The 118,379-nt window shown below is 38.9% G+C and overlaps 7 protein-coding genes and 1 pseudogene across 8 annotated transcripts in view; 3 read left to right on the forward strand and 5 right to left on the reverse strand.

Annotated features, from left to right (window-relative positions):
* Positions 1 to 2,500: 2,500 nt before the first annotated feature.
* Art4 (arginine methyltransferase 4) lies at positions 2,501 to 11,075 on the reverse strand. The gene is made up of 2 exons (XM_028316711.1): positions 6,338 to 11,075; positions 2,501 to 3,521 (listed from the first exon to the last, which is right to left on the reverse strand). Exon 1 carries the CDS (start codon positions 10,926 to 10,928, stop codon positions 9,333 to 9,335), a length of 1,596 nt encoding a protein of 531 aa, XP_028172512.1. The 5' UTR covers positions 10,929 to 11,075; the 3' UTR covers positions 2,501 to 3,521; positions 6,338 to 9,332.
* A 1,241-nt stretch (positions 11,076 to 12,316) lies between these two features.
* On the forward strand, positions 12,317 to 23,166 carry LOC114361657 (ATP-dependent RNA helicase DDX24). The gene is made up of 12 exons (XM_028316780.1): positions 12,317 to 12,529; positions 12,681 to 13,167; positions 13,973 to 15,067; positions 15,557 to 15,710; positions 16,779 to 16,956; positions 17,755 to 17,884; positions 18,710 to 18,932; positions 19,493 to 19,604; positions 20,153 to 20,270; positions 21,779 to 21,956; positions 22,713 to 22,878; positions 23,058 to 23,166. Exons 1-12 carry the CDS (start codon positions 12,383 to 12,385, stop codon positions 23,148 to 23,150), a joined length of 3,081 nt encoding a protein of 1,026 aa, XP_028172581.1. The 5' UTR covers positions 12,317 to 12,382; the 3' UTR covers positions 23,151 to 23,166.
* Positions 23,167 to 23,362: 196 nt separating this feature from the next.
* Positions 23,363 to 31,229, reverse strand: LOC114361663 (myrosinase 1-like). 2 transcript variants are annotated; one of them, XM_028316785.1, is made up of 12 exons: positions 31,084 to 31,229; positions 30,095 to 30,201; positions 29,664 to 29,823; positions 28,969 to 29,135; positions 28,257 to 28,514; positions 27,719 to 27,807; positions 27,329 to 27,476; positions 26,483 to 26,646; positions 25,858 to 26,010; positions 25,392 to 25,483; positions 24,921 to 25,072; positions 23,363 to 24,323 (listed from the first exon to the last, which is right to left on the reverse strand). In XM_028316785.1, the coding sequence occupies exons 1-12, from the start codon at positions 31,131 to 31,133 to the stop codon at positions 24,187 to 24,189; spliced, it is 1,677 nt and encodes a 558-aa protein (XP_028172586.1). In that variant the 5' UTR covers positions 31,134 to 31,229; the 3' UTR covers positions 23,363 to 24,186. The 2 variants fall into 2 exon arrangements, with proteins under 2 accessions (XP_028172586.1, XP_028172587.1); XM_028316786.1 differs by having other exon boundaries at positions 29,664 to 29,811; positions 31,084 to 31,228.
* Positions 31,230 to 32,512: 1,283 nt separating this feature from the next.
* LOC114361669 (myrosinase 1-like) lies at positions 32,513 to 40,380 on the reverse strand (annotated as a pseudogene).
* A 1,818-nt stretch (positions 40,381 to 42,198) lies between these two features.
* Positions 42,199 to 64,985, reverse strand: LOC114361645 (myrosinase 1-like). Its single transcript, XM_028316761.1, has 11 exons — positions 64,883 to 64,985; positions 64,334 to 64,440; positions 60,339 to 60,486; positions 58,786 to 58,952; positions 57,534 to 57,794; positions 56,992 to 57,080; positions 45,249 to 45,396; positions 44,434 to 44,591; positions 43,370 to 43,519; positions 42,625 to 42,716; positions 42,199 to 42,340 (listed from the first exon to the last, which is right to left on the reverse strand). Exons 1-11 carry the CDS (start codon positions 64,909 to 64,911, stop codon positions 42,199 to 42,201), a joined length of 1,491 nt encoding a protein of 496 aa, XP_028172562.1. The 5' UTR covers positions 64,912 to 64,985.
* A 3,879-nt stretch (positions 64,986 to 68,864) lies between these two features.
* Positions 68,865 to 83,451, forward strand: LOC114361644 (myrosinase 1-like). The gene is made up of 11 exons (XM_028316760.1): positions 68,865 to 68,958; positions 69,311 to 69,420; positions 70,124 to 70,268; positions 70,994 to 71,160; positions 72,093 to 72,353; positions 78,231 to 78,319; positions 79,717 to 79,867; positions 80,406 to 80,566; positions 82,589 to 82,741; positions 82,940 to 83,031; positions 83,299 to 83,451. Exons 1-11 carry the CDS (start codon positions 68,915 to 68,917, stop codon positions 83,438 to 83,440), a joined length of 1,515 nt encoding a protein of 504 aa, XP_028172561.1. The 5' UTR covers positions 68,865 to 68,914; the 3' UTR covers positions 83,441 to 83,451.
* A 502-nt stretch (positions 83,452 to 83,953) lies between these two features.
* Positions 83,954 to 90,569, forward strand: Sys1 (Sys1 golgi trafficking protein). Its single transcript, XM_028316746.1, has 4 exons — positions 83,954 to 84,355; positions 84,613 to 84,734; positions 85,027 to 85,357; positions 90,432 to 90,569. Exons 1-3 carry the CDS (start codon positions 84,176 to 84,178, stop codon positions 85,214 to 85,216), a joined length of 492 nt encoding a protein of 163 aa, XP_028172547.1. The 5' UTR covers positions 83,954 to 84,175; the 3' UTR covers positions 85,217 to 85,357; positions 90,432 to 90,569.
* A 10,838-nt stretch (positions 90,570 to 101,407) lies between these two features.
* Positions 101,408 to 118,379, reverse strand: part of LOC114361637 (snake venom 5'-nucleotidase) — a 33,340-nt gene continuing 16,368 nt past the window's right edge. Inside the window, exons 7-15 of the mRNA XM_028316751.1 lie at positions 117,140 to 117,262; positions 114,810 to 114,975; positions 106,415 to 106,593; positions 105,662 to 105,817; positions 104,877 to 105,056; positions 104,165 to 104,289; positions 103,020 to 103,130; positions 102,242 to 102,338; positions 101,408 to 101,579 (exon numbers count right to left, since the gene is read on the reverse strand). Of these exons, the coding sequence (XP_028172552.1) occupies positions 101,496 to 101,579; positions 102,242 to 102,338; positions 103,020 to 103,130; positions 104,165 to 104,289; positions 104,877 to 105,056; positions 105,662 to 105,817; positions 106,415 to 106,593; positions 114,810 to 114,975; positions 117,140 to 117,262 (1,221 nt within the window). The 3' untranslated portion in view covers positions 101,408 to 101,495. The remainder of the gene's footprint in view (positions 101,580 to 102,241; positions 102,339 to 103,019; positions 103,131 to 104,164; positions 104,290 to 104,876; positions 105,057 to 105,661; positions 105,818 to 106,414; positions 106,594 to 114,809; positions 114,976 to 117,139; positions 117,263 to 118,379) is intronic.

Consider the following 118,379-nt stretch of genomic DNA (forward strand, 5'->3'; position numbering starts at 1 on the left):
CTGCAAGTACCAAGAATACTCTTTTTATTCATATATAACAATCGCCGCTTCAAAATGATAGAAGTTTGGGTCATCGTGGCTTTGGCAGCTATGACCCAAACTTCATGATTCACCAAAATTCTAACATATTGGGAGCATACGCTGACAAATTTTCAGCTTTTATAAAATGATGACGTAGGTCTGGCGTTCACTAGCTCTTAGTCTATAATAATATGAAGTATCGCTGACGTTTGACGTCACAAAAACACCCTCCCAAACCTTCATGCACCAACTCAGTTAAGCGCTAGACCAATATACACTGGTCATCATAAAAATCGACCCTCCCGCGACAAGCACTTTCAAACGTATGCATCCCATCACTTCCCACCAATATTACTATACTAGGTATATTACCATTTAAAAGCCTAGTTCTAAACTTCATTTCATTAAAGGAAAGGTTTTTACCCCAAAAATGTGTCTGTAGAAGAATCCAGAGTCACTTCTTCAAAAAATAGGTAGTTACGCTTGAGCCAACTTTTATGGCTATAAAACTGTTAAGTTGGGATTAATCGCTATTCATCTGTTAAAGAGGACACGTGAGATCATTATTTGGTTTTATAACCATAAAAATTGGTCTAATTGATCCCAGAGGTGAGCCCAAAGTGAGGTCTTTTTTCAAGTTTTTCAAGTCACATTTATTGTATATGTTAATCGTTTATTAGGAAATTAAATGTGTTTTTCTTTAACCTCGTAAGACCGAAGAGCAAATTTTGTCGACTTCTAAGTATCGCCGAATGTGCTTTCAGAAGAACGAACAATTTGAAGTCGTAAACGCCGAGCACTTCGAGTAAAAAATTTTCTATGTTAGAGATTTTCTTTTGCACCCATATTTTCAGGGACCCTATATAATAGTGCATAGAGCTTATTTTAGGTAAAAAATAATAAAAAAATGTTTTCTCTTAAAAGAACATTCGGTATTACAGACTTTAAAAAGAAAAAGTAAATAAATTGTATTTTATACTTTAAAGTAAAACATAAGTATACCATGTTTTAAGCAAATAAATAAATTATCTTATCTTATCTTATCTTATCATAAATGTAACCTCCTTAATAAATTAATACTACATAAAGTTACAATAATGATATAAATAAATGTAACTGAAAAGGCACAAGTATTTTAATTTTATTTAATGTTTCATTATTAGTACTTTTAAAAGTACTATCGGTTTTATAACATACAATAATGATAGGTTAGTATGTGTAAGAAGTAAAGTGAATATTCATGTTAATTATAATATTTNTATAACATACAATAATGATAGGTTAGAATGTACAAGAAGTAAAGTGAATATTCATGTTAATTATAATATTTCTTAAACTAAAAATCAGAACGTTCTCATGGTAAATTTTCTCAATCATATCATAATTTTAAAAGTCCAATATTCAATCCATCTTAATAGAAAAAATATACAAAAATAAAACTTTCACCATCAAGACCGAATGTTCCTTGCAAAGAACTATTATTTTCAAACGAAAAAAAATCTTACAAAACTTCTTCGAATTGGTAAAAAATTTTTTTTGCTTGTTTAGCAGTATTTTAACTTAAATTATACTGGTTAGTTTTTCAATTAAACTACGTTTACGAGAAGAAAAAAAATTAATCGTACATCACGTCCTCTCGAAAGAACCACCTTGTCAGAGAAAAATGATAATTTGACAGTGACATTTTGTTTTTTTTACATCAATAAGTTCGGATACCTGATTTTGAATACTTTAAGCCATAGACTATCACTCTTTTTATTCAATAGGCGCGAATTTTTGAACTTAAAATTATCGCTAAAGTTTTAGTTCCTCTGAGGGCACATCCGGCGATACTTACAATTCACCTCCGAAAATGTCTCGGCGTTACTGACTACAAAGTTTCAGTTCCTTCTGAGGCACATCCGGGCTTACGAGGTTAAGGATATTTATTGGGCTTTCAAATAACACCAATATTGTTGGGGCACCATGATTGTGTCAGTAGAAACGAGTTTTCCTGTAAAACGTAGGTGGGCAGATTTTTGTGATGACCAGTGTAGTTATGGTTAGTTGATAAAAGTAAAAATAGATTATGTAATTTGTGATGTAAAAATCCTTACTTGAATGGGCTACAATGGAATGAAATTTATAATAATTTGTAGAGATGACTAGAAAAAAAATTATTAGCTGCTGATTCCCTAGTTTTGTTTATTAGAAGTCTAGAAATGTTAAAAGATACATAAATAAATTGTGATTACCGACATTCTGTAATTAATTATTGTTAAGATATTGTTTTTAGGTGAATAAAATTTAATTATTTATACTTTTATGCTGTTTTATGTAAAGTACCTAGAATAGAATCATACATTTACCTTAAACTACCCTTATCGCGGTGGAATATGGGCTATTTTTACAGTGACTACCAAACTACCCCCATTTTTCCTATGAGATTCATAACTAGGGCAGGGACAAGGTTATTCAAATAAATTAAACCACAATGACGTATGATTAGAATTACTTGATATAATTACCGAAAATTGCCGTCCAAACTCTTTTCATATAATCGTCGTAATAAAGATAGATGCGTACAATAGTTCATTCAATTGATGCTGTACAAAACAAACAATAATGGACGTGCACGTTTTGAAATAACATTAACTGTGTAATACTGCACTAGTTAATAGTCCGCATGCAAGATTTGCATACACTACAGGGCTATCGTAAAGATATCGGATCTCTCTTTCCTACGTTATTGAATGAAAAGGGACATAACTAAGGCTAAGGCCCGGTTTCCATGGCGGAGCGGAGGTGTTGTGAATAACCAATCAATTTTCTGAATAATGAAATTGTTTATACAAATCACTCATCGCTCCGCTCAGTCTTGGTGGAAAACGGACCTAAAGGCTGTATAACCTACCCCCAAATATGAATTGAAACGCAACCAATATTTCGGAATACGATCTAGTTCACGTTTGATCTCAATTTTACGTTTTCTTAGCAAATTGGTCATTCAAATGAAATATGTGACTGAATTATTTGATGTTATAACGGTGAATAATATTTCGGTCTACGATTTGGCCTCGCCAAATTCCGCCAAGTCACATTTATTACATGGCAATATGGAACATCAACGAGTTATTTGAGGGGTATTTTGTCCCGTTTCATTTACTAACGTAAGAAAGAGATATTGAAATGATTTTATGGATAAATGAAACCGAACTGTTTCACAGTTGAAATATCGAAATTTCAAAACAATTCTCTATTGAAAACATCGTGATAGCCCTCCAATACAAACTCCAGTACTGATCACATTTCAAAAATAATTTCCTAAACGGCTGACAAACAAAATAAATTGTTCTACCTTCATGTTCGTCACTTACAGAACTATGTTACAAAAATGCAGTAACATTTCAAACTACAGTGTTCGCGGGGATATTTTGCGAAACCATTCCGCGACAATATTTACAGGGTTACAAATATACGACTGTCCTAATTAATTATATATTCAGTCATATTTTACAAATGAGGAAGATGTAAATCAAAATTTATTCCCCTTTTTCAGCCCTAACAAAAACTTTAAGCTAAAATAAGACTAACTGTGAAAAAATTTTGTTGATATCACGAAAAATGAATATTTTATAAGCAAATCAATATGGGAACGCGCGAAAACTGATAGCACCCCTGGAATACGGGCGATGACGTCACACCGCTCGTTGGGCAACGACGGACGGGCGGCGCGGGTGCTAGCTGCGCTCTGTAAACTTATTTTCGTTCATTTCGATACATTTTTTATTTATATTAACCGTATCTGATGCCAACCAAATAATCTTCCGAAAATAGATTTACTTATGGTTGCAGATACTTTCAGAAAACATGCAAAGTACCTATATTATTGCAGAAATCCAAGTGCTTAAACTTGCAAGGTAAGTGAACCTATTATTATGGATGCAATAAATAATTGAGTATTTAGTATTTACGCTTTTTGTAGTATTTGAGGTAGATTATAAAAGTTCTATCTAGTTTAAAAGTAAAAGTACTAGTGCTGTCAGTCAGATTGCTGTGGGTTATCGATAAAAAATAATACCCATCAATAATTTAGCAACGTTATGTCTTAATATTTTATTTTTACAGAGTTGGACGATCACGTCCAGTCGTGTTATAGACTAACTATCCAACTATCGAATTATGGACATAATGTAATACTCGTAGGGTAAGTTCATTTGAAAAGACTATATCCGCAGTGTACAGTAAAAACAAGAGTTACTACACCTGAACACAAAGTTAGAGCTACGGCATATCATTGTACATTTGTTTGTGCTGAAGATAACGAATAAATTGGAAAATCTGGAATGCGGAGTTTGTGCAGCAAGCAATGAAGAATGCAAACATACAATGGCATTAATTGGTTTTAAGGTTATATGTATAGACGTAGTGAAGATCCCGCTTGTACCGAAGTAGCGTGCTATTGGAGGAAACCAAAACTGTTGTGCAAGTTGGATCTCAGCTAAAATTTATTAAAGTCAAAGATGTGAACTATACAAGGCAGTATCAAAAATATATGTGTCAGTAGTACTACCACCATAACCATCTGACACAAAGATCAGTCCATCGGGCTTGATGATTTTTTTTGTTCACTTTAAAAAGTTATTAGTATACACTTTGTAACTTTCTATGGAATCAGTGTACGATCATGAATCGGAAGTAAGGTACAGTCTGTTTTGTCACAGTTAAAACTGGTTTCTAACTCTATCGAGGGTCGTCAACGTTTTTCCTGATTTTTATAGTTTGAGTCTGTTACGTCTTTCTTTTTCTGTTCTACTTGAATCTTCGTATCTCTCGTCTTTATTTCTATTGCAGATAACTCTATTCGGCGTACTACGCTACGTGCCCTAGCTGCCCATTGCCATTTCAGCTTGCTAATCCGTCGGGCTATTAATCGTTTGTCTAAGGTAGACAATACTTGTCAACAATCTCGAGAATCAAGCTCCGAAACGAAACTGAGTAGGGCGCAGTTCGACATAAGCTTCATTTTGTTCGTATTCATCCGAATGCCTACCTGTTCCGATATATTCGATTAAGGACTTTGAGCATTGTGCCGAGGTCTTCCAGCAACTCTGCCATGAGTGCCATGACCACAATATCGTCAGCAACGGTAGCGATAATTAATATGGCACCGCTGGAGAGACTGCAGCACTGCCCAAGTTTCGATCGAATCGAAGGCCTTCTTCTCATATTCCACGAACGTCAAGCATAGTGGCAAGTTATACTCCTTCCTTAGTTTTCTGTATAACCTGCCGCAGCTCTGCCCCAGGCAGAAAGGTTCTGGAGTGGAGGCCACGTACCGGAAAACACAGCGTAGGACGTCCACCCACAAGGTGGACCGACGACCTGATAAAGATAGCAGGGAGGCGCTGGATGCAGGCCTCTACCAACTGTGCGATATTATGTGGAAGTTATTGAAGGAGGCTATGTTCAGCAGTGGACGTCCTGTGGCTGAGATGACGATGTTGATGACGATAACTCTATTCTAGAGTATTATTATCTCTTTGACTTCTACAGGCGGATTGTCACAAGAATGAAAAGTATGTGTTAATACATTTTGTTCGTATAGATTTTTATCGATAACTCAAAGAAGCGACAACATTATTTTACCACCATAAAACATAGTCAATAACAAGGGCTAAAGTAGGTAGAGAGTTTTTAGTATTGTCTTATTGTCTTTAAAGTTTCAAAGGATTTAATTTACTTTTTAAGTAACCCATCTGCGTGCGTGCCTCGTGTTTTGTTTCTCTATTTTTTGTCTACTGTTTCAAATAAAATGTCACTAAAATACTTTATAATAAATTTGTAATGAAAAATATACAATGTTAGGTGTTTTGTTTTTAGGTAGGTACTCGCATTAAAATGATCTTTGCAATAATATCGACTGGTTTTTGTAGATAACGCTTTCTCCCTTTTCGTTAACTTACACCATTTATGTATTTATCAGCTTTTCTTAGCTTTAAAAGTAATTTTCTGGGGCACTAACCATTGTATTAGTATAAAACGGTTACTATACAATATCTGCATGGTATTTTTTACTCCATAATTCTATAAAACTCGAAATGACTGTACGAGTCTATGAGCGCGCGAAGGAGCAATGCCATCCCGGCGGAGGTAACGGGCGGTGTGACGTCACGCGCTAAACGGTCAAGTGCGAGTTGATTTTTAAAACATCTAACTTTGAATGCCCATAGTAAATTCAGTTTTTGAGATATCGAAAAAATTCTTTCACTAATATTTTTTATATTTTATGTTTCATCTTTTTACATTATAAAATAATTACACTCATCTTCCTCATTGACAGCATTAGTCGTGCTCGGAACATAAAAGAAAGAGACGACAATGTTTCAAATTTGCCGAAGATGGCGACACAATCGCTTGAGACATAGATTGTCATCTGTTTCACACACTAACAAACTGTAGTTCAATAAGTTGGTCAGACAAATTTATTTGGATATACTATGTCCCAGTCACAAACATACAAGTCACAGTAAGCATTCACATTATTATGAAATTGTTATTAACTTATTTTACAAAAATATAAAGTATAATCTATCTCTTTCTCGCCTTATTAAATGGAAAGAGACAGAAAATAGTTTGCGTGTGCAGGCAGAATGATTTGGCAAAATCTTCCCCCAAATAAAGCTCGTGCATGCAATATTATTACGTCAATATTAAAAATAGTACTGCATGATTTCAAAAAGCTGTACACTTTTTAACCGCTTTCATAAAGATACGTTCAATTTTCGCACCAAAAATTATAAGTACACATTGATCTAAGCTTGTTTTGAATTTTCAATTAGGTTTATTACACCTCATATTGTGAATATTTTTCAATCACACTTATTTATTTCACTCTGAAACTTTGGATCTAGACTATTTTCTGCATAATGTGGTTGAAAATATTAAAGTTCCAGAATTCCAGGTAGATACTGAATAATTAAGGGAAGTTATACTGAACTTTTGTACACTGAAAAATACAGAGATCATCCTGATATTTTCGTAAATCAGTTATTATACAGAGCTGCCAAATCTATTTATACACCTCTGTTCTGTGTTACACCCACAGAAAGATAAATTAAAGTGTATCTACATTGCCTCGTCGTCGACGTACGAGTCAGGCCCGCGTGTCATGTGAATACACCTTAAAGTCTAATTTTTAGCCATGAAATCAGTCAAAAAGTATGCAGTCAGCACAGTAAACACCATGATTCAATCAATTCTCCTAAATACACAACCATAATGCTCTTTGATACTTGAACAAAAAAAAAACCAACTGTTTTACAAATATTGTTCTTATTTACACAATCAGTTTCACGATTGAATGGATTCGATCAGATTTAATTGTCAATTTCTTCAGCTTCTTGTTTACATCAAATAGAAAATAAACAAATATACATACATAACTATTACAATCAACTGACAAAATTATTTGCTCAATTAAAAAAAATACATAATTAGTACAAAACATACGCTGGCAACACCGGCTCTGGCTTTTCACAGCACATTTTTGTAACAAGCAACATCCATAGTGTTGCAACACTTGCGCCTTACATTCTACCTTTTCTACATTACAATCTAAATATTGCTTTCTATTTGATGAAACGTTGAGGAATAAATACCCAAAATGTATTACAGTCTTTGGAAATGGACCGAGTGAAGACTGAAATTTATTATTTGCCTTCTTGACCATTCCTTACTAAAGTCACCACATTACAAGTGTTAATATCTTAATTAGACCATAATGGCAAGTGATATTGGCTTTAAACTACAAGGAATACTCAATAGGGTTGCCAAATACCATCTAAAGGTTCTAAAAATTAAAATTACCTCTACAACTATCCCCCTATGTAACTTAACTTTCTAAAATTGTCATAAGTGCAATCATATTCCTTTTCAAATCCTTATTGATATGACAATGACACTGGAAGTAGATGTTGCTGTGTTATTTTAAAATTGGCAACCCTAATAAAGGATAGTCAATATAAAGTTTTAAGAGCTATGTCGTACGTAAAGTCCAAATTTGTCTGCCAAATCATGAGGTAGTATGTTATGCAAAAACTATTTTTGTGCAAAAAGATAGAGCACCAAATATATTCATACTTTATAATGTAATATAGGACTGCTGAAACTGGGGTTTACATCGAGACGTTAAGACTCAAAAAAATATTTCAACAAAGTGTTTAAGTAGCAGTATAATTAAGTAATTTCAAAGATACACCACCACTATTTTTCAGTTTAGGAAAAATATCAATTACTTCAAGATCTCAAAAGTGGTGCTATATCCTCTTTTATATTCTACAACTAAGACATCTGCTAGACCATTCTAGACAACAGAACACAAAACCAATACTGATCAACTGTAAGAAACAAGGGATATTAATCCTATATTTACAGAATGTAACATACATAACACATATGGCTAGTCATATTGTATAAAAATATTTAACTATCAAATTTATTCCGGATGTAATCCACAATCTCTTGAAAGACTGGCAGACAAAGGAATCAATCGTCAAAAATCACATTTAGATCCGTAAAACCACTGGCAATTTATAACTGGTTGGTGTCAATGATTCCTCTACCTAACTATGATTGAGCCTGGTCTAATATGATAAATGAGTATTGACAATGGTAAGCATTATCATTAAAATCAGCACTTATTGCTTATCCTAAGTGTACTTCACTTGCTAAATTACTTATTCTAGCCCAGAGCTGCCACAGCTCGAGTCCAAGTCATGGCTGTGATGAAAACTTGTTAATTATTACCAAAACTAGTTCGGTAGTAGACATTTCTGCAACAGAATACAACCAATGAAGACCACACTCTTTCTGGCCAGGTTTGATGCTGATTCTGTTCACCACAATATTTACATTGAATTTCTATAATTAAAGCAGTGTATTACGGCTTGTTTTGATGACCACAGGACGTGCAATTGAGTTGTGATGATCTTTATTGGGTTGCCGCAGAGCTGTGTGTGGTTAACTTTAACCCTAGCTCGTCCAAACAAGTTACACAATCCAAATTACACTAATAAGCATCATTCGAACTTCGAAAACCAAACATCCACCAAAACTTACAGTTTTATTATTTCATGCCTTTTCACTTTGCTTTAATTTACAAGGCCAGATGCGAAGTTCCTATTAAATACGCATAGTCCTCTCCACTGTGATGTTTGTTTTGAAATAAATAAGTCTGCTTACACACTAGCAAAGTCTGAACGGAAGAGTGCTCACAACCGATTACGACGGTTTCTTATAGCCCTAAGGCGCGCTCGGCGCGACCTTGACGATTAAATGTCGCCATTTTGGCTGATCCCGATCCGCTTGATGAACTCCTCCTGGAGCATCACAGTTTTGATCATGTTGGGGGCTCCATACGCGATCGTCTGGTCGGGCGTCGAGCAGTACTGCTGCGTGCCGTCCGCGAGAATCACTCCCTGCCCGTTGCTGAGAGTGGCGGTGGACTCGATGGAGTTCCAGTAAGATTCACTCGGCGATGTATTGTTCACGCCTGGAGGCGGCGCAGCGGGCGCGCCGGTATATCTAAAGTACGGGTTCTTCAGATCCAACGTGTTGGACGACGAAATATTCGTCCCCTCCAAGTTAATCTCCATCGTCACATCATAGCTCTGTCTCTTGTTCGCCAGTAACAGCACACGGCCTGTTAACACCTGTCCTTGTTTAGCAAAAATTGGCGTTTCTAACAAACAACGCACTTGGTACCAATGAGTGAGGGGCTCCGTCGGCGCCGTCGACAGCCATATGTGCTGCGTGGTGCCCGCAAACAACACGTCGAACCAGAACGCCAAGCCGTGGCAAGTGCCCGACTGTGTCAGCTCAAATCTAAACGGCACTTCGATGCGATGTAAATCGGTTTCATGGGCATTGAGAAAGTCTACCACGTGTCTCACGGACCGTGCCATGCAAATACGTACATCAAATGTGTCTACTATTGGCTGTCTAAAGTATTCTTTCATTGCAGCGGTACGGAGTGCACTTAGATCAACACCATGGAAGCAGGTTTGATACCAGAAATTGGCTTTGTTGTACTGTTCCATGAATAATGCATCGTCTGTGAAGGGTGCTATGTGGAGGTCACCTCGGGTGGGATACATATTACCGTTAGGTTTTAGCCATTTCTTTGCATGCAGGTACGTTTCTAACATACGCTCGTTGTACAACATGTAGCCCATGGGTTCGGATATGATAATGTCAACGCTTTCAGGGAGCTCGATTTCTTCGATTTTCCCCGCTACTACTGTGATGCGGTCGTGGAGACCGTTGGCGCGAACTAAGGCCTGAGCGTGGTGGGCCATATTACTCGCCTCTACTGCGTAAACCTTCCGCGCACCCGCTTGGGCGGCAAAAAATGACAAAATACCTGACCCCGCGCCCACATCTAGCACCACTTTGTTCTTAAAGTCATTGATATTGGATAAGATAGCGCGCTGATACGTACTAGTCCTCACATAGTCCTGCATCATGTTTTGCTGCTGACTCAGGTACCCATAGAACTGAAAGTACTGCATCGCTGACGAGTCCTCGGTGCGCACTGTGAACACCGACGACGACCTGCCCGCCTTGATTTTGCTGACGAGCAGGTGGAAGTTTTGACAATCGGCATCCGACGCAAACTTGAAGAATAAAGTCTCATTGTCAATCGTGAAGATATACGACTGGCCGGCTACGCGGGAACACTCGCTCTGGCTGTGGACGGGGAACTCGAGCACCTCTTGTGCTAGCACAGGGTCAGCACGGATCACTTTTACACTCAACCCTTGTGGATCGTAATCCACGTTTACGTTTGTAGGAAAATTGAAGCGGGGCGTCAAAGCGCCTTCGTTGTTGACGGCCGACACCGTCACACCGCGAAACGTGTTCGCCATTTCGACCACTGGACACGGGCTCGTGGATGTTGTATAAATATTGTCCACACGCGTAAGGGCAAACAAAGAAAAATGCCGTTGAAAAGTTTAGGAGGCCGGTGTAAAATCGATCACTCACAAACTTCCTCCCTCTTTTGTCTATGGTTGGCAGCGTGCTATTCAGTTTTTTCTTGTCGTTTGACAGCAATGACAGCCATTTTATTCAGCTTAATTTTCATTTGCCATAATTTAAAAAAATATTTGTTAAAATTCCTGACTTCAGCAATTTTTTACTTCCAGAAATCCAACTGAATACCATTTTACAAAAAAATTATTCACACCTTAATGATTCACCCCTATAATAATGATATGGGGGAAAAGTGTGTAATGATAAAAAACTGAACAGACTTCGTAAACGAATGTTTACAAGGAAACGTCAATGTCAAAACCACGTTGATTGAGGCATAGAGAAAAGTAATACATAGGAAATAGAGAACCCTCTCTGTCAAATTTTTGAGCCTACTAATTGACAGCCTGGTGTTAAATTCGCTGTACTTAACCTACGTACGTAACGCTCACATACACACATAGTACACGCACACATACATACATAAAGTCCACGCACACATACACACAGTTCACGCACACATAGGCCCTCATAACCTTCAAAGAATTATTGTTTTTATGATGTACAATGTAGAATTTTTTCAAATCCATTATTTTGAAAATATTTATCTTTATGGTGTACGTATTGTATTATTTTCAAAACAATGGATTTGGAAAAATTCTACATTGCACATGGAAATGCAAATAAGTAAACAAAAACTTTTGAATTTAATAATTTTACTTTATTTATGAACACACATAATATTATACACCAAAAGCGTCTTTTCGCAAAGTTTTCAACAACACTAAAAANTTTTTTTTTATCCACAACGAGGAAGCTCTTGGCCTGTATCTCACCTGATGGTAAGTGATTGAATTTGACTCGACGACTCTTCAATACTTTAATAGGGCCACAGAAAACTTAAATGATGGATAAGAAAACAAGAATGCATTTAACATAACAAAAACAACACCGGCCATTTTGGAGGAAAAACAAAGTTGCCATATGTTAAATAGTAATTTCTACTACTCTATTACGTAAATTATAACAAAAATGTCAATGTTCAGTTTTTAATTAAAACAAATTAATTCCATTTAAAAAAAGTTTTCACATTGTAATTAACAATATTCTCAAATATATTTTAATTAAGAAAAAAATGAAAATATGATGAAAACACGAGCAGCGACATCTAGACCGTTTTAGAGTAGTTAAAAAGTATTTGAATTTATTCACCGATGTCGCTGTTTGGAAGCAAGTTTCACTTCGATGACCGTTGTATGGAAGTTTCCATACCCTGGATTGAGGTTATCTATCTCTTGCGAGTGGTGGTATTAATTTATTTTGTATTAATTCTGTGTGAAATATTAAAATGAGTAAGAAGTTAAACAATCTAAAATGGCAGTCTGTAGCTTTAGAAGGGTTTCCGGTATCCATGTCCGACAAATTCCAAGGATTTGTGGGCTTAGAAGAGTGCACCAGCTATGGTTTGGATAAAGAACTAAAATCGCGTAAAAAGGTAATAAAATAGATATTTATTCACAAAGTTAATAGGCTTAAATATTAAGGAAACCTTTATGTATAACACAAATACATTACATTAACGAAAACATAGATAAATTCATATAAATGCCACATGTACTTTACCATCTTCATAACCATTCTTTCAGAAAAAACAGACAAAAAAGAGGAGAAATGAGGATACAGTTATATCAGATGTAGCTCCTAAAAGGGTGAAAAAAGATACAAAGAAAGAGACAGCACCGAAAGCACCTGTAAAACTTAGCAATGGATTCATCGTAGAATCATGCAATGTGACTAAACCTTCTACAACTAACGAGGTACAGCCAGAAAAAAATAAAACAAAGAAGAAGAGAAAGAAAAATAAGAAAAACAAAAAGAAAACACCAGAAAACCCAGAAGAAAAATCAAAAGAAGTGAAAAATAAATCTCCTAAGAAAAATATTAGTAACAATAAAAAATCAAAGCCCAAATTAGGAGAGAATATGTCAGAAACTGTGTCAGACCTGACACCAGAAGACATGCTGACTTGGGCAGAGTTCAAATTGCCAGAACCAATAATGAAGGCCTTAACAGAACTAGGCTTTAAAAAACCAACAAAGATTCAGGAGTTATCATTGCCTGCTGCTATACATGGTAAGTGCTTACATAGTTCTAAGAGGAGATAGTTATAATAATTACTAATAATTAACTTTTAAAAAAAATAAAACCGACTTCAAATGCGTGAACACAAAAAAAACTAAAAATTAAAAATATTGCGTATAAAAAAGTTCATCCCCAATTTTCCACCCTTGGGGGTGAAATATTTTCTTCAAATTCGCATGAAACCACCCTTTTGATAATACCTATTCAACAAAAAAATAATCAGTCAAATTGATTTATAATCGGCGGAGATATTGCGTATAAAACAGTTCATCCCCAATTTTCCACCCTTGGGGGTTGTTTTTTCTATTATTAAATTTAAATGGGACCACCCTTGAGGTATTACCTATACGCCGAAAAAAGATTTGTTCAAATCGGTTCATAATTGGCGGAGTTATCGCGTAACAAACATAGAAAAAAAAAAAAAAAAAACATACGGGTCGAATTGAGAACCTCCTCCTTTTTTGAAGTCGGTTGAAAATACTATGTGAGTTGTCACTCATTTATTTTTAATGAGTGTACGTACTGGACAGAAGGGTCCAGTAATTTTAATTTATATTAAAAAAGATGGTTTACTACAGGTATTGTCAGCTATTTAAAAAAAGGTTCAATAAAAATTAGATTTTTTTATTATTATTATTCATAAAGCATACCAACAGCCATACACATTACAGAGACATGACATAAATTGCAATTATTTCAGTGATTTATACCATTTTTAATGTTACTGATTTTTTTAATGTTACTGTTTTTTTTTTAATATTATGAATATCTAAACAGAATTTATTTTCTCTAACAGGGCGCAGGGATATTCTAGGAGCAGCTGAAACAGGCAGCGGAAAAACTCTAGCTTTCGGCCTTCCTATACTAACTGGAATCATAAGACTGAAGGAAAAGGCAGAACTGAAGGGCCTAGATGTCTATGACATCCCCTACAAAAAGACCTCAATGAAAAGGAAAAATATAAAACCTGAACCTGTAAAGAAAAAGGGAAAAGTTAATAAGAAGAAGCAAGAGAAAAGAACAGAACAGAAAGCTAAAGAGTCTTCTGAAGATGGCTATGGTTCTGATGAAGAGAATTCTGATTCAGATCAAGAAGAAAACAACAAAACATCTGAAATAGATAAAAAGTCTGCACCTGTAAGTAAATCCAATAATGAAGCTTCTAGAAAAGTTAAGCCAACTAAAAATGTTAAGAAATCTAATGACAATGCTAAAGATGATGATGATTATGTAGAAGAAATTGTAGTACCAATAAAACGTAAAGAAACATCTACAGATGAAGGAAATGACAGTGATGACAGCTCCAACTATATCCATCTGTCAGAAATGTTTGATTCAGACGATTTGGCCGCCTCCAGTGATGACGAAAACGATAAAACTGTGTCAAAAACAGAAAACAAAGAAACAGATAATAGTGACACTGAAAGTGCTGATGAGTCTAATGCTGAAAACAGCAATGATGAGACTCAGAATGAAATTGATGAAGATAGTGATGATGAAAGTCAGAGTGAAGATAATGATGATGAAGAAGAATCTGTGGATGAGAGTGAAGACGATGATGATGACGAAAATGATGAAGACACAACAGTAAACGAGAGCGAAGACGATGATGATGAAATCGATGAAGATACAACAATAAATGATGATGAAAATCCTGATGCCAATGATGAAAAGTCCATTGAAAGTGGCAGTGATGAAGATGATGAAGAAATGGACGAAGGTGATGAGAATGAACAAGGCATTGGCTGTGTAAAAGTCATAGACAATATAGAGATACCTGGACATGTGGTGGTGAAGACTGGGAAGCCTCTGTACGCTTTGATCCTGACTCCCACTAGAGAACTGGCCATACAGATCAGCAGACATTTGATAGCTGTTGCTAAATACACAGGTAATTCAAACATTACAAATTTTAAAACTTAAAAGTATCCATTTTTCTTTTCAGCGATATTCACTTCATAACTTGCCAGTGTTGAGTAGTATTTTTTTAATCTGTACTCCAGTATTTGCAAATCTAAACTGAAATTGTAGGCAACTACTCGCTCGCACACTCACTGCGGGCGCCCGTCGCACAGTCGCGACTGCAATATAATTACGCGCGAGCGATAAGGATGGGTAGCTTGGGGTCATTGGACAAAATTCTACGTGCTCACAGACCGGGCTTTAGTGGTTAATTGAATAAAATAATATAAAAGGAAATAACATAAATCAGTAACTAGTGGTTACAGAGAGAGGTTTTAAACTTTAGTCTATTAAAATGCTTATTTTACTGAACAAGACACAACAACAACAAGTGTTACAACATGAATAGAAATTTTAAACTTCTAACCATTTAGCAAAATCAATAGATAAAAATTGTAACTTTCTGGTGGGTTCTCAGGCATAAGAATAGCGACTATCGTAGGCGGCATGGCGGCCGTCAAACAAGAGAGGGTGCTCCGCTCAGGGCCCGAGGTGGTGGTGGCGACTCCCGGCAGGCTGTGGGAGCTGATATCGCAGGGTCAGCCGCATTTGCAACAGTTGGACTGTGTTAAGTGAGTATAGTTTTGGGTATCTCACAGATCTTGAGGGCTCGGCCAGAGTTAAGATCGTTTTGAAAGAAAGACAAAATGTTAATTTGGTTGTCGACCCAAAAGAAACGATAGATATTTATGCCTGAAGATGTAAAAAACGTCATAAGAGCCAATAACAAATTATTGGGTATTTTAACAGATTTTTATAAATGTTACAATAATTTGGTACAATCGAGCTGATGATATTTAAACATTCAAAAGAAATATTGCTATTAAAAAGTGATGGGAAATTTACAATTCTATATTGGCGCATATTTTCAATTTGATTTTCCTCAAATATATCACGGAATTTAAAGCTGATTTTTTTATACAAGTAGATTAAATATCAGACTATATCTTGCAATTAAAAATGTTTGCATATATTAAGGTATAATTGAGAAAAAAAATAAAAACAAAAATCACTAAAATCATTTCTCCTAATTAACAGAATGCGTTTACGAAGCACTTAATACGCTTATTACGTGTAGTTTTAAGAGCTCTATGAAGTATTATAACAATTCTGAATTAAATGTTATTAGTTAACGAGTGAGAATATTTTTGCATAATTTTGAAGTAAAAAAATAGGTAACTTAGAATTTTTATACCGCGAAAACTACGTAGAATTTTCAAACGGGAGTTTTACTATCATGTTTGTATAACTGAGCTCTATACGTTTCATCAAATCAATGAGAATGTCCGTTTATACAGTCCCATAACACACTGTGCGGCGCCATGTTGCGCGGAAAAAAAAAGAATCGAGTAAATGTTTGATGGTTTAAGAAAGATACATTTAAGTCTAATAATTCAAGCTTGTATTATAGCCCAAAAATCCAATCTTTATTGTCAACTAGCTGACCCGGCGAACTTTGTTCCGCCTTAATGGCAATAAATAACGGGATAAAAAGTATCCTATGTCCTTCTCCTGGCTCTAAACTACCTCGCTGACAATTTTCAGCTAAATCAGTTCAGCCGTTCTTGAGTTATAAGTGGAGTAACTAACACGACTTTCTTTTATATAATAGATAAAGATCATAACCCCACCCCTACTAGGTTCCTAGCCATAGACGAGACAGACCGCATGGTGGAGCGTAACCATTTTGAAGAACTCGAGCCTCTGCTAGAACGACTCAACGCGGACGAAGAGCGAAGCAGAACGAGGCAGAACTTCGTGTTCTCTGCCACTCTCACTATGGTGCATGACCTGCCGGCGCATATGAGAGGAAAGAAGGTAATGGGCTAGTTTCCTAAAAAAAATTTTTTAGTCCGTCATGTTTAATATCAAAAAATATTGGACACATATATTTTTATTTGTCAATCTAACAAATAATTACATAGTTATGGTGCGTTGAAGTTCCGCACGACGTCACAACGTGCGGCATTTTTATGCAAGCGTTGACGTCACGGGCCTCTTATGAACTTTGGCGCGCTTTATCTCTTTAAATTTTCATTAGTTTGAAAAAGTGAAAAATACGTGTAGAGTATTTTTTGATAAGTTAACTGACGGACTAATTAAAACTCTTGCTTTTTGACCCAGGAAACATCCCTATTTGGGACCAAATTTTATTTTATCGCACTTAAAATAAGACACAAAAGGCGAACTTAATAGCACATGATTTCTTATAGAAATCCAGCTAGTTCTTAGAATTGATCATTTCATGATATCGCTGACCGTTTTTATGAAATGAATAATTTAGGTAGACACTTAAACTTTTCGGAGTGTGAAACACTGTATTGCGATTATGACAACGAATAATAAAAATGAAATAAAATTACTATACGTAATAATTTCTATTTGTTCTCCTTTAACACAGAGACTATGACTTACTTACCTTTATTTGTAACAAAACATGCAATATAATGAAAATTAAAATACACAACATTTTCTACGAGTTCTCCCTTTAACACAGAATCTACAGCTTACCTAACTTTATCTATAACCCAGGTAACGAAAAGAGTCAAGACAATAAACAATTAAATCCTCAACTTTAACATAGAATCCTTAGCTTACCTAACTTTGTAACCACAGGTAACAAAAAGAGGCAAGATAATAAACAGAAAGGTCGAGAAGATGACGCCGCAGCAGAAGATCAAGCGGCTGGTGGCCAAGATCGGCATGACCGACCCCAAGGTCGTGGACATCACCACTCAGAACTTAGGTAAGTGTTCTCTATAGTCTGGTCTGTGAGCACGTAGAATTTTGTCCAATGACCGACAGCAATATAATTACGCGCGAGCGATAAAGGTGGGTAGCTTGGGGTCATTGGACTAAATTCTACGTGCTCACAGACCGGGCTTTACAATCTATCGTGAAATCTAGATGAACAGTATTTTTATGAGATATTTATTACGCCCGTATTCACAAACATTACTATGAAGTCTCATAGTGCGCGTGGACGCACAGGGTGACACACGAACCAATCAGAGAGCTCTATTCAACGCGTTCGATTTGCTGCTTCACTTAAGCAAGCATCGTTTGTGAATACGGGCGTAAATGCCCGACTATCCCGAATTAAACCCGACTGCGTAAAGTAAAAAGTTTTAAACTTAATTTTTAAACTTACTTAAATAATGTTTTGAAATGTAATTTTGATATGCCCTGTGTCACTTACACTTGAGACGAATACGCTACGCTACTTTTATGCTCAAATCCATGAAGCCGTACTTTAGGCTACCCTCTACCCTCTTTCTAAAAAACTCATTTTATTTTTGCACGGCTTTTAAAAAGCACTTTTACACGTCCCAGTATTAATTGCTTCGGGACAATAAATGGGCCAGTGCTGAGAAGAAGCAGCGCAAGAGTCAATATATCTGGTATAGTCTGGTCTGTGAGCACGTAGAATTTTGTCCAATGACCCCAAGCTACCCATCCTTATCGCTTGCGCGTAATTATGTTGCTGTCGCGCTCGCACACTCACTGCGGGCGCCCGTCGCACAGTCGCGTGCTTACAGAACAAACACTTCACCTTGTCTTTTTCAAACAGGTACAGCAGAAACCTTAACGGAGAGCCGCATAGCGTGCGCCATAGAGCACAAAGACGCGTACCTCTACTACATACTAAAGAGGCACCCGGGCCGGACCATAGTGTTCTGCAACTCTATAGGCAGCGTCAAACGACTGGCGCAATTATTCTCTATGCTCAAGTGTCATCCGCTACCGTTACATGCTAGCATGCCTCAAAGGCAGCGCTTGAAGAACTTGGAAAAGTAAGATTATATTTTTTCTTATCAACATTATACTTTTTGCAATTCACGAAGGCGAGTGAGCTTTACATGTGTGGTGGCTCGCTATAGTTCGTTTTTCAAAAGTTTTGACACTATCGTTATGTGCATGTACAGTATTGTACAGTGTACACGCCCAAATGCGCATTGTACAGTGTACACGCCCAAATGCGCAGTGTTTCCATGCATGGTCTGTAGGATCCTATGGAAACAAAGTAACCGCGACATCTCCTGCAGAATTGTCAAACTTAAGTGGTAGCTGATAGCTCGAAGAACTGATGGCCGTTGGGACAGAAAAGTTCTCGAGTGGAGACCAAAAACTGAAAGACGTAGTGTAGGCAGGCCTCCCGTGGAAAGCAAGAGTACAGATCAAAAGTCTATGATGATTGTATAATAAAAGTGACAAAGGCCTACACTAACTTTCTTCAATAACTTTGGTCCTTCAAGCCGGATATGAACCAAAGTAATCTACTAAAACATTAGAATTAACATATCAGCTTAACATGGTCCTCCGAGCCGGATATTAACCATTATAATTGCCACAGATTCCGCGACGACCCGCACGGCGTGTTGATAGCTACAGACGTAGCCGCTAGGGGACTGGACATACCTGATGTGGACCACGTCATACATTATCAGGTGCCAAGGACTGCCGAGGTAAGATTTTATTGTGTATTTATTTGTATAGGCTAAATAGAGTTTTAGTCAGTTCTGACACTGTAATTAAAATTTCTTTGCGATTAGAGAACTGCCTAAGGACTTCCAAGTTGTTTATTTAAAATTTAGTTCTGACACTGGTTGGTTTGGTTTTTCTAAGAAGATACGTTTCATGCAAGTTAATTTAGTTAATACGTAGTCCGGGTATTTGTAGCTGGTCCATCTGATAAAAGTATTTTTTTTAGTTCAGTCAAGATTTGTTCCCGACGCCGATAAGCCACTACAAATAAAAAAAATCATTTAACCTAAAATGTATTTCGCGAAAACGTTATTCGCGTATAATAAATAACATGTCTTTCGTGCTCGTGACTTTCGCGCTAATGTCTTATCGCGCGAATGACTGTGTGCGCAAATGGCTTTCCGTGCATGTGGATTCGCGCAAGTGTCCTGATACGATGTATTATGGATGTAAACAAATATCACGTTAAAAAAAGTAAGTAAGTGTGTATTATTTTAAAACATATTCATTTTATTATCTTTCTTTTTAGAACTACGTCCACCGCAGCGGGCGTACCGCACGAGCCTCGAAGGAGGGGCTGACGATCCTGATGATGGAGCCGTCGGAAGCCTTCCTGTACTCCAAGCTTTGCCGCACGCTCAATAAGAGTGAGTAATTAGTTTTAGGAGTGAGAGGAGTTACAAGTCAAACGGATAAGTTTGTCGGCCGTTTGGTGTAGTGGTTCAGAACGGACTATTATGCCGAGAGGTCCCGGGTTCGATTCCCGGCCGGGCAGAAATTGAAATGATGAATTTTAATTTCTGTGACGGGTCTGGGTGTGACTATGTATAATATTTATGTATTTAAAAAAAAAGTATATAAGTAGTATATCCGTTAAGCTAGCACCCATAACACAAGCAATAAGTTGCTTACTTTGGGGCTAGCTGGCGCTGTGTGAAATTGTCCAAAGATTTATTTATTATTTATTTATTTATTTATTTTATTTTATAAGTGAGTCAGTGCCTTAGAAGAGCGGAACAGGAGAGGTGACAATATGACGTGACAGAGCATACTAGTCTGAATTCTGAAGTACACAACCTGAAGTCTCGCTGTGACGTCAAACGTCCCAACACACACTCCTGGGTCGTTATCATACCTCAGGCACTAACTCAGTGGCGCTAGACCTGTATAGTTTGGTGTGATTTAGGGCCGGGCCACGATTGACTACAGAACCTTATTCAAAAAACACTAAAGAAAAAGAGACCAAAATGACCTGATGATATTTTCACCCCACACAGTAACTGGCCCCACTAAAATACCTAGTGTCAGTAGCGCGGGACCTAGACGCACTGACGTTGCAGCGGCGACGTTTATAAATATTATAGCACGGGACCTAGACGCTACCCGACGTTTATAAACATTATTCTGTATTGTCACAGCATCTGAAGTCCCTACCTTCCCGGTGCCGTCACAACAACTGGCCCCACTGAAGGACCTAGTGTCAGTAGCGCGGGACCTAGACTCGCAAACTTTACAACCACGACGTTTATAAACATTATAACACGGGACCTAGACGCCATACGATGTTTATAAATTTTATTTACCACAGCGTCTGAAGTCCCCACGTTCCCGGTACCACCACACCAACTGGCCCCACTAAAGGACCTAGTATCAGTAGCGCGGGACCTAGACTCGCTGACGTTGCAGCGGCGACGTTTATGAACATTATACCACGGGACCTAGGCGCTACCCGACGTTTATTAACTTATGTAATTCTGTATCCCCACAGCGTCTGAAGTCCCCACCTTCCCTGTGCCACCACAACAACTGGCCCCACTGAAGGACCTAATGTCAGTAGCGCGGGACCTAGACTCACTGACGTTGCAATGGGCTTGCTTATGTGCCACAGCAATAGGCACCACTAAAGCGAGACCAAATAACCTGAAATTATGTTGATATATTTATTCTGTGTGTATCCCCAGCGTCTGAAGTCCCTACCTTCCCGGTGCCGCCACAACAACTGGCCCCACTGAAGGACCTAGTGTCAGTAGCGCGGGACCTAGACGCGCTGACGTTGCAACGGGCTCGCTTATGTGCCACAGCAACAGGCCCCACTAAAGCGAGACATAAACTGATCATTATGATGTTGATATATTTATTCTGTGTGTATCCCCAGCGTCTGAAGTCCCCACCTTCCCGGTGCCGCCACAACAACTGGCCCCACTGAAGGACCTAGTGTCAGTAGCGCGGGACCTAGACTCGCTGACGTTGCAACGAAGACGCGCGTCGCAGGCGGCCGGATGGCGCGAGCGAGCTGCGAGAGAAATGGACATGATCATCGATGATGACGACTTGTATCCTTTTATATTAAGAGACTAGCGGCCGCCCGCGACTTCGTACGCGTGGATCCCGTTTTACGCCTACGTCATAACATCTACCTGCATGCCAAATTTCAACCCGATCCGTCCAGTGGTTTGGGCTGTGCGTTGATAGATCACTATGTCAGTCAGTCAGTCACCTTTGAGTTATAGGTATGTATTTAGATGACAGTTTTGTTAGGATTTTTTGCACTTTTCTGCCAGCTTTTTTACTGAAAATAGTTGTGTTTTAGGAAAATTCTTAGTTTGGGTACTGTTTTCAAAATAACTAATGCGCCTTTTTACCATCAATCATTAATTTAAGTGACCTTTATGAAAATAAAATTCCTGTTGTGTTACCATAGGGGTCACTTAAAAATTAGGGATTGATGGTGAAAACGGGCATCAGCATATTTATATGTTTATCAAATTATGGCAGTAACAACATTAAGGAGTTACTTAAAACATATTAACTAAAGGACTTGATTAAATAGCGAAAAAAGAACTGAAAGTTCCCAAAGAGCATGAAGATAATATTCAAAATAAAACACGGTCTTGGGCTCTTCGCTGTTAAAAGAAAACATACAAAAATAATTTTATTTCAAGTATCAAATCAACAAAATCAAATTTTCTAGCGTCTATTTAAGTTTTTAGATTTTTTTATTCAAATGACGAAAGATAGATCTTATTAGATACATAGATTTTTTATCGACATGACTTTGTCTACAATAAACCCTTAATTCGACAACACAGACCAGTAAAAGAAGTTGACCCGTCCATAGACAAGGCTCTGCAGGCGAAAAAGAGACAGCTAGAGTCTATGCTCACTCGCCCTCTCTTTCCAAAGGGATTCTCGTTCAAGTACCCTACTTTGAACGATCCTGCAGTCTTTGCTTATCCTGAGGAAAATGCGTTACAGGTTAGTAGGAAAATGTACCTTATACGTTGGGTTTAGAATCTACTTTCATTTAACATTGACTTTATGACGATTTCATATGACTGACATAATAGTTTTAAAGAAATATAGATCTTATGTAACTGAAATTGAGCTCATTTTACTTTGAATATTTACACCAAATATTGATTAATTTGTTTCAGGTAATGAAAAAAGCACTAGAATCAGGCGAACTAAAGAAAGAGAAAAGGAAAAGTAAAAACTCGTCATTGTTGAAATTACAAAAGAGGAAATAAATATATTTTTACACCTGAATAAGTCTTTTAGGTTTCTATCAAATCATCCATAACATAAGTATTATTATGTAGTTATAAAAGTACTTCTATTAAAGCAATGAAATAGCAAAATAAGTAAAAAAACCTTGTAATAAAAAATAAATTATAATCATACAAAAATTCTCTACATAATTTCCTAGTTATCACACATTTTACTTACAAGAAAACGGCTAGGGCTGTTTTAGTAAAATTAAATGATAAGACGCTCCTCTTTTTCATGAACTAATATTACTTCAGATAGCCAGCAGAGGGTGCATTAAAAAACATAACCCTCCTTCTGGCGCGGGCGGGTAGAACCAGGAGATATTTCGGTTTTTATGGCGTTCCTTCGGGAAGACTATACTTCCATCACTGGGTTAAATGATAGACCATTTTTTGTTGGTTGAGACTTAATAAGTTGCAATAATTTATCAGAAATAACTAAGTACGTTTCTGATAGCACTGTTTTTTTTTAAACTTACGAGTATTAGTATGAGTTTTAGAGTTATTTTATTATTGTATACTTATTTTGATCATCTTTTATCACAACTGCATCTTTAGGGCGCTTGTACACGCTAAGAAAGTCGCCGGGCCTACGCAAGAATTCGTGTCGTTTCTTCACACGAACAGTGTACATTGCTCCGGCGCTTACCAAGAAATAATTCTTATCTGCGCTGGATACGACACGCGGCGGATGCGCACTGTGTGACTAATGCCCGTAAACAAAATTCATGTTATGTGTTACAATAGGGGTCACTTAAAAATTAGGGGTTGATGGTAAAAACGGGCATAATTTTCGTAGCTAGGTCCGACGAAACTTGTCTTGTCTGCGGCAGACACGGTGAAATTTCTTAGCGTGTAAAAAAAGCCAGAGCGCTTTCACATTGCGTTAGAAGCACGACAGCAGCGCGGCAGCGGCGTTTTTATAATGTGAAGTCATGCATCCGCTGTCTCATAGTATGAAATTTTCGTCAGCGCGTTTGTCGCGCTGGTAAATCGCCTAAATGTGAAAGCGCTCTTACTGAGTTAAGAAACTCTTCGGGGTGGTGTTGTTATGAAGCGCAACGCTCTCATACTCCGGTTTTCTCTTGTCCCGTATCCTCTTGATGTACTTGTACAGCACCGCAGCTACTGTTACAAAGACCAGCAGCGATCCTATGAATAGAATAGAAAATTATTCATTTCCCAGAAGGTTTACAAGCAAAACTATGGGATTCTGTGCTATGAAATTAAATGAAACAGTTTATTCAGTAGGTACATGGGCCCTTTCCAGGGCACTTATACACGTCCCAAATATAGCTTGCCCTACCACCACTATGTACATATCTTGAGCTTTCTTTCGGGCCTCTTAAGAAAAGGTCAAGGTCACACAAAGGGTGATGGAGCGTGCTATGCTCGCAGTTTCCCTGCGTGATCGAATCGGAAATAAGGAGATCTGCAGGAAAACCAAAGTAACCAACATAGCCAACAGAATCGCTAAACGTTTATGGCAATGGACGGGTGGCACATAGCTCATAGAGCTGATGACCGCTGGGGTAGAAAAGTTCTTGAGTGGCGACCACGAGCTGGAATATGTAGTGTGGGCATTCCTCCCACTAGGTGGACCTACGATCTGGTGAAGGTTGCGGGAATTACCTGGATGCGTGCAGCACAGGACTGGTCTTTGTGGAAATCCTTGGGGAGGCCTTTGTCCAGCAGTGGACGCCATTTGGCTGAAAAGAACGAACACATACAGAGCAAAAAAAAACTTACCTATGACGACCCACGCCACGTATGCTGTTCTGTCTTCATACTCGTCCAGAGCCCGGTTCTTGATGACGTCAGCGTAGAATGTAGCTGAGCGCCTAGGAACGCGTGGGCGCTCAGGATCCGTGAAGTTAACTTCGTATAGCCCGAATTTGTTGCTGTGGAAAAGGTTCTATGATCATTAAATCATTTAAGTCGTGTGACTTACTTACTGCAGATTAGAATAGGACCAGATCAACTCTTCCTAGATGTCATAAGAGGCGACTAAAGGACAGGTCGTGCTCCTGCAAGGAAACTAAATTATCTGATTGTTTAAAATGTTCCATAATGGGCGAATAAGCTGTCAAAACAAAAACACATTTCTTATCATGCTCCTCAATGGATCTGTCTCCTACCTTATACGATTGCAATGTGGCTTGACTACTGTTCTAATATTTTGCTTATCTAAGTATCATCTACTTAACTATAGACACTTGCCTGTAACCGTCCACCCATTCAAAGTTGTCCATGAGAGACCAGGCAGTGTACCCGACGACGTTCACGTTATCTTTCTTCATGGCAAGCAGCATCTGTATAAATTGTTATAGGTTAGTTAAAACAACAATTTGATCTTTGTTTCTGTGAAGTGGGGTCTTTTTGAGTATACTGACAGGGTAGATGAGGCCATTATTTTGAACCAGAGGTCCCTGGTTCGATTTATAGTGGAGGCATTTTCTGCGCGGTTTGGTTGGTGGTAGAATTTATTCTAAGTTTGCCTGGCTACCACCATAAGTTCCTAATTTGTCACAATAAAAACAATGTCAACAGCATTGTTGAGTTCCAGCAGTTGGAAGAAAGATAGCCAGTTCATTTGTTGTTGAGGATCCTTCACTTTGGCCTGATCATCACTTTCCATCAGGCCAAGGGCTCCTTCGTTGAAGATTAAAAAAAGGGATTTCAATACCTGGGTCAGGTAGTCCTTGTAAAACTGCACTCGCTCAGTGTCGTCCAGGTTGCTGCCTGTCGTAGGAAAGCCGTTCTCTGTCACCAGGAACTTCTGGTCTCCGTACTGCTCTTTCAGCCACACCAGGAGATTGCGGAAACCTTTGGGGTTTTGCTGAAAGGAAAGTTGTTCTATTTTATAAATGGTTCATCGTTAGAACTAGTGCCATTCTTCGTCCTAATGGTTTAGGGGTTCAGTGGATCTTAGTGAAATGAGGAAGAGAGAATAACCATCACCTGCTTGATTACTTAGATTATGATACAGGAGTTGATAAAGATAGGTATAACTTCATCTTTGTTTTTGTTGGGAGTCTGATATAGTTACGTTTAGTAGGAAATAAACTCGGTGAGCAATATCTCAGTTCAACGCAGTCTATCTTACAGTCTTCTTCTGAACAGCGTGGGAAATGTAGAACAAATCCTCCATTTACCTCTGTCAATAATATCTCAGTTCAAAGCAGTAATCCAAATAGCCTCCCCAACCCTTCTGGCCATCGTAGAGAGTGTAAAAAAATCCTTCATTTGCCTTCGATTTAGAGACCTGATGATGATACCATTACTTATGTAGGTATAAATCTTAAACAAACCTTTAGCCACGAGCAGCTAGTGGGTTTCCATTGCGGGCGAGCCTCAAGGATGACGCCCAGTTCTGGAGAGCCGTACAAGGGCCAGCCGGTTGGTGTCTCCCCAGGTCTCGGCAGACGGACCACCTTGCTGGTGTAGTGGTTCAGTCCGTAGAAGTCGTATGTTCCTGAAATATGAGACATAAAATTTTTTAAGTTCCAAATAGTGGTTTCCACCGCTGCATACTCCTGTATACCCAAGATCTACAGCTTGACCGCCAATAAAAACCCAACCAGTGAAGCTCAAGTTTGTCCCGGGGGAAAGTTTAACTGTCATTGGACCCGCAACGAAATTAATCAAAAGAACATAGGTGTCGAAAGAATGGTTGCCGAAATTGGCTTGTTCCATTCAGCCTTGTGGCGGCTTATAAGAAATGAGTAGAATCTGCTCTTTCTGTCTTTCTGATAATAAATAAGTAAATATGCATTGTGTTACTTATAACTTAACAGATATACAAATACTTTAACACGAAGCGGCGTTTTATCCTGTAGGTAAACGAGAAAGTGAAGTGAGAGTGAGAGTTGCTACTGTCATTATTTCTCTCGTATTTCGTAGATTGAAGCAGGAATTTTCTCTGAGAAGAAAGGAAACGACTTCTTCATCATCATCATAATTTCCACCACAGGACGTCCATTGCTGAACAAAGGCTTTTTCTGACTAGCCGGTTGGCAGCGGCCTACATCCAGCGCCTTCCTGCAACCTTTTACGGTCATCTATTCATCTTGTAGTGGACCCTACATGTCCTCAATTCCAGAAGCTTGCTACCCCGTCGACCGTCAGATCTCTTTTCAATAAGGTAACTTACTAACCTCGTATAAGTTCTATCTCCTCATTTGTGAAAGCAGGTAGTCTTGATCTTCTAAAACCTTCCTTGATGCTCTTTTCAGCGATGAACTTCTCCAGAGCTGGAGGCCAGCCTCCTTGCTTAGAGAAGATGGGATGAGAGTACCGACCTGCCTGGGAAAAGAATCCGTCATGTTCGTTTTTGTCAATGATCCCGGAGCTTTTGCGACATGAAAGATAACCTTTAAGTTCCTGTGAATGACCGCTTTCTAATCAGTAGGTACGTTCTTTAATGTTACATCTTCTTGATTTAAAACTTTTAGTTTTGGGCAACAAAGAGTCACAATATAATATACATAGATTATCCTCCTAGTTACTCGTACATTACATTTACCGAGTACTCGTACGCAACTTACACAGTGTTCCATAGCCAACGCGGTCATTTCCTTTTCAGCTTTGCTGGCAGGCTCGAACCACACCAAGTGGTTAGACCAAGATATTTGCCCTGAAATTAACAATAAGTATGCAATAAATATTTTACTTATATTCATTGACGAGTTTGCATTTTGAGGCAGGCTGAAACTGTGCTCAATTGACACACACACAGCACTATCAGGAATCGTCACGTAGCGTGAAAGATCATTAATAGTGTCTGTGATTTTTGCTCAAACACAAAATCGATCCTAAATTGTTTTATCATGTCTATCTTTCTTATTCAGATCTACATAATCAGTAATCTGAGAAGCTTCTACATAATATACTAGCTGACCCGGCGAACTTTGTTCCGCCTTAATGGCAATCAATAACGGGATAAAAAGTATCCTATGTCCTTCTCCTGGCTCTAAACTACCTCCCTGACAATTTTCAGCTGAATCGGTTAAGCCGTTCTTGAGTTATAAGTGGAGTAACTAACACGACTTTCTTTTATATAATAGATTATTCTAAAACACTTACCTTTGTACTTAGGCCTGAATTCCACGTCATAGATCCTCCAGGCCTTAGCATGGGCTAGCAGTATGTTCTTATTGCACAAGTACACCCCAACCTCATCATCACGTACAGCTGGGGCTAAAAACCCGCTGTAGGAAGCATCACAGACGATGACGGGCTCGTTGATGGTGATCCAGGTCTTGACTCGGTCGGCGTAGAGGTCAAAGGCCACCCTGGCGTAGGCTGCGAACCAGTCAACGACGAGAGGGTTGGCCCAGCCTCCTATGTGTCGCAAGCCAGTGTAAATTAGATAATTAAGTAGGTATAGGTTCCAAGGCTAAAATTACACAGGCGCATAACTGAGTCAGTTCTTGCGTAAGTAGAGCGATGCGAAAGGGGTGAATTGAGCTGTCCAGTAGCGGTATAGGTACGGAGGATAGCACATCAAACAAGACAATGGCATCTTATGCAGTTATGCAGTGAGTTTGCAACAAAAATACAGTGCAGTCTGATGTGTTGTCGACTGTTAAACATGCCATGTCTCGCACCACTTCTGGTAGAGAAGAAGAAGAGACTCGATGATATACCAGTAAGTCTACGAAAAAATAATTGGCAACAATATTATTGGTATAGTGTGTTAAAGAATTGCTAATGGATTGAATATCCTCGTCACAAGCTCGTCACTAAAAAGTAATGCATGTCATCAGCATTCAGCAAAAATGTTTCGTTTGTTTACCCAAGTCCTGAAATCTTTGCGGCATGTCCCAATGGTACAAAGTAACCACGGGTTCTATGCCCTTCGCAAGGAGAGCGTCGATGAGCTTATTATAGTAAGTCTTCCCGTCCTCGCTGACTGCGTGTCCGAAGCCGGTGGGCAGGAGGCGGGTCCAGGATAGGGAGAACCTGGAATCATGAATGTACCTAATGTCATTTTACTTAGTAGCTTTTGATTTGAGATCAAACTCAGACCAAAATCTGCAGCTGCTTTTCACGTCTCTGATTCTATTGCTTTTGCCAACAAATTAAGTACGTGGTTAAAGTGCCCCACTCGCCCTTTAGAAGACCATGCTTCTACCATTGGCAGAGACTCACGGCCACGTTGCCGTTGCTCTAAGAGAAACCACGGTTTGCTGCTTGAAATATATTAAAGACGTCTCACCCTGCTCTCAATCTACCTGTAGAAATCCAGGCCCACTGGACAGCCTTCTCAACTTACGGAACGCGTCACATTCTCGCGTAATTCCTATGCTATTGTCACGCTACGTCGCCATAAAAGTGCTTTTTAAAAAGCCTATAAAATAAGATACAAAAATACATTGCTCTTGTGCCATAAAGGACACATGGTGTCCATTCCATCCTTATTCCTCGGCGGTGTAGTTACGTAGGTAGGTAGGTGTATAGTTACTCTGGTGCCTCATTCTGTTAAACTACCTGTAGAAGTCCAGTCCAAGTTCAGCCGCCATTTCCACATCCCTCTCCCACTGGTGATACGAATCGCAGGCCACGTCGCCGTTGCTACCGTCCTTCACACGGTCGCGGTGCTTGTGGGTGAACTCATCCCAAATGTTTGCTGTTTTGTCTGCAACAAATACCAGTTATGTGAAAAAGTTGAGGGCACAAAACATGGTCCACAATCGTCGTTTCAAGTGACGTCCACAGCTGGACAAAGACGTTCCCAAGGAATTGAACGACCGGTTCTGCACAGCCCGCATCCAGGTGCTTTCCGCAAGTCTCACAGGATTGTCGGTTTGTCTTTCCTTTACATTTGTGTACTTCCCGTGAACTTTACCAGATTTTCGGTCCACCTAGCGGGAGGTCCAACACTAAATTTTGTGGTCTACAATAAGCAAGTTAATATTTACCACTAGCATTCCAAGCCCCTTCGATCTGGTAGGATGCGGTGGCCGCTCCGAACTTGAATCCTGGAGGGAACTCCAGGAGACGCGCCTCCAGCCCTGCCGCCACCACACTGTGAATTTAAAGCTAGCAAGTGAGTTCCATTTATTGCTCCTTTAAATCTACTTAGTAAGCATCCAAACTTTACTTTTTTAGCGGTCGAGCTTTTAGTATTGAGTTAGAACCTGAATCCTGGATACACATTACACAGGGTAGAAATATTACGGCAGTAGGCAGTATGTGTTGTTATCGTCTATATGTATAGAACATTATTTATCTACTGTGCACATATTATTTGTACGAGTATATTGTTGAATGACTTAGTTATAATGTAGATTTGTATGCCTAATATACAGATACATGTATCATTGTATGTTGTTAGAAAATCATTGGAATAGAATGGGAATCGTAGCGTCTATTTTCGAAAAAATAGGATATTAGGCATACAAATCTACATTAACTAAGTCATTCAAGAATTTGAAACGTCCTTCGAAGTCATAATACGAGTAATACAATGATATTATCTCGTATTTATATTACTTATATCATTTTATCAATCTCGTAGATAAGTTATAACATTGTAACGATCAAAACAATAAAGTAAGTAAGCTTAGTTAATACCTACCTAACACAATGATTAAAACATCCTATGAGCATTTATTATATTAAAAACAATACCTACTCCCAGGTATTAATTTATTGTTTATTCCACACCATCAATGGCGAGTTTATACAAAGAGTTCACCCCAAAAGAAGATGAAGAAAATCACTCATATTTTTAAGTTTTTTCGTTCAACTTATTGAAAATGCCTTGTTGTTAAATACAAATCTGATTTAGCGAACTTTCTAAAAAGACGCGATTTCAGAAATTTTTAATTCTAACTGAACTAATCTGAACTGAAAAGGCCGAAAATGTAGAGTCGTCGTTCAGTAAATAAAATTATGAAAAACTTACCTGAAGACCACCAACTGAACACCGATCATTTCGCTCACTAAACACTTCATCCACACTTATCTTTGTGATAACAAAAACAATATTTTAGATAATCCCACACGTCCCACTACAGGAGACCGATTCAAGTGAGTGATTCGGTCTTGCCAGTAATCTTTGAATTGACATAGTGTGATTAATATTATCTAATTAAATATTACGAGCGCGTTGACTTTGAGTTAGATACAATGAATGTTGACTTATGGCCTACAGCAACGGATCTGCGATTTAATCTAACAGGGGTAAAAATTTTATTTAGCGCCCCTTCTCAATCGAGAATAAAGAAGAAGAATCGAGTAATCATTCGATAGAGTTTGAGATACCTTAAAATAAATTAATAGTTTAAAAAACTAAAAACACGCCAAAAATCATCTAGCTCTAAAGTGCTCGAAAAGACAAATCCAATGAACTCAAACTCGATGCGATTCCACCGTTTCGTTCAGGACTTCCTATGGCCACCTTCCAGTCTCATCATCAGACCAGCCATCTACCTCTTTCCTAGTCTGGTTTTTCAAGGCATTCTACAAACGCTTAGGGTTAAAAGTCGCTTTATGTATTGGGTATTTTACATTGATACGTGTCGTGCGGTGGGTGTACCTATCCTATATGTATTCTTATCTCATTTCAGACTTTGCGCTACTTACTTTGCGCTTTTGCATTAACCCAGTTCATTCCGCCTAGCAAATAAATAGGTGAAGAAAATGTAAAATTTCCTTCAGAATACATCATAAGTACCTGGTCTACATTACTATTTGAAGAAAGGTTAGGTTAGGAACTATTAAAATTTGACGTTGACTATACCATTGGTACCTATACCCTATACCTACTACTGAAATATTTTTTCATATCGGACCAGTAGTTCTTAAGATTAGCGTGTACAAACAAACAACTTTATAATACTAGTATAGATAGTTCAATTAAACTCATTACCTACAAGTCAATGAATGTGACTGAATGGTTCTAGTTATCGGGATCTTTAGATATTTTACAGCTCTGTTTACTTTGTAATTAATCATAGTATTCATTCCCAAGAATTAATTCATTTTATTAAGAACAGTATTTACGATAATGACAATTAAAATAATTAGCATCTGATCAATAGTCTGATTGTTTCAATAACTCTATACATATGTATACATAGGTACTTAAATGAAATAATTGTAAACAATTTACAATATTACGTTGGTACACAATCGCTTTAAAAATAGGTTACTTATTAGGATAAGTTTACTACAGTTATCTCCATAACACAAATCAAGACAACGGCAAAATAAGTCCTTTTTGCTGATACAAGCAGCTGGCTTTAATATCAATTTCTTTTCTTGATAGAAATTAATTAACAGACCTTGTTTAATATTCGAGACAGATTTAATTTCGTGATCCCTCCTTCATTTAGGTAAAAGCAACTTTTATTCAACTAAATATATCCTGAAATCCTTGCCCCAGTCTATACCATCACAATTCTGTATCCTTCTTTCTAATTATTCAATTTTTCTGTTCTGAACTATGTAACGCAACGCTCTCATACTCCTGTTCTTTCCTGTCGCTAAATTTCGTGATATACCGACAAAGCACCACAGCTACTGCTACAAAGACCAGCGTACAACCTATGGCTATCCAAGTGACGTAAGCAGAGCTATCTTCAAGAAAAATAGAGCGCTTTTTGATGACGTCAGAGTAGAACGCAGCTGAAAGTCTGGGAGTGCGCGGGCGCGGCGGATCGGTGAAGTTTACTTCATATAGGCCGAATTTCGTGCTGTTGACAAAGTTTTATGAATTATTGATGATATCAACACTTATATAAAATAACATTTTATCAACCGACCTACAACTTTATCTGAAAGGTCATCAAGCAAGCTGCATCAATTTGCTATCAATGTTATTTTATGACAATGATAGGACCGTTCTATAATAGGTATTGATGTTCATCAAAACTTTGATCAGTGCTAATTGATAGCAATAGTGTTCAATATTTAATTAATCTATATTGAAACAAAAGTACCTGTAACCGTCCATCCATTCGAAGTTGTCCATTAGAGACCAGGCTGAGAAACCAATGACGTTCACTTTGTCTATTTGGATGGCTAACAGCATCTACATAACACAAAACATAATGTTTTAAACTACATTTATACAGACTTCTAATGTTCTAACATCTTAACATTTTTTTTAAAATGTATTCAGCTCAACCACGTGATTTCTAGTGCCATGATTTCTCCAATTTACATACATTTTTATTTTAGATACAATGTTCGTTCCTTCGTTTCAAAGGCCTCCCCCAATAAAGTACGCAATTGGATAGAAATATAATTTAATTTTATCGAACCTACTTAATCGTTTCCGTTTCTATGGCACAACTTATTTGTTGTCAGCTCAACTTTGAGAGTTGGCCGAGTTGGGCAACTTAAAACCCTATCAAAGGACAGGGAATGGGAAAAAATACCTGAGTCAAGTAGTCTTGGAAGTACTGCACTCGCTCAGTGTCGTCCAGGTTGCTTCCTTTCGAAGGGTAGCCAATCTCGGTCACCAGGAACTTCTGGTCTCCGTACTGCTCCTTCAGCCATACCAGAACGTTGCGGAAGCCTTCTGGATGTTGCTGCATTAGATGTGTATATAGTTTTGTTACAGGTGGAGCATTGCTTATAATGTAACGTTACAGATTCGAGCATTACATCACTGAGGGGGCGAACTGAGCATTACATTGGTGAGGAAAGAGAAATGTAGTAGGGTACTTCTCATTTACACTCAAATTTGATGGTCACACAATAATAGTTCATAAACGGTATAAGATAGAACAATAACTTTGAAATCAGATGATTAAATATCTNTAACTTAGTAGGTGACGTAATCGGTAAATTTTTATCTTGTATTTAAGTAGGTACTATTATGTAGCTATTTATATTATGTTATTGCTATTTATCTATGAAAATCATCATCATCATCATCATTTCAGCCATAGAACGTCCACTGCTGAACATAGGCCTCCCCTAATGCTTTCCATGTTGATCGATTGGCAGTGGTCTGCGTCCAGCGCTTCCCTGCTACCTTTACGATGTCGTCGATCCACCTTGTAGGTGGACGTCCCACGCTGCGTTTTCCGGTACGCGGCCTCCATTCCAGAACCTTTCTGCCCCATCGGCCGTCAGTTCTGCGTACTATGTGCCCTGCCCATTGCCACTTCAGCTTGCTAATTCCGTCGGGCTATGTTAGCGACTTTGGNATTCTTGTGCATCTCCTTATCTCGTCGACTCTATTCTTAACAAACCTGTCCCATTGTGAATCCTTTTTTATCCACGTTAGTACAACACTCGAATCGGTCCAATAATATACATCACAATCGATCCTCAGTGCGTCTTGAACTAGCCTACTCAACCTGGTGCCGATGACCGCCGCTAACAATTCCAAGCGCGGTATTGTGACTTGTTGTTTGCTAGGTGCAACTCTTGCTTTTGCTAGTACCAAGCTCACGTTCACGACGTCATCCTTTTCAGTTCGCATAAAAATGCAAGTTGCATATGCGTTCATGCTTGCATCGCAAAATATATGCAAACTTCTTTTGCCATCCATTAGACGCAGACTAGATAAACGTCTCGGGATTTTGACGTTATTTAACTCAGCTACTTCTTTTTGCCAATTCTCAAACTCTGTGGTCAAACTTTCNTGGAACTGTCATTATTACAAATTCAATTTAATCTGATAATGGGTGATGGCTGATAGCAGATAGATTAAAAAGAGGAAAAATCACTTAAATCATTAATTAATTTTTCGATATATGCATATCCGAAAAATCATATTTGTGAGATCTCCTGATCCATTATCTGTACGTTAAAGCGTTTGTACCACATTGAAATCAAATAAATGATGATTAAGATTCTGATGAAATGTGACACGTAGCCCCTTCTGGCCGAAACTAAGTGTTCCTGTTATAGCCTCAATTATTGCAGTATACTGAAAATATCTTGATACAATAAATAATAGAAATGAGTGTTTTCCTTTTTTCAAAGGGTTATTAAGTGTACCTTCAGCGTTTTTTTGACGCTATAATATATTTATATACAAATTTATCATTACATAACAGAAAACAATGCAAGATATTGTTTTCTTGCTATTTTACATATTTTTTCTAATTACCGTTAGATTAAGTATTAGCCTTATCTAATTACCGTGACCACAAAATTTTTGGGTCTCATTTACGCGAAAACCGCTTAGAATAATTTGACGCCTTAACGATTGTTAAATTCGTACTTTTCATGTGTTTCATATTTAAATGCGTTTAAGTCAATTAAGCCAAATTTCAAAAATGATATGGTAATTAGGCTGAGAACGCCTAATCGTGAGAATGACCGCTATATTCCATGGCAAGAGCGGTCACCTCCTCCTCGGCTTTACCAGCGGGTTCGAACCACACCAAATGGTTGATGAATGATATTTGCCCTGAAACATGGCAATAAGAACATGCTGCAAAACATCTGAAGAACCGGCCAGATCCGGCCTAAATTGTCAAAAGTAATATTAGGTAGTTGGATCAATTGGAACATCTTATCTTCTGAGGAAGTAAGTGCCCGAGGTTGGTATGGGAGGGTGTATTTGAAACGTCAAACGCCAGTGGGACTTCCAAAATGTGCTTCAGATTTCTATGCTCTGTCACGGTACGTCATAAATCTCAATGTCGCTCCCATACCTCAGTCACTAGCCGAGTTAAGCGCCAAATCTATACTTAAATATTGGCCATCCCAACCAGTTCAATACGTCCTTTTTCTTACAATGTCCTAGGTTATAAAGTAAAATGTAAATCTTGTAGGAAACTAGCTATTTTGTGATAGAGCCAACTACTTACGAGTAACTACCTTACTCCCGAGCCTTACTCGCTTCCTGTGAACCGACCTCCAACATTGACCTAGTAACTAATCCGTATCCAATACTATCATAACAGTAATTGATCATTGATCATTTCAATTAAGTACCAGTCAAGTTCAATTAAATGTCTTAATAAATACCCACAACAAGTACTCAATTTGAATTGACAAATTAAAATTAATTTGCTATGCAAATAGGTAAGTACTTAGGTGTTTGCACGAGCAAATAGTGTAATAATTATAACTTCCTGTGTTCTTACAATGTTAAGTGGTTAATAGAAAAAGGTTACGAGCCTTTATAATTTACCTACTACTTAAGTAAAATGCACATAACCGCTATAAGTCTCCATGAGATCAAAACGGGAATATTCCCACCTCTCTCGTTCCCACCGCTGCAACTCCTGTGTAGCCAGGATCTACAGCTTGACTACCAATAAAAACCAAACTACATTTCTTGTTCTGGGGAATAATCAAGTTGAGGACGACAATAGGTTTGACCAAGTCAAGTTGTCTCATTCAGATCCAAATAGAACTATTTCCACCTCTCGTTCCCACCGCTGCAACTCCTGTGTAGCCAGGATCTACAGCTTGACTACCAATAAAAACCAAACTGATTTTTTTGTCCTGGGGAACAAACAAGTTAGGGGACAATACAACCCGGTCGAGTTAACTGTGCACCTGGCTCTGGTACGGCCATGCTCTGGTACGGACGGGGCGAACGCGGGAGGTGTGCGGGCCAGTGCGAGGAAGAGTCGCATTTCATCCAGTTCTCAGAGTCACAGAAAAGCTTCTGTGACTCTGAGAACTGGATGAACATCTATGTGCTTCTAAACCACTCACCTTTATACTTAGGCCTGAATTCCTCATCATAGATCCTCCAGGCCTTAGCATGTGCCAGCAGTATGTTCTTGTTGCATAGATACATCCCCACATCCTCATCTTATATGTCTGGAGCCATGTAGCCATTATAGGAGCTATCACAGACGGCAATGGGCTCGTTGACGGTGATCCAGGTCTTAACCCGGTCGGCGTAGAGGCTGAAAGCCACCCTGGCATAAGCAGCAAACCAGTTGGCGACGAGAGGATTGGCCCAGCCTCCTGAGGGTTGAAAAGCAAGTTATTGTTACTTCAAGTTCAATTTTAAATACACAGTTTTGAATTCAAATGAATTGCTTTTTGCAGTGCCTATCAATTTGGTTGGTATGGTAAAAAAGGCATAGGGATTCTATAGTGGATGTCTTGGCTTTCTAGGTTTTGGAATCAGTTGTCAATTTGGCATTAAGTACCTCTATCTCTTTGAGCCTGTCGCTTACGGGACTATTCCCACCTCTCGTTTTCATCGCTACAACTCCTGTGTAGGATCTATAGATTGACTGCCAATACACAAACCCAACCAGTGAAGGTCAAGTTAAATTTTATTGTCATTGGACCCGCAACGAATTAATCAGAAGAATATAGCCCGAATTAAGAGTTCGAAGTTAAGGTTCGACTCCATAAGAAATATGGAATCAGTGAGCCTGTCGCTTGACCTTATGAACAGAATCTTTCGACTTAAAACAGTGAACCAATTACCTATGTCTTACCTAAGTCCTGAAATCTTTGCGGGAGATCGAAATGGTACAATGTGACCACAGGTTCGATGCCCTTCGCCAATAGCGCGTCAATAAGCTTGCTGTAGTACGCCTTCCCATCCTCGCTGACTACGTGCGCGAAGCCTATGGGAAGAAGGCGAGTCCAGGACAGGGAGAACCTGGAAACATGGAGATACTGACTGAACATTCTGCCTTTTTTATGGGACAGGAGGCAAACGAGCAAACGGATTGCCTGATGGTAAATGATGACACCCGCTATCTGTAGACGTCCAGGTTTAGTTCTGTCACCTCTAATCTTGGGGATAAGGCCTCAAATCACTGGGGCAATGAGCGGCAGCAAGCCACGTCTTAACACGTTGGACCACGACAAGGAGAACTGCTGAATACTCAGTTGCTTCCATCCCTTCTTATGAAGCTAGAAACAATGACTTGGACGCACTAAACGCCACTGCTCCAGTGTCGCTGAAAGTACTCATTGTGCCTACCTGTTTGTAGAAGTTCAGGCCGACTCTGCAGTTTTTTTCACCGATGAACACGTCCAACACGTCACATCACCGTTGCTCTTGTGTCCTCTGAACACATGGAAATTCTTCGAGCTTAAGGGGCCTCATCCTGCCTCCAACCTTGGCAGCTAGATTAGAGGCAAAATACTAACCTGTAGGTATCTAAGCCAAGCTCTTCCACCATCTCCACGTCTCTCTTCCATTGGTGGTAGGAGTCACAGGCCACGTCGCCGTCGCCACCATCTACCACGCGGTCACGGTGCTTGTGTGTCAACTCATCCCATATGCTCACTGCTTTGTCTGCAAACAACTAAGAATCTCCTTCAATGCTCACTGGAGGTGTCATTTAGGCGTTACAATGGGTTTATTATTATTATGTTTGTACGCTTTGGAGCTCACGGGTCAAAAGTGGCCCGGTCCTTTATAAGGCTTGCGTGGGGATACAGATCCAACACGGTGAGGCCGTTTTAAGCGCAAAATAATCGACAAAAGTGAAAGTGGTGCATATGCTGGATCTAGTCTCTGACTATATCATGGGATGTAGCCAGAGACCATCCCCAGCCTGTGCACAGGAGCTATTGCAGTTATTGGAGAACGGACTAGGGTTATGGATGAAGGATGGAGGGACTGGTTACTGGGCTATGGATGGAGACTACGGGACACCTGCCTGGTTCATAGTCTCTGACTGAAAAAATGGCAGGCGGTGACTAGCCAGCGACTAAATGGGCCCCCCCTGGCGTCATGGGTCGTATAGACCGGACTGAGGGGCAACATTGGCGTCTGCCAGCTCAGGGGTGTAGAGAGGTGTGCTGCGCTTTCTCCGAGGTTACTCGCGGCGTTATGCCCTTTAACACTTCCACCCCTGGAGCATATAGCTCTAGCGACTCCACTCTGGCCGGCCGGTTAAGGCAAGCCAGAGGTGAAAGTCCTGCAGACCCTCTCGGATTCCACTTCGGCAAGCCGAAGACGAGGGTCTTGACCGACTCTCGGGAGCACTCGGATTAACAACTGGCCCCGTGGTGTCGCTACTCACCAACAGCTCGCCACAAAGCTGCCCTGCGGGGCTTATTATTATATGTGATAAATAAATAAACAATATTACGCAATCATGTGGAAAGGTGTTTACGTACTCTCATTTTAAATGATGTCCTCGTTTCCGACTCTCTGACATCTTGTGGCAACGAGTTCCAAAGGCGAGTAGCCTGCACTGTAAAAGACTTCGAGAAGAAGGCAGAGTGGTGGACAGGTGTCACAAGCCGAAGGTTTCCGGAAGAACGGAGAGTTCGGTCATGCGATTGGTGCAGATATGTAAACTTTTCTTTGAGGTAGGAAGGAGAGGTGGGATTAGAGAGAACGGCGAAAAGAATGCCAAGAAGTCTAGAGTTCCTACGCTGACGAATGGGAAGCCAATTGAGTTGGGATCTATAACTCGAGATATGATCAAATTTCCGGAGGCCGAAAATGAATCTAATGCAACCATTGAGAAGACGATCAAGTTTGTCAGTGAGAGCCTCGGAAAGATCACAATAACATGCATCAGCGTAGTCAATGATGGGTATTATGAGAGTCTGCATAAGAGTGAGCTTGGTCTTGAAAGGAAGAAAGAATTTTAGACGATAGAGATTCCTCAGGCACGTTGTTACCTTACGGCTGACCTCAGCAACGTGGGTTTGTCCAGAAACAAACGCCCGTATTCACAAACATTACTATGAGGTCTCATAGTGCGCGTGTACGCATAGGGTGACATATGAACCAATCACAGCGCTGTGCGTTCGATTTGCTGCTTCACTTAAGCATGCATCGTGTGAATACGGGCGAAAGAGTCTGAAAGGGCTTTCGACCTAGTGGTTCTTTGGTCTATGGAATAAATGACTATGACTACATACGATATTTCTGTTCATGTTACTTCGTTCGTCATTTAGGGTGTGTGTTCACGAGTCGGTTTCTTATTTCGCCGCTTGTAAGCGATCGTCGACCCAGCTACGAACCGGACCGGGTAGAAACTGCCTCACACACGTCCTGAGGCTCATTTATTTTTGCAAATAGGCTTTTAAAAAGCACCTTTACACGTCCCAGTATTAACCCTACCACGCACTGCTTCGGGGCAATAAATGGGTCAGTGCTGAGAAGAAACAGCGCAAAAAATTCAGTCACTATTGTTTTTTTGGGCTATCTAATTAGTGCGTAAAATAGTATGATGGAAAACCTTACCACTAGCCTTCCAAAGCGCCTTCGATCTGGTAGGCCGCTGGCCACTCCGAACTTGAAGCCTGGAGGGTACTCCAGGAGACGCGCCTCCAGCCTTAACATCACCACACTGTTAAAACAGTTAATAAAAGGGATTTGCTACACTAAAGCCTGGTCCGTGAGCACGTAGAATCCCGTCCAATGACCCCAAGCTGCCCATCCTTGTCGCTCGCACGTAATTATGTTGCTGTCGCGCTCGCACACTCACTGCGGGCGCGCGTCGCACAGTCGCGACAGCAATATACCTAATTACGTGCATTATTCCGCTAGTGGTCAGATCAAAGTGAACGCAGCTATCCAGTGTGACAAATGCATAATTATTGAAAGCTTTTCAACCGACTTCAAAAAAGGAGGAGGTTCTCAATTCGACCCGTATGTTTTTTATTTTTTTCTATGTTTGTTACGCGATAACTCCGCCAATTTTGAACCGATTTAAACAAATCTTTTTTCGGCGTATAGGTAATACCTCAAGGGTGGTCCCATTTAAATTTAATAATAGAAAAAGCAACCCCCAAGGGTGGAAAATTGGGGATGAACTTTTTTATACGCAATATCTCCGCCGATTATAAATCAATTTGAACGATTATTTTTTTGTTGAATAGGTATTATCAAAAGGGTGATTTCATGCGAATTTGAAGAAAATATTTCACCCCCAGGGGTGGAAAATTGGGGATGAGCTTTTTTATACGCAATATTTTTAATTTTTAGTTTTTTTTTTGTGTTCACGCATTTGAAGTCGGTTTTATTTTTTTTAAAAGTTAATTATAATAAAATTAATTCACGTCCAACTTCAAAGAACTGATTGATGGAAATGAGTAGGTCTTTAATTACGGTGAATATTAATTAATACAATTCTTTATTAATTAGTACAATCCTGTTAACATTTCCTAGTAGTAGTATATTATAGGCCTAGGCTGTCAGCTGTACCCTGAGCACGATCGAATGTCGTTCTTATGCTATTGTTTTGTTATTTATTGTATTATTTTTTTATTTAACAGCGCCGTTAAATGAATACTATTACTAATCGTCCATCAATGAGAGTCATTCGTGCTCAGAGTACTGATTGCTCTCGCTCTACAATTTGACTACTCACTCTAACTAAAGCCTTGTTCGCACTAGTCGAGAAGAAAAGAGCCCCTCCTTCTTCTTCTTGTCATGTCGATAACAAACCTATAGATACAGCCCAAGAGTAAAAGCTCCTCAAAAAGTCTTCAACTAGGTAGGTACCTATTCAAACATGAAATGTGTATTTCTTTTGGTTACCAAACGATGATTCTTTTTTATTGAGAGTCGAATCAAGGTCTTTCAGATCATGAGAGTCAAACTGCAGCTTTTGTTAACCAACCTGCGAGTCTTTACACAAAGCTTTCTTATACCTACTATTTTATGTAGATGTGAATCAAACCCTGGGCCTTTTGGATCAAGACAGTCAAACTCTACCACCCTCGATGCTGTCAAAAAGTACTTCTTCTTTTGGGTGATGGCGATGAACTTGCGTTTTTTCACTACTACAGACTGACGGCATATTGTTCCGCCAATGTCACCTGCGCGTCAAATAGTAATGTTTCAACCACACCAACGCAACGCGTGCTGTGGGTCTAGACAAAGTGCAAATTATAATCGCAAACCAGTCGAAAAGTGGTCGAAAAGCCCCTTTTTTGTATGGAGTTTTGACGGATTCTATTTTCGATTCGATTAAACAGTGCGTTTTGTCTAGGGGGGCAGATCGCCATCGCCGGCGCGATCATAGGGATATGACAGGTCGCGCGACCCATGACAGTCCGCGCGACCTGTCATTGGCCTTTGATCACGCCGGCGATGGCGATCTGTACGTGTTGGTGTGGTTGTAGCTTTAGGTGTGGATTCAAATAAAACAACTGGCTATAGTTCATCGTTCCTATATTTTTGAGCGACATCCAAGGAGTTGCTCTTGATGACGTCCGCGTAGAACTGAGCGGACCGCCGCGGCGTGCGCGGGCGCAGCGGGTCTTCGAAGTCCACTTCGTACAAGCCGAAACGGGAGCTGTTTAGAAAAAAAGATAAGTCAAGAATTTGTCATCTTCCTTCGTTCATTCGTTTCAGCCAAATGACGTCCACTGCTGGGCAAAGGCCTCCAAAGATTAGACGCAATTAGATTTACGCAACTCACAAGAAACACAACATCTAGATTACTTGTCTTTTCTTGAAAGTGACATTCAGACAACAAAATCCCAGACCTGGCCATAAATAAAATAAGAAGAATGTGCTATTTTGCAAACTACCCTTTATAAATTCCGGTGATACATTATTAATTTGATATGTACCTACTTGTAACCGTCATTCCACTCAAAGTTGTCCATCAGCGACCAGGCTGTGTATGCGAGGACGTTGACTTTGTCTTCGTTGATGGCCAAGAGCATCTGGAAACAGAAATAATAATTAACTATATAATTGTACCCAACTTGCAGAAGCTCTGAATCCATCAGAGAAATCCTCGCTATCAGGCAATTAGAATTACAGACTATGTGTAATTTTCGATTAAACAAGATCTCTTCTTATTGGTGTGGAAAATGGGCAAACATAGATGTCTTGTGTCCTTTACCTTCAGGAGCCACCAAATATTTTTTTGTTTTCATTATAATTAACTTGAAATTAGCCACTCCCTGCACAAACGTAGACAATTTTTGGGTCCAATTGCTTCCACTTGACATTGTATAACGATTCGATTTCCTATGATGGTGTGCCGTGTTGGAAACTAAAAGTGTCTAAGTTTGCGCAACCCTTTAGTAGTTCCAGACATTACTTCTTACTAACAAACTCCAACCTTCACCTCTTTTTAATTATGTATTATCATCATCATTATCATTTCAGCCACAGGACGTCCACTGATGAACATAGGCCTCCCCCAATGACTGCCACATCGCGCGTTGGTAGCGGCCTGCATCCCGCGACTTCCTGCGTTCCTGCTACCTTTATGAGGTCTTCTCGCTCCATCTTATACGCTACATTTTCCGGTATGTGACCTCCACTCCACAATCTTGCTGTCATATTAATAGACTAAAATGACACTTACCTGCTCCATGTATTTCTCGTGGTAATCGACGCGGTTGTAGTCTTCCAGGCTGTGGGACGAAGCGCATCCGTTCTCAGTGATTATGATGGGAATGTCCCCATATGTATCCCTAATATACACCAGGAGCTTGCGAAGGCCTTCAGGGTTTGACTGGAAGAAATTGCACAGTTGTGATTGGAGAGAATCAAAAATAATTTAGTAGATAATATTTTAAACTATTATGTTGCATTTTTTACTATAAAATTATCACTTCACGGGATTTATTGCAACAATATCTATTTTAACGGTAAATAATATTTACCCTCCCGACGTTTCGGCTCGGTTGCACGAGTCATCATCAGTCAGACTCATCGCGCCGGAGCAGACGACGCCGCATCTCTTCAGTCTGCCCGCGACCATGACTCGTGCAACCGAGCCGAAACGTCGGGAGGGTNAGTCTGCCCGCGACCATGACTCGTGCAACCGAGCCGAAACGTCGGGAGGGTAAATATTATTTACCGTTAAAATAGATATTGTTGCAATAAATCCCGTGAAGTGATAATTTAGTAGATAGTTATAAATTTATTGGAAAATACAAACGACAATAGCCCAACGGTGTCAGCATCGTCGATTTGAGTCGTCAGATTCGAGGAACGCTAGTTCAGTTCCTGTTGACCGCTGCATACCTAGGTATATCTGGGGGCATTGAAGTGCCCTGTCAAGATGAGATTTATAAACGACTTGCAAGGGCACATATTCGGCCTACTAAGGTGTAGAGTTAATGTAGTTAGGGCGAGTAGAGTTAGAAGTTTGGCTCCACGGATTATCCTAATTCATGTAGAGATATGATATGATAACTTTTTCGTGGTGCGAACCATACGTCTCGTGTTGGCAACATTTTCGTGAAAATGTTTTTGGTGCCATACCCGCTTTTTCATCCATCTGTCCATCAAACCTTGGTTACTTTACCTTTCATCTGGTAACTTCGAAAATGGTCGGTCCTTAAAAACCTTTTTTACTTTAATCCTAATTTGTATATTCGGCAAAAAGTTATAGGTATTTTTGAGCGTGACCTTTAACTTTACCTTCAACCATTCACTGCTTGTGTTGCCCCATTTCGGAGAATATTCCAGAACGACGCCCATCTCTTCGGATCCTGACATGAAGTGGAGGACGTCATCGGGTCTCTGACGGCGGACCAGTAGGCTGGTGTAGTGGTTCAGACCGTAGTAGTCAAACGTACCTGGACCAAGGTTCGATATTGATATTAACTATAGGGATGAGAGCGGCACGGAGAGGTGACATTAACATTATGACGTGGCAGAGCAAATCTGAAGGAGATCTGAAGTCTCGCTGACGTTTGACCGTCACAAAGTCAAAGTCAAAGTCAAAGTCAAAATGTATTTATTGCATTTCATGAAACACCCTGCCGTGCCATATCCTCAGGCACTGACGCAGTTAATAGCTACTCTGCAGACGTTTATCTATGTAGAGAATAATTTAAATTACCTACTTACAAATTAAACCATTTAAAACAAAGATAAACGAATCATGCGTCGTTTTATATTGCTGCTTCTTCGCCTCTTTCGTTCGTTTTGATAAAAATAAGATAATGCTTGAAAATGTTTTTTAAGAGTGTAAGAAGTAAGGGCACAGTACGCAGAACTGACGGCCGATGGGGCAGCAAGGTTCTGGAGTGGAGGAACGCAGCGTGAGACATCCACCCACAAGGTGGACCGTCGACCTGTTAAAGGTAGCAGAAAGGCGCTGGATGTAGGCCGCTACCAACCGTGCGATGTGGAAGTCATTGGGGGAGGCCTATCATGTTCAGCAGTGGACGTCCTGTGGCTAAAATGATGATGTTATTGAAGAAGTAAATTGTAGTTGAAGGTAGGTATACCTCTCATGAACTCAATTTCTTCGGTCGTTAAGGCTGGAAGCCTGGACGTCCAGTACCCTTCTTTGCGGCTTGCTTCTGCCATCTTCTGTTCTAGTATCGGGGGCCAGCCACCTTCTTTCGAATATATGGGATGGCTGTACCGACCCTCCTGAAAATACGTAGACATTGATTTAATATTGAGAAGATCGAATGAGATCGTGAATTTTATCACATGAAACTGTTAAAATTATTGTAAAGCTTTTCATCGATTCAATTAAAATGTAGAAATTGTATCATCAATACAGCTTTTAATCTATGCTTTAATTTTGATCTTGGTTTCATATTTGTACANAACACGAGTAAAAAGACCGTCACCTGGAGTAGAAATTTTTGTTTTTTTTTTAAATGCCCATTATTTTGAAAATATGCCATATAGATTTTTTTTTTTATTTTTCTGATAACCAGCATAACTTGCCTCAACACCCAGTTCCGGCTTGACGTTACATTACGGGACACCCTGTATAAATACCTTGTGGATAGCGGCTACATTTACAAGGAGGATAAATGATATCCATCGTATGTTGGAAACGAGTGAGCCCGGCGTGGATTCCATATATGCGGCAGTAGATACCTACATTGGAACCACGAGTTCAAGAGCTATTCGACCATGACGTACAGATACATAAATACCTTGTGGATAGCGGCGATGAAAAAGAGATTTGAATCTGAGACAACTTTGAGAAATTTGACAGAAACGTAAGGCTTCTGGGGCCAATTCAAAAGAGTCGACGAAGACCTGCAAAAATATAAGTATGACAAGTTCCAATACCTAATCCAACGCATGGAATATTTGGCACTGTTGATTCATCGCGGTCGGAGGGCTGTGCAGCGGCATATTAAGGTCGAAGAGATAGTGCTAATAGACACTAGCCAGAAAAGGACACTGTGGCTACTAGGCCATGTCATAAAGATCATTACTGGTACTGATGGATGGCCTAGAATTGCGGAAATCCGGACGGCGACAGGAGTGATAACGCGACCGGTGCAGCGACTCTATCGACTGGAATTAGAAACGGAGAATTAGTTTTATTATCTTATTTTATTCTTCGGAGGGTTGTACAAAACCTATTTTGAGTTTGTCGATGGACGAATGATTTTTTATATTGTTTATTTGACAAGTGATTTATGGCTGTCAATAAAATGTCCGCATATTAAACATCTCTTTCTTTACAATCCCATTTTATTTTCTACACTTAGGTCTTTTAACCGTCAAAAGATTTTTTGTTTGGGAGATATTATACTTCACTGTTGTAAATTTCAAAATATACTAGAGGCGCCACCTTGTGTTCTATGGGAGTTGGTAATGTTGTTTGAAACAAAAGACAGTTGCACTTTTGCTTGACAACGAGAACGTTGTTTTATTTTACACTAGCACAAAACTATGCTTCTATGGTATGCTTCTACCGTCTATGGGTACTACTAACTAATGGTAAGTAAAAAAATAGCAATTCTAGAGAGCGGCGATTGAACCCGCGACGATGAGGTCTCGCGTTATAGTTTGCCCAAGTGGAGTCCCAATTTGCTCTTTGCTACGAAATGTAATATTCTAAATTCTAACACTACTTTTCCTCTTTTTCAAAAAAAACGTAAACTTTGTGGGTAGTAACCAAAATAATTATTTACCTGGCCGATAGTTTTAAAAGTCGATTATTGAGAATTATCGTATAAACCGATCACTAGCTATAATAATTTATAATGTATGTACGTGACATTCAGACAAAGTGGACCTAGTAACACAGATAGAGTCCTGCGCAATCAGCTTTCGCGTGCATTTGCATCACGGTTATTTATTACTCGAATTCTAGCTGGTATTGGTTTGTGTATATGTAAAGACAACAGCACATCAGACTACCCATTTTTGTTGCATATTCCCTCCTATTACAGCTGCATAAGAACCCACAGTGTTTACCTTGACGTGCTGTCGTCCGTATTAATTAATGTTCATCTCAGTTCGCTCTCCTCAGTCAAGCAAGAGACGCTTACTCGTAAGACAAAATGTGGGTATTGAAGAATGGACATTATGTCACAAGCGATTGAGATACAATAGCAATATAATATACCTATTATATCTACATATCTCTCATCTTATTTTACGTCATGTTAACAAAAAAAACATTATTTTTGGGTAACATAGCATAGAATAGCTGAAAGTCTCTCAAATACTCCTACGCCGTAATCAAAACTATGTTATGGATGTCACAACACATGTTAACGTTATTATGATCAGAATAAGTGTGGGATTTTATGTGAGTACATCTGTTCCACATTTAACTTGAATTAAATCGTAGTGTTTTCTGTTAAGAGCTCAAACAATAAAACTTTGACGCAAATAGGTAATATAGTAATATATTTATTTGTTAAGATGTCAATTTTTTTACTTGCATGGATTTAAGTATATCTTTGCGTCGTATTATTAAGAAAAAACATAGTTCTTTTGTATGCCGCTAGGGGCGAGAATTATTGGTTGAGTTTGAGTAAAACTGGTTTACTACTATTCTATTATACTTTTTCCCGTATCTTCGCCCGTGATCATATTGGTTTTTCAAAGAAAGACTATACCGATTCCCGCGTGAGTGTCCTTTTTCAAAAATATGTTATATTTTTCACTGGGTCTCGAACTATCTCTACATAAACCATTAATCAAATTGTTTCAGTGGCGTTCAGAGTGAAAAGGTACCAGACAAACGAACTACTTTCACATTATTTTATAAAATTGGTAAGGAAGTATGAATTACTTCGTAAATTCTTTATCCTGCCTGTCTATTAATTAATTAATTGAGATTTGAACCTTTTTATAAGCTCATAAAATGTGCCGCAAAAGACACAGAATACTGACATTAATAATAAAGCTATTACAATAAATAATAGTAAAGTAATCGCACAATGGAATGTTTACATTACCATAATTAGGTGAAAAATATTTTGATGTCGGGCATAAAAGCAACACTATAATACGTCTTCACTGTATTTCAATAAGATGTAAAATCGTTCTTTCTTTATAGCAGGCATATAATTATGGAGAATCTAAAATGTAGTCATGTGATACTCTTAAGCGGATGTCACATAGTACCTCAAGATCACAACGATTGGATCGATTGACTAACGCTGATACTAAAGCTTTGGGTAAACTATGAAGCATTTTTCTAAATCTTAGCAGACACCCCCAGTGAGCCCGCAGCCTTACCTCGCCTATCGGGCGCCGTTTGCTTTGTGCGACACTGGATTAACATAATATTACATTATGGAATATTAATAGCTGTCCAAAACATACAATCGGATTTTCTATACTTTAAATAGCATTCCACAATCTCCACATATTATTTATTTGATGATTTATTTAATATGGAGGTGTAGCTACTGAAATTATTTTAAAAGTGGTTGATGTCATTTGATGAAAACTGACATTTGACTCTTGAGGCGAAGATTCGTATATCTTTAGTTAAGAATTGAATCAACTATAATGTAATATGTGATGTGTATAGTGTAATAACCTAACGTGAAATGGCAATTCTCACTTCATCAAAAAAATCATGACATGCTATCTATATAAAATATGATATGACATGATATCTATACATATAATCGCAAAATGTGTTGGTAAGCGCATAACTCAACAACGCCTAGACTAATTTTACCAATTCTTTTTTTTAAATGTTTGTTGAAGTCCAAGGATGGTTTTTACGGCGATAAAAGTTCGATTAATTACCGGGAAACCCCTAAAAAAACTCGAAACTTCTTCCCTAAGGGGGTAAAACGGGGTTCACGCGAACGAAGTCGCGGGCGGCCGCTAGTTTTTTAATAAAGTGAGAATTGTCATTAGGTGTTGGCGACAGATCTGGTAATAATATCAGTGATAGATTCTATCACATAAAATAAACCCAACAGAAACCCAGTATTATTAAGGTTCGGAGAAACCGGACATCAGTAGGAAGGTAGGAGTCGGAAATCAGTAGTTTCGCCATCGCCATCGTGCACGCGTTGGTTTGGTCGAACCTTTAAACGTAAGATGCATTTCCGAGAGGCCGCAGATGCTGCCTTCGAAGCAACTGACGTGGCCATTGAGGCGAATGAAGCCGTCAGCGCCAGGAGCAGAGCCATGCCGCCAACTGCGATGAGAAAACTTTTGCATGATGATCTCAGTGTGTGTGGAGTGAATGGAGGGAGTGGAGGTGATCTCAGAGAACGGGGTCTGCTTTTCAGGGTCAGGAGACACTGCGTCGATGCTTTCTACTACTTATCAGTTTGTCAAGAATTTTGAGATCATAGCAGATATTATAAACAGAAAGGTGATTGATCTTGTCACCTTCCTCGATGAGAACAGGGACTTGCGGCAAAAAAGAAGTGTGCCTGTTGGGAACCGATAGGTGGACCAACCTTTTTTTTATATTTGTCTATGTTTTTATACTTTTTTTATTCTTATAAGTATTGAAGTTATGTTTTTGAGATTTGGAAAAAAATAAACCTTTGGAATAAAACATTTTGCCCCACATTTTTAAATCATGAGTAAATCGAGTAAATCAGCATTGAAAAAAACTATTTAACACTTCATCCAGGGATGTACGTTGTACCTACGTGCCGCACAGGTAGACATCGTATTTGACGGAGGGCTCCTCTTCCAGTAATTTGGCAAGGAGATGCCCAGATACCGACAATCTGCGTAAGCTACATCCACTTTAAAAGGAAGAACTACCTACTATATTGTGAGTTTGATAAGTGGTATCGTAGTAGCCTCCCTTGCTTCGTCCTCAAACTCCTCCTTCCGGAAATTTCACACGGGGTCCTAACTGTCTAAGGTGCGTAAGAGGCGGACGGGTCTATTGTTTGTTTTGTCAGCAAATAGCGCCAGGGCCGAGGTGCGAACTACCAACAACACAACAACCTCGTAAAATGAAAGTCAACTTTACTTAATGCTTAAAATATTTTTACTCTTAGCTAAATATTTCATTATGACCAACAAATACAAGATGCGTGTGAGATGTGTTTATAATTTAGCAAACATTGCCGCGTGGGCGTTAAATTTATCGAATTTTACACCGTAGGCTTTGCAAGATAAATTTAAAACGTATATTTTTTAAAATATTTAGGCTAGTGGGGAGGAGCTCGCTTGCAAGCAGGCTGAGATGTACAAGCGTTCTATGGAGGAGATGACAATCACCTTCAATCGAGAATTCGAGACCAAGTGCACGGTCAGTGCAGAGCAACTACAAATGGGCTTCCAAGATGTTCAGGCCAAGATTATACAGGTTCCTTTCGCAGCCCCAAAATCTCTGATTTCGATGTCATCCCGACGCTTAGAGGTCCAGTCAACTAGATTCAGAAGGACTTTATCGCAGCCCTTATGGAATCCTGAATATTTCTAGCAACGAAGCAAGTTTCCATCTAATGGATATCCTTAACAAAGAGCTAGAGTCTTTATAACGAACTTTATAATCGCATTCCTAGGTGAAAGGAAAGATATGCTTGAAAAAATGTTGCATGCGTAAATTGATAACGTAATTTTTCGAAAACTCATATTAAACAACTACTAAACTTATGTATTAGGAATTCTAAAAGATCATTAGAGCCACTTTATCTTAAGTTACCTACAGCTATCAATGTGTGGACATAAAGTTTCTTAACACTTGACATTTCAACAAGCGTTACAATATTTGCAAAGATGACTTGCAATAATGCGCACATCATAAGGACTTCAGATAAGTATACAATACATACTTTATATGTATAATGTTTAGATAGGTTCCATAGATATTATGTTCCCATAACATCTAGTGCGTCACAACAATGTCGCCCAGTATATTTTTAATGGAAAATCACAGCCCCTGAGAAAAGCTGTGACATATAACGCGTAGGTGAACTCTCACGCCTGCCTACCTAGTGGAAAGCCCCTTCATCGCCGATGGTAAACAAGCGTATTAGGTGTCACAACGCATTATCTCCACATTCTAAGAATTAATACATTGAGAGCGGGAGCACGAAAATAAATTAATAATGAACAAAGTAATGTGTCTCTATGCTAGAGATTCATAAGATGGACGATTCTGTGAGTTAGATATTGGATTTGAAAAAAAAAACAATACAAGATAATATAGTGCATTTGGATACAGATTTGCAATCTACTAGGCATTTAAAGTATAGTTTAGTACCTGCCAAATCGAAGTAAAAATGTACCATAATCAATACTAAATTATTTTCCCAGAGGATTAAAAAAATCATAACAAAATTTTAACCTGATCTGTTGCAACACATTATCACAAACATTTTGACTTTAGGTCTTAATAATAAATCTTAAGTCTTCTAGATTCTACTTTTGATGAGGCTATTCTGATTTATATCAATGAACTATTTAAATTTCAACAGTACTCCGAAAACATGTAAAAGGTAACCCTCATAATATGGCTTTATTTAATTCGTTTTTGCGCCTATGCTTCAAAAATCATATATTTTTATGTAGTACCTACTTACTTTTGGCTTTTTCCTCCCCTCCTTTTTCCTGTCAACCATAAATACTAAACTAATACCGAACCAAATATTTCTTTGACCATTAAAATTACCGACAGGTAAGTTCTAACAAGTTTATTTTTCTGTATCAGAAGAAGAAGGTTGATGAAAATCACTTTTTATCAATCTTGAAACGTTAAATGCAATGGATTTCAAAACCAGTACCTATCATGCATCCTTCGAAGAAATGTGAGCACACTGAAACATGAGCGTCCGTTAATCATGTTAATTCCTGGAGGTGTTCATATTTCGGTGGCTTTTTTAGTAATTCAAAATATAATCAAAGACGTTTAAATACTTCTTAATAGTTTCTAAAGTAGCTTCTTAAGTTTATAGCATTACCTAAGTACAATCTAACAATAACGATTGTTTAATCACATACTTATAACTACGTGTGTGACTTACGAAATCAGCTCGCACATCTAAATCGCCAAAACCTACAAACCCGTATTAGAACTGAGATGTTTTCAATAAAAAACAAAGTCATTGGGAAATCACATTTCGTAATCGTAAGTAGAAAACGCTAAGGACTCCGTAGTTACCAAACCACTACGTGATTGGTAGTGAAGCAATAGCAAATACGAACATATCGCTTGCCGACAAATATAGGATTTAATTAGCTTAGGATTAAACGTTGAAAATGACGCATCGGTGCGTTGGACAGAATGAAATATGAACATAGCCTTGACATCATGTCAGTAAAGTGCTAATTGGATTTGAATAGATAAAAGAATAAACTATGAATAATACGAGTGCCCATCTAGTATGCTAACAAGTAATCAGTTAATTCAATTCAAAAGTTATTTGGCTATCTATAAAGGCTTGAAGTTTTTTGTCGAATTGAATGGCTTATAGGTACTCAATTATATTTTAATGCTTCACGCAGAATAACAGTTTGTGTCATCATTGACAATGAAAATATGAATCTGCATCAATGCATTAGCTACCAATTATGCCGTTTAAACTAAAATCATTTCCTTATACAAAATTGTAGTGGAAGTTCTTTCCATTTGGTATGAATGTGAATTATGTCCGATTAAACGGATTACCCAATGTTAAGGTGAGCACATGTGAAGGTCTGAATGGTATGAGGGTATACAAGCGTCAAGCATGTCATATCGCTAACGCTACATCTCAGGGTGCCAGGGCGAACCCTGTTGTACTGAAGCCCTTATCCCTCTACAATATACCTCTGGAGGGACGGACCGTTTTTGTCCTATACTCGTGGGAACAACATGATCAAAAAAGAAACATCTAAAGAAAAAAAAAAGATACTTAGAGAAGGTGAAATTAAAGCGACTACGCTTAGAAAAAAAACTAGTTTAGCAGTAGCTAAATGTTTTAATAACCTGTAAAAAATAAACTTGCTAACAACGTTTGACGCCTAAATTCGTGAGTTTGACACGACGTGCGAGTTGACGAACAAGTCGCTAAATACAGAAATCTTAATAGTCTTTTTTTATTTCAATTTTTTCAAGAAACTAGATTTTATTATTTACTTATTTCTTATTAAAACGAATTAAAAAGTTCTAAATAATTTAATTTTGGTGAAAAACCATTTTTAAAGTAGATAAACTGGATTATTAAGTAAAGTACGAGCATGTAGGTACATTAAAATTGTCATGACATTTTTCTTTGCCAGCTAATGGAAAATCGCGCTTATCCGAATGTAAGTCAAGACAGGTCACTCCCACATCTAATGCTTCTCAAAATTGCCAATGACTCTCATTTTTTCATGCAGACTGCATATTCACACCAAAAGAAAAAGTTGCTCGTAATACTTATTACACGATTTTCTTGTTTAAATAATACAGTTTGCCATATTAAGTATGTACATAAGGGAGAGTCCGCTAATTTGGACCAGTTTTTTTCAATCCCATTTTACACATAGTTTTCTTTTGTTTTTGCTAATGTCCATGGTATATGATAAAAGATACATTATTCAACTTACTATTTCATAAGTATTAATTAACATGATTGTTGTATATTTAGCACAAATCAACAAAGTACGAGTTCAGAGCTTCGGTCCAATTTAGCCAACCGGTTCGATAATTTGTACCACAGGGTTACTAAATTGGATTTCAATAAATTTCAAGCCTTTAAAAAAACTATGGCAAAATATTATACGATACATTCTTAACAAATTAGGAAACGAAGAGGAACAGTAGTTAATAACATAGACAATCGATATTGTTTTACACGTTATCACGATTTTGAGTACAAGTTTTGTAATTCCAATTATCGTAACGAACACTTGTACCTAATCTACTTTGCCAGTCTTTTGCTTTCATTTATTGTAAGTCAAACATAACTACGCTATTATAACTTCAAAATATGATTTACTACAAAAAAAATTTAAAATCCTTTGGTAAAGTTCCATACAACTTGATGTGGTACAATTTAGCCGACTAGGTGATAGTGCTTTTAAAAAATCGGTAAAAAATATAGCTTATAAATATCGAAAAATGTTCCAAATAATTGTAATCCACACTAATTTACGCTTCTAAATAATATATTAGAAACACCCTGTGATTAAATTTAACAAAATTACAATCCAAACATGTATTGTCAAAAGCTACTTGAAAACAATGAAAAAATACTTTTCAAAATAAAACCCACGTGTTTGTTGTCACGGCAAAAACCACATGGCCGATATTAATTGATTTTAGTTGTGTATCGCTGAGTGTTGCATTTACAGACATTCAATAAATACTTTACGAAATATGAGGGTGGTACAATTTACCCGGCGGTACAATATACCGAACTCTCCCCTAGATACTCTTGATGTTACTGTGTCTACATACAAGAATGTTGAGGTATTAACACCTATTAGCACCCCGTGTTGTTTTAGAACGAGTTAACTCTCGCTAACAGTAGCTTAAACAAACTTTTTGTTGACAATACGCCGGACGAATACTGCCTTGTCATATATTTGCGGCTTATCATACCTCCTTAAATACAGGGCGATAGAGTTCATTTTTGGGATGAATGAGCCAATATTGGTTATTTGCGTAAACTTGACACAGTTGACGTGTATTTCGTTTGCTAACAGTGTTTGATATTTAAGCGCCTTTTTATTGGAATGACTCGCCAAATAGATAAAGCGTCAAATTAAAACAGAAGCTACTAGCAATTGTTTTATAAAGTCCAGGAATATGTGGAAATTAAAGTGAAATATTTTTTCAACACCATCAGGTGAGATTCAGGCTAAGAGCTTCCTCGTAGTGGATAAAAAAAAAAAAAATTTAAAGTGTAAAAAAATGTTGACCTAAAAGTCAAAGTTAATTCTGAAGAATCTTCTATTTCTCCATTGCAAGTAACGTATCAAGACCTAATTCTCATTAAGGCATTTTTTTTTATATTCGTTTAACAGTTTTGGAATAAATTACTTACATTAAATCCTTTTTTATTTATTTATTTAAGACAACAATCAGTCATCTATAGGAACAAGTTTTACATAAATATTGAGCTTTGACAACTGACCAGTGACCAAACAGTGCCTGTAAATTGTACATTATATCCTCTTTATCCAAATGTAAACTTAACAAATTGGCTGTAGCAGGGGTAATAGCTGCAGGCTGTGGTCATGCTGAGTTAAAACAAATTTTAGCATCACTTGATGTACCGAAACTTCAAAGTTTTTTTTAGCTTCCATAAAATCAGCTCACCTTAACAGCCTGAAAGAACAGAACTTTTGATAAAGATAAGTAACCTATCAACTCCTAAGCGTTAAGGATTTGTACCTTTCGTCGCCAGCTCATCATGAGATAACGACTACGTGATGCAAACATTTAAATTACTTTAGAAAATAAACGTATCTTATAATTTTAAAGAATTATCCCTCAACTCTTAAGCGTCAAAGAATTTTACTTTCTTTAAATCAGCCTAAAAAGACGCAATACTTGAATAATTTAAGAAAAAATATGAAAAGCTAAAAAATATCAACTTTGAAGATTTCCCTAGGATCCCTAGTCAGATCTAGTGTACTCTCAAAATAGTTACACAGTATTACTACTGTGGTAGTTAGGACAAAAAATAAATTTGAAAACTAATCGGTGAACATACATAGAAAAAAAAAGATAGGTACAGTCGAACATAGAACCTCCTCCTTTTTTGACATAGAACCTTTTTTGAAGTCGGTCAATTAAGAGCGTTTACGCCGTTTGGCGCAAAAACAGTACTTTTTCAACTCGTTACAATCATTAACCAGTAATACTACAAATATGTTATAGGCATAAATAGTTAGGCAATTTCGTCGTCTAAATAGTTAATTGAGAAAATATTGCGATTAGTTTAGTATTCAAGAATTATATCAAGATAAGTCCACACAGGTTTTGTAAATTTCCACTTTAGCGTCAGTTTACAAGNGCAGATAAGATGGATATTCAATCCTCCTACGGCAGCATGGTGGGGCGGTTGGTTTGAGAGACTGTTCAGAGTTATCAAAGACTTATTGCGGCGTGTACTAGGTAAAGCTCGCTTAAACTATATTGAGCTGTATACAATTTTATGTGACGTAGAAGCAGTTGTCAACGAGCGACCGCTAACCTACACTGGCCAGAATGACATGGTTAGTACGCTAACACCAGCAATGTTTTTGCACGAGTTGCCAAGTACAAGAGTGGAAGACATAGATGCGGTCGATGCCAAATGCCTCAACTCAGTATCTAAGCGTATGCAGAACCTCAGGATAGAGCTCAGAAGTCGTTTCCGGAAGGAGTATTTGGCATTGCTGATTCATCGCGGTCGGAGGGCTGTGCAGCGGCAAATTAAGGTCGGCGAGATAGTGCTGATAGAGAGTAGCCAGAAAAGGACACTGTGGCCACTAGGCCGTGTCATAAAGATTATGACTGGTACTGATGGATGGCCTAGAGTTGCGGAAATCCGGACGGCGACAGGAGTGATGACGCGACCGGTGCAGCGACTCTATCCACTGGAACTAGAAACGGAGAATTAGTTTTTTTTTGTTTTTCTCTTATTTTATTCTTCGGAGGGTTGTACAAAACCTCTTTTTGAGTTTGTCGATGGACGGAAGATTTTATATTTTTATTTGTTTGACAAGTGATTAAGCTGTCAATAAAATGTCCGCATAAAGTAAACATCTCTTTCTTTACAATCCCAATTTATTTTCTACAATATTTAAAGCCCTGAAATAACTTATTTTGGTGCTATAAATTGCAATAAATCAATGTTTAAATTGGTTTACCCCCATAGCTCTGGCTAAATCAGCTGTTTCTTCAGTCTCTCCTTCCATTGGCTCGTACCATATAACGTGGTTCGATAGTGAAATTTTACCTATAAAATGTTAGCATTTTAACAACATGAGTACCTAATAGTAAATACAATACATGAATTATAAGTCCAAAGGCGATCATGGAACGGACGGGAAGCGCGTAGTAGGCAGGCCTCCCGCTTGGTGGACCGACTATTTGATGAAATTCGCGGGAAGTGCCTGGATACGGGCAGCGCCAGATTCTTGGTTATCCTCGTGTGAAAGACCACCACCCAAGCGCCACGCGTCTACTATATTTCGTTCGTTCGTTTCAGCCGAAAGACGTCCACTGCTGGACAAAGGCCTCCCTCAAGGATTTCTTCAAAGACCGGTCCTGCGCCGCTCACATCCAGGCACCTCCCGCAACCTTCACCAGATCGTCGGTCCACCTAGTCTACTATAGTGCTAGAGTATTATTATAGTACACACCGCTTCTGAGCTTATACATAATATAGTACATAGAAGTATTCACCTACCATTATAGTTCGGCCGGAACTCCTCATCATAAATCCGCCAAGCTTTAGCGTGGGCCATCAGCACATTCTTCGTGCAGAGGAACCTGGCTATGTCAAAGTCCACTATCATGGGAGCGAAACCTATGCCGGCATAGGCCATGTCACAAATAAGGGTAGGCTCGTTGATGGTGACCCATGTCTTGACACGGTCGGCGTATAGGGAATACAGGACCTTGGCGTAGTCGCCTAGCCAGTCTACTATGAGGGGGTTTGTCCAGCCGCCTGTAAGAAAGAAAACAGGTTCAGCACTCTACAAACTCTACATGTCGACAGACTTTAACAAACGTCAAAAATCTGTCAAACTCCAAACAAAAAGCACCGGTTATTGTTAAAGTTACGGTCCAAGTAAATTGGTGCAACTCTGCCTTATTATTGACTTCGCGTCTTCATACGGGTGTATCCCGCTTTACCTCCTTAGGGTTTGACGTTCATAAGTGACACTTGTGGTCTAAACTGAATAAATATATTTTTATTTTGATTTGATTTTGTTGAATTTTGCAAAATCATCTTAGTGAGCACCTACATTCTAAAAGAAACCGCCATGCAAAGAAACTCCTAGCACTTGTAGTTTCTAAGATTTTGTGATGAGTGAGTTAGTCAATCAGTGACCTTTCGACCTTTTATAGATATAGTACTAATGTTCTAATAACCCTTAAATATTATGCTTGTATTACGTAGAGACGTGGGTTCACCACTAATAGTAGAGCGGCGGCTGGGTTCCAACCAGCGTTTCTCTGATGACCAGTCAGGCAGTCCAACCCCTTCACCGTTCTTTTGATTAAATACCTACAGATGAACTGGTTTATTTACTACTATCTTTCCGCCCGCGGCCGCGTGGAATTTTGTCTGTGACAAACAAACTTTATCGCGTGCGTCCCTGTTTCAAAAACCGGGATAAAAACTATCTTATGTCCTTTCCCGGGACTCAAACTATCTCTATGCCAAATTTCATCAAAATCGGTTCAGTGGTATAGTGGTACAGACAGACAGACAGAGTTACTTTCGCATTTATAATATTAGTATAGATTTGCCTCTGGTAAATTAGAGAGGGTCGTTTTCCTGCAGACACAATGACCTGATGATAAATCTGGTAAAGTTCGATTAAAAACCACTATCTTCATTATCCAAGAAAATGTACCTTCAGGGATTTGACATCTCCTAATCTTCAGATAGACTGCTGATCTGACTATTCCTGAATTTCAAATGTACTCACCCAAATCTTGGAGCCTTTGCGGCAAGTCCCAGTGGTAAATGGTGACTACAGGTTCGATTCCCTTCGCGAGCAGTCCATTGATGAGATTGTTATAATAATTCTTGCCGTCTTTGCTTATTTTATTCGGAAAACCTGTAGGCAGGATTCTTGGCCAGGAGATAGAGAATCTAGAAACAACATTTGAAACTGCATTAGTTTTGACACCAAAATATTTGACGAAAGAAAGAAAAAAACATTTATTACGATGAACATCATTTTGTTAAGGACAGAGAACGTATACAGAAAAAAAAGACAGAAATAGCACATAAATATTACAAGGAAATAAAAAGTAAACTGAGCAGTGCTATCCTGTCGCAAGTCGCAACAGCGATGCCCATCGCAATGGGACTCCACTCAGCATATGCCGTATTTGCGACGAGACCATAATGGCTCGCAATGTGAAAAAGTTAAAGATCTCTGAATGTAGAGCCAAGCTCCTAATGCCCGTATACACAAACGATACTTGCTGTAAAGCAGCAAATCGAACGCACAGCGTTGATAGAGCTTTGTTATTGATTCGTGTGTCACCCTGTGCGTCCACGCGCACTGTGAGACCTCATAGTAATGTTTGTGAATAGGCTACCTAAAAATACACATCCTATTCGAAGCTATACCGGTTATATGGCCGTTTCGCTATCATATGGGCAGTGGCGGCGTAAGGCGTGGGCGACGTGGGCCACCGCCTACGGCCTCGCGGTACAAGGGGCCTCGCGCATCATAATTTAAAAAAAAATGTATACAAGGTGGAGATGACAAATATGACAATATCACAATACGACAATACATGCAAACATTGACTATTAACCGATTGAGTCCCAGACGGCATTAATTAATGTCATAACAATTGATTACCTATTGTGTCTAGATTCGCGGAGCTTGAAGGATTAAATATAAATTCTTGATAGCTAAACAATGTAGTTAAAAATAAAAATATATTTTTTTCCAAACAAATTCAGTCATAATCAGACACAAAATTAAGCATTATTCTTTGGCGCAATATTCTTTTAAAAATAAATCACTGAATCAAGAAATCAGAAACTGTCAATGAATAGACCATTGACCCGTTTTTTTTTTATTATTTCATAAAATCCGTCTTCAGGTCGCCACAGAACAAGGCCTCGCGAAATCTGTCTTGCCCACATCAAATTTAGGTCTTGTTTGTTCGAAACTGTCGAAAGAGGTAATCAATCATTTACCTAATGATAATGTAACTAACTAGGTAATATTGTTTTAAAATAACTTAGTTGCTTAATAATGAACGAATGAACCAAGCGATATTCTTTTGTACCTAAATACATTTAATCGGTTTGTCGATTAGAACTTTCGTGGGCCTCACTGCAAATGCAATTGAATGCGACGTTTATTAATGAGTTACATTATGTACTTACCTACTCACAGTTCGACGTTTCGGCTGCGATGCTGAATTAATTGAAATGGAACGCGAAAGTTTAAAATCTTTATTGAAATTGAATTAGTTTGTATGACCCACCTACCGTATTTTTATTGGTACATACCTATAAAAATGCACTCCCAATTCCACCGCCATGTCGATGTCCCTCTGCCACTGGTGATAGGAGTCGCAGGCAACGTCGCCATGACTTCTGTCGACTATGGCGCCAGGGTTGGAATGTGTGAGCCGGTCCCAGATGCTTTCCGTCTTGTCTGCCATGAAAGGACGGGAAACGGTAGAGTAAGTACCTACTAGGTATTTGTAGTTCACTAGCGACAGGGCGACAACTACCGACTACTGTTTGAACTATCATCATTTCGGCCATAGGACGTCTACTGCTGAACATAAGCCTTCTCCCGCAATGATTTCTATAATGACCGGTTGGTAGCGGCCTGCATTCAGAGTCTTCCTGCTACCTTTATGAGGTCTTCAGTCCACCTTGTGAGTGGACGTCCTGTGCTATTTATTTATTTAATTAAAGTTATTTATTATTATTTGCGTCATTTAAATTTGAATATAGCTGACGTATTAGCTGATCCATGTCCACCCTCAATGTCATAAAGTAGCAGGAAGGCGTTGGGTGCAGGCTGCTACCAACCGAGCGATGTGGAATTCATTGGGGGAGGCCTACGTTCAACAATGGACGTCCTGTGCCTGAAATGATGATGATGATGACCTGACATACCACAGCTTAAAGGTTGAATACCTACACGTCTCTCACATAACTAATTAGTTAACTATTCTATGCCTATTTTTGTAAAGGCAACTCTACATTGTAATTTTCAAATTATGTAAAATAGTGTTAAAAAATTTGGAAGTTCGAAGGCCATACGCTTTATGAGGCTTTTTATTTTATGCTAACTTCATTAACTTGTTATCAGCTAGACGTTAATTCACGAAAGGATGACGTTAGTTTAAATTCTAGACTGATAATAGTAATTTAGTCCATTAAGCAGGGTAGACCGGGTACAATAGTACCACGGGTCAATAGTACCATCGGCGATATTTCTTCATACAAGCGACATTAGATTGTGTGCATAGCGTCAGAATATGCGCTTTTTGTGTTTCCATCCGCTCACCAGTCGGCGGCGCTTGCGCTGAGAAACGAAGATGTACAGGAAGGATTTTTGTTTTTTGCCCAGCCGCAGTAAGTTTTTACGTCAAATATATGAGCCCATAAGTTGCCTAATATGATATTTGTTACAAGGTATTGTTGTCAATAGTTTATTCAGGCTCTAAACTTTGTATCGACAGCGAATAATTGGCATTCACTGTGAAAATGACTGAATTTTAGGTGAAGTTCTCTTGACTACCTACTTGGAACAATTGTACCAGTCTCCATGGGGTCAATTGTAGCGGTACAATCAACCCCGTGGTACAATTAACCCCCGGAACCTTATTTTATACTTACTACATAATATTTTAAATTGGTTATAATAAAATAAGTTATTATAAAACATTCACGTGGTTATTATTTTTACAATTTTAGGCATACCTACCAGGCATTAAACCCTTCTGAATATGTACATTTTAGCTTAATTCAGTAAGTAACTAAGTATTTGAACGTTTTGTTTTAGATGCCTCGGCGTAGAGTCAAAAGTACGGATCGCGGATCAACGGATCTATTCCTTCATGAACAGGCTTATGAAAAAATCTTGAAAGGTCGAAGCAGTAGTAGATATGTTACTGTAAAAGCTCGAACTACGGCTAATCTTAAGATTTAAGTGTAAGTCTTAGGATTTACCGACATGAGTTGGTAAATGTAAGTATTTCTGAAAGTACGACGACTTTTTCGAGCTTTTACCATTCGAATTCAGTATTTGCTAGGTTTTACCTCTGTCAGCTGGTAGATGTTGGTTTTAGGAATAAAACAATGAGTAATTCTTAATGGGGAATTATAACACGATCGACTAAAAAATAACTTAGCGACTGATGATGGCATACTTACTGTAACTTGAGCGGTATGAATTAATTGAGTAAGCGAAAAATTAACTTAACTAACGACGAATATTGATTAATATAATCAAATGCAGAACCAACGAGCTTACAAAAAGTGGGTTTTGTTTAATCCATTTTAGATATTAAAAAAATCCGTGCGACTACATTACTAAGTGAGCAAGTAGAAATACAAAGAGGGCAACTTCAATATTAAGATAGATTCGATTTTTTCCAATTGAAGTAATTTCTGATAATGATGATGATGATGAGATGCGCTGAGCACGTTATGACATGTTTTGTTTTTCAACATTTACCGTGCCATTAATGTAAATCCTAAGATTTACCAACGAAATGGTGGTAAGAGTTCGAATCGCAAACCTTGTGGGACGTTTACCATTAGAAATTGGTAGATCTTAGGTTTTACTGGAATATCTTAGGATTTACTGCAATTCGAGCTTTTACAGTAACAGATATAAATAATCAGGGTCAATTGTACCAGGGGTCAATTGTACCCTCATACAAAAATAGATTTTTCAGTTTTGATATTTCTATCATTGTTATTATGCTTATTGTTGTTTCAGAAGCAATATCCGAGCCCAATAGATGGCATATTATGTAGAAACAGTTAGTTTTTTCGTTTTTATGGAAGAAATGTTATTGTTTTGTTTTTAAACTTAAGTGTTGATTTTTCATACTTGTTCCTAAATATTTTCGATCTCAATTAATAAATACTGATGATTGTAGGAGATTAAGAGTACAGAATACCAATAAAGGTGATGATTAGATAAACATAACTACTTTTATTGCCTCATATATTATTGGTACAATAGGCTAGTTGCCTAAAAAATTTTTTTTAGTCCGTAATGTTTAATATCAAAAAATATTGGACACATATATTTTTATTTGTCAATCTAACAAATAATTACATACTTATGGTGCGTTGAAGTTGCGCACGACGTCACAACGTGCGGCATTTTTAAGCAAGCGTTGACGTCACGGGCCTCTTCTTATGAACTTTGGGGCGCTTTATCTCATTAAATTTTCATTAGTTTGAAAAAGTGAAAAATACGTGTAGAGTATTTTTTTATAAGTTAACTGATGGACTAATTAAAACTCTTGCTTTTTGACCCAGGCAACATCCCCATTGACCCGTTGTAGGGGTCAATTGTAACATGAGACATCGTTCAGTTCAAATTGGTTTTTCATTAAGTATTCGAAAGAATAGTTCAACTCTGCATGCTTAAATTTGTAGCTTAAGAATCTAGTTTTTACAGCATCCTAACAGAATAAGTTATATTTCATTAGAATTCTCAATATTGAACAATTTCCAAAAAATGGTACTATTGTACCCGGTCTACCCCACCTGTTTATACCAAGGAAAAAACCTATGCCAGCAGCATGATGGAATAAGCGACAATATTTATTTGATAGTAATTTCTTTTCTGTTTTTCAATATTTTATTTGATAGTAATTTCTGTTTTGAATAGAATATGATAATGTACAGATGAAATTCGTCAACGCCTTTAATTTTTTTATTGTTTTGTTGAATGAATGTCATAGTTTAATTTTTGTACAGTGCAAACAACACATTTTAAAGAAGTGACGTATCTACTTTAAGTTTCATTGTTTATGACTGTCCAATGTTATGGAACAGGAATTCATAAATAAAAGAATTACCTACTAAAAACTTTTCCGAGGAAATGCTGCCAGCATCTTAGCGTGGAACGGTCGAACTAAGCAAGTATTTGGTGGTTGGTGGAAGACCAAAAATTAAGCAAGTTCATCGTGCTGTTTGCCACCTTCATCATCATCATTTCAGCCAAAGGACGTCCACTGCTGAACATAGGCCTCCTCCAATGACTTCCACATCGCACGTTTGGTAGCGGCCTGCATCCACCTTCCACCACAATCTTGCCACCTTCATGATGATGAAATGTTTTACCCAAAAAGTTAATGTTAACTTCCTATAAAAGGACCTAACTAGCACATAGCATTTACCTGCATCAAAGCGTATTAATAGCTAGGCGATAATGTTACACAAATATTCAAGGAAAATAACAAATCAAATAGACATTTTTCCTCATAACAACACAAACTTAAACAACAAAAAGAGCTACTTACCACTGACATTCCACGCCCCCTCGATTTGGTATGCCGATGTGCCAACCCCAAACTTGAAGTCTGGGGGGAAAGTTCTTTTGGTTGCCCCCACCAACGCCAGAAGAAGACTTTAAAAGAATTGGTTAGAATTAGATTATCTTGGCAACAGATCTTTCCTTCCTTTTCAAAAGAAAGACGTCCACTGCTGGACAAAGGCCTCCCCAAGGATTTCCATCAACTTGTCCGCTGCAGGCTTTCAGGCCCTTCTTGCTTTCAGATCGTAAGTCCATCGTGAGAGAGCCCTGCTACGTCTTCCAGTATATGGCCGCCACTTTTAAAAACGTTACCCATGAATGACCATCCGTTTTACGAGCCATAAGTTAAGCCCCGGATAGTAGTGACATTTTTATAACTAAAGTAAGCAAGCAATCCAAGGTCCAATATGTAGTCCTATCGACTGTGCTAAAATAAAAACAGTTAAAAGTAATATCTTATCAAGAATTATTGTGGTTGTAAATTATAAATTATTTAATCTAAAATTTTATTTCTAACAATAAGTTTCCTACTCACCAGAAAACCACCTCCTTCGGAGTCGTCATTTTATAACTACAGTATACTACAGAGTAGGTACCTAATCGCACAAGTTTATCTTTGTAAATTACCCATTTACTCAGTATTTCAGACAGAACAAATACCAGTGGTTCCCCAACTTTAAGAAATGTAACCTTACAAGAAGATATTGTACATACCTAGATAGGCATGTACCTACTTAGTCAGTCTACCAGGTACTATCGGGGACTCTTCCGCCTGACCACTTTGTAGAAATTTTAGCGTAAGCGCATCGCTCCGGTCACGTGCTCACCCCGTCTCTAATTGGTTACGCATTTTACTATATTTTTACTACGACCAATAAGAGACAATCAGGGCTTAGGTTGCAATACGAAATACCATTGTGCACTTTATTGTCATACGGTTAAGGTTTAAAACGAAATGTTTCTTTTTCTTCAATCTTTCTTAGTTTTAGGCTGAGTTGCACCACCTAACTTTGACCGTAGCTATAACGGTAACCGGTGCTTTTTGTATGGAGTTTAACAGATTTTTGACGTTTGTCAAAGTTAAAGTAAGATGGTGCAACTCAGCTTTAGAATTTTAATAATAGAATTTGGTTACAAACAAATAGATAATATGTATTTTTTTAATATTGTATTTTTATACGAGGTCTGTCTGCTTTTTGCTTTGGCGAACTGTCGACATATTCTCTCCTTTGTTTTTTGTGAAGTTTTGTGATCCCTAACCGATTGATTTTGTTTTGTGTTGACCCGTGCTAGTAATTGGACTGTTTGATTGCCTTTTTATTGACCTCCGCGCGATTACTGAACCATGGCCTCTCAAAATAATTCTTAATTCTTATATTTAATTACAAACTTATCTATCTATACATTGTTAACTGTTTAAGTATTATTTAGTTTGAAGTTTAATTTTTATTGATTTAAAACCTTGTGTAAAGACACTTAATGTGCAATAAAAAAATAATTTGAAATAAAACTAACTTAATATTATAATATGTATTTATAATAACCAATGACCTGGATCATTGCTACCTAGTTACAATATTTGTATTAAATTGTAATAACGTAGATAAGTGTTTCTTTTAAACGGAAAACAAAAGTTGCTAATGTATTAAAAATAAATAGAAACCTATTATAGGTTTTTATTTACATTCAAGGATTTAAGAAAGTTATTATGTAGCCAGATCTTACAATAATTGTTTTTAAGCCACAAATATTCCTTAACTATTTCCTAATTAATTCAATAACATATAGTTTATAAATTATAAGTTCCGAATAAATTAAATACCTATTAAACAAGTAAAATTCGAAAGTGACTGTATGATTTTGCATTTCTCGCCTTAACTAGCTAAACTAATATCATGAGATTTACAATCTTAATATCAACAATAATTATAGAAAGGGCTACTTTTTTCTCAGGAAATTGCACAGTTACCTCGGAATGTGCGATAGCAATTTTGTGACCCGAGCGGGCAATCGCTAGTTCAATTTTTACACGAAGCCCCATATAATATTTTGTAGCGATTCTTTATTGGGTTTCAAATTTACTAAAATGCGACGTTGCCAAACGAGCGCTACGGATGCGGGTAAGCTAAGCAATACTCAATCCTAAACGCTTTACATAGAGCTTGGTTTGCTAGGGCAAACATCTACAGTGGTGCGCCGACGCTGCTTAGACCCGAAACATGAATGAATGGGGGCGTAGCTTAATCGAGCGTGTGTGTGCAAACAATTTAGGCCCTTAAGGTGTCAAGGCGTCCGAGTCCCCGATAGTACCTAGGACCATTTTTTTTACGTCGCGAAAAGCTTTGTATGGTCGACGGGGACGGCCAGTGGGTTATGTGGGACTCTTCCCGCTTGCTCACTAAAGGCGGGGCCTACCCACTAAAACCCGATGGTGTCCACCAGAGCCCAAAGAAACGGAGCCGCGAGTTATTGTCCTAGTTGGACATTCGTCCGCAGCTCTGCCTCAGGAACCCCCAATCCTCCAGTGGTGTTTTATAGAGGTTTTCTCCTCTTGGCCCTGGTACAACAGCTTCTGTCTGTGGTTACTTCCGAGTGTATTTCAGTCTTTTACTAGCCCAGCTCTCAGCCCTTATTTTATCTCATTATTTCTTGCTCCGAGAACCAATCTGGGGGCACGGCAGTGCCCCCACCAAGTCGAGCACGGCCGTACCATCCTTTTCTCGAAGCAATTCGGGCCATTTTCTACCGCCTGTAACTTCGTTGTGGATAAAACTAGAAGGCTGAATTTTCATTAGCTATGCAGGCATTGTAAAGACGGCCAGGAAAACTTTAACGTTTTACATAAATTATTGACTTGGCCATCGCACTCAATAATTTAATTTACACGTGTTTTCATGCGATGGCCAAGTCAATATATTTATGTAAAACGTTAAAGATTTCCTGGCCTGGACTTGGTATTACATGGATCTCACAACTTTTTACCGTAGAACAACTGAGTTGCGAGACTTGGTTTTTTTGACAAGTACTTATTGTTTTTGATGGGATCTATCTTTTATCTATGTTGGTTCACTACTCACTAGTTTCTTTAAAGTATATCAGAAAGATAAAATATGATTGTGGATGGATGTGATGTTTTTCAAATCCTTGTGGCTCCTAAGCATACCTATTTGAGATTGAGAGATTTGTGTTAGCTCCTAAGTACCTATATTTGAGAATCTCTTACATTGTGTGTTTAATACTACTTCTTTTAGTATTGTATTACTCAGAAATCTAGTTTTATGTTTGTTTATATGTGAACATTATCGAAATTTATCTAAAGTAAACAAATAAGTATACAGTCACTGTAGTTACCGATAGCTTATGTTTTTATCAATCCATTCTGTTTTAAGTGGGCAAAGGAGACGGTTGGCTTTTCCAATGTTAAAACGCGTAGAGTTTGTAACAGCGCATCGATTTCCTTAACATGTTAACATGTGAGATAAACAAGATGTTTCTGATATTGTAGACTTTCTAGAGCAGATATTATTATGAAAACTTTACAAAATATTGTAGAAAAACTTAACTAATTACCTACATAAGTCACTTGTAGAAATTTTAATCAGATTTTTTTGGTTAATAGGTAGGTACCTACTTAACTTAGTGCGAAGTACCGAAAGCGAAAGCCGAAAAGAAAAACTGAAAAGAAAGAAACGTAATGACTTGGTTTTACCTAGTAACAAAAAGCCTTGATACCTACTTAGTTATCAACTCGATCGATCGAAAACAAGATAAATAAATAACATAGGTGAGGTATTTTTAAATAATGTTTATCAGCATTTAAGGCTGGCATTACACCGAAGATGTGAGAGAGGCAGAAGCTAGTGAGCAACTATGTAAAGCCACAGAAAACACTGCAGTAAGTACCTCTATGTTCAATTTTACCTAAATTTTGGTCTTTTGACTGGAAAAATCGGTTAATTTTTGCAGTCAAAAAGTGGTTTTGACCGATTAACTATGAGTTTTGACTGTATTATACAGGGTGTTCCAAAAGCCGAGGCCCAGAGGTAGAGTATCACTAGGGCTATCCAAATCACCCCCAAGTATATTCCGCGATTATTGATAGTTTTCGAGTTATGCGCGAATAGTCAAGTTAAATTCATGCCTGATTTTGATGAATACTAGGCCTAGCTGATTCAGAAAACTTATTTACATCCATAACACGAATGTAGACTAAAATCTTGTATGTTGTAAAAAAAACATAACTCGAAAACTATCAAAAGTCACGGTGATTTGGGTAGCCCTAGTGATGATCTACCTCTGGGCTTCGGCTTGACACTACTTTGTGGCACACCCTGTATATTATGTATTGAAATGCGGGCAGCCCGCATGCGGAAGATCCGCACGCGTGTCGAAAAGGCACTCTACTCTTTCAAGCGTGTCCTTAAAATTCACTGAAATCTTCGCAGTTAAAGTACGAGTACGATTACGAGTAGCACTTTTCGTGGAACTACGCCCTTATTCAGCTTATTATGTAAAGACAGTCTATAGTAATCTAGATTTTAATCTCAGTCTAAGATAGGTTAATAGAATGACAGTTCTGTATACAATGCGATTAGCACTGGTCGTGGTAAGGTGAGCTAAGAAATAAATACGACGAGTAGGTACAATAATAATAGAAAGTGTTAAAAACATCTAATCTTTTTATAATCAATGTTTATCATAGTGTTTTGATAATAGTGTTAAAATCGAATTGTGTTTCTGCAATTTTCACATGGATTTAAAAACAATAGTTTTGTAGATACACCTACTTGGTGTGAGTGGACTGTAGTGGAACATGGCCCTTTACTCTTCTCAGCACTGGCCCATTTATTGACCCGAAGCAGTGGTAGGGTTAATACTGGGACGTGTAAAAGTGTTTTTTAAAAGTCTACTTGCAAAAACTAAAATTAGTTTTTTACATGTTTTTTCAATTCGGTTTTTACAGTATTGCACTATGGAGTAGTGGGTGTGCTGTGGACCTGTCATTCCCTCCAGGGTTCCTATTCGGGTCGGCCACTTCGGCGTATCAAGTGGAGGGGGCCTGGAATGTCAGCGGTAAGTTCTTACAGCATCATCAGGTCATTTAGGCCTGGTTTTTTAATTGAAATTAGTTAATGAATTTTCAATTAAACAACCAGGGTCACTGAGTGTGCTCCAAGTGCTCATCTTCTATCCTTTTGCCGGATGGTTTGTGGTGGACTTAGTCGCATCTTTGTCCTTTAGTCATTTTTCAAATACCACATCCCAGGAGTGGGGGTGGTCTTATTCTGCTGGATCCACACGATTACTATAGAGAATCACTGGCCAAGAGGTAGAGGGATGTATGTACATGGATGGATATACAGGGTATTAGGTAAATGGGTATATGAGCCGACACTAGCCCATGTTAACATGGGCATATAAATGGTATGGTGAAGTCCGAAAATTGATATCTTCATTTTAATTATTTTAATTTTCATACAAATCGGATTTTTTAAAATTTATTTTGTTAACATGGGCTAGTGTCGGCTCATATACCCATTTACCTAACACCCTGTATACAGGGAGGAAGAGGAATGTTTATTGACATTTCTAACGCTTCACTTACGCATTGTCACGTATGTTATTGTATAATTACTATCTATTATCTAGACTAGATTCTAGTCATTTCAGGGATGATTGAGTGAGTAGATCGCCAATTTACTTGTCCCATTACTTTCTTGTACTGACCCCTATTGACCCTTACATTTTTCTTAGCCCGATCCTGGTCGTTTTCCAGACAAAGGCGAAAGCATCTGGGACCGTTTCACCCACTCCCAATCAGGCAACGAGGATGGCAGCACCGGCGACGTGGCGACCGACTCCTACCACCAATGGGAGAGGGACATAGAGGTCGCTGCCAACTTGTCTTTGGATTACTACAGGTTCGTTCGTTTCAGCGTCGTCCACTGCTGGACAAATGCCTCCCCTGAGGATGTCCATAACAACCGGTCCTGCACTGCCTGCATACTGCTACAGGTAAAGAAGCAAAATCTATACGTAACAACTACTTAGGTACTTCTTGATCTGTGTTTTGTGGATGTATTAGATCACCGGCTTATTGAGTGTGAGGAGTCTCCTACTAACTTCGTTCGTTCGCCAAATGAAGTCCACTGCTGGAAAAAAGCCTGATGAAAAGGATTTCCCTAACAACCGGGTCCGGTTGAATGAGTCCTGCGACCTGCTGACTTCCCGCGACATCCACCAGTTCGTCGGTTCACCTATATGTAGATAGATAGGGGCCTGCCCACACTATTTCGTACAACTTATTTTCTCCACAACGGCTATTCCCGTGGATGATGTAAGACGCTTCAAGTAAGGGACAGGCTGACCCAACTAGTCTGGCCAGCATAAGGAGTGCAGTCCAAATCAGGGATGTTATGGATATCCGTAACCGTAACCGAAACTTTCGGATATCCGAAATAAAAAAATATCCGTAGCGGTAACCGAAACCGGTATAATATTATTCCAATATCCGTAACCGTATCCTTAACCAAAACTACATATTCATAACATCCCTAGTCCAAATCTTTTCTTTACCTTTGGTAAATTAGAGGCCGATGCTCCTGGAGTTCAGACTAAATGACCTGATGGTGATGTTTTTATCCAGATTCTCCCTCTCCTGGACTCGGATCCTGCCCAAAGGGTTCGCCAACTACATCAGCGAGGATGGCAAGCGCTACTACAACCAGCTGATTGATGGACTCCTGGCCAAAGGCATCCAGCCCGTCGTCACGATCTACCACTGGGATCTGCCTCAGAGACTCCAGGACTTGGGTGAGAATAATTAAACACTAACAAGGTCTGACGTTATAGGTCTAGCGCTTAATTCAGTCAGTGCCTGAGGTATAGGAGCGGCACGGGAGCACGGTAATAATATCATACAGTATTGTAACTTCATATAAACCGACGAAACGCGAGCTTTCCTTCGAATTTCAAATCTCGGGACGTGGTCGAAATCCAAAAGTTAGGGGTGTCGCGAATGTGCCGAACGGACGTCGATGGCCTAGTGTTGAAAATGACTAAGGTGATTGAATTTGACTGACCGTCATTTACGATCTTTGTCAAAAACGCCCGCCTGAAATTAAAGTAAGGGGGCGTCCATTAATTACGTGAGACAATTTTGGCTATTTTTTAACTATTCTAAGTAGACAGATGTACCTAATTTTATTAGAATGGGTACTGTAAGTAAGCAGCCCTATCGCATGTTGTCATACCGTGACGTACCGCGGGGCTGTTGACATTTATTTCAAAAATATGGCCGAGTTGGAATACTGTATAGACAGTATTACCGTGACGGGAGGGTGTTTTTGAGACGACAAACGTCAGCCCGACTTCAGTTATTGCTTCAGATTTGTATGCTCTGTCAGGTCATAAATATCAATGTACCGCTCCCTTAACTCAGGCACTGACTGAGGTTCTTAGCTCTAGGCCTATAATTTCATTGTTTTTGGGCGTTAAAATGAGGCAATGAGGATGAAAAATAATATGACAGATCGATTCGATCTATTTCTTTACCTCCATCCCTTTTCAAATGAGGTCTTCTTCCTGAGTACCTAATCTAGAAGAGATCGTTTCCAACCGATAAACTATGAGACTACCTAAAGCACTACCCCTACCTATTATGTAGTCTACTTCTAGTTAATTGTCAGATTTATGTGGTGAAAAAATTCTACATTGTTAAGTAATAATTTAATTACTTAAACTAGGCGGCTGGACGAACCCCTACATCACTGACTGGTTTGCCGACTACGCCGACGTAGTATTCTCTCTCTTCGGAGACCGCGTGAAGACCTGGATCACCATTAACGAGCCCATGCTGTACTGCGATGGCGCCTACACCAACACCTTCCACCTGGCCCCAGGGGTGGTGGACCGGGAGGGAGTGTATTTGTGCGGGAAGAACGCGATGGTAGCTCATGGTAAAGCGTACAGGGTTTATCAGAAGAAATACAAGGCGCAGTACAATGGTAAGTGGTAAGAGATTTATAAATCTACTAGCTTTCCGCCCGCGGCTTCTCCCGCGTGGAATTTTGTCTGTCACAGAAAAACTTTATCGCGCGCGTCCCTGTTTCAAATCTGGGATAAAAACTATCCTATTTCCTTTCCCGGGACTCAAACTATCTCTATGCCAAATTTCATCAAAATCGGTTCAGTGGTTTAGGCGTGAAAGAGAGACAGACTGACAGAGTTACTATCGCATTTATAATAGGTATTAATTAGTATAGATTAACTAACTAAATTAACTCACCTACTTTTTTAGTTTATTTATTCAATTAACAACAATCATAATCTCTAACATTAAGGTTACCCTAATGCGATAGAGTAGATTAATTACGAGTAAAAGTAATTATAATAACTCTTTATCTAAAGTACTTACTCTTTATCTAAACTTCCGCTATTGCTTTGAAATAGAATAAATTAATGATGTAACCTTGGTGAATTCAGTCAAAGAACAGCTGAAAATTTCAACGGTTCTAGCTACTACATTAGTGCACGCAACGTTCTGGTAATTGGCGCCTCTTTTAGCATATATTTGTTCTTGCATTTAGAATTGCGAACAGAGGCGGTTCTGTACCTCTAGCATGAACAACTTTCGTCTTCGAATCGTTTGCGTCTTCGACAAAATTCGATACCCAACCTTCGAATTAAACGATAACGTGACAATATTGAGTATCAAAATAAGTTTTGTTCAACCATTTCTCATACTAAGTTTACTTTACGACACGTTCACAAGGGCGCTGTTGTAGTTTTCGTACTAAATCTTTTGATGGCGATTCGAGTACGCAAAAGATTCGAACTCGAAAGATTTTCGTGCTAGCCGTACAGATTCGGAGGAACAGACTTCATTCGTTCGTTCGTTTTAGCCAAATGACGTCCACTGCTGGACGAAGGCCTCCCCAAGGATTTCCACACAGTGTTGCCAGAAGGTTACTTTTGTAACCTTTTTGGTTACTTTTGAACTGCTGTGGTTACTTTTAGGTTACACTAATGAAAAGGTTACTTTTAGGTGATTTTTCAGAAATTGTAGAATTAACTTTGCAGGTTATTCAGTAAAAAATATTAATACGGCCATTCTCAGATGAGCTAGGTTTAGCGTGTCCGGGCTGTTAAATCGTTAAAAATGACAAATTAGAGACATGCAAGTATTTTTATATGTTACTTAACAACCCTATCCAGTTGTGCATTAAATCATAGGCCTCTATTTTAAGTATTTGTGACTTAATTAATTTCATGAACCTCTGTTCTCTAATTACCGTTACGCGTCCGCACACCGACTTAATGTTAAAAGTTGGCTGTAATTTTTATGTCGTATAGATTTGGTTCACTCCATTCAACATTTTAAAGAGTACAAAAGATTGTCTTATGCATAGCAAAATATCTATTCAATAGAACCATTCTGTAAATAATTAGAATTAAAAAACTGCTTGTCCGAGCGAAAGTCCTAATTCCCGTGACGTTTTCTGTTTTTGGGCACACAAGCTTAAATAATAATATTTGACACATCATTTACGCGCGCGGCGCGAGCCCTTAGTTAGTTCTAAGACCTGTTAGCAAGTAGACGTCTATTGCGTTGGCGTACCGTCGATGAATTGCGTAAGAGTATAATTACCATATCTTTGGTTTTCAATTTTTCTATTTACCATGTCCTTATTTTTATACTCGATTTTTGAAGGTAGATCCACGTTGTTAATTTAAATAGATTCAGTACTTTGGCCTTCATACGTTGTAGTAAGACAGTATTTGCATACGCTGAAGATTTTGGAAATTTTGAAGAAAAACTATCGTTTTATAATTTCCATGTACTAATTACCGTATATTTATAATCACCGTTGTATGAAATTATTACCTACAAATTGCACTCACGATTGAATAAGTATGATGATAAAATATGAAATATACCTAGACTTTCCCATAACAACTTTACGGACTTTTCTTCCAATCTGACATCAAAATTTTGAAAAGCTTTCGTTAGAGTAACCTCGAAATAGATTCGATTTCATGACGAATGTTCAGCTTCAGTTGCTGCATGGTTGTTGGATTTTAGAGTATATTTTAACCCCTAAGGTAACCCCACAAAAAGAAGTTAGCTGGAGTGAAATCGGGGCTTCTTGATGGCCAGGAGATGTAACCCCTGCGTGAAACATGTCTCGTACCAGACACTTATTTTTACTATTAATATTATTGATATTTACATGTTAAATCATTAATTAATTCTAATATAATACCATTAAAATCTATCCATATTACCTTTGCCCTAAGAAGATGAGATTGTCCTACATTAACACTTACCTGGCGTGATCACATTAAGAAGAAAAGGAAAGAAATCAACAGACAACGGGACTTTTCAAGACAAGAGTGTATAGGCACTTCGTACCATCCTAGACTGCATCCTAACTGATTTGTTATGCATAGAAAAAACTTTGTGATATGCAATGGATACTGGGCAGAAGAAGCTTGGAGAACAAACTATAATACAAATGCATCCTAAGACCCATGTAGACATATGGCATCGACTTAGCCTCGCAAATGTAGAAATACTTTAACGTTTTCAAAATAAAGTATTAAAAATCTTGAGCTGTGCACCTTGGTTTACAAAGTCCACTGAAGTGATACCAAATGTCAAAGAGGGTGTAGAAAATTCCTGTAAAGCTTACAAACAAAGACTAGACCGTCATGAAATCTATTTGCTGCATCCCTTCTAAATTCTGAGAATTCTGCATTCAGGCTCAGGAGAAAGCAAATAGCATCAATCTGAAAACTTGTTGTAAAAGAACCGACGTGACAAATCATGGGATATGCAGAGCTGGAACTGACATTATTACAAATTCAATTTAATCTGATAATGGCTGATGGCTGATCGCAGATAGATTAAAAAGAGGAAAAATCACTTAAATATCATTAATTACTTTTTCGATAGGTATGCATATCCGAAAAGTCTAATTCGTGAGACCTCCTGATCCATTAATTATCTGTACGTTAAATCGTTTGTACCACATTTAAATCAATTAATTATGATTAAGATTCTGATACAGCTAAATGCTCTCATTTGAAATGTGACATGTAGCCCCTTCTTGCTGAAACTAAGTGTTCCTGTTATAGCCTCGATTCATGCATTAAACTGAAAATAACTTGATACAATAAATAATAGAAATTAGTGTTTTTCTTTTTGCAAAGGGTTTATTAAGTGTACCTACAGCTTTTTTAATGACGCTATATATTTGTATACAAATTTATCAATGTAAGATGTTGTTTTTTTGCTATTTTACATATCTTTTCTAATTACCGTTAGAGTAAGTATTAGCCTTATCTAATTACCGTGACCATAAAATTTTTGGATCTCATTTACGCGAAAACCGCTTTGAATAATTTGACGCCTTTACGATTGTTAAATTCGTACTTTTCATGTGTTTTATATTTAAATGCATTTAAGTCAATTAAGCCAAATTTCAAAAATGATATGGTAATTAGGCTGAGAACGCCTGATCGTGAGAATGGCCGAATAGTGACAATTTAAAAATTATGTCATAAAGTGCATTTAAACTTGAATTTTATTTATTATTTGTTAAGAAAAATTAGTTTTAGCGAATGTCACGACTGGTCACTTTTCGTATTTAGATGATCAATTGTATTCATTTTCCATCCATGAACAACCTTTTACACAATCATCACTCAGCATAAACTTTGGCAGAAACCATACCAACCATAATCAATACAATGTTTGGAAAAGAAAGAATCCTGTACGTCTGCTTTCGCTGCGGCTTCAGCTGGGTTTATCATATAGGACTATTCTATGAAATTAAAAAGTACCTTCTAGCACACTTCTACTACCTCCTGATGGATTCTTATCTCAGTGACAGACAGTTTTAAATCAAACTCGGTGACAAAATATTATCTTTTTAGAGAGCTGGAGTACCCCAGGACTCTGTACTTGGTCCGTTACTCTATAACATCTACTAGTAAAGTAGCCCAGACACCAGAAAGCTGCGGCCTTCCTCAAATGTAACTGTGATCTTAAAGTGACTAGACTGTTGCAAACTCAGCTGCTTGGCTGACCAAGTGGCGCATGTAATCAAGCCCCGAAGTCTCACCATATTATCATTTAAGATGTGAAACTTATCCTCCGGCCAATCTAGACCTCGACACATTGCTGCAATCAACCTGCATTAAAATCCTGTACCGTAGGATGACATGGAAAGACCATAAATATAAATAAAACTGAATATAATATTCCACCGACAGTCAGCTAATCCAACATTAACTATGTGCCTCCAAAGAGCTCAAAAATACATGTGAAGGGTACTTTTATCGGCACACTGGTACGCTCGCCTTTAGGAAATACACGAGAACCTGATGTCAGCCAAACCCGCTATCCAAATATCAAAGTATCTATGATCAAAAGAGCTAATTTACTAGGGTTTACCACTGCTCTAGTGGCTCAAACACCAACCAACTGCAAATCACCTGATTAGTCTTAACCTTTAACTGGTGACATGGTTTTTGTGTAACGTAACTGGTGACATACGGTCTGAGAGGCCGCTACCGTATCAAGACTGTAGCATAGAAACTAGGTAAGGTAGCATACCACAATCTTTAAAAACAGATTATTAGCATATAGAAGAATTAAATTTAAATAAAATAATAAACTCTAAATATCATTTTTAATGCAGAACTTGCCGTTAAATTGTATGTAGTAATAAAAATCAAAAAACTAGAGATCAGATCGATAATCGCAAACAAAGAAATTTAAACCAACAAATTATAACAAAATTATTATTTTTTATTATAGTTCAAATAACAATCAATTAAAAAAATTCTATCACACGTAGGTAACCTATCAATTTAGAAAACTGGCAGTGGTGAAACTTTTGTATTTTTTATTGGCTGTCAGGGCATTCATTGTTTGGCATAAAGGTGAAGCGACATTTTCACTTTCTGACTGATTCTCGTCAATTGGTCCTTCTTCTTCAAATACACTTTCTTCGGCTTCTGAATCATGGTCATTTTGCTCCAGAACGATGTTTTCAGGAACATAATTCGGCTTTCGACCCAATTGAGTCTTCCTTTTCCAGATATTTTTCAATTGGCGAATTTTCAAGTCGTTTCATAAAGTATGGCACTATATTCCCAACTAATGATCCTATGCTTCTTTTTTGGAGTTATTTAAGTATCAATTGCAAGTAAAAACTGTAAATATACGAAAAAACTGTATGAAAAAAATGACACGTAACTGGTGACATGCGGTCTGAGAGACCGCTGCTGAACTTTACATCGATGTAACTTGCCGATTTGGAGTTGAAGGATGCAAATATCCTTATCTACGGCGTAGACACAACTAAACTTGAAGCTACTGAAGCGGTGAAATACAGGGAGTACGGGGAAGGTGGTATGTAAAACGATGTTTCACTGACGCCGCCCGGCCTGTGAGACCGCTTGTCACCAGTTAAAGGTTAATGACAGATACTTAAAAAGCAGATTTAAAAAAAACCTAATGAACAAAGGTCAAACAAGGTCACGCCGCCGACGCCGCCGCCGCCGAGGTCAAAAAGTCGGCGCGCCGCCGCCGGCCAATTGTATATCGGCGCCCACCTCTACCTACTATCGGCCACAGTGTTAACAGCTATCCATTTCCGTTTTTACTCTCGCTCTCATCAAAATGGTGATTCTTTGCGATAGAACAAGACATAACCGGCAATGGGTAGTAAGTAACATTGCTGCAAATCTAGTTTGTCTATAAATACCCTCATCATGCTACTTTCATTTTTCTTTTGCCATCTTCCTCCTTCTTCTTTAAGTTTACGTAAGTGCTATTTTCATTAATCTCACTAACTGTTCTGACATGGCAGGTAAGCTGTCTCTGTCCAACCAGCTGGTGTGGTATGAAGCCTCGACCGAAGAGGATGAGGTGTGGTTAGACATCGCTCAACAGTACAGTGTAAGTACAATAAAATATCTACAGCTAAGTAATAGGGCCCATGCACACCGCGTTTTTTTCAGGCACCGTTGACGCGAATTTGTTCTGAAATAGTCACTCGTTCACTAGGCTGCTCTGGCAAGGGCCCAAGCTTCAACCCAATACCTTCGACGAAAGTAGATTTTTACCCGACTACGCCAGAAAGGTTGTAGGTACGTGTGCAGGAGAAGGTTGAAGTGTTTAAGGCTTGGTATTTCTTCCAAAGTAGGTATTTCGCGCTGTCAAAATCTGCGCGCGCAATTCTTCGCCGAAAACAGCGCGTCAAAGAGCTCCCGCCACAATTTCCAGCTACACAGTATAGAAATACGCAGTTGGTTAGGTTAGGTTGACTTCCTTCCCTTCAAGCGTCACACTCACAACACTTTCTAATAGAAATCATATCCAAGTGATACAAATTAAAACACCTTTCAGACTTTTTGGGAATATATTCTAGAATCGAATAAATATAAAATATAACTGCAGAAGTAAACACTGTTCAAAGTGGAGTCTTAGTTTAAAAGGATGCCAACGATTTAAATTTCAATAGGTAGACAAAATTCAGAATTCTTAATTATCAAAAATTTTAGCTTTCTCCAGTAACACTGGTATTATTATACTGTGACTCATCAAAGTCATCATTGTCAAAAATATTGACATATCGAGAACTGTCACGGCCAAAAAACTGGCACGCGTCCGTCCTCCGTAAGCGCCACCGCGCGACTGATTGAGATTGTCCAAGCCGTCATGGGCTATTTTTTCCACATTTTTTAACATAGTAACTAAATAAGACGCAATATAAAAATTTCATCCGTTAAAAGCCCTCAAGTTATTTCTGAACTTTAGTTTAGTAAAAGATTCAGAATCTCAAATCGCTTATTTTAAAAATAAAACCATTATTAGAAAACGAATAGAGGTAACTTTGGGAATTTATTCTATCGAGTCAACTTCTTCAAATCGTGTTTCCATCCGTTAATAGCCCTAGAAAATATCCTCAACTATGCCCAAAAAAAATCTTAGCCTTTTATTTTACTGTTTAGTACCTCAAAAATGAAAAATGAGAACCTCATTTTCGCCATTTTCACTGTTACCCGGCCTTAAGGGCACAAGAGCGCGCGGCAGGTCGCCCATGCGCTGGACTGATCAGGTCAAAACCGCAATCAATGGTCTACTCCACGAGTGCACAAGAAAGGCTGCAGTGCGGGATGAATGGCGACGGATTGTAAGGCTTGCTACCAGACCGGGTGTGACGACCACGACCACTCTGGTAAGAGTGTAGTGATGAAAAGAAGAAGAAACGCCAGAAAGAGTATTATGTTTTTTATACAGTAGGTAATTAAATACTAGGTAAATCTACATAGCTACTTCATTTTTTGTTGCAGTACGGTCGTTTTTCTCACCCCATATACTCAAAAGAAGGAGGATGGCCTCCAGTGATTGAGGAGCATATTATGAGAAACAAGAGTTCTTCGGAAGGCTTCCATCAGTCAATACTGCCTGAATTTACCGATGAAGAGAAAGAGCTGGTCAAAGGTTGGTAACTGAATAAGTAGAAACCATTGTATTACTTTTTTATTGAAAAAAAAAATGCACTTTTAAGTCCTAAGTGTTATGCTTGAGACCACGACGTCGTCTACAGTACCTCTTGAGTAGGTGATCGATAGGCTCAACTGCAATAATGGATTATTTGGCCTGCACTCACGCGGTCCAGACGGGTTGAGGTCCCTTTATTTAGGTACCTCTTAATGCAGTTCACTACATTTTTAGTCCCACTTAACCCCTCGTGATAAGCTAAATACTCTTGTCTTACGAGTGGTTTCACCACAATAAGTAGTAGGTACAGCAGCGGTGGGATTCAAATCCGCGTTCCTAGGAACTCGATTTGGCCAGTCTGACACCAACATCATTGGGGTTAATACCCCAACGATAATTCGTTAAACTATACTGAAACTGATTTATCATTGGGCTATTGTCGCTTACATAAACTTTAAACTATAATGAAACTGATTTAAATGTACACTTAGTATGCAAATAAACAATTTGAATTTGAATAAATATGACATTTCCCAAGGAACCTTCGACTTCTACGCTATAAACCACTACACGAGCAGAGCCGTGCGCAGGCGCCGCCCTGGGGAGCCACACGGTGGGTTCCCTCTGACCGGAGCCCCTGACCTGGACCTCTTGTTTGAGAGGCGCCCCGACTGGACGGAAGGCAACGAGTGGCTGTATGTGAGTAATTTTGGCAGATCTACCTGGTAAATGGATGTACCCAGGCGGGGAGGGGCAGGGGAGCAAGCGTCTTCCTTGAAAATTGTTTGGCCCTTCTTCTAAACGCGGGTGATCACGGCTAAACAATCGGGGCGCTTTAAAAGTGAGTGATCTCGCGATGGGCCAGAATTGCTTCTCCCTAGAAGTTAGACTATCGACCAGTAATTTAAGTAGGTAAAAAATAATTATTACGTACTATTACTATGGCTATTTCCCCCTCCACAAAATGTTTACGAGGTAGGGACACGATCAAGTATCGTCATTTTTAATGTGACTTTATAGTTTCAACCGAAGGACGTCCACGGCTGGACAAAGGTTTTCCACAACAACCGGTCCTGCATTATCTGTTCCTTAGGACTTAAAATAAGTACTTACCTGCCCGTAGAAAACTATGGATATGAATGAATGAATATTAAGTTCTCCCTCAAAGTAGCTCAGGATGGTAAGAGCGTCGCCCGGTAAGCGATAGGTCATAAGTTCGATTATTATCTCAGGCTTTAACACTAGNGTGTGTGTGTGTGTGTGTGTGTGTGTGTGTGTGCGTGCGTGTGTGTCTGTGAGAGAGAGAGAGAGAGAATTTAATTTAACACTAGAAGAGCCGGGCTGCATGCTATACCTTCAAAGACCGCAGCGGTCAATTTGACGGTACTAGATATTAAGTGAGAATACTTTGAAATTATTACAGATTTTTAATAAAAAAATTAAATAAAAATAATACAAATTTATTTTTTAATAGTAGTAAACAATTTAGAATTAAAGTTAGTAACATTTGTAACAAATAATAGTTTTTTTAGACTCTTTTGTACATTTTCCACAAACAGCTTTTTTACGTGTTTCATTTTTTTTACAATTATTATTGATTTGACATTGCCACCTCTTATTGTTTGTAGTACATGGTTCACTTGTTTCATAATTAGTTTATTGTCTCTGATTCGCAGTTGAAGTGGATTTTTTTCACACATACTCTTCACGTAGTTCACTCACTAGTTGAAGGATAAAATCATGATGAGAAATTTTTATTTCTGTGACTTTTTGATATAGAACCACGAGTTTATAGCTGCTAAATCAAGTATATTGTAAAAAAAAGTGAACAGGCCATCTCCGACTTCCAGCTCTTACGGTGTATTTGCGTGCCATTTGATTGATGATGTCTACACCAAATTTTGTAGCATTATAAAATTCAACTGTTTCAGGCAGCTTTTTTTGATCAGTACCTATGCTTACGTTGGGGTGTAGAATATACTCAAAATAATAACAATTTTTACTGGTTTTCCTTGATAGGTAGTAAGGGTTATATCAGTCTCGGTTTTCATTATGAAAGTTTCATATCTTATAGTAAGAATACCTTTACAAATCGGTGGTACTTCTCTTCTTGCACGCCGCATTGTTCCAACAATACTAGTCTTTTCGAGCATTAGTTTTTTAGCCAAATTTAGAGACGTGAAAAAGTTGTCAGTGGTTACGTTTCGGCCCTTTTGGAAATAGGGTTGTACTAGTTTCGAAACCACATAACCACGACTGCTCACCGAACTAAACCAATGTCTACTGTAAAATGTAAACAAGCTAGGCAGTAACAACTTACTCAGAATTCAATTCAACATAAATAAAAACAAAAGTACCCACATTAGTTTGAATAAATCGTTGTTTACTAATCTTATCGCTGCCTTTATATGTATGCCGCCACATTGACGGTGCGCGGTCTTAGTAGGTATTTGTCATCGAAACTCATATACAACATACTGTTATTTTCTTTTTCATATAGATTTAGCTTAACAATAGCAAATTAGGAAAAGTCATAAAATATGAAAAGAAACAAAAACATAGTTTGTGAAATATTTAACAATGAAATTGCTTTGCCGCCAATTTGACTGCCTTGGTCTTTCTAGTGTTAAAGTAAATGTTCAAAATGTCCGCCGCTGACCTGAATGCATATTCGACAACGACNGTTAAATTGCCTTATTATCACTATTCTCGACTTTACAGATTTATCCAGAAGGTCTTCGCCGTATGCTTGGGTGGTTGAGGGATCAATACGGGGACATACCAATCTTGATCACAGAGAATGGGTTCTCTACTGCTGAAGAGAGCCTGGACGACCACGACAGGGTCCAGTATTACAGGCGTTATTTGGAACAGGTAATTATAAAGTATTTATAAATTTAGACAAAAAACTGGTGAGTGCACATAGGGAAACCCTCGTTACTTTGTTCGTTTCAGCCACAAGACGCCCACTGCTGGACGAAGGCCTCCCCCAAGCATTTCCACAAAGACCGGTCCTGCTGCGCCGCTCGCATTCAGGGAAACCCTTATAAATATTATTCTTGTTTTTTTCAGGTGCTGCTTGCAATAAAAGAAGATGGCGTAAACGTGATAGGGTACACGGCTTGGAGTTTGATTGATAACTTTGAGTGGATGGACGGATACAAGTGAGATTGTTTTCTAATTTCTTCAAACAGGATGTCCCAAAAACAATGGATAACCCTGCAACCATCGATAGACCTCCTCATGATCTCTTTCATATTAAATTATGACCTTGGTAAAAATATCACACTTTTCCACGCTAAAGAATACTTACTTATTGTTTTTGGGACACCCTGTATCAAAACTTAATGCCGCTTCTTGCCATTAGGGAAGCCTGGCTTCTAAATATAGAGACGTGCCAATGGAAATCCAGCTCTATTCTCTTGTTTTAGGACTAAGTTTGGACTGTGCCATGTGAACTTCTCGGACCCGCTGCGCACACGCACGCTGCGCCGCTCGGGGTGGTTTTACGCTGACGTCATCAAGCGGCGGACTCTGGATCTTGATAGTGATTATAGAAATTATGAACTTTAGTATGTGTCTTATATAATAAAAAAAATACTTTGAATTTGAATTATTTCTATTATTTTGTCATAATCTACCCCTTACCTACCCCTATGGCTTGAGCTCGCTGTGCTCAACCGCTCACTTGATGTCAGTAAAGGACCTGCTGCGTACGCCAACCAGCTGTTGTAACTAGCTGTAACGATTAATAATAAATATAGCCTCCTCCTTTTTTGAAGTCGGTAAATAAATAGTTTAGAGTAAAAAACAAAGGCAAGTTCAACGATTTATTGTGTTGCAAAGACAATTTTATCAGGCGCTATTAATAAAATGTGATTTTATTTTTTAGTTAATACGTGATGATAGCAGAATTTTCCTGGGTATGTGTAAGGTATTAGGTAGTTTGAGGGTCCTCCGATTGCCAATAAACTTGGCAGTGATGAATTTAATGTAAAAGTATGCAAAGTAACAGCTAGGAGAATCGGAACGCAAAAGGTCAAATTTTGTTGACTGACAGCGATTTGACAACAGCTGTCACACGCTGACATGACAATCATCTGTGATTCGAACAAAAATATTCCTCGAATATTACGCGATTCTCCAGTTTTCTGCATCATTTTACTATAAACAAAGATCCTTATGTTTAAATTTATTCAGCTGAAATACTCGCTGACAAAAACACACAGTTGGTTGCTCACCTAAGTTGACGCGTGTGAAATCAGTCAAGCTTAACTGAGTGGCTGTTCTTAATTTAATTTGGTAAAGATGTCGAAAATAAAGAAGCTTACGGGCTCGTTCCGCTATACGCAATGGGACCCGTGTCTAATTGTCTCCCAGATAGTGGCAATGCAGTCTCTGTTGTACCTCTCTCTGTGCCTCATCATGGCTATCATGCAGGATTTGACTGACTCGACCAGAACGCTGGACCACATATTCGAGTATCATGTAAGTTTTGACCCATTGTTTACTTGTCTTCAATAAGCTAATATACAAATTCACGATCTAGTGAAGGACGCGGGAAGCACCTGGATGCGGGCAGCTCAGTATCTGTGGTTACAATCCTTGGGCGAGGCCTTTGGCGAGCAGTGGACGTCTTTTGGTTGAAACGAGATAATTTACACATGTATACCTACTGGTATAGTGTTTTCTTTATCTTTATTTTGTAATAGTTCATATGAATAAGTATAAATTTAACATTTCAGGAGATCCATGTGAAAGATAATGAGGGCAGGTCGGTGATAACAGCGTTCGTGCTAAACGCAATCATCGGAGCTTGTGCCCTTTGGACGATTGTGGGCAGGACCAAACTATGCTTAGATTTTAGGTAAGTTTAAAATTAAGTCGACAACTAATATGTCTCAAAGTAAAATTATGTAAGCTGAGCCTTTAAGCAAGTGCCTCTTTCTTATTCATTCGGGATAACACTGTTACCTGTTACTAACTTGATTTGGTATTTAAGTAAATACTACCCTAGACAGCATTTACTTTTGACATTAAGTATCTGACTAGAAGATCAAGGTCAAAATCTTGCTCAAAACCAAATAAATCTAAGTAAAAGTAAAATGTCAGTCTTCTTATTACATACCTACTCACTTTACATGTAATTTTATTTCCAGTTGCACTTTTTACGGCATTCATCTCATCGTCTGCTGGATGTACAACGGAACATTCCCCACAACATTCTCCTGGTGGACTCTAAACGTAGCTTGCGCAGCTATAATGTGTGTCACCGGAGAGTTCCTGTGTCTCCGAACGGAGTTGCAAGCAATACCGTTGAGTAACATAGGTGCTAAAGTGGATTTATGAAAATTAGCTCGTTCAGGACTCTACAGTGACTTTAAAACTCAGATCTCGAACCTTGTGGGACTTCACACGAAACTGCGAGCGAAGACTGTAATGTAGTGTAGATATTGCTGCGCCAAATTTATGTTTCGTGAATAAATTAATTAATAGAGAGTTTTAACTAACAATAAAACTTACCTATTATTTTTCCAACAATATCCGGAATCCATCTTGTTGAGTAAAGCCCCTGTCTTTTTTCATGGTTTTTTTCCCGTCTTAGCAACTTCCTCCCTTCGACTTCCGGCGCCACCATCGCTCGTTTTGGTGGGGGTAATGGCGGCGACCGGAATGTGGCGCGGCTTTTTGATCATTATACTTACTCACGATGTACCAGGTAGGCATTACCTGGATTCCGGATATTGTTGGAAAAATAATAGGTAAGTTTTATTGTTAGTTAAAACTCTCTATTATTTGTTCCGTGCCAATATCCGGAATCCATCTTGTTGAGTGATGTGTTTGTTATCTCCTGGTAGTCAAATGATGATGCTATGTCTTATGAAAAATAAATATAGGTTAGGTATAGGTATATTAAATTTATATATTCATGATAATAAATGTATACTACAAATCATAACGCAAAATCTAGTGTAGGTACTTTGAATAATCTATTAATTTGTAACAAATTACTGGACCGGTTCAAAGAAATTAGGTAAAGAAACCGAGTGCGATAAATCAGGATCATGCTTGATTAATTATTTCTTTTTGTTAATAGGTCCTAAATGTATACTTATACATACTCTTGCCTCCAGTTACCGGTTGCAAGAATCTGGTCTACTGGAAAATGTTCTAGCCAATTTAGGGACGCTACGGCAGATCGCACAGAGCCCAGCGGGGCCTCCACGCCTGCGTCTCGCAGCACAGACTTGATCCAGCCGCCGAGAACTGTTCTGGATGTCGGTTTTGGGTCTCCCCTCGCAGTAATAAAAAGCACGCAGTAAAAGTAAAATCAAAATATTACCTTGTCGCCGACGATCTTTTGATATTGCAATCAATTGTCGAATCCAATGCACGCAGTCGAGGTTTTGGTTTGAGTGCTTCATAAGTTTCCAACCTGGGCCCCGATTACGCTAAAAATGTTCAACTTCAACGTGCCCGGACGTCAGCTGTTTTGACAAATTCGAATCGAAGAAATCGAAGAAGCGCGTCTGTATTGGAGACGTTAAAAATTAGCGTAATCGGGGCACTGATTGCCTGTAACTAAAGCTGTCGTTTTAGATCCATATTTAGGCCACAGAAGTATTGAATCGCCCTCGTCCACGCACGACTCTGGGTCGATCATCCATCAGTAGGATACGATAGTGTACTCTGCGTCCCGATGCTAATAGCAATAAAATCGCAGCACTACGGGATAACTGATATTTTATAGATTACTAGAATCAGGTGCACTATTTTCCAAAAATTTTAATAGCGCCTTTACATTCCAGACCACTAAAAACAGCCTTAAGAATGCTTGAAAAAAAAAAGTTAGATGACAAATTAGTATTTGTGAAAGTCGTTATGACAGATTTGTGACCACAATTGTACGATAAGCCAAACCTTCGGTGTTATGCAAGTGTGCCAGATAAAGAGCGACTTGCTCCGGGCTCTGACTGGTGTAGGAGATGGAGTTAGCGCCGCACCAGGTTTTCCATTTGTTCCACGCCGGTCTATAGGTATTTAAGAGCGTTTACGTCTAGCGTGGCATGTCAAGTTTAGGTAATTTCGATGCTATTTTTATTCACACTAAAATAATTATGACTGTGTGCGTGTTCTCACGCTCTATAGTCAAACCAAAATACTTTGATCCACCATCGTAAAAGTGTGCCAGGCTGTCAAGTGACAGCCCAAAGAAACTATAAAATCTTCAAATCTTCCAACACCGACTCTATAATTATAAATAATGGTATACATTAGTCCTAATCAATAATAAATACGTAAATTCTTTATCAAATAGTAAATTATCAAAGGTTTTTTACTATTTTGAGAATATTTTATAGCTTGTAAACTGACGCTAAAGTGGAATTTACAAAACCTGTGTGGACTTATCTTGATATAATTCTTGAATACTAAACTAATCGCAATATTTTCTCAATTAACTATTTAGATGACGAAATTGCCTAACTATTTATGCCTATAACATATTTGTAGTATTACTGGTTAATGATTGTAACGAGTTGAAAAAGTACTGTTTTTGCGCCAAACGGCGTAAACGCTCTTAAAGTCGATTTCCGCCAGCTAGACATTAACAGAGACGTTTCTTCTTGCGACCAACCTTTTATTTTTTGGATTTGGGGCGGATGCTTCTCGGTTGTCGTGTCGATGAGTACTCGTTCTAGGTTCGGTATGTGGTATGGTCTCCGAATGGCGCGGGTTCGAAGGTCCGCTCTCCGAAAGACCTTGTTCCAGTTCGGGGTGATCAAAACATACGGACCTTTCGCCGTGTTGAGATACGACAGTACTTGGGGAATCAAATTCGGCGGAGGGAACAGCCACGCCAGGTCGTAATCCCACTGCTGCAGGGAGGCGTTGTGAAAAATTGCTTCGTCGTCCTGCGTGTCTATCGTTACGTACCTCTGAACCACGTGAACCGTCTTCGATGCGAACAAGTCCACTTCCCGCGTTTCCCACATCTGGAATATTACATTCGAGGCTTCCTCGGTCAAATTCCACTCCGAGCAGGCCTGGCCCCGGCATAATGGGAACTTCGCAATTGAATCTGCCCGGGAAGTACTGTGCCGTCGAATAAATATTGAGCTGTTCCATTACTGTCAACAGTCGCCTTCGATCTGGTTCCGCCTTCCTTGTTGACATACGCCACTACCGTACGGTTGTACGTTTGTAACAATATGTGAGCATTCTGTAGCGACTCGCTCTGTTGTATCGCCGCGAAAACTGCATAGAGCTCTGTGAGGTTGGGATGCCATGTGAGTTGTTTCGTCCACTGACCTGACATGTTGACATCTCCCAGTTGAGCTGCCCAGCCGTAGTCAAACGCACCGTGGTCAGCAGGTGTGATATCTGGGCTGTATGTATCGCTGACGAGTCCCGTACGACTTTCATCCACCAGCTCATCTCGGTAAGAACAGGTGCTGGTATACTTACTCGCCTGTAGAGGTGCGCTTTGGGAAGCTGTCAGCTGTAGTACTGCATAGTCCGACAGTGCAGTCGCCCTCTGCGTATGACGAATGAGGCAAGTTGAGTCTCCCCAGAAGTGACTGGGCTTGTCGGAGAGACCAGCTGCCCCTGGACATCTGACTTTGAAGGGCCATTGCGTAGCGTTAGGCGCTTCGGTTCCGACAGGGACTTCGTGTTGAGTTTGGTGTCCCATGTAACTCCCAGAAACTCCAGGCGTTGAGTCGGAACCAGTACAGATTTGTCCAAGTTGATCGTTCATCAGATTCGTCGCATCAGGCTCACCATAAAAACGACGTGATCGTGTAAAATATGGCGAGACTGATTGACCAGCAAGAAAACGTCCAAATAAACCACATATCTGATATTGTGACGTTCTCGGTGCCGATGACAGGCCCAACGGAAGGCAGGTCATCTGGTCAGGAACCTTCAATGCTACTCGGCTATAGGTAGATGAAAGTACGCTTGGCTGAGATCCACCTTCACCATCCAGTCTTCGCTCTGTAAGAAACTCGGCACGCGAAAATGACTGAACAGATGAAACTTTTTCAATTTGACTTTGTTTAACTGTTTCAAATTGAATATAGGACGAAATGAACCGTCCGTATTTGATTGATTAGGTGAAATAAGTGGTGGCTTCATCAGTTAGGCAGGGAAGTGAGATATTGGTTTCTTACCCTTATAGACTCGCTCGTTGTTGTTGTAGATGTCCTGTTGTCAGAAGACTTGCCATGACCTTTATTTTTGTCCTTCGAGCCTGAAGACTTACCTTGAAAATTGTTGCCGCCAGATTGTTTGCTCGTCGCTTCAGCTTCAGCGTATTATCGCAGGAACGATTTCGTTTGTAGTAGTAATGAAGGTGTTAGTTTTTCGGCCTCCCAATTTTTTGAAGGTATTTGCCAATAAATCGCCATCAAACAAATTCTCTGCACTTGGAGAAAATCCTCTGAAATTTGCTATAATATACACTCCCTACGCATGCGAATACAGTCAGCCCTCCTACCGCAACATATTAAAATGTCATCAGTTACTTTTGTATAATTACTTTCTTTACCAAATGATTGCTCAATTTTACCAAATAAAGATTTGGGCGTGAGCGTGGCATTTTTATCGTTGGACCAATCTACTAAGTTTTGTAAGCAATTCGTCTTTCTGAGCCAGAATAGCGTTCGATAATGCAGCGCAAGTTCTCTCTAATAGGTACAAACGATCTTCATTGGCACTAGGCTCTTGGAAACGTCTCAATTCATAGTTGATGTTGAGTTCTATAAAACCCGGGGTAGCTAGGTATTTTTTCTGTGTTTCAGAAAAACGAATTGCATACCAATCGGTGCATTTAAATCTTTGTAACAGATAATTTAGCTAAATGAGTCTCGTTGGCATTAGGAAATGGCGGATCCTTCAGTGAAGTCGAAAATTCCGATAATTTTAATTGCTGACTATCGGTTACAACCGTGTCAGGCGGTAGGCGGAGGCCCAGCTCGCCAACCGGACAACAGACGGGTTCACTGACCTCTTGGATCGCCGGCACCACGCATGCTTGTGGCTCTAATTGCTTTTGAGTAATTGAATTAGTCAAAAAAGCTACCTGTTACGACAGAAATTCAAATCTCACGTCACTCACGATTTCCTTTCTCGATCGTTTCGGTCTCCTTTCCGGACTCGAATCTTCCGACGACGACGCACTGCTCGTACTTGGAGAACGACTTCTTCTTCGCGAGTTCGCGACTGACTTTCACCAAAATCGTCACTTCGTTGCACATTTAATATTTTCGTTCTCCATAATGAAGGGAGGATTCACTTTTATTATTAAAATATTATATACTTGGGTAGATTTTTACAAGAAAAAACAATAATTATTGCTAAGACGTGTTACCACTACGAAAGACGACGCTATAATGATCAAAAAGCCGCGCCACATTCCGGTCGCCGCCATTACCCCCACCAAAACGAGCGATGGTGGCGCCGGAAGTCGAAGGGAGGAAGTTGCTAAGACGGGAAAAAAACCATGAAAAAAGACAGGGGCTTTACTCAACAAGATGGATTCCGGATATTGGCACGGAACAAATAATATGTTGTTGAATGAGTAAAATTACTAAATTAGATTTAAGGTCTAAATTGTAAGATGCTTTGTTACTTATTTTTCTAGAAAGGAAGCAAATGCTAATAAATTTCAAGTGCTAGATACTATTTATTGACAAAATGATAACATACAACTGTTATATTAACCCATATTACATTGGAAGTTGTTTCTTTTACTCTGTTTAAGTTTTTGTTTGATTTACTTAACAAATATAATTTTGTTGTTGTAATTTAGCAAATAATTAGAGTAATTAGAATTTATAAGCAATCTGTGCAAGAGTTTTGGAAGAAAACTTGTAATGTATTGTCAAAAAAGAGCAATGAACACTTTATTGTAATTTTGTACGATATCAAGGCAGATTTCGTCTTCTCTTGCTTTGAAAGTTCAAATTGATATTATGATAGGAGTCAACCTTTTGGATTTCATTATAAGAGATACAAATAATTGTTATGTTGCTCTGGTCTTACATTAACCAATGTTTTCTAAGATATTTTTGTGAAATCTTTGCAAAATATGATCAATAGACTAGCTAGGGGAACCCACTACCCTATTATTGTAATTATTATCAATTGGCTATGGTCTTCTATTAAACGCGTACGACGTCCATAGTAATTGATACTATTGTATGGTGTATTGACGCCAAAGTCAACGTCTAAAAGTGACGCGGCTTACCTACGGTGTTTATAGGAGACCAAAGTCATAGAAAAACTATCTACTATCAACTGTTGATGTTTTTAGTTAGCTGTGTTGACATAGAACTCGTTATGTTACAAATGGCTTTAAACTCCACTGTGTAAAAGAGTCAGTATATAATAGTGAACTGGATGCCTTATTGTAATGTCATTTTGCAATTTTTATATAGCCATTTACAGTTTAACTAGCACATAGAGAACTTTTGTACACAAATATTGGCCGTAATGTATGCGCCACACAGCAATACAAACCGGTCAAGTTAACTGCGCACTTCGCGGCCGTGACGTCACATCGACGTTCTACGGACCGGGCGAACGCGGGGAGGTGTGCGGGTGAGTGCGAGGGAGAGTCGCATTCCAGCGTGGTGCGCAGTTAGCTCGATTGAGTTGTACTTATCGCTATGGACTCGAAATAACTATGTAGTTAAGGCGGGTTTTAGAATCACGCTGATCGTCGGCGCTGACAGATCAATGTGTATTGAAGGGAACGTTCCTGAGTGACGCTGATCGCTCGGCGCCGACGCTCCATGCATTTCGGCTGTCAGCGCTGACGGTCAGCGTGACTCTAAGGCTTGATTTCCTTTTAGGCTGACATCGGTGACCGACGTCAGCGGCGCGCACGATTACACACTAGTTCTTTGTAATCATCTGCCGCTGACGACGGCGTTGCAGTGCGGTGCTTCATAGAACATTGTGTTTATTCGTACGCTCGACCGATGTACGCGACCGACGTACGCGACCGACACGTCAGCGTAGGAGGAAATCAAGCCTTAGAATCGCGCTGACCGCTCGCTGATCGTCGGCGCTGACAGATCAATATGTATTGAAGGGAACGTTCCTGAGTGACGCTGATCGCTCGGCGCTGACGCTCTATACATTTCGGCTGTCAGCGCTGACGGTCAGCGTGCGTCAGCGTGACTCTAAAACCAGCCTAATGTTGTCTGTGTTAAATCAGCCAATAGATGTTTAAAGGTATTTTTCACTGCACACATAGCCAATAAAAATGATTAACATAACTCATCTGATTACTATCGAGCCTCAAATTAGTTTTAAGAAACACAAAAATAAGGTTTTCGTTAATTGCGCTACCAGTTGGCGCCACAAGCCAGTGGCGTAAACTGGTGGGCGCAATTAAGGATTACTCATTGCGCCAACTCATTTCACATTTCTGGCGCACAGCGCAGGAGAATCCAAGAAGTGTAAAAAGTAAAATTGAGTGAAATTTCACATTTATTGGTAATGGCGCGATTTTAGGCAAACTTTAGAAAGGGTGAGCTTATTTTTAGACATTTCTTCCAGTCGCCTGTGGATAATTACTAAAAGTCATATTACTTAGAATTTTGTTAACAATAATAATTTGTTAATGTTGCATTGTAAATAACTGTGATGATGCGAGAAACTTATTTATTGTATTTTGTAATTATTGTAAATAAACGAATAATTATTACCTATTTTGTTTCTTTTGATTAGAATTTAGTAAACACTAGGTTTCCGCCCGCGGCTTCGCCCGCGTGGAATTTTGTCTGCAACAGAAAAACTATCGCGCGCGTTCCTGTTTCAAAAACCGGGATAATCTATCCTATGTTTCCCGGGACTCAAACTATCTCTATGCCAAATTTCATCAAAATCGGTTCAGTGGTTTAGGCGTGAAAGCAAGACAGACAGTTACTTTCGCATTTATAATAAATTGGGGGTTCTAAATGTTCTAATAATAAAAGATGGTAATAATATATTACTAGTTTAATAAAATAATAATAAACTATTAGCAACATAACTGCCAAATATAATAATAACGTATCACAAATTCTCACAATACAATTAGCAAAGATCGAGCAAACCGACGTACACTCGCGGCCAACATTTTTGGGTAGTTGACACTATTAAATTCAATTTCAAGTCAAACCTTGAAAAGTACTTCTAGATCTAAAAATCAAGTTACTTTTGTATAATTCGTGACGTCAATCAATTTTTTTTGTCAGCTTATAAAAATAATGTCAATTAACGTGTCTGTGAGTCAACTACCCTGTTGGTATTCAAATAAAACAACTTTAAAATATTTAAAACAAGGAAAAAGTGCAGTAACATACATTGTTGCGATTAATACATAGGCTGTACATTAATTATTGCATAGAAAGCTCATACAACTCCATGTGCCTTTGTGTTACATTATAGACTCAGCTAATAATCATATCGGTCATTTCAGCATCACAACCCTTTCTAATTTAACATTTACTGAATTCAAAACTATCTGTGGTGAAACAAAACAGCGAATCTGCCTTATGACATTCAGTTTGCCAAATGTATAGACGACAGCACATCAAGTTAATCTGCAGGACCTTACGCAGTTGTAATAGGTATTACTTTGCAACAAAAATGAGTAGTTTGATGTGCTGTCGACTGTATCAATTTATATGGCATTTAAAAAAAGTGTCAGTTTTCAATTGAAAAACGTTCCATTTATTTTGTCCGCACGTGTATTCTGCAACTTTAGTGAATTAGCTACTTAGCCTAGGCGCAGACCATCGACTTTTCGTCGGCCGATAGTTTAGTCGGGCAGTTGATCAGTATAGCCATGTATGGAAGTGCGCACATTACGCCGATTCAATTTGGCCGATTATTCATACAATTTAAAATCGGGCACAACTATCGGCTACCTAAAAATCGGTGGTTTGCGCCTAGGCTTACAGTGTATGTCTTTTGACTTAGCTATGCCCTCCGGCTACGATTATAATGATCTCACAACACGAATTCACTAGCTATCCTTGTTTATTTTTTGACGTCCTTCTATTAGGCGATTCTATTCTATTGTAGTAACGTAATTTAGCCCCCCTAGACAAGTGGCAAAACGTGACAGTTGTAACTTTGAAAGGTCTTCGTTTCGGCGATTTTAGGGTACCGTACCTCAAAAAGAAAAAAACGAAACCCTTTTAGAATCACTTTGTTGTCCGTCAGTCTGTCAAGACTCTTTTTCTCAGGAATGCGTGCGGCTATCAAGCGCAGGTCTTCTGTCCTTTGGAGCTGTGAAAGCTGCTATATTTGAAAATCAACCTTTAAAAGCAAGCGGAAGATCGTGGGTTCGAGTCCCGCCTTAGGCAGTTCGATTTTTTCAAGTTGTTTATTTAAAACTTTTAAAAGGATGTCAAAAAATAAATAGGACCATAAATTAGGCGTAAGGATGTATTCTTAGTGATCAATATTATTTAGTTTTGTAAAATTGCCTTTCGAGCCCCGACCGAATCTCTAAAGCAGGGTATTACAAAAATATTCACTGAGAATATATCCTCACAGCATGCTAATATTCGCCCGTATTCACAAACATTACAGTAAATGAGGTCTCACAGTGCGCGTGGACGCACAGGGTGACACACGAACCAATCACAGAGCTTTCAACGCTGTGCGTTCGATTTGCTGCTTCACTTATGCTAGCATTGTTTGTGAATACGGGCGATTGAATCTTAGAAATAAACTACACACAATACAATGCAATGCAACAAAATATTCAACATACAAAATAATAACAAATGTCTTAATAAATATTTATAAATAAAGTAAATCTAGTAAATTTGATACATATCTTATCTAATTATTTATTTATAAACGGAATTAATTAATAATTAATTAATATCTTTCTTACAATTCACAACATCGATCTCGCAACCTACATAGCATGGACTAGCCCCCTTAATCAAACAATGTTTTGTCTCTTTTCATCAAATTGAAATCAACATTTGACAGAGAGAGACAAAAAAATAGAACGATACGAAGTTTTAATTTTTATTGATAAGTAGAAAATAATATACAGGGTGTATTCCAAAACGCTAAACTACCAAACCACGTGACCTCTAATCCATGCTATGGCGGTGCATGTTACACAAAAAGCAATCTTATTGCTTACACGATACTTATTTATTTCACGCAACAAGCACGTCTTTTATAGTAGACTGTCGGTTACATACAACTTTACAATTCGAAAGTACAGTCGAACTCGTAAATTATAAACATTAATTATATTCCTAAAATCTTAAATTAATAGTTTAGTAGTTTTATAATAGTGGCAGTTTAATTTTAATACAAAATAATCTCGTTTGACATTCATAGAAAATAGATCTAAGTTAAGAGAATTCGTTGTACAATGCTTGAAGATTGCGAGTTTGACTGTACTTTCGTTTCAAATTCAATCTTAAAAGGCACTGAAAAGCTTTATAAACAATGTATTTTGTGTTTGTAATGTTTAAAAATAATTTTTAATATCTACACATAAATAATTAATTTGTGATGTGACTATAAGTGACAGCTAAAAATAATATGTAGTTTGTTTTAACATAAATAACTACAAAATGTTAACTCTCGACTAATTTATCTACTTTTTAATTTAAAAAATGGTAACATAATTTTTTACAAAATATGTATAACCTCTTTTTGTTGTACTTATAAAATAAAATACTGCAGAATGATTTCTATGTTTAAAAATTATAATCGACATAGCTACAGAGTATGTAATATACAGTGGGTCTAGACAAAGTGCAAATTATAATCGCAAATCAGTCGAAAGTGGTCGAAAAGCCCCTTTTTTGTATGGAGTTTTGACGGATTCGATTTTCGATTCGATCAAAAAGTGCGTTTTGTCTAAGGGGGCAGGTTTTTATATTGTGGTGCTGTACTAAATGTATGAAAGCTGGTAACATTGAATTTTCGGATAGATCCAGTTTATTCTGTAACGATGATATCGTTGGATAGAGCTCGTGAAGCACTTTCAGGATCAGTAACCAGTTCTTTTATAGTTTAGAAATTAACGAGTGAGATCACTTATCGTTTCCACCCTGTATAATTAATTTAATTAACTTGTATGTCTGACTGATTTTAAGAGCTATGTCGAATTAATGTGTCTTCCTAAATATATTATTATCTTTGGTGCAGAATTAAATGTCATAATGCGTATTTAGCACTACATTTGTTTGTTATAATTTAATAGCTAACCTACATTGATGATTGTGCGTAAAATATTCCAAAAATATACAAAAATATACAAAAACATTTTTATATCGCACTACAATTACTGAATAATTATATTCAATTTAGATACATATTATTAAGTCATAAAATGATTTCAGTTGATATCTTCAGCGGCAAAACGATAATTATTACACTGTACATATTATATTCACAGTACAGTCAGCATCAAATAGTTCGTGACACCCAAAGTGGCCAAAAAGTTGACAACACACCTTATTCCAATTGTAACAAAGACGTGTTGCGAACTTTTTGGCTGCTTTGGGTGTCACGAACTATTTGAAGCTGAGTGTACGTGACAGCATATACGGCCCTCGCCCACGGCGACTTTTTGTAGCAATACAGTCGCGATGAAGTCACGCTGCTGTATCGATTTAGTAGCGAACGCGCGACAAAAAGTAGCTGTGGGCGTGAGCCCATACATCTAAACAGTGTAGTAACTTATGTTATTGTTATAAGTGCTATATTGCGACAAAAATGTTAGCCTGATGTGCTGTCTTTTGTTCGTAATTTGTCTTTCTTATTTAATTAAACATATTTTAATGTAAAACACAGCGCAAAGTTTTTTGTGATATAATAACAAATGTAAATAATTGTCAACATTTAAAATAATAATACAGCAATATTAGCTATGAGGTAACGTATTCTAAGCTGAATATATGTTTTAAACTTAATTATAAAGTTATAGAACTAAAACAGTTAACAAGTAAAATATTTAAAAAATGTTATAGCATCTATATATATAAAAATGAAACCCGTTTCGCGTTGTCACGGCATCACGTGTGAACGGCTGAACCGATTTCGATAATTCTTTTTTTTAAATGTTTGTGGAAGTCCAAGGATGGTTATTACGGAAAAAAATATTAAGAAAATCTCTACGCTAAGGCGGTACGAAGTTCGCCGGGTCAGCTAGTAATAGAATAAATAATTAATAACAAATTGTTTATAGCCAAAATCAGATCGTATGATTTTTATTTCTTGATATGTTATTATCGATAGCAACCAAAATTATCTACCTAGTGATACAAACTAACTATACCAGTGTGTTGTTCTAAGATATATTCCGAGTTTAATAGAAGTCTCGCGAATTCTAAAAAAAATTACTTTAGAAAGCTAATATGGGACAGATGTCTAGACTTCTTACTGTGCCTACCTATACAGGATGTTAGGTTGCCAAAAATAAATAAATAGGAAACTTAGATCCGTCCTTAACATGCCAAGGTGTTTTGTTACACCATGAAATGAATAGAAGAAATATGACAGTCAAAATATTAATAGCGGAAGACTATTCTGCATACCAACGGATGTAATACTACTGTACAATACTTACTGAGGTAGATGTGGGTACGAGGCATTTGACTAGTTCTTCCACTATTCATAAACAAACTAACAAACTAAAGTCGCTGACATAGCCCGACGGATTAGCAAGCTGAAGTGGCAATGGGCAGGGCACATAGTACGCAGAACTGACGGCCGATGGGGCAGCAAGGTTCTGGAGTGGAGGTCACATACTGGCAAGCGCAGCGAATATAAGAATTTCTTAGAATTATTAACATTCAGTAATTTTATATTTTCTTGTATTATATTACTGAAAGAACTGTTCAAAATATAAATTTTGTCAAGAGTACGCGTGTACCGGTCATCCAAATAAATTTTTTAACACGGTTATTGTAAAATAATTATATTTTTACGATGGTGTACGAGTATAGTCAAATGCCCCGTCAAAAATAACACCACTTGAATCGTTATGAGCATTTTAAAATAATATTTATTTTGCGATTAAATCTCCCGTGTATGGTGGCCCTAACACTATACGTGCAACTTACATAGTTAAATTCGCCAAAAGGAAGGCCCAATTTTTTACACACTACTTACTATAGCTTCATGGAATCTTATGAATGAATCAGAGGAACTAAAATAGACTTTATTACCCATAGATAGTCACTTTTCAAAATGAGCGTGTTTGTGAAACATAACTTTTGTTTCTATAGATTTCTATTTAGTCCGTCAGACAGATATCAAAAAAAATTTGGGACACTTATTTTTAAAAATTTTTTCATAATCGAATAATTACAGTATTATATTGAGTTGAATGTCGCGTGACGTCACTTTTGAGTAAAAAATCTACTCAAGCGTGACGTAACGCGCCATTTCAACTCGATGTAGCACTGTTATTATTTAATTACTAGCTGACCCGGCGAACTTCGTACCGCCTTAGCGTAGAGATTTTCTTAATATTTTTTTCCGTAAGAACCATCCTTGGACTTCCACAAACATTTAAAAAAAAGAATTATCGAAATCGGTTCAGCCGTTCACACGTGATGCCGTGACAACGCGAAACGGGTTTCATTATATTGAGTTGAATGTCGCGTGACGTCACTTTTGAGTAAAAAATCTACTCAAGCGTGACGTAACGCGCCATTTCAACTCGATGTAGCACTGTTATTATTTAATTACTAGCTGACCCGGCGAACTTCGTACCGCCTTAGCGTAGAGATTTTCTTAATATTTTTTTCCGTAAGAACCATCCTTGGACTTCCACAAACATTAAAAAAAAAGAATTATCGAAATCGGTTCAGCCGTTCACACGTGATGCCGTGACAACGCGAAACGGGTTTCATTTTTATATATACAACGTGTCCCAAAATTCAAGGATAAGCCGACGCCACAGGATGGACATAGTCATGACTACTTTAGGAAAAATAAGGAAAAAAATCTATCTCAATTATTTTTTAACTTACACAATAAATTATGAAATTCGACGAAAATTGACACCCCTTATGATATTTTACATTACCACGACCACAACTTTTCAAATATGCCTGTTTTTCTGTTTATATCGGCAACTTAAGTAGTGCTGCTGTCCACCTCAACTCTTAAAACCCCCAGAATCCTTGCAGTTTTTACACAAAAGTTAATCAAAATATGTTATTTCCTTAAAATTTTCAACGATTTTTACTTTCCTCCACTTTGACTCATCGTTTTGTAAAAAAAAAGTATAAATACTACTGCGGCAAGTTGTTTATAAAGTTGACGCAACTATCCAAGATTCCAAAATAGTATAATACTCTAAGAAACCTAGTCGCAAAAAAGATATGCGTACCATTTTTACAAGCACTTCGCTTGTTAGTTAGTATGGGATAAATCTTGCAACTGAATTTAAAACCAGTTCTCCTTAACCAATTGAGCTGAAATTTGGTATACTTCTGTAAGTACGATGTCAATGCAATATTATGGTACCATTGAGCTGGATGGAGTCTGGTAGTGGCCATAGGAACTCTTAACGAAACGGCGGAATTGCATCTAGTTTGGGTTCGTTGGACTTGTCTTTTTCGAGCAATTTAGTGCTAGATGATGTCCAGGGTCCTGATGATGAAGTCAAGAGGTGGCAGGAGCTGGCCATAGGAACTCCTAAACGAAACGGCGGAAGCTTATCAAATTTGGGTTCGTTGGATTTGTCTTCCCGAGCACTTGGGCCATGAGATTGAGAAACAACTAAAAAGTTTAAAATAAAGTTGTAATAAAAAAAAACTTTTTTAAAAACAAGCTTGACTTCGTTTGAAAATTATAATTGACTTCATCATCAGGACCCTGGACATCATCTAGCACTAAAGTGCTCGAAAAGACAAATCCAACGAACCCAAACTAGATGCAATTCCGCCGTTTCGTTTAGAAGTTCCTATGGCCACCTCCAGTCTCCATTCAGCTCAATGGTACCCTAATATTGCATTTTCAACGTACTTACATAAGTATACCAAATTTCAGCCCAATCGGTTGAGGAGAACTGGTTTTAAATTCAGTTGTAAGATTTATCCCATACTAACTAACAAGCGAAGTGCTTGTAAAAATGGTACGCATATCTTTTTTGCGACTAGGTTTCTTAGAGTATTATACCATTTTGGAATCTTGGATAGTTGCGTCAACTTTATAAAAAACTTGCCGCAGTAGTGTTCATACTTTTTTTTTACAAAACGATGAGTCAAAGTGGAGTGAAAGTAAAAATCGATCAAAATTTTAAGGAAATAACATATTTTGATTAACTTTTGTGTAAAAACTGCATGGATTCTGGGGGTTTTAAGAGTTGGGGTGGACAGCAGCACTACTTAAGTTGCCGATACAAACAAAAAAACAGAAATATTTGAAAAATGGTGGTCGTGGTAATGTAAAATATCATAAGGGGTGTCAATTTTCGAAGAATTTCGTAATTTATTGTGTAACTTTAAAAATAATTGAGATAGATTTTTTTCCTTATTTTTCCTAAAGTAGTCATGACTATGTCCATCCTGCGGCGCCGGCTTATCCTTGAATTTTGGGACACGTTGTATATAGATGAAAGAAAATAAAAAACATGAGTCTAATATTTATTATCTGTCTGACGGACAAATAATTGAAATTTTGTCATCTAGCCTATTGGCGCCACTGTAGTGATGTCATTGTCAATAGCCAGTGGTGCCAACTGTTAAGTATAAAAGCGATAGCTCTCATTGCATTTAAATTGTTGTAATCATAACTTATTATGACATATCTCTTCTCTCTTTCCTATCTTCACGACAACCTATATTTATGAATAAAAATATTATAATGCAAATAAGCATTATAAATAATAATGACTATAATAATGGGGACTTCTGCTCAGATTAAGAAGGATTCCTATTGATATATCTGGTATCGGTATCAGTATCAAAATAAATGACTACCAACTTAAAATAATCTCTACTTATTTTGGTAATGAATAATAAATTAACAAGAATGCAATTAGATAAATAAATAATATTCCGAACTGATACCGATACCCATTAAATAACGTTACCGTGAGAACCGGTACCAAAATTATCTTTGCAATCTTATCTACAAGAGTATATTGATGAGAAAAAAAAAACAATAATGTTTTATGCATTGAGATACTCGCGTATTTTCAAACTTTCGCTTAAATAGTATACGAATTTTGAGAATTCGTACACGCCATCAAAGTAATAAACATATTAGCAACTATTTCTCAACAGTGCCACCAAAACTTCAGTAACCTTCTCGTATACTAATCTTCCCCTATTCCTTCATCTGCTTTGATTCTTAGGCCCAACACATATGAGAAGCATAAACTTGGTATCGGTATCGAAATAACGGTACCGTTAAAACGATAAATAACGCTACCGGTAAAATGATAAATAACGCTACCGGTAAAATGATAAATAACGGCACTGTTAAAACGATAAAGCGGTCCGCTAAAGCGACTAATAACGATACCGTTAAAATAATAAATAACGTTACCGTTACAATAAAAATAACGTTACGTGCGCCAGATCAGGTAGTAGGGCAGGAAGCATCCGAGCAGGGGGTACGGCAAATCTTATGGGGAGCCTTCGTCGTCGACTTCTTTGATCACCGTGTCCGCTTCCCAGCGGGCCCGCTCCGCTAGTAAGGCTTGGAGTTTCTGCGAAAGCAAAGGAATATGTGAAAAAATACATTACCTACGTATTATAATCCTGTATAGCCTGGAAGGGGGGCTTTTTGTATGGATTCCACATCGGAACTAAACAAAAACTTGTTACAATTTTTTGTATTTGTGACAATAGCGCAACGTCTTCGGTGTGGACCTTCGATTTGAGGGTAGTTAGTTTAACCCCCTTCGACGGCTAACATCATCATTAGGTCTTCATTGCAGGAGTACCATCTCTCTAATTTACCAGAGACAAATGAAGTGTTTAGCCTATACTTCCCACGCTGGGCAGAAAGGTTAAGGAGGCCTGTTCGTTCGTTCGTTCGTTTCAGCCGAAAGACGTCCACTGTTAGACAAAGGCCTCCCCCAAGGATTTCCACAAAGACCGGTCCTGCGCCGCTTGCATCCAGGTACTTCCCGCGACCTTCACCAGATCGTCGGTCCACCTAGTGGGAGGCCTGCCCACGCTACGTCTTCCAGCTCGTGGTCGCCACTCAAGAACTTTCCTGCCCCAGCGGCCATCAGCTCTTCGAGCGGAGTAAGGAGGCCTGATGTTCGCAATTTGTTCCTTAGTCGTCTACAAGACCGCTAGCAAATATATTTGGCTTTACTGAAGGGGTCAACGGGAATATTAGTAATAAAAAATGTGTTCTTACCTCTTTTTTGTCGAGCACTATGATTCTGTTCTCAATTTTGGGCGCGAGCTCACACGACTGCTGTTCCAAATCGTCTAACGATGCACGTCGCGTTAACCTGGCGAAAGAAAGACATTAGAATAGGGGAAAAAACATTTAATACTAAAGCTTGGTCTGTGAGCACGTAGAATTTTGCGCTGTGCGACGGGCGCCCGCAGTGAGTGTGCGAGCGCGACAGCAACATAATTACGCGCGAGCGATAAGGATGGGTAGCTTGGGGTCTTTGGACAAAATTCTACGTGCTGACAGACCAGACTATAGCTCCTCTCCACGGCTTTGCCTGCGTGGAACATAATTTATTTAAGTCTCGTTCTTGTCCTGGTATTGTTAAGCACAATAGTTACGGCCACCGTTTGCTTCTTAAAGCTTTTTATTTTATTGGTTAATGGTATCACATATTATACCCATGACCCAATCATGACAAGTGACTATAGCAGGGCCTCCCAAACTGTGCGTCACGACTCCCTATGACATCACGGCACTATCCCAAGGGCGTCATGAGGCGATCGAAAATAAATGTAGAGGAAAGGATAAATAAATAAATATAAATATCCTTGGACATTTACACTGCGCTTCTAGTCCCAAACTAAGCAAAGCTTGTGCTATGGGTACTAGACAACGGATATAAACGGATGAAAGGTAATTTTCAAACATGCGCCCCCTTTTTGAGAAACTATGCTCAGAAAAATAAGCGCATTTTTATCATTAGTAACAGTAATACAAATGAAGAAATGCTAACCTATGATGATGCGTGTTGTGCGAGGTGGGTTCCACAGCGACCGACGACGCCCGTCTTAGAGGCGGGGGTCCATCCAACTCGCTGCCGTCTAGCATCTTGACTAGACTGTGCCTGAAAATAAAGCATTAATAATATAATAGGCTAGTTTCCTAAAAAAATTTTTTTAGTCCGTTAATTTTAATATAAAAAAATAACAGACGGACTAATTAAAACTCTTGCTTTTTTACCCAGGAAACATCCCTATTGTTTATTATTATTATTGTATTTTTAGGCTGGAAGCACTTGGATTCGGGCTGCGCAGGACCGGTCGTTGTTGAAGTCCTTAGGGGATGCTTTTATTGCCAGCAGTGGAACGAAGTTAAAAAGGGGCCCCTTAAACCTTAATTGCCTAGGTGGCTCTAGTAGTAGTAGCCTTGAATAGGACTAAGGTTAGTCACATCTATATCACCTGTCATTCATTTTGCACTGGAGGGAGTCCTCAACTTCAAACTCCTATAGTCTTTTGATAGTCTCCTATGACAGTGTAATTTTCCCATGGGAAGCTGTAGGTCCTGGGAGTGATAGTAAGCGTCACTGTCCATTGTATGCAGGCGTACTCCAAACGTACAATGACGCATAAATGCGTCAGGCCACCGTGGATAGTGAAGCTAACTAGAGACAGAGTAAATACAAATGAGTAGGTCATCTTCATAGAAACGCACCGAGCGCGGTTTGTATGTGAACGCGCCAACACGTATGCGGCGCGCACGCACACACTGACAAAATTTAGCGGGGATTAGCGGTTGGGGGGTGTTGCGCCGAATTTTGTCAGTGTGTGCATGCGTGCCGCATACGTATTGGCGCGCGCTCACATACAAACCGCGCTCGGTGCGTTTNCACCGAGCGCGGTTTGTATGTGAACGCGCCAACACGTATGCGGCGCGCACGCACACACTGACAAAATTTAGCGGGGATTAGCGGTTGGGGGGTGTTGCGCCGAATTTTGTCAGTGTGTGCATGCGTGCCGCATACGTATTGGCGCGCGCTCACATACAAACCGCGCTCGGTGCGTTTCTATGAAGATGACCTACTCATTTGTATTTACTCTGTTAGAGATGAGAATAGTCCCGTAGTTTCTACAAAACTAAAAACCAAGTCTGAGGTACCTTCTGGAGAGGGTGACGAGCGACTGCCTGTGTTTGGAGGGGCGTGCCTTTCCAGTCCGAACGTTGATGGCTGCGAAGTGGTTCTGGATCGCCATGCCTATTTCAGGGCACATGTCTTCTGACACCTGTAACAAGGAACTATAGTTAATAATGAAGGTGACGGACCGTTACTTACGTCAGGCAATGTATAGGCGACATTTCGCGAACGAGACAGAGAAAGGACATAGAAGTCTTAGTCAAGTAACGGTCGCGGTCTCCTGTCTTTACATAATAGCTTAACACGGTGTGAGTTCCTAGCGTGCAGTTGTATTAACTTTCCAGCACATGTTAGAATCAAAAGCACAGGATTGACTCACTAACACAGCTGTGACATACCAGAGAGGAAGCACAGTGAAGCCGTCGTTTCAGCTGTAAAAGTAACACAAGCAAACAACAAGCAGATATTGCTTGACGTTCAAGGGCACAGGTGTGACTTTACAGCAAAAATTTTGGCTCACCAGCACAAGTGTGACTACTAGCACAGCTGTAATTTACCAGCACAGGACACTTGGACGAAAACCTGTCGTTCCGCTGTGCATGTATTGCTTGTTAGCCAGGCGGAACTCTTGTTGTGACGGAGGGCACAGGTGTGACTATTCGCACAGGTTTGACTCACTCGTACATGAGTGTCTCATTAGCACAATTGTGACTCTACAGCACAGGTGTAACTCACCAGCACAGGACACTTTTTCAGCATGGCAAACCCGTCGTTTCCGCTGTGCAGGTACTGTTTGATGGCCAGGCGGTATTCTTGCTCCTTTTGCAAGTACTCGTCGCCAATCTTCACCACTTGTTCGGCTACCCTCTCGCCTGCTGGTTTAGTAGGATCGAACGCGAACGATATGCCTGCCACCTGTAAATATAACACACTCAATTATATTCTTGATAAGACTTTCTTTATTAACTAAAGTGTATAATATATGACCGGAAATTGTGTCCGGCATTCTATACAACATCTCGGCATTCTATGCAACATTCAGAGGTGGAATTGAGTAAATATGGTATTGTATACAATACCTAGACAGTTCATAATGTACGATAAAGTCAGTTAAACAAAGCGTTTGACAGAATAATCGTACGTTATGAACTGTCAAATGATTACGATGGCTTTACACAATTCCACCTCAGGTATTGTACGAAATAATTATTTTTTTCTTTCTTTCTTTCAAATATCATTCATTTTATACTTTGCCTAGGTGTGTAAAAGACGATAGCAGGGAAAGAGGAGATGTAAATAATATTATGTACTGATGTAGTGTGTGAGGTGCTAAGGCCTCTGATCAGGACATAAGCTTGAGGTTTTATTTATGTTCGTCTGAAGTGTTGGGTCGTGCTAAACCTCAGAGCAGAAACTAAGATGCTTGTGATAAAAATGACACTAAAAATGATCGGATAGTTGCATCTTTGGTGATAGCCACTGATCCACAGGCACTTTTCAACCCCTTTTAATGGACTGACCTGTGGAAACCTCCCTTCCAAGCTGGGGTACTTGCTGACGGCATTCTCTAACACCTGCAGGATCACAGCGCCCGAGGCCTTCACCACTACTATGGGGTCTCGCATGGGGATGATGGTGGACAGATCGCGCAGAGTGAAGTCACCTGCTGCGTGGACCTGAGATGACAAAAATTACACTTAATAAGAATGACGAACGTATTCACAAACATTACTATGAGGTCTCATAGTGCGCGGCCGCACAGGGTGACACACACAATCACAGAGCTCTATTCAACGCTGTGCGTTCGATTTGCAGCTTCACTTAAGCAAGCAACGTTTGTGAATACGGGCGTGAGTTACTATTTAAAATCAAAAGGTTTTTTTTTGTAAATGATATGAACGATTTCTGTGGTTAAACTTGAATAACATCAAATGTAAGTAGATTTTTGCATCACTAAAAATTATCTTCTTTCCCAGTCCGACCCGAACAGCCCGGAATCTAGACGCCATTATATTCTGAATGTCAGTGCAAGACGTGTAGTTCTTACCACCACTAATAGATGGCGCTATCTGTAAATTAGATCGCGGTAAGCTGTTGACTCTGTATTTTTATGTGACAGCAAAATAAACGTTTCAATTCTATTCTAGTGCCTGGATGCGGGCCAAGTAGGACTGGTCTTTGTGGCAATCCTTAGGGGAGGCCTTTGTCAAGCAGAGGACGTCATTCGGCTGAAATGAAAGAATTCTATTCTAAGCTCATTATTTTTTGCCAACCTGATCAGATCTGAAAGTGCCAGAGTTCAGCAGAACCACGTCAGCATTTGTCGCAGCCAGCAACACGTCGCACACCCAGTTGCCAAGGTTGCACTCTTGACGGCGGATGCACGAGAACCTTCCTTCTAAAGGCACGCAGAACTTGCCTAGAACCTCGTCCATCTTGCCTTCGATCATGGCTGAGGATAGAAGAAATAAATGTTTGTTATATGAATGTAATAGAATAACCTCTTTAATGTAATTCGATATTAAATATTTTCACGAACTGACATTTTAGAGCATAATAATATAAATAATTAATTAATATTTTTTTCAGTCCGAGACTATGAACCAGGCAAGTGACCCGTAGTCTCCATCCATAGCCCTGTAACCAGTCCATCCATCCTTCATCCATAACCCTAGTCCATTCTCCAATAACTGCAATAGCTCCTGTGCACAAGCTGGGGATGGTCTCTGGCTACATCCCATGATATTATAGTCGGAGACTAGATCCAGCTTGTGCACCACTTTCACTTTTGTCGATTATTTTGCGCTTAAAACGGCCTCTACGTGTTGGATCTGTATCCCCACGCAAGCCTTATAAAGGACCGGGCCACTTTTGACCCGTGAGCTCCAAAGCGTATAAATAATTATAAACATTGATTAAATGATTTGCATGCTATTTTTTCCCGACTGTGCCAGAAGGAGGGTTATGTTTTTCGAGTGTATGTATGTATACTTCTTTGGCACGGCCTACAGCCTAATAAAAACCATGTATTCATTAGGCAACATTTGTTCATAAACTGTTTATGACTAGTGTGAAACAAGTTTACCATAAACACAGGTTTCTGAAACTTGGCCGTCCGTCCACACTTGTCAGTTGTTGATAGGATGTCGTCCGAGGAGGTAGTGATGCTCACTGCTGCTTACATAATAAAAAAAAAAAACAAAATAAGGTGGTGGATTCGAAACTAACTGTTGAATAGAAGTTATGTATTAAATGACCTCCGCGGATCTAATGGGTCATTTCAGAACTTCACCAGAATGTCACCAACTGATTTTGAAATGTTATTAAGATTGATTGGACCATCAATAAAAAAAAAAGAAACGAATTTTCGTCATCCTATTGAGCGTCAGAGAAGTCTACTTGTTACTTTAAGGTTTCTTGCAACAGGTGACTCATATGGCTCACTGTTAATATACCTTTAAAATATCGAAACAATTGATCAGCAAGATTATACCACAAGTTTGTAAGGAATTGACAATTGTTTTAAAGGACTATGTAAAGGTGAGTAAAAAAAAGTGTAAACACAAATCAGTATGATTATCAAATATCTAAATCAAATCACATCATTCACTTTGTTGTGTGATTTTCTAACTGGGTAACTATCTCTTCAATGTTGCTAAAGTACCTATGTATAATGGTTCGAAGACATTAAACACATTTTTTACTTTATTTATTCATTTATTTTATTTAATTTTAAGTGCAACGCGTTACCAGTTGCAGTGTGGAGTCCTATTTTCGGTTCAGGTGTAAGCGTTGGGGTTATGGGGTAGATGCCTCACCATACGTAGATGTCGATGATGTGGTGCGGTCGCCGCCATGCTTTTGCCATCCATAGCCATGACATCCACCGAAACAATTACTATCGAAATTGCCCATTCTCGCTTGAAGCAGTATATTATTTATATAATATTTAGCCTGTAATACTGTTCTTTGATTTTTTACATTTTTTAATTCAGATGCCACATAGTGGCCATAAATTTCAAATTCGTCTTTTGATTCCTCCATCTTCTTTTTGTCACTTCTCATAATTTCATACGCTTCATTTAGACTGTTGTCACATTTTCTCTTCTTTGACTGTGTAAGCGGCGGTGGCGGTGGCGGTGATGTTGGCGCTGGCAGTTGTGATGTTGTGGGTGGCGGCGGCACAGACAGCGGTGAATTCGATGGTTCCATTGAGCCACTCCCATCCTGTAATTATTATTATTGTTTCTTACTTTTTTTTTATCCACAACGAGGAAGCTCTTGGCCTGTATCTTACCTGATGGTAAGTGACGATCAGGCCTAAGGTGGAAGCGAGCTTCACCTGGAATCCTCAACCACGGAGGAACTGGCTATCTCACCTCTAACTGTCGGAACACAATAATGCTGTTAACATTGTTGTTATGGCGACAGACTTAGGTAAGATGGTGGTAGCTAGCCAGGCGGACTTAGAACAAGCCCTACCACCAACCAAACCGAACAGAAAAATCTGCCCCCACTGGGATTACTGGGAATCGAACCCGTGACCTCTGCGTCTGAAGCAGGTGGTCTTACCACAGAGGCGGTTTCATTTATTACAGGTCCCAAATACTGAACAAGAATGAAAAAATAAAGCCCGCCAGTTCGAATTATTATGGAATTTCCTCATTGCATTGGATCCATTGATGGAAAACATATTGTTATTAGAGCACCGTGTAGCTCTGGCAGTGACTTTTCAACTGTAAAGAACAATTCAGTATTGTACTACTGGCAATAGTCGAAGCAGATTACAATTTTATATTTATGCGAACTGAGTGTGGTGCTAAAGGCAGATCTTCCGACAGTGGAGTATTTCAGGAAACTCCATTTTACGACGCATTGACTCAAAATAATTTAAATATTCCACAACCACAATTATTATACTGCGTTAGCTTTTAGAAAAACTTGACAGTTTTTAAGACTTTTTGTATGGATTTGACAGCACACGTTTCACGAAAAAACGAATCACATTCGGTTCAATCACAGATATGGATTAGAGTAGATACAGCAAGTTGATCGTCAAAGCGTGCCATTCCGATATGTCCAAATGGACATACATGGTCGAGTGATGTTCATGTAATCCGAATTCAACAATCGGTTACGATGATTTTACGAGGACAGTAGTACGAACACGGTAGAAAGAAGAAATTATTTACGGATTGAGAATTGTAATTAACAGCACAAGTAACAAATAATAAATTAGAATAAAGTAGCAGTAGAAGAAGTATAAAGTAGCATTGTTTTTAATACGTCATATCCTACGATGTACTCTTGAGATAAAACTATGGTCCCTGTATGTGGTGCGCTCATTATACCGATCCCAAGGAACCGTACTTACTCATAACAATAAGACACACACTGATCCATGTATTCATGCACTTGACAAATTTTTGTCTTGAAACGCTGGTAGGATAAAAAAATAACGAGATTTGACGATTTGTAAGAATTAATTTATTTAAAAAGGTAAATAAAGATGTTTTTGGTTTTGTATTTAACAAATTATCAGTTTTATCGGAATTAATTAATTGTCGAATCGAGTCAAACGATATCTTTCGATGACTTTGCGAATGCAGTACGATGATACGATTATTTTTACGTTGCGGCAATCACTAAAATTCGCTAAAATGACACTAATGACGTTTAAAAAGTGGCACGTTCGGCTTCATACAAATTTTTTCACATGCTGCATCTATCCATATCTGTGGGTTCAATACTCGATTCGCTAGAAAATAAATGAAAATGAGACAGTGCCACCGTTTGGAACTAAAAAACCCGCGATCCTCAACGCCTGTGACAGCCATATCGAAGGTCTTGTCGAACCTCGCTTCGAATATCTTATGTATGCTTCGAATTCGCTTATACAATTTTTCCATTTTTGCGATCACGAAGTTATTATTCTAAGTTTTTATTGTCAAATGATAGCAGTCAAAATTTCATAGTTCGAATTTTTGCGAATCGAGATTCGAACCGAATGTGCCGCGTTTCTACGTGATCGCAGAAATCGCAGTATAGATTCAATCGAAGGGAAGCGTCTATAACTTTATCAAACTATATTTAAAACTAATATTTAAAACTAATAAAATAAAACTATAAAACTAATATTATAAATGCGAAAGTAACTCTGTCTGTCTGTCTGTCTGTTACGCTTTCCCGCTTAAACCTCGCAACCGATTTTGATGAAATTTGGCATAGAGATAGTTTGAGTCCCGGGAAAGAACATAGGATAGTTTTTATCCCGGTTTTTGAAACAGGACGCGCGCGATAAAGTTTTTCTGTGACAGACAAAATTCCACGCGGGCGAAGCCGCGGGCGGAAAGCTAGTTTAAAATATTTATTATTTATTATCTATATATATAAAAGAAAGTCGTGTTAGTTACTCCACTTATAACTCAAGAACGGCTGAACCGATTTAGCTGAAAATTGTCAGGGAGGTAGTTTAGAGCCAGGAGAAGGACATAGGATACTTTTTATCCCGTTCGAAATTAAAAAAAAAGTCTGCTTATTTATTGCCATTAAGGCGGAACAAAGTTCGCCGGGTCAGCTAGTTATTGATAAACATTTTGTATTTGCGTAAAATAAGACACATTAATTGCGTTTAATCACTAACTAATTGCGTTTAATCGCGGTTGGGGGAGGGGACGCGCATTCCACAGACCGGCAAACTTAGCGCGAACGGGTAGTAACAGATAATATAAAAATTACTCACTGTTCCCATTGTATCTGATGTTCCAGACGTTGTTGCACCACACAATAAAAATTGCAGCGGTTCAAACCACTGCCATTTGCTTTTCATCACTTCCGAACCGCTTCCAGTCCTTTTTGATGTTTTATTTTTTTTCTTTTCACGACTAAATTGTGAGCGTAGAATATGCATCTTCGTTTCCACTTCTTTTTGCGACATATGCAATTCTGCAGCAATGTCGGTCCAAGCATCATTTTTTTTTAATTTATCTTTATAGTCTTTATTTGAGGCGTCCCAAAGAACACTACGTTGGTGATAAAGCTCTATGAGCATCGAAATTTGGTTGTTGGACCACGCTACCTCCATGTTTATAAACTCGCGCAACACACGTCTCCACGTGTTGACTTCTGTTTATAAACTAGATGTTTCGTCTTGCTCTCTACTCATAGCGGTGAGCACGGCAACACGTATCATAAACAATGTTTCGTCACCTATGTTTATGAACTGTTTATAAACTGTTTGCAGAGATGATGATGACAGTTTATAAACAGTGTTTATCAACAACTGAACACATGGCTTAAATGGCTTTACCGATTTTAGCGTGAGAGGTGTTAGATTTGTCTTAATCGTGAGAGTGACACTGGCTATATTAACATTGAAAAAAATCAAAACGACGGATTTTAGGCGCCAAAATGTCTTGAAAACATTTTTTTTTCTCAAAACCTATCGAGTGGGGTATCAAAAAGGGCTTTTAAGGTAGCTTACAAATATGTATTTAGGGTTTAGGTATTTAACTAAAAAGCAGGGATGTTATGGATATCCGTAACCGTAACCGAAACTTTCGGATATCCGAAACCGTAACCGTAACCGATTCAAAAGTTTTGGATAGTTTCGGATCGGATGTAGGCAGTTTAAATTGTTTTTTGTATAGCATTATAATGCAAAGGCATAACAGCCTGATTTACCTTTATAATGGCATTATAGAGTCTGGTCCGTGAGCACGTAGAATTTTGTCCAATAACCCCAAGCTACCCATCCTTATCGCTCGCGCGTAATTATATTGTTGTCGCGACTGTGCGACGGGCGCCCGCAGTGAGTGTGCGAGCGCGATAGCAACATAATTACGCGCGAGCGATAAGGAGGGGTATTTTAGGGTCATTGGACGAAATTCTACGTGCTCGTCGACCGGACTTTAGATTGGGTGGTTGGTTTGTAGATGGTAGTGTTATAGGACCCTACCCGAGTACTTCTCGACCTTGCCCTTGAGCACGGGGTCTTCGGGCACGGCACTGGTGACCTGCACTCGCCTGGGACCTTATGCAGCTGTGATAGGGGCGAGTTTGCAACACACCTGAGTACTTCTCGACGTTGACTTAACTCTACAATGACACCAAGCTATCGCTCGCAAACACATTGCAGCCGCCCGTCGCACATTCGCGACAGCAATATAATTACGCGCGAGCGATAAGGATGGGTAGCTTGGGGTCATTGGACAAAATTCTACGTGCTCGTCGACCGGACTTTAGATTACCCGTGTTATAGGATCCTACCTGAGTACTTCTCGACCTTGGCCTTGAGCGCGGCGTCTTCGGGCACGGCGCTGGTGACCTGCGCCTCGGCGATGTCCGCGTGCGGCCCCTCAGGCCCGAACGTGATGGTGATTTTCGAGAACTGACGGAAGTCTGTACCATTCTTCACGAGAGATATAATCCTATTCAATACTGCCAGGATGGAGCAATAAAGAATTTGAATTTGATGGAATTCTCTTGGTGGATTTTAACCACCGCGTAAAATCTCCGCTCCGCTACAAAAACAAATGACTAGTCGCGCACCTGTGACCTAGAATTACGTATGGAAAAGCAGTCCGCAATTCCGCTACACACTTTTTCCGCTCCGCTACCTATCTCCAAGTCTATGGTCAGACAGTGAGCAATTCAGTTCCATATGACTGTCTCGTTCTGTTACCTAGCTTTGTTGCATTGCTTCATACGGTTTCTTTAGACTAGGCACTCTAATTTCGAGGTTGGTACGAGTATAACCATGGTCGATGGGTGTTCTGATGGTAGTGGTGTATGTCCTCACCAGAGTAAGCAAGGCAAGCGCAAGGTCGTGGGTTCAATTCCCGCCTTAGGCAGTTCGATTTTTTCAAGCTTTTTATAATTCTCACCTGAGTACTTCTCGACCTTGGCCTTGAGCGCGGCGTCTTCGGGCACGGCGCTGGTGACGTGCGCCTCGGCGATGTCCGCGTGCGGCCCCTCAGGCCCGAACGTGATGGTGATCTTGGAGAACTGACGGAAGTCTGTACCATTTTTCACGAGATATATCCTATGCAATACTGCCAGGAAGATGGAATTCCATAAAATCTCCGCTCCGCTTCAAAAACAAATGACTAGTCGGGTGTTTATGATCTAGAACCGCCTATAGAAAAACAGTCCGCAATTCCGCTACACACTTTCTCCGCTCCGCAATATAGCTGTGTCTATGGACCAACACTGCTGGCAACTCCACTCCGCTACCTAGGTCTCGCTACTGCTACAGTAGAATCTCGATTATCCGGACTTCGATTATCCGGACTCATTCTTCACGGATTCTAATTACCGATTCAGGATCTGGACCCATAAAAACCGAAGGCGCCGTCACCGTAATATGGTACGGACGTCTTATTAGTTCATTGTTAAAAGAAATGGATGACTAATGGTCTAAAATTTAGATTTTTAGACTCTAGAATGATGTATTGAAAACCCTTTCTATTGTAAAAAGTTAATTATTGTTTGATTTTACTTTGAAATCGATTATTCGGATTTTCGATTATCCGGAACATCCCTGGTTTTAATTGATCCGGATAATCGGGATTCTACTGTACCTTGCTTCGTTCCACTGCCTCATTCGGTTCCTTTACACAGGCACGCCGTCAGAGCGTCTGTGCGACGGGCGCCCGCAGTGAGTGTGCGAGCGCGACAGCAACATAATTACGCGCGAGCGATAAGGCTGGGTAGCTTGGGGTCATTGGACAACATTCTACGTGCTCGTCGACCGGACTTTAGATTACCAGTGTTCCGGACTTTAGATTGGTATGACATGGGTGGTTGGTTTGTAGATGGTAGTGTTCTTTGTCCCTACCTGAGTACTTCTCGACCTTGGCCTTGAGCGCGGCGTCTTCGGGCACGGCGCTGGTGACCTGCGCCTCGGCGATGTCCGCGCGCGGCCCCTCAGGCCCGAACGTGATGGTGATTTTCGAGAACTGACGGAAGTCTGTATCATTCTTCACGACAGATATGTTCGTGTCTAGGCAAGTCGAAATCAATTGCGGAATTTTATCTCCGCATAAAATCTCCGCTCCGCTCTGCATACTACCACCGCTCCGCTACCTAGCTCCCCGTCTATAGACAGACACAGTCCACGGTTCGACTCTGCATGCTTTCTCCGCTCCGCTACCTGACATCACGTCTATGGACAGACACAGTTGGCAACTCCGCTCCGCATCCTTTCACCGCTTCTCTATCTAGCCCCAAGTCTATAGACAGAGGGCGCGACTCCGTTCCGCATAACTGTTTCAGTCCGCTCCAATCTGCTGCCTTGCTTCGATTTGTTTCGATTGGTATGAGCGACCATGGGTGGTTGGTTTGTAGATGGTAGTCTGGTCTGCGAGCACGTAGAATTTTGTCCAATGACCCCAAGCTACCCATCCTTATCGCTCGCGCTTAATTATGTTGCTGTCGCGCTCGCACACTCACTGCGGGCGCCCGTCGCACATTCGCGACAGCAATATAATTACGCGCGAGCGATAAGGATGGGTATTTTAGGGTCATTGGACGAAATTCTACGTGCTCGTCGACCGGACATGGGTAGCTTGGGGTCATTGGACAAAATTCTACGTGCTCGCAGACCGGACTTTAGATTGGTATGACATGGGTGGTTGGTTTGTAGATGGTAGTGTTCTTTGTCCCTACCTGAGTACTTCTCGACCTTGGCCTTGAGCGCGGCGTCTTCGGGCACGGCGCTGGTGACCTGCGCCTCGGCGATGTCCGCGCGCGGCCCCTCAGGCCCGAACGTGATGGTGATTTTCGAGAACTGACGGAAGTCTGTACCGCTCTTGACTATGTACCTTTTGTTGATCTGGAACAAGGCAAAAAATAAATATTATTGACTGTTTAGTACAGATTTGTTGATGTTTTTCAGTGCTAGTTTTGTAACTTAATAAAGTCAAGCCTCAGTAATAAATAAATCCTTGGACATTTTACACTGCGCTTCTAGTCCCAAACTAAGCAAAGCTTGTACTATGGGTACTAGACAACGGATATAAACATACTTGAATACTTTTTTTTATAAATACATACTTATTATACATAGAAAACACCCAGTCCAATACAAACAAATATGTTCATGCCCACAAATGTTTGTACTGTGCGGGAATCGAACCCGCTACCTCCGGAATAGTAGTCCGTTTCGAACCACTACACCAAACGGCCGACAGCTCAGTAGGCCTAGGATGCAGACGCGCTAATGTGAGTGTTATCGGTACGCGCTACATTATCCATGAGTGCACACGCACACTACAATAATGACGCTCGGATTGCTCGGATCAAACTCCTCTCAACCTGCGCTTCCCTCGACCAAAAAGTGGTGGGGCGCGTCTTCGTGGATGAAACGTTTATCGCACCATTTTATCGATTTTACGCGATAAGCCAACAAAGGACAATGGGCAAATTGGTACCCGGCTCCAATAGATATGTGTCTAGTATCGTTTGAAAGGTCTTACCAAGATGAACAACTTTTACTATGACCACCAGCCTCAGATCTGGTTGTGTACGAAGATATACATACTTTTTTGCAGAATGGTACCCGGCTCCAATAGTTATGTTTGTAGTGTCATTTGAAAGGTCTTACCAAGACGAACAACATTTACTATGGCCACCAACCTCAGATCTGGTTGCGTTCAAAGATAAAGATACTTTTTGTGTAACCTAAGTATCATACAGTAAGAAGGGGGACGCGCTCGGGGCAGGGCACCGACGAGATGGTCGGACGCGGTGAGGAAGACGGTGGGCGGGAGTTTGCATCGTGCGGTCCACACAGCTTATGAACACTATCTGTGGTCGCGATCCTCATCAGTGAGGGACCGAGGAAGAAGAAGAAGTATCATGCGTGTCCATCGTATGGTACTTAGGTTATGCGAGACAGGAAGGGTTTACTGCTCCAGCATCCTTCCTTAACTCTATAATTATTGATGGGGATGATTGTGAAATAAATATTTTTATTTAAAGAAGTACAACCCCCTTATTAATAAAAAGTTACGCATAGGAAGAACCTTGGATTAAAATGACATTTCCATATTAAATGACAATTTAAGCCAGAGTTCAACTAGGGTGTAACTTTTATTAATAAAGGGGTTAAAGTTTTATTACTTCTTAAGGGTTTTATTATGGGTTGCTAAAGCGAATAAACCCACAAGACCCAATAAGTCCACCCACAAGATGGACTGACGACCTCATAAAGGTAGCGGGAAGGTGCTGGATGCAGGCCGCCACCAACCGGCCATTGTGGAAATCATTGGGGGAGGCCTATGTTCAACTGGACGTCCTATGGCTAAAATGATCATGATGATGATGATGAAAGCGAATAAAGGGCTAATAGCTTGGGTAGTTCATCGTAGGTATAATCCTTTCCTTTTCAATGCTTCTTTTAGTTATATTAATAGATTGTAGTCATAATACATACTCCTATACATGGATGATTGTGTTATACTTTCATTATAATACTTAGTGGAATTGCTGCTTTCAAAACGTGAATTAGAACTGGCCCCATAGCAGACATTTTCCTACATCTAAAGGCCTTTTAAAATATATATTGGTTATGGCTATTGGAGCGGGTACCACTTTCCATACATTTGTGCCCATCATCCTTTGTCGTCTAAATGATCGATAAGATTTTGGATAATGTATTAGTCAACACGTGTACTGAAATAATTATACAAGGTTTTCGAGATTATCTACCTTTTATGTCTTTAGTAATGAATTAAGTGATTTTCCTTGTAAGACAAAATACACGGATGAAGCCAGAGACAGAAACTTGTTTGTAATTTGTAAACAATATCTGAAAAGATGTTTAGTCGAAATAGCAGATGCTTCATGATTCTTAAATCAAGGACTGTTCTTTACAATTTATCTGTTACTATTTTTAACATTCCCTTTGGATGTTAAACATTTTACTGGCTTTTGGCCTTAAGATGAGGTTATAAGGTTAATCTTTACAGCACGAAGTCTAAGAACAAAAGCCTTACCTCAATAACTTCGTATACGTGGTCATGCCCTCCTAAAATGAGGTCAATTTCGTCGCAGCCCTCAGCCAATTTGATGTCGTTCGGAGTCCGCATGTGTGTCAGCGCTATCACGTATTCACAACCCTGTGAAAACATAGATGGATAAATAAACAAAACTGATAATATGAACACATTTTTTTGAGTTAAACGACTATTACCACAGAATAATAATAAGTACTACGTACAGAAGTTTTACTTCGCGAAGGTATTTAAAAAAAATTCGCGAAGGTATTTAAAAAAAATTATGCTCAATGTCATTAACAATATGGTGTAATTTAGCCTGTCTCAAGAGTCAAGCACCATTTTGTTGACAAACGTCAGTGATCGGCACTGCGCCGAAGCTATAGGGCTGACTTCGGTAAAATGATGTGACGTGAGGTGCCAAACTGCGGAAAATGGCGGAGGATATACCTACATGATTTAGCATGAATTATCATGAATAATATTAACTACTTATTTACCTCTCAGTGTCTTGAGGCAACTTAAAAAAGTACATTCTGTGTTTTTATTATTATTTAGGCAGTTAAATACTGCACAGTATTTAGTACACCATTTTCTTTATTTTCTTCCATCATACACAAGAATACGCGTGCGTGAGTCAATGTTCGCTCGTATGTGAGGCCTTGTCGAATAGTATCCTGTAGGTGGGCCATCGTGCGTGTTTTGTTTTCGATGTAAACTCGCGGAGATGAACAGGCCTGGTATTACTCTTAAACTAACTGATCTATCTTAATCGTTATAGTTTTCCTTAAAAGTTCATAAAAAGCACTATTATTGTGATTTTTTCCAGATTTTTCTTGCACTTTGTCGGCGTAATTAATATACATATCTCTACAAAATTACAGCTCTCTAGTGTTAATAGTTTCCAAGCAAAACCTCGGACGGACAGACAGACATGACGAAACTATGAGTTCCTTGTCAGTACTACGGAACCCTAAAAATGCTGGTTATAAATAAACAATCTGTATATTTTACATAAATCAGACCATTTTGGTGATTTCTTTATGCAGAACAAGGTATGTGTTTGACCGGAATCGCACCTGATGTTAAGTGAGATGCAGTCTAGGATGGTACATTTATCTGCTCTGTAAGTGCCTATTCACTCTCGCCTTAAAAAGGCCGAGATTGTAGTGTTCGAGAAAGACTGCAGCAGGCAGCGAATTCCAGTCCCTAGCTGATCTAGTTTCCTTGTAATTGAGTA

The sequence above is a fragment of the Ostrinia furnacalis genome, unplaced genomic scaffold (genome assembly GCF_004193835.3).
Source record: "Ostrinia furnacalis isolate ACB-3 unplaced genomic scaffold, ASM419383v2 OfSCF5861, whole genome shotgun sequence".
Classification (NCBI taxonomy): Eukaryota; Metazoa; Arthropoda; class Insecta; order Lepidoptera; family Crambidae; genus Ostrinia; species Ostrinia furnacalis.

Excerpts from the sequence above, each read along its gene's own strand:
- Art4 (XM_028316711.1), bottom strand. The coding sequence starts at position 10,928 with ATGGCGAACACGTTTCGCGGTGTGACGGTGTCGGCCGTCAACAACGAA.
- LOC114361657 (XM_028316780.1), top strand. The coding sequence starts at position 12,383 with ATGAGTAAGAAGTTAAACAATCTAAAATGGCAGTCTGTAGCTTTAGAA. Across the intron at positions 17,885-18,709 it reads CATCACCACTCAGAACTTAG|GTACAGCAGAAACCTTAACG; the intron begins GTAAGTGTTCTC and ends TTTTTCAAACAG. Across the intron at positions 20,271-21,778 it reads TTGCCGCACGCTCAATAAGA|CGTCTGAAGTCCCCACCTTC; the intron begins GTGAGTAATTAG and ends GTGTATCCCCAG.
- LOC114361663 (XM_028316785.1), bottom strand. The coding sequence starts at position 31,133 with ATGAAGTGTTTAGTGAGCGAAATGATCGGTGTTCAGTTGGTGGTCTTC. Across the intron at positions 27,808-28,256 it reads ATTCAGGCCTAAGTACAAAG|GGCAAATATCTTGGTCTAAC; the intron begins GTAAGTGTTTTA and ends TGTTAATTTCAG. Across the intron at positions 26,647-27,328 it reads GGAGATAGAACTTATACGAG|GAACATACGACTTCTACGGA; the intron begins GTTAGTAAGTTA and ends CTCATATTTCAG.
- LOC114361645 (XM_028316761.1), bottom strand. The coding sequence starts at position 64,911 with ATGACGACTCCGAAGGAGGTGGTTTTCTG. Across the intron at positions 58,953-60,338 it reads TTGGGAGTGCATTTTTATAG|ATTCTCTATCTCCTGGCCAA; the intron begins GTATGTACCAAT and ends TGTTGTTTCTAG. Across the intron at positions 44,592-45,248 it reads AGAAATTGAGTTCATGAGAG|GTACGTTTGACTACTACGGT; the intron begins GTATACCTACCT and ends ACCTTGGTCCAG.
- LOC114361644 (XM_028316760.1), top strand. The coding sequence starts at position 68,915 with ATGACAGTTCTGTATACAATGCGATTAGCACTGGTCGTGGTAAG. Across the intron at positions 71,161-72,092 it reads TCAGAGACTCCAGGACTTGG|GCGGCTGGACGAACCCCTAC; the intron begins GTGAGAATAATT and ends TACTTAAACTAG. Across the intron at positions 79,868-80,405 it reads AGAGAAAGAGCTGGTCAAAG|GAACCTTCGACTTCTACGCT; the intron begins GTTGGTAACTGA and ends ACATTTCCCAAG.
- Sys1 (XM_028316746.1), top strand. The coding sequence starts at position 84,176 with ATGTCGAAAATAAAGAAGCTTACGGGCTCGTTCCGCTATACGCAATGG. Across the intron at positions 84,356-84,612 it reads ACCACATATTCGAGTATCAT|GAGATCCATGTGAAAGATAA; the intron begins GTAAGTTTTGAC and ends TTAACATTTCAG. Across the intron at positions 84,735-85,026 it reads AAACTATGCTTAGATTTTAG|TTGCACTTTTTACGGCATTC; the intron begins GTAAGTTTAAAA and ends TTTTATTTCCAG.